General features: G+C 42.2%; 6 protein-coding genes across 9 annotated transcripts; 2 read left to right on the top strand and 4 right to left on the bottom strand.

Moving 5' to 3' along the window:
* Positions 1-12,487: 12,487 nt before the first annotated feature.
* ap5s1 (adaptor related protein complex 5 subunit sigma 1) lies at positions 12,488-18,636 on the bottom strand. Its single transcript, XM_040137076.1, has 3 exons — positions 18,329-18,636; positions 16,204-16,495; positions 12,488-13,458 (listed from the first exon to the last, which is right to left on the bottom strand). The coding sequence occupies exons 1-3, from the start codon at positions 18,508-18,510 to the stop codon at positions 13,330-13,332; spliced, it is 603 nt and encodes a 200-aa protein (XP_039993010.1). The 5' UTR covers positions 18,511-18,636; the 3' UTR covers positions 12,488-13,329.
* Positions 18,637-24,518: 5,882 nt separating this feature from the next.
* On the bottom strand, positions 24,519-33,583 carry cdc25b (cell division cycle 25B). Its single transcript, XM_040137075.1, has 15 exons — positions 33,021-33,583; positions 32,765-32,847; positions 32,021-32,072; positions 30,664-30,705; positions 30,462-30,495; positions 29,920-30,057; positions 29,374-29,493; positions 29,143-29,271; positions 28,809-28,886; positions 28,307-28,495; positions 27,472-27,576; positions 27,314-27,376; positions 27,091-27,189; positions 26,399-26,644; positions 24,519-25,694 (listed from the first exon to the last, which is right to left on the bottom strand). The coding sequence occupies exons 1-15, from the start codon at positions 33,233-33,235 to the stop codon at positions 25,554-25,556; spliced, it is 1,734 nt and encodes a 577-aa protein (XP_039993009.1). The 5' UTR covers positions 33,236-33,583; the 3' UTR covers positions 24,519-25,553.
* Positions 33,584-56,362: 22,779 nt separating this feature from the next.
* Positions 56,363-57,793, top strand: noto (notochord homeobox). Its single transcript, XM_040137587.1, has 3 exons — positions 56,363-56,987; positions 57,108-57,295; positions 57,392-57,793. The coding sequence occupies exons 1-3, from the start codon at positions 56,597-56,599 to the stop codon at positions 57,596-57,598; spliced, it is 786 nt and encodes a 261-aa protein (XP_039993521.1). The 5' UTR covers positions 56,363-56,596; the 3' UTR covers positions 57,599-57,793.
* An 11,171-nt stretch (positions 57,794-68,964) lies between these two features.
* Positions 68,965-75,784, top strand: emx1 (empty spiracles homeobox 1). The gene is made up of 3 exons (XM_040137143.1): positions 68,965-69,313; positions 71,491-71,675; positions 74,973-75,784. The coding sequence occupies exons 1-3, from the start codon at positions 68,965-68,967 to the stop codon at positions 75,138-75,140; spliced, it is 702 nt and encodes a 233-aa protein (XP_039993077.1). The 3' UTR covers positions 75,141-75,784.
* A 274-nt stretch (positions 75,785-76,058) lies between these two features.
* sfxn5a (sideroflexin 5a) lies at positions 76,059-101,984 on the bottom strand. Of its 3 annotated transcripts, XR_005708228.1 has the most exons (16): positions 101,821-101,984; positions 98,684-98,752; positions 96,232-96,309; positions 95,874-95,900; positions 93,787-93,841; positions 93,106-93,131; positions 92,828-92,881; positions 92,043-92,099; positions 91,846-91,911; positions 90,768-90,858; positions 87,027-87,142; positions 86,714-86,799; positions 82,033-82,150; positions 80,234-80,387; positions 76,912-77,003; positions 76,059-76,680 (listed from the first exon to the last, which is right to left on the bottom strand). XR_005708228.1 is itself a non-coding variant. In XM_040137142.1 (14 exons), the coding sequence occupies exons 1-14, from the start codon at positions 101,866-101,868 to the stop codon at positions 80,310-80,312; spliced, it is 969 nt and encodes a 322-aa protein (XP_039993076.1). In that variant the 5' UTR covers positions 101,869-101,984; the 3' UTR covers positions 78,349-80,309. The 3 variants fall into 3 exon arrangements, 1 of the variants encoding a protein (XP_039993076.1); XM_040137142.1 differs by lacking the exons at positions 76,059-76,680; positions 76,912-77,003 and having other exon boundaries at positions 78,349-80,387; XR_005708229.1 differs by lacking the exons at positions 76,059-76,680; positions 76,912-77,003; positions 80,234-80,387 and having other exon boundaries at positions 82,041-82,150; positions 87,031-87,142.
* Positions 101,985-103,634: 1,650 nt separating this feature from the next.
* rab11fip5a (RAB11 family interacting protein 5a (class I)) lies at positions 103,635-136,461 on the bottom strand. Of its 2 annotated transcripts, XM_040137056.1 has the most exons (6): positions 128,634-128,742; positions 119,497-120,008; positions 115,435-115,993; positions 109,461-111,980; positions 107,369-107,525; positions 103,635-106,312 (listed from the first exon to the last, which is right to left on the bottom strand). In XM_040137056.1, exons 2-6 carry the CDS (start codon positions 119,909-119,911, stop codon positions 106,055-106,057), a joined length of 3,909 nt encoding a protein of 1,302 aa, XP_039992990.1. In that variant the 5' UTR covers positions 119,912-120,008; positions 128,634-128,742; the 3' UTR covers positions 103,635-106,054. The 2 variants fall into 2 exon arrangements, with proteins under 2 accessions (XP_039992990.1, XP_039992991.1); XM_040137057.1 differs by lacking the exons at positions 109,461-111,980; positions 128,634-128,742 and adding an exon at positions 136,085-136,461.
* Positions 136,462-143,594: the final 7,133 nt, after the last annotated feature.

Raw genomic sequence — 143,594 nt, 5'->3', positions numbered from 1 at the left:
ACCTCGGCCGTAAAAAAGTCGAGTTTCTCTACCCTACAGCTAACCGCTCCGGTCCGGAATCAAAATCCTCCGGACACCGCAGGTATGTGCGTGATGACGGCATCCGGCGTCGGTCCGCCATCTTTTCAAGAGCAAGGGGCTCCGCTTAGTCCGTCTTGGGGACGCCCGCGTCCCTCCTCGTCGAGAACTGTGTTTGGATTCAAAATGCCTACCGGACGCCGGAGGCCGACACGTCGTAAGGAAACTCCTTCCGACCGCGCAACGAAGAGAGTTTACTTCAGCTTTACACCAGCTTTAGTAAAACCTTGAAGGGAACACCTGTGGGCGCGGCGGCCGCGGCGACGAACGAGCCTCCCGCGCTCGCCCGGAGCCAACCGCCTTCTAGGACGGCGGCCGTGACGTCATCACGACGCCACCTGCTCCAGGGCCGCAGCGTCCTCAGGTGCGGTGGGGTGCGGTGCGGTGGGTGGAACAGAAATTAAAAAGCAGAGGGTGGGAGGTCGAAAGAATCCTATGTCCTATGTCCTTTCCTAACCACATTTCCTTGTCCTGGATGTGAATGAGGTCATGGAAAGATGGGAGGGACGGCTCCTAATGACAAACAGACGACCGCGGCGCTAAGAGAATCCGACTGCACCTAAGCTAGGCTACGTAATTATGCAGACGTTACTGACACGGGCCGCTTTTAATGTTGCCGCCGCAAGGAATTGTGGGACGGCATTATTATCCCCTTTCCTTCCGTTGAAGGATGGTCCGGTGTATTCCATGCTAAAGGAGGTAAGAGGAAGCACTGCAGCACCTTTTTCCTCAGCATTTAGAGGATTGGACCGGCTCTCAAAATGGCCGCCACATGCTCATCTCTAACGTTACGGCGCTGGCTACAAGTTTAACACGGCACCTGCCGGCGGACAGCGGCGCGTCTGCCGGCCTAACAACGGTGACATACTGTCTTCATGTGACACACAGCGGCGACACACCAGTAGTCCGTAGTGGGCCACTAAGAATTGACGTACGACACCGAAACAGGAGCGGCACACCACCGGCATGTCGGTGGACAGTGGGACCGACCGCTGAAACTGGAGTGATAAGCCAGTGATAAGCCACAAACGGTATCGGCACATCATGCCAAGCTGCGGCGTGTAGGCATAAAGGAATCGGTGTGTGCCGACGACAGGTGATAAGTGACACAGCGTAACGCGAGTGAAACACAAGCCAGTAAAACGGCGGCGACGCACCGCTCAGAACCGACAAGCGTAGCGTACCATTAGCAACTCGGTGCTCTCGGCACCGCGCGACAATTAAGTGCCACTCGTGTCACAGGAGCCTCAAAAGCAAGCAGGACGTGCAACGGGTCTCTCTGTGAGAGTATTCAATCTTCTACCGCTGTGGCCTTGACATCACGCTGACGGCATTTCAATTCAGCCTTGTGTCACGTTGGAAGCTGTTGTACAGTGACTCAACAACAGGCACTCCGTGAACACCATGTACTCCTATTGTCTTTTGTTACAGTTAATAGTCTTCGGAGAGCAGGAACAGCCTATCTTAACTGTTTCACGTGCGGAATTAACAGACTACTACTACTACTACTATCATTGTTAGTCCTTTTTGTGGTTAAGATACTACAGGAATTTTCTGGAAATGTTACCTAATTACTGATGACCAAAATGGGCAGTCGCCAAAATGGGCAGTTGCTCTTTTTTTTTTTTTTTCCAGACACACAGTAACTCATTGTTTCTATTGGCCAACCACAAAGGTGAACTATTCCCTGACAGTCTACAGGAGATGGCAGGAAAATTGCACCCAAACAGAAAAATACATCCCTAAATTTGCCGACTGCACATGCTTCGGTTTAAATTAATGAGAGACAGTTCAAATATTTTCAGAGATGGATGTTTATTTTACCAACACAATATGTTATCAATTAATATCCAAGGACACTGAGGGAGGAATGAGTGGGGGGGGGGGGGGTTTCTTAAATTTTGATGTGGGACTTCCTCCTTTGGGCAGTGAAGTATCCATACATGATCCCAGTATTTAATATGGGCAAATAGGGCAAATCCGTGGCATAACATTAGTCGGGAAGAAATTCGTTGCTGCAGCAGTTTTACGTGACTTATGAATTATCCACATAATATTAATGATTATGACAAAAGTTTGCCATTAAATATGAATCAAAGCTCGAATTATCTTCCAAAAAAAATGTTATAATTGATCATTAGAGCTTTTAACAATGTAAGAAAAAATATTAGCTTTCATTTTTGAAATACTGAGCAAGGAACAACAGGAACCATCTCTCTTCTGATTTAAAAATGGTATTTTGAAATTAAAAAAAAGTTTAAATGCATTCAAGTTGTAAGATGCAAGTTGGCCGAATGAACCCAAATTTGAACACAGAGCAACAAAAAACAGAATAAGTTACCATGTGAACAGTATAAAACATTTTTTTAAAATGGGGATTTGCTCATTACTGTCAATAACTGGAGCCTTACAAAACAGTCATTAATATCATCGAAGGTACTCGTGAGCTGAAAGAGTCGGAACCCTCAGGAAAATCTATTTAGCGTAGCAGTCACCTGACGGCTTTTTGTCTTTGTGAGTGAGTCGGCAGGCAGGAACCTCTGGTTTGAAAAGACGCCAGACCTTAGGCAGGTACAGCTCTGAAACGTGCTGTAATGAGCTGTGACAGTTGAAAAGCTGTGGACAAAAATTTCTCTCACTAGCACTGAGAGTGAAGGGCAATGAGCTATTAAATATTACTGTCTACACCAGCCAGGAAAGGGTAATTTGGGATTTGATGAATACCATCCCCACTGTTCGCACAAAATTATAAATCTTTCCCCATGGATATATTGAAAAAAAAAAAATTTTTAAGGATCCTACGAGGGAAAACAATGGCTTACCTGGGGTGTCATTTTGGATTATTGTGACTGCGTTGGCTCAGAAATATCAGTCTCGTTCCACAAGAATCCCGAGGGTACCATTAGGGGTGCAGATCTCATGGGGGTGTGCTATCCCGTTAAATCAGCAGCACCAGCACGAGACAGACAAACCAAGCAGTCAAATTAGGACGGGGGAATGATGTAGAGTGATTTTCTCAACAAAATTGAGATGATCAGTTATACACGCGCCTATTTCAGCAAATTAGAGCCAGATCATTACAGGTGAGGGAGGTGTGATCAAGATTGGTAGGAGTATTACCAGAAACGGGATCGGGATCAGGACGTGATGGCACCGAAACTCCCGACTCTGAGTCGCCCTCTTCTCCCCGCATACACAAACCGACGGGATGACACCTCTAAAAACTGAGCAAACGCGGCAGACAGTGACAGGACTGGGACAAAAGTCAAAGAACTGGGATGGGACGGGAAAAAATCAATTGTGACCAGGCAGGAGGAACCTCTTACTCCCGTTTCAACCCTCGACTCGCCTCAGATCCAAGCTGACGGAGGGAGGACGCCTTAAAACCTGAAACAGGATCGGGAGTAAAAGGGATGGGTCGGGACACAAGGGGGTTAAAAGTCATTAAAAGAGGAAAGGATGGGGGGGGTTGGACTGAGAAGGAGGGGAAAACTTTGTAATTAATTTATTAACGGTAAGTATATAAATATATTTGGCAGAAGCTTCAAAAACCGCCACTGCTGTTGTTTTGTCTGAGACTAAAATTTAAACAAGCAGGAGCAAAATCTGGAAATGTTTTGGACAAATGTTGAACAGGGGACCTCTGGCAAGTCTGATTACGGGAGTTTATTGGCAGGATCAAAAAGGTCCAATTTCCATGTATTCTATTAAAGATGTGGCCAAGAATTCTTCAGTAAATAGCAGGGAGACGTTTGTTTGGGTTGTGGAGGGTACACATACGCATGCTGTGCCCAGACGGATCTTGTTTGTTGAATAACGGTGGTGTAGAAATTAAAGGAGTATGGAGGAGGCTCCAGAGATTCTCCCTGCCGGAAATTATGGGCTCCATAACTCCTAGATACACCCCTGGATCCATTCACCTTGTTGATTTGGAATAAATTGCGCACTGAATCACAAAGGCCTGGACTCTGGCCAGCTCTGGGCCGGCGCCGAAAAAAGGCATCAGTCAAAAGTGTAACCTGTGATGTGTTCAAATAAGGTCGAGATATTTTCAAAGCGATTACTATTTCCTGGGCGACAGAAATGCGACAGCCTACTCACACACAGCCAATCGTTAAGCTGCAATTACAAACGAATGGGAAACTGTGTCCTCAAATAACCAGGCATCTCCTTCTTGACAGAAGGGATAAAAAAAATTAATTCTTTCTTTTAAAAACAGTTGTAATACTTCTCTGCCTCTCAACCTCTACCAATGTGGGATAGTGTTCAGAAGTGTTGAGCTCTGCGCTGATGAGAATTTCCATCACGTGTAAAGCCCGTGGACGGAGCTCTACCCTCCTTAAATGTATGCAGTCATTGGGCGGAAGAACACAAGACAGCTGTCATCCAGCATATCGGGGGGGGGGGGGTCTCTCACTGTGAAAGGTAATGGCCAGCAAGGAGAAAATTGGACAGGCGCGCTTTTAGAGTGGAGTCAACCTGCCCAAACCGACGCAACTGACACGGGGGGGGGTCGCTCCTGAGTGACGGCAGCTTAGTGAGAGATGACATGACAAGCGCATAGTGCTTTCTGCTGCACATCCCTGGTGTCATGAGTGACCCACTTTCCCCTCTCTAATTGCAGTTCCCTTTTTAAAACTGTATCACTAGGCACAAAGGAGGATTCAATATGCGACTGCAGCCTGCCGTGGATCACACACAAGGGCAGGGAGAAATAGTCTTTATTGTCGACGACGTGGAGCGCGTTTAGATATTTACCATGCTACTCACCGTACTCACCCCCCGTGTTCACATACTGTATTTACATTTAGTCATTTCTGCAGCTGTGTGCAAATATTGTGGCCAGATCCTCTGAATAAAGTGGCCCACGAGGGGCCATGGAGACAGAGTCGGACTTGGTCCCTCTCCACAAAAGAGACCGTCTTACTCCACAGAACCAAGACCAACGGTGCATTCGGGCACGTCTTGTCAAACTGTGTAGTGAGAATTCCCACATTATCATCAATACTCACGTTTACAGTATGAGCTGTGACAGTTAACCGGTAGAGTAGAATATCATGGTAAATATATCCACGCTCGTCCCATTTGACTGCGATGCTGACGAGAACTAGCGGTGAATCTTCTGCCTGGATTTCCACTGTTTAAAACAAGCAGTGACTTTTTTTCATTGGTCTAGTTCAGGTTGACCAATTCATTGAGCAATGCCAGATCACCACATGCGTCCAACCCCCCGGTCCAGATCCAAACCCTGAATTGGGCCACGCTACCGTGTGTTTTTCACTACTGGAATTGACTGGGGGAAGAAAAAAAAAAGGACAAAAACAAGCAAAAGTGTGTGGACGCAGGAAAGATGTCATTACCAGGTATGTAGGGAATGCGTCTCCTGGACATCCTGTAATTTATGTGAGTGAATGCTACGTGCTTTCTCCTGGGTCCAAACTGCAGAACTGGGTGTATCAACCAATTGCTAAGTGGCTGGCAAAGAGAGAACCTCGCACACTTCCTGTTTTCCTGCTGGGCCTTATCCACGGGGGGATTCCTCACAAATGAATAATACATCTTCTCCATTTAATTTGGAAAGCAGCACTAATGAAGCACTTTTGCACAGTATTTCCCCACTCTGGGCTCTCTCACATGTCATGAGCCCCGTGTGGTTGAATCCGAAGCTGTTAATGGACTGTGGTAAACTGGCAGAAGGGCAAAAAGCTGGATACACACATCATATTCATGTTTTAATGGGCTGCAAATTGACCGATTTACTTGCGCAAATCAAACCTCACTGGGAAATTTCTGTTGATTTCCAGCCCAATGCAAGATGTCCAACAGTCTCTCTGTTCTGAAGTGTCTACTGGTAGCATTTTTAATTTTAATTTAATTTTTTAACATTAACACCGGATCATGCGTAACATGGAAGGTGTCGAGATTTATCCCCACCTCTGCGGCTCTGTAGAGATTTTTAGCCAGTTTTAGCTCAGTCTATTGTTTTATTAGCACATTCAGTGTATGGTTGAGTCATTTACAGTATTTAAAAACCTACCAGCTGGTGAAGAAAACGGAAACATCTTAGCCTGGTTCCAGCCCCCCTGAATCCCCGTCCTCGTCTCCGACGCGTCCAGTAATTCAAATCCCTGCCGGTCCCAAAGACCGCTGACCAGTCACGGCGACAGATTCACGGACACAAACCGGGGGACAAGCATGGATGTGATCAAAATAACAGTTCAGCTTGTGTTTCGTCGACTTGCAGGAGTAGCAGTCTACTCAGTGTGCTCTCTTGAATCCACTTTGCGAACGATTCTTGCTGCTCCCCTCTGTAAACAATGGCTTTATGTTGCTGGTGCGCCTGTTGCCCCACGCTCCCACACAGGAGCTAAAGTATGGCAAAATAAGTGAACACCACAGAATTCTCATTGCGCATACTTTGCTTTGTTCAACTTTGTTTTCACATGCGCTGTATGAAACTTCCATGTTAAATCTGAATAAATTAGTAAGTTTTCTTTATGTCTTATTAGAATTTCTCACATTTTTTTCTTTTTTAATTTATTCACTCCAGCTGTTTGAGCACTTAAGTCCTCTCAACTTTTAAAGGAAGGCTCCCATAAATGCCATCAAGACTTTTTGCCCTACTCTCTACATTATACGTTTATTTTATTGATTTTTTTTAAATTATTATTTTAAATTTCTTTGCGGATAAATGAGCTAAACCAGCAAAACCAATATGCGGTATCGCATGAGAACAGCATCCTTCTCTACATTCTGATATACTGAGTATATTTACTATCTGTACCGGCATTTCTAAAACTCAAACGTATTACGAACAGAATAGAAGAGAATAGTTTGAAGCCACCGCCCAGTCTGAACCATGCCTCAGCCTCCTGTTATGAATGATGCAAACAGCGGTGTGAGGAGCGGGGGGGGGGGTACGACCCATTAAACCTTCCAGGCCTGAGTGAAATACAGTGACACACAGCCCCACTGTAATTTTACCATAAAAGAGTCAGCCATTCGCAGATGTAAATTTATTGAGGAGGTTGTAACGTTTTACAGCTGGTACTCTGTAAAGGATATGATCACATTTGCTCTGAGCTGTGGAGATTATGATCCAGGATGATGTGTTTTACCGCCGGCACGCCATAACCTCTCTACCATTATTTTAATTACTGTTGAAATTCCAAGTAATGACCAATTGCGAGCAATAAAGAAGCAGAAGGTTTCATGCATGATAAAAATATGAGGATGTTTTACTGATGAGCTTGTAGTTAGAGATGGAAGTGTGTTACAAGTAGCCATCCACAGTGTTTTTGAGAGGAACAAGAGTACGAACGTATCGGTCCGTCTATCTTTGAGCCAAATGATGGTGAAAAATAAGACTTTTGTCGGTGTAGAGGCAGATCTCCTCTGAGTCGCTCTCAGAGCATCAGGAGCATTCGGCCTTTTTTTCAGTCTAGACTACTTTATCACTTAGCTTATTTACAGATCAACAAATCAGTTTGTGGGGAAAAACAAAAAAAAGAAGAGGAAGAGGAAAAAACAGAAAATCGAAGATATGAAAATCCTCGTTTTCATGTCTGTGAAGTCGTTATTTAGGCGAATTTTCCCCACAGATAGCGCTGCCTTTTCACTGATAATGAGCAACAACAGCAAACCTACAGAGGAATGGCTCTGCAGAAGGAGCTTAATTAAGGAATAATTGACTTATATTTTCAATTAATTGAGTTGTTTGAAGTGGTGGAATTGTCTCCCACTGACAAGCTATACCTTTGGACAGCAGGCGCCTCGTGTCGACTGGTTGAAATGTGAAAAAGACATTTTTCGGTGGCTGGGGAAAAAAACATGAAATAAATGGCTTGAAATTGGAAATCTAACACGATTTGAGATGCTAAGAGAGAACATCTCTCTTCTGATGCTCGGTAGACTGGATGAGCCCGGGAGGGAAAATGTGTTTCTCTCTCTGCATGGGTGTGTGTGTGTGTGTGTGTGTGTGCGTGTCAGTGCGTGCGTGTGCTTTTTTCTTTTTCTTTTTTTTTTTAAAGAGAATTCCAGGTATAATATGCAGAATCATGGCAAATAACCAACATGAAGAAATTATGATTATTACATCCGAGCCATTAATTCAAGCTTAGCATGTCAACGCCTACCTGCTTTGCTTCGAACGTATAATCTCCCTCCCACACGGGCGGTGAAGAATGTGGAAATTTACAGATCACTCAGATCTGTTGTGACACCTAATATGAGTGGCGTTTAGCGGTGATCGCTGAGCGTTCCTCAACCTCCACTCCAGCAGAAACGCTGCTCGGCTTCGGCCTGTGTGAAGAACGTTTGAAATTCTAGGGACGTACGCGTGCGAGGCAATGGAAATGATGCCTAATGTATATGAATAGCAGCCGTGGCATTCAGGTATTCCACGCCGCATGCCCCGACAGAGGCTAAAGTGAATAAGTTGTCAACTCACATTGAAATTCACATTGTGTCCCCGGCTGGAGCCGAGACCGTTTTCTCCGCCGTGCTCTCGCCATGAGCCATACAATAGTCAGGGAGGCATCTAATGAGGCTGGAGAAAAAAAAAATATTAAGAGGAAAATCCTTACGCTCAAGAGTCGGAATATTCGACGGCCGGCTTCTGAATTCATTGAGAAAATCTTGTGTTGGAGCTTCAGGCCGGTGGGTGGGAGAGAAACAAAACGCAGGAGGACGGAAAGGATGAGGCGAGTGACTGAGATGGGCTGTGACAATGTCAGCTTTGGTCTGGTCAGCCCGCACGGATGATGGGTGAATATGAGGGCGGCCGGGAGACGAGAGGCGGGAGGGGAGGGCCGAAGCACACCATCAGAACAGGAGGAGGTTGGAGACCAAGGTTTCACGGCCCTGAGGTTTGGCTGGTTCGCGTCATGACCCGTGAAAATCTGTGCGGGACGACCTCTCGGCTCCCCACCACGTAAGCAGCCTACCGGTCGCTCTGCAGGACCCTTCCCTCTTGACTCAGCGAGCCAGCGGTGCACTCCGGCTCACGTACAAAAGCAGCTACCCGGATTTTCGCCTTTGATGTGCCGGGACCTCTGCCTCATGCTGTTTCACCTCCGGGTCCCCTCGAGAAACTCACCCCGCTCCCCATCCGGCCGGGTTTCTCCAAACATTCGGCTGCTAAAAACCAATTTGCAAAGTTGGTGAATGGTACAAGATTGTTTTTTTGCTGTGAGGATTTTATGTACTTCAGTTAATGGCCTTCATTCTATTCCCTCTGTAAGTGCTATTGAAGCTCGAGAGCGTTCAGGTTTTCATTTCAACTACACATTAAAGCAGCTGATTTCACCGACGAGCTTGTGCCTGGTGCTAATCAAAGAGTAATCACCTGCAGTGTTTGGCTGGAATAAAAACTTTCACGCGCTTGGGCTTCGGCAGCATTTTAGTGGAGAACCTCTTCATAACCTCGGCCCATTTAATCTTTTAACTTTAACCCCAGAGTGGCCTCTCTTCAAAGCGAAGACAGCTAAATATGCCCTTTTTTGTAGCATGGTTGCATTTTCCGGCGCCGCGGTTCCCTTGTCCAATTATACTGAGCAACTTTTTTCACCCCTCCGACTTCGCCTCTTTCTAATCCACTCATGTTTATTTGTACGCTGTGATGTGCAACATGGCGTTATTCTTAATCCTGCCCACAAACCGAGCTATGCGGTTAGGCCACACAATCGCATGGGGATAAGAGCGAAAAAACACGAAATCTGCAGCAGATACTGCAATTTTAATCTCCACTTGACATTAACTCCTGCATTTTATCAAACAGCTGCTTGCAGGCACAGATCAACCTCCTGTTCCTGTGCATCCCTAATTAGATGTAATTACAAACTATTTTCACACACACACATGAAAACAATCAAAGCGCTGTTTGTTTGATGTCTACCAGCTCATTCTAAATTGTTTCATAGCAGCAGCAGCGGCGGCAGCAGTTGCAGCGTTCGTGATTTTTGTAGCCAGGTGGCTTTTCTGCTCTGGTGTCACTATCTGTCTTTTATTATTAGCAACAGGGGCTGCAGCTCTCATCAGGGCCGGCTACATCCTGCCCCCTAGTGGGGAAAACACTGGACCGTCAGTCCTCACATTGGCAATCTGGTGTGAAAGTTTAATCCGGTGATGTTAATGAAGCCTAATTACTGGATGTGCTGAGCTAAAGGAGCCATCTTAATAAAACTAAATGTTGTGTTTCAAGAGTTAAGTACTGAAGGTATTTATACAAACCATTTAAAGTGTTTGGAGTTGACACTTTTTTTTTTTAAACCAATCCCCGTGCTACTTTCATTTTGCTCGGTGCAGGGACAATAAAAGAAAATTGAAAACATAAGCAACAGTCAGTACACAAAATAACAACGAACCCAACAGCTAATTACACGTGGGTTCACTGAAAATGGAAGGTTTTGGACTGATCAGAAAAAAAAAAAAGAAAAAGGGAAGGTGCTGATTTTTACACCATGTAAAAACTGGGCATCTTTAAAGAACAAATGACGTCTGCTCAGAAAAAAAACACTCCTCTTCTACTATTTTGTGTGTGTGTGTGTGTGTTTTTCCTTTTGATTGACATTCACTACATGGCTTAAACCTTGTGGTCACCAGGACATTATATCCATATCCCGGGTACTGAACAGACTCGGATCCTCCAGCTAAATGCAGCAGTGGTGGCGGGAGCAGCAGGAAGCGGGAGCTCAACTTTCAGGTGAGCGATGCAGCAGCAGGTGCGCCGGAAGAGTGGGAGCAGGGCGCTGACAGCTTGAGTACACCACCCTAATGAAATGTAACTAACTGGATGCATGTTGCGGGGAGGAAAGCGTGCCACGTGGGCGCAGCAGAGGCGCCGAGCCGGCTGCCTGAACCAGCTCGCGGGCTTCGCTTTGTTCATAAGGCCAGGCCCTAATCACCCGACGTCAGTGGCCGACACTGACGTCGGGTGATTAGGGCCTGGCTCGCAGCCGGCGGTCCGGTTCATCCCAGAGGTGTTGGACGGGGGTTGAGGTCCGGGGCTCTGTGCGGAGCCGGTCGAGTTATTCCACGCCAAATTAGGAAAACCATGTCTCCCTGGACCTGGTTCTGTCAGGCTGAACCAGGGCAGGGCCTTCACCACACTGTTGCCACACAGCTGGAGGCACACTGTTGTCTAAGATGTCATTGTATGCTGCACCATTAAGATATCCCTTCATCAAATCATTATCTCACTACATGTTCTGGTCTTGCCCATCATTAGGTTCTTTCTGGCGGAGGGTTCGTTAAGCACTCACCCTAGACTCTTTATTTGGGTGCCCTGCCTTCAGAAAACTGTTATTTCCGCGGTCAGGTACTTATCCTGTGTCCTAAGTGCTGCTGGCAGGGAGGCCGTCACTAAAAATGAATGAAAACCAGAAATATCTTCAGCGGGTGATTGGATTGACATCATTTATGACATCTTTAGGAAGGAAAGGAGAGACCGCAGCGGGACAAGTATTTGAAAATACGGGAAGGTTGGATCTCATCACCTGTTCATCTATCATATGTTTAATGGGAATTTCCCAGGTTTTTTTTTTATTTATTTTTATTTACATTTTGCTTTTCTATTATGCACTTTAATTTTTACACCAGTATCTTTATTTTATTTACTTATTTGATTTTTTTTTGCAACTAGTTTAAAAAAAAAAAAAAAGGTATGGGCATAATGACTACAAATAATATATACAACAATTATTTGTATGTTGCTTTGGTATACCCAAATAAAATGAGAATTAAAAAAAAAGATTCATTAGAACTGAGGGTCCCATCGCAAACCATGACTAATGCAAGTAGAAGCAGGGGTGTCCACATACTTCTGGCAATACACTGTACAGTGACCCCAGGTTTATCTTTTAGAAAGTAGGTATGACAAATGTACACACTCAAATCCTCGGGCTGGTAAGTTGGTTTCCTCCACAACGTCCTTCGCCGCACACTGAGACACACAGGAACCATAGCGCCCTCTGCTGGTCTTACAGCGGAACCGACTGGTTACCTGATTCAGCTGTGATATTCAGTTCGCAGGTGTATTTATCCAGCTGACGCTGAGTTTGGGGTTTATTGTTTCCCCCACACAACCTTTAAATCATTCTCTTGCGTGTTTTGTCATTTTTAAATGTTCGATCCCCTGCGCCTGGTTTTTTGCATCGTGCGTCCTTGAATGCAGGTCATACAAGTTTCAAAGAATAAGCTTTGGGTAATTCTAGAAATTTGTTTTATTTTTTAAATACAGAAAGAAGGAGACGATCAGCGCGGATGACGCTGGCATCCGGACAGATTCTTTTCTCCCTAAAGATCACTGCCTTAGTTTTGGATTTGGTTTCCAACACGAAAACTAGGGCCTAAGAGGCTTTATAAGGGCAGGGGGAGGTAAGTCTGGTTTCACAACGAGACGCAGTTGATCATTTGTTATGTCTGGATGATTCCATTTTTGTTCTTGTCATCACTTCCTGTGTTGTCCCTGCATTTTCGCATGCCAACATCTCTGCATTCATTCACTGCGGTTCTGTAATATCTCACGTCACCTCCTGCCTTTTTCCTCGTCCTCCGCGTCTCAAGATTTCTGTCATTTTGTGGTTCAGAATGACGTTAAACGGGTTCGACTTTGATTTTTCTTCGTATGAATCATACCTTGAACTGAAAGGATAAATAAATAAATAAAATAAAATCCCATTCTGGTTTCCGCCTCCTCTTCAAAAGCAATGTTAGAAGTCACAATAAGGCAATCATGCACTTCAAGATTCATTCACACTCTCAGAATGGTCAAGAAAAAAATAAAAAAATAAAAACAGGTGAGGTCTGGTTGCTCAGGTCACTCTGATATTTCAAGTACGGTGAATTTGATAAACTGCAGTCTTTGATGCTGATGAGAAGGTTCTAACTGACCTCTTCGGCTGCACTCTTTAATCTGCCACATTTTCCTTTCCAGTTTTCAGTTTGACAAACAGGATTTGAACTGAAGCCTCCCACACAGTAAACAGTCAACACTGAGCTGCAAGTGGCTGAGGGAGATATTTACCACTCTATGTTTACCACCTCATGCAATCTGAAACAGCAGCTGCCAGTAGTCTTTTCCCTCTTCTACGGCTGCAGAAATGTCACCAAAGGTAAACAAGAGTCGACTGGCTCGTTGGAAAGCTTGCCGAGACGGCCAGCAGTAATAGAGCTCTGCGGGGAAGTCAGACTGTAGCGAGGCGACAGAAGCGGCCTGAAAAGGGCGGCCACCGTATAGGCCCCTGCGACGGGTCACTTGGCCATGTAGGCCGCCACCTCCTTCTCCAGACTCTGGGCGAAGCGGTGGTTGAGGAAGAGGAGCTGCCCGTGAGGAAGCAGGCGGCTGAGCAGAACGTCGATGCGGGTGCTCCTCAGCAGGACCTGGAGGGAAAGCTGCTGTTAGTGACGACTCCCAGTCAGGTACGGATGCTAATCAAATCTGTACGCCTGCACTCTTGTTTCAGTACCGTTGCTTTGGGTTTTTATTGCGGTTCCCATAACATGCAGCGAGTTGCTACTGCTGAGAGTTTGGCTAGCGATGCTCAGCAACGACATCTCTGTGGAGGTGAACTGTTTAAGGCAACCGATTTCACTCTAGTGAGGCCTTCAAACACTGTGCTGCGAATACTGTAGGATTTCTTTGAATACAGTATCATTAAAGATGTAACAAGACTAGAACTATGTTGTAAAAATACACGCACTTTATCAGACACCACCAAGAAAAGGCGCCGCAGCAGAGGAACTTGTTCCAGTCCAGCAAATGTTGCTCTTATGGGAGTAGGTAGTGTATTTACTGGGGACTATTTTTAGCAGCAGATTAGTACACATTGAATGTTGTATTGAGTATTTATAGCAGCAGGAGCCAGGCTGGATTATAACTATACACCACTATAAAGTGGGGAAATGTCCATTGGTCCAAGACTCCCAGGGGGGACAAAAAGCCACAGTTTACTGCATGTCACTTGGGTTGTGGTAATATTTAGCAGGATTCGATATCATCTTATCTTTAAGACCGTAACTATTTTAATTTAGTTACGGTCCACTTACAGGCTTTTTCCTCAGCTCTCAACCTCTGTCACACACTCTGTTCAGCTGTCACAGAGACGGATCTCTCTGGTGCCGTTACGATTTCACAGAGCCATAGTTTGTATCTCGATTCGCTGACGAGGACCACGTGATACAGTTAAAAGCACAGGAAGATGCTAGAAAGTTTACCTTGAGTTAGGACTGTTTTGTCAAACTACATTTCCACGGTCAAGAACAATCTTTCATGCTGATTTCAATTCATTTAGTTTATGTTGTGCTGCATATTCCTAAACTAGTCTGGGGTGTGGGCTAGTAGGGGGCCCAATGGCCAATTTTTACCCTAGGGTCCCATAATAGGTTCATCCAGCCATGAGCGTGCAGTGTGAACTGAATTTACTCAAAATAAACTACAGTGTGTGTGTGTGTGTGTGTGTGTTCATGGTAATGAAGGAACATGTCCGCAACCGCGGCTGAGTTAAGTGTTTTTAATAGAGGAATAAGATGTACCGCGCAATACTTGTAAAGCAGGATCAACACATTGATGGTTTTGATCTTTCCATGGGATTTGTTGAATAACACCAGATTAATCCTTTAAAACCAGAATAAAAAATAGTCTCCCAAATAGCCGTGGTGGAGCTAAACTCTCCAATTATAAATCTTTTCCTCCTCCTAATCCCTGCCTCACAGACTGGCCAACGGTACGTCGACACAGCCACTCCGCCAACTTGTAAAATTCAAACACTGGCTAGAAAAGAGGGGAGTGACAGTGGACCGACCTCATTCTTCAGCCGGTGCAGTCGAAGCCCAGAGAATCTCTCTGTAGCCACCCAAAAATTTACCGCGACGGTCGCTCATGCTGGGCATCAAAAGGCCACCTGGTTTTTTTGCCTTTTTTTTCCCCAACTCAACTGCCTCCGAGACTCAGTCCGGCTTGGTTGAGTCAGTTGTGACATCCAGAGCAACAGGACTGAAGATGGCTTCTACGTTTGAAGGTCGAGGGTAAAGTTAAGAGATAATAATATTTCTCAGTCAGTTCTCTGTTGTCACATCACTTAAAAGTTGTCAAACAGGTAAAACCCTTCATCGTAACAGCCTTCACCTCGTCTAAAACCCCCCGGCAGATTTAAGAAAGCTATACTGCATTAGCGAAAAGGGGACGGGGGGCGATTTCACAGCTTTTTCTTCATGTAGATCACATCAGACCAGGTATAGATCAAAAACCACCGTACTTGGACTTGCCCAGCCTGGACTATATTGACTATATTGACTCCAGACAGTTTCTTAAATGTATCTGCTTTTCCTCCGTTCAAATCACATCAGACCAGGTCTAGATGAGGTTTGCATGTGAATCCAGTCCACGCTTGACAAATCTAAGTTCAGTGGTCTGAGTACCGTCTCATCTCAGCCTCATTACACGATTTCTGCAAACTGTTACCAGACACCCCCATTATTGTGCACAAGCTTCAAAATAATGTACCCAAAATGAAAGAGGGTAGAATTCCCCAGCCTTTTTGATTACAGACCAAAACCTGATCTCCTTTGAAAGGTACCTCTTTAAATTTTAAAACCACAAAGTCAGAAAGAGTGTATACCAAAGTTACAGAGGCACAAACATGGAAGAAATGTAAGTTCATTTTGCTTCTCCAATTTTTTTTTTTTTTTTTTTTTGGCATAAAAAAGGGAGTGTAAGGCCTGTAGCAGGACCTTCTTTGTGGAAAACACTCTGGAGCCATAGTCACAAGTCTGAACCAATTCTTTAGCAACAGCTGTTGCATTGATACCGGGATCTTAAGTGCTTTGCACAGATAGAATCAGGAGACTAAGAGCTGTCAAACGATGTATAATTCGTCGAGGTTGTGTTAAGTTTGAGTCCTGTACAGATCAAAACACACCTCAAGTAGCGCTGCCAGGGCCTAAGCCTCCCACAGGTGGGACGGTGCATTTTAAAAGGTTAAGTGTGATCATTTTTTGGGAATTAAAAACGTCCTCCTGGCTGCTTTAAAAGTTTGGTGCCAACTCTAAAAGGGTTCCTGAGTGCACAATACAAACTGGGGGCCCCTCTTGAAAACGAAAAGCGTGTCTGCTTGGGGGTTAACTCACCTCGCTCCCCTGCCCCAGCATGTGCAGGTGCTCCAGGCAGTGTCGGGTCAGGTTGCGGAGGGTTCCCTCGGCCAGCAGCAGGTTCTCGTGGAGCTCACAGACCAGCGTGAAGCCCAGACTCTGCACGCCCAGCCACAGAGCGCTCATCTCCTCAGCGAAGGGGTCCCCAGCTCTCAGGCGCACCACTCCGCTGTTGGCCTCCTGCAGGGCCAGAGCCTCCTCGCCCGGCACCGTCTCCACCAGCAGCTGGTCTGAAGCCTCCCGGGACAGACAGACAGCGCTCCTCACCTGCCTGTGTCACAGAGGATCAGGGGTATATTTAGAAAGACAGGGACGAGTTGGCTGTACATCCCCCGGGCTTCTTTGGTAATAACCATTAACTTCATTAATTGCTTTCTTCACTGTATTATTGTTATTCAAATTAGGGCACCAACTAATGATTTTCCGCTTTAAAAAAATGTCAAAAATAATAACACACACCTATTTAAAATGACCAGAGCCTGAAGTGATGTCTTAAAATTGGACATTTTGTCTGAAAAACAGGCCAAAATACTACAAAGGTTTAAGTAGAAAAAGCAGGAGAAGAGTCATTTTTGACAGACTGTAAAAATCCCCTTTTTGGATGAAATCTCCTACACGATTCATTTGTCATGAAAACTGTCACTTTTCTGTTGACTATCTCATCAATGAAGTCTTTCAGCGCAACGTTGCGCAGAAAAGTGTATGCCAGAAACAGCCACAGGGCCATTTAGCACTAGAATAAAAAGGTTTTTACTGTTTTCAGCATTTTTATCTTTTTTATCGACAGCGTCAGCGCAACCAAGGCCTCCATCCCGGAAAATCGAGAACGGCTGATGAATGACTGCTCTTTGTTCACACGCGAAAAAATATACAAATCAAGTACGAACACCGTTGTCATTACTTGACGTGCAGCAGCAGAGCAATATTGTCAGAGAGGGAGCATTTTCTTTTGACGGCGCTAATCAGTTGTTGCAGTTTGTCGAGTGGGAGGATAGAGATCCCCACAAACACTCTGTGAGCAAATTCCTCAGGCAGTGAAAACAGATGAGACGAACGCAGGGGAGGCCGACAGGCTGCGCTGACCCCCGTGATGCATTTTTACAGCGTGCTCATCAGAAAACCTGCAGGATGCAGAGAGAAGAGTGGACCCATTTGCATTAGAGCAGGTGACGGACGATGCTGTTATTCTTGCACAAACAGAAGCCCCTGTTTGCGGGTCCTCACTAGAAATAGTTGAGAATTGCAAATTGTTCGTTCCCCCTCTGAAAAGCCAGAAATATATGAAATGAGCACCATTAAGGAGGAGGACACAGACCTTCACCCTCCCAGTTTATTTACCAGTGATGTTGACCTCGTTAAATGTGGCACATTTTAAATGGAGCTGCTGCTGACAATTCAAGCCCCATTCGCGGCTTCTTCCTGCTCTTGTGACCCTTGTTAATATGTTCTCATGCGGGTCATTTCATACCAGACATAAAAGCAGAGTTTGAGATTAACTCCACGTCTGCGATTCCAATTTGCCACAGCATCTGCAAAAAAAAAAAAAGCCAAAAGCCTCGTCCGTATCAAAAATCGGCGTCTCTTGGTCGCGCAGTCGGTCGGCTGTTCGGCTTGTGTCGACGCCGTTTCGACTCCGTGGTCGCTTTGGAGGCCGCAGTTCGCGGCGCCGCCGCGTTGTGCGGAAAACAGGGGGACGGGTGGTTCTGGTGTTTTGCCCGCCCCCCTTTACAAACAACGCGGGGTCGGCGGGATCACTAAAACGCCTCTCTGTTACGACCGGTGACCTCAAACTACGTCAGCCAAAACCGATCGACCCCCCGTACGACGACGTCGACACAAACCGGACACCGCAACCTTCATGGAGGGAGGATTTAGTTTTGGCTAGCTGTTCCTAATAAACTGACAACTGAGTGTAATTGGACAGTCAACTGAAAAAAAAACAAAATGTAGTTTAAAAAAAAACGGATACTGTGTTTTTGGTAAAGGAGGAACTCTTCTATATACTATATACATGAACAAACAAACACGTAAAACTAACGAACTAACCGCCGGTGCTTAAATGAAAACATTTCCGGGTCACAAACACAGAGGGAGACCGTCTCACCTTGCCACTACCGCTGCCTTCTCCCTCTGCAGAAGTCGTCTCTCCTCCGGGCTGAGCTCCCGGTGCCGCTCGGTCGGGATCCCTTCGTCTGGACCGAAAACCCGGGAGTAAAGGACCCTGCTCTCCCCGGCGGACAGAGCGCTGACCGGACACACGGTGTGAATCAGGAAACACCGAACCATGTTGTCGTGTGTGGGCAAAAGGCACCAGAAAGACACGTATTTGTCACGAACGGTATCGAACCGGCATTGCGACGCTTCTTACTGTTTTCTCACTTCCGCGTTGGTCAGCTGACCACTCTCGGCTGCCGTTGCTTTGCGTTGTTCGAACCACCAGATGGCGCTCGCTCTATTAGTTATGATATTATTTGTTTTATTTATTCACCTGTTTTAAAACATTTACTGACTCTCTTAGCTCTAAATGATATAAAACAGTATCCATTTCATCATAAAAGTACATACACTATTATGTTTTACTTGCTGATATCAACTCGACTCATTTTTTGTGACTGCATCCTCTTGATTTCATCCAGAGGAACTACCCCAGATGTCCTGTGCAGGATTTCCCCAAAATTCAGCCGGATATCTCTGAAGTCATGAAACATGCATTAGATTTCAAAATGCATCCGCGGGATTGAACAAAGTCACATGAACTCTCACATCAAAGATGTAGCATTGTTGTTTTTTGTACTGTATTAATTATATTTCATTATTTTTGTATTTCCGTTTTAATTCACTTGTTTGACTTGTGAAGTGGACGGCAACTCACATTTTCAACTGAATCACATCGACCTCGAGCGAATCGGAAGGACGTGAACTACCGACAGCAGTGAAAAATTGAGACAGTGTAGAGTAGAAGTGGGTGAAAACGGGACTGAGAGGCGGAAGGGCGGCTGCAGAGAGGCTGACGTCAGAGAGCAGATTGTTTCTGGGTCTCAGCAGACAAACGGAGGCAGCTGTTAATCCAACAGCTGCTGCTGGTCACGCTTCTCCACTCTGAGAGGCGCTGCTCTGTGTGTGTGTGTGTGTGTGTGTGTGAAGACACTGCAGTAATGGAGGGAAAAGACAGAAAGAAAACATTCACTGTGCTTTGCTGACATTCGCTCCACTGTCCTGTTAACCTCTTTGCCCTCTGCCCCTCACAGACCTGCTGAGACTGAAAGACACTGTAACATGTTGATGTTCTAGTTGTTTGTGGGATTGCTTTCTTTTTTCTTTTTGGGATGAAAACCTTTCTTCCTTGTCGTCACGCTGATGTTCTGCTAGTTTCAGTGCTATAACTGTAACAGCTGGATGAGAGCAGAAACGGGCCGTGTGTTTTTAGCAGTTTTGCTCCGGGGATGGAAATGTTGGTCTGTCCACCGCGTTGGTCCAGAATTCAATATCTCATCAATTACTGCAGGGACCTCCATCAAATTTTATACAGGCGTTCGTGGTTTTCAGACTATATATCTAAATGACCTTGGTGATCTCCCGGCTTTGCCTCCGGCTTTTTTTTGGTGAAATATCTTGGCGACAATCGGATGGATTGGATATCAGATTAATGTTGGCAAAATAATCCCAACAACGTCCACTTAGTAGCTGCTCTGATCCTGTCACGCAGCACCTCTCCATCAGCAGATGGCGATGTCCATGGTGTCAAGGATTCGAGGATTTCCTGCTCATGTCGGCCCATCTGGACAAACTCTATTAGCCGAGGAGGACCGCGTGACGCAATCGAATTGCGTATTCATCGGCTGACTCATCTCAGCCTGCGGAGAGGACGTGCGGGAGGCAAAAACATTCACCGGGCGATCATTTTAACGCAAAGTGCCTTATTTTTGGTGGTGTAGAAATTTCCTGGGAGGTGGAGGGACTTTTTTGTCTATATACATAAAGAGACAAGCAAACAAACAAGCAATGAGAGAGCGAGAGAGAGGTGCTCAAATAAAGACATATCGACTCAAAAAGAGAGAAAGAAGCCGACTCTCCCCGCAGCTACTAAATGGAGTTTGTGGAGCAGAACAGAATTTGAATCTCGAGATCAGTGTTTTCTGTCTTGCTCGGACTACTTCAAAGACGACACACAGGCACCACACCAGCCAGACAAGAGCAGGGTAGGTTGATTTTGACCAAATGAAGCTTCTGGGACTATTTTTGCTCGTGAAAAAAAAAAAAAAAGACAGATGGATGCTGGAGCCCGCACTTAACATCAGTACGTCACTCATGTCACACTTTCTACAGAAAGGGCTCTGGGCCGATCAAAGGTGCCCTCACGCGAAGCTCCAGCCCGGGCATTAAGCCCCCGTCTGTTGCGATCTGTTGACACTGACAGTAATCTGACAGACCAGCCCCTAGAACAACATCCTAAGGCCCCGGCAAGGGTGGTGAAACGAAGAGCATGACACTGTGGCTTCAAAGGATGGGTGGCGGCTGCGGTTTATTGAGGTGAACTTCCTGTTTGAAAGTTTCTGAGGATTAGAAACGTATGAGTTAGATTTCCTCCCTGCAGGCTGAGACGATTTCGACATACACGGAGGATGTTTACCCGGCCGACGGTGCGGGGCAGACAAAAAACACATTTCGGCTGCCTGTCGCGTGTTGCCTTTAGCGTCGTTTATTTCAAACTCGAGGGCCCCGCCGCCATTGGTCCATGTCCCTGGCTGACCGCCCTTCCCCTTCGCCCACATCCTGTTGTTGTTCTTATTCAGCTGGTCTGTTTCAACATGAGGGAGCTGTGACTCATAGTTCAATGACACCGAAACTCGCTCAGGCTTTTCTTGTGGTGAGCGAGTGGCTGCGCCTCCTTCACGCCCGCCTTTGCTTCGAAAGTCGGAGCTCCTTACTGAAAATCCGATCCTACTTACGCAACCGCCGCAGCGAAGCTCCGTAGGGAAATGAGTGAAATCTGGCTTCACTTTCACATTGAATGCCCACACTGCTTTTGGCTAATTATTACCTGCAGCGATCCCCCTCACTTAAAACTTCATTACTGAAGAGCCATGTCTGTAAACTGGCCTGGGCTAATCATTACACAGAGAACCACCTCTCCTCTACACCTATTCCGATGAAAAGCTTCATACATATAGACGTTTATGTGCTGACTAAAAATGCTGATCAAGGAGACTCGCAGTAAAGCGCTGCCCGGTTTCCTGCTATACGTCCATATACAACCACGCGTTGCTTAGCCTCACAGGATGGTAACTGAGCCAACCTTTGTGACAACCGCACCCGCCGACGAAGACCATGCCATGCAGATGAGAGCTACGGAAATGTCCATGTCCCGGAGAACTTTCGCACTCGGTTTTTTAAAAATGTTATCCGTATCACACTCTCATCTACTGTGTAGTCTTACGAGCTGCACACGCTGTTCATACATATATGGGTTGCCACTGCACAGGGTAAAAAGCCGCCATTATAATGTGAATTAACATCACGACTGTTTGCAAATTATATGAAGTCATGTTTGGAGAATTTTCAAAGTAAAAAGACTGATATTTTAAACGGGGAAAAAAATAAAGACAAACACAACTAGACTATTAGACTAAACTTTTTCAGGCAAGTAGCTTCATAACTCAACTCAAAAACAACTTTGATTATTAGACAAATAGTTATTATTGCACGCAGGCTTTTCTGTATGTCTAAAAACATGTCTGGAAGGGAATCTTTAAGTTTTTACTTTGGTTCGAATGACTTTAAATCGAAGGCTTTTGAGAGCTACTGAAGAGACAAAGCACACCTCTGAGATCAAGCAGCTCAGTTAACACTATTAATTTTCTGGAAACCTGTTGTTGGAATATTTCAAGTGTCTCCCAGTTGAATTCTTGTATCGCAGGCTCCTAATTGGATGGGTCCTGTTGAAAAACCTGGCTCGGTTTTCTTTTTTTTTTTTGGGGGGGGGGGCTGCCAGAGCCTCATCTACATTTTAAAACCGACTGTTGAAGTGGAAGAGGAAGCTTGCATCGCAAGTGTTGCATTATGTATGCCTCATCTCAAAGTGCGAGGCCCCCTTAAACCCCAGCAACCGGTCGAGTAACCGTCTTGTTCAGACAAAGGGGGCGGCGTGATTATGAATAGTGTGGACCCATTGACGAGTGCATGTAAAGATCACAGAGACAAAACTCGGTTTTCTGTTTATCGCCCCCCCCTCCCTTTCCTGAACTGCGTTCTGTCTTTTCTGCCGACACTACTTCTTTCCAGAGCTCAGCGAGGACTCAAAGCATCTTCAGTTGAGTCTGAGTCGCACAAGACGGTCAACAGACAGTTTCGGCTTGAAACTGTTGGCCTGTAAATTACTCTTCAGACCTCAGTCGCTGGAATGCAAACAAAGGCTCGCTCTCTCTTTCCCACAGCCACATGGCCGCTGGGAAACTGCCTGATTTCAAACTTTGGTGAGGTGCCAGAGGGGAGGGAGTTGTGCTTTTATAACCTGCTCTCCATCAGATCAGTCACGTGTTTACAGCACGTGGTGGCTCTGAATTCCCCTCCTCCTCCGACAACAGAACTGTATAACCCTCCTGCCAGGACACGTCAGGCTGCCAGACGCTGCCTCCACAGAGTCATCCATACGCATACAGGAATGTGTGTGTGTGTGTGTGTGCGCTGGTGGGCACGTGCTGCAGCAGCACAGAGGCCACTCCCAAGGTCTGCCGCAGAGGGAGAATTTGAAAAAACAGGAACCGCTCTCTGTGCAGGAAAAGCCGTGTCCCCGCCATGCAGAGCAAAGGAGCCAACGAAACGGCAGATGTGCTATTCTTAGCCTTTCGAGTGTGGAAATTCGAGTTTGCTTTGACCGAGTCCTGCACATCAGGGCCCTGCCACCAGTTCTCTGGACAACTTTGAATAAAACCTGGAAGCTCCTTAAATTTACAATCTGGACTAATGTACCATTATTTTCATTATCGACTAATCTGCCAATTAGTTTTTCTGTGGACTGAAAAATCAAAACCCAAATCCTACTATGACAAATTTGCTTGTTTAAACATTCAAATTGCTCCATTTGTTGAACCAACAGAGAGATCTGGCAAATCCTCACACCAGCGAACCTGGGGACCAGAGAACATTCGGCATTTTTCCACCGTGAATTCAACTAAATGACTGACTTTTTAAATAAATTAAACATTAAAATCTTGTGGCCAGCAACTGACTGTTTCGGCTCTGATAAAAAGACACGCTTCAGGGATGCCTCCCATTCACCCCCTCGTTCTACAGGCCCCATATGAACAAGGTTATTCTCAAGCGAGCAGTAAACTGAGACTTCAGGCGTTTATGAGCCATCTGCTGCCATCACTGTCAGGCGTATTAATATACACATGCAGCAAAGGCTACGGATTGCATTAAAGCAATGAATAATGTCTGCATGCTGTGGATATTTTGTTTTTGGAACTTTTGAGGACACTATAGTGATTAAGTTGGTTTTTTTAGTGATAAAGATTTATACTGTGAATAGACACTGAAAATGACAAAGTGACTGCGGTGCTCTACTCGGACCGATTTCAAATCACAGCCCTGGTTGTACTCTGCAGATGTTACTCAACTCAGCAAACCTTATTCTTGCCCCTCTGGAGTGAAATCCAACAGTAGGGCTGAGCATCGAACCTCAGTACTTTATTGGTAATGACATTACATGGGTCTCTAACACCAGGTATCCAAGTTCCTAAGGCTGCCATCAAAGGCCCTTTCATTTTAATCACATAGTGAACAATTTAAATATGAATTTTGCCAGGTTTTACTCCGCAAAGCTATCGAGTTAACCAAATAAACCTAGTTCTTGCCTCTGACATAAAGATAAATCCAGGAATAGGGCTGGTATCTACCCTGAATAATTCTGGTACCGATCGAAATGTGTATCCATGAGTATCAAATACTGTTGAGTAACAAAAGTTACTTCAAGTTACTGGAAAGATCAGTTTTGTTTACTTATTCTTTGATCAGATAGCACCAACTTTAAAATAGTTCCGCCAATTTTGAGATTGCATTTTATTTAGGCAAAGTGCTTGCACAAATGTTTATGTTTAGACAACATTACACATTTGAGAAGTTTAGCTTTTTTTGTTAAAGTAGGCTTTTCTCACACTCACACAAAAAAAAAAAAAGTTTATACCATCCAATAACCTTTCAAATATCTGTACAGAAATACCCAGTCCCTCCCAAGAATACATTCACAGCACAGAAAAGAAATTCTGAGGATTAAAAACATAAGATACCGTACATCCCATTTGAATGCATTTTATTTCAGCAGCTCCCCCACGAGCCTGAACCAAAATATTCAAAACCACCCCATTCATTATAAACTGACATCATTAGCTCTGCAGAGGGGAAGACATTTTATCTCTGAACATCAAGGGATTCAAAGCAAAACAAAACAAAAAGGTATTTTTCTTAAAAAAATTCCTGACACTTGCTGACCTGCAGCATTGGAAAAAATCTCACTGCAAAGTTAACAGGTAGTTTGTTTGCTTTGGTTTCTTCTGACCAAGAAAAAGAAAAAAAAAACAACCCAAAACATCTAAGTATTGCAACTGATCAGGAAGAAGGAGGAGGAGGAGGAAAAAAAAAAAAAAAAAAAAAAATCTCTGTATTAAACTTTTACAAGTTTTCATTAAAAACATCCAATTTTCATTTTGGGACGCCTACAAAAAGGCATGCTTTCAAACAGATCAATGTCTCAACGGGGGTCGACAAAATTCATTAAAAATTGTATAAAAAACGGCAGTATCAAAAGAAAAGCACCTCACCATTTCAGGTTTTTAAATTAAGTGCTTAAATAAGGTCGGAACATGTGGAATAGAAAATTTAAAAAAAAAAAAAAATTTCCAGTGAGGAGACTGAGACAAACTTCAGAGTTGGCAGTGTGGTTTGGTTGTTCAATAGCAATCTGGCAGTGATTTGTGCTTGCTTAATGAAAAAGGTAAAACAGGCAGTAGGTCCAAGTGGTTTTTAAAAAACGATCACATTGCTTCTGAACATCTTAACCAAATCTGTTCACAGCACCTCAGCGGCTTTGACCCTTTAGGTCATGGGTTCATCATTTCACATCTTTCCCTCTTTAAATTTGCATAAATAACTAACTTTGTTATAGTTAAGCGAAACTTTAGGAGCTTCAGAAAATCCCTGTTCTGCTGGTGCAATCCCAAAAACTTTTCCTTGCTGGTGGGGCGGGGCCACAGGCTCAGAGAAATTTGCACTCGGCCTGTTCAGTGGGAGGCAGTGTGTTTTAGAGGCAGTTTAGGAGGACGAGGAGGCGCTCACAACTTCTTCAGTCGGCTGTACATGTCTCTCTTGCTGCGCTCCCCGGCCCAGGTGCGACTCTTGAGGCGAAACTTCCTAAGGTCCTCCTTGAAGTCCTCGTGGTACATGGGCCGGTAGGACTGAGGTTCACATTGTAACTGCGCGGGAAGACAATGAGACAAGTTCAGAGTACCGAACAGCCGTCAAGGGTTTCATTTATCCATTAAGTGTGGGTTAGAACTGCCCATCGAACGTCTGATAATGACAGGTGACTTTTAAAAAGCCTTTACATGTGACAAACGTCTCAACTCCGAGTCCACGTTTTTCTGACTTTAAGATGGCGAAGACATACATTGTGAAATGCAGTTGAAAGCTCAAAAAGGCTAGTAAGTGGACCTTGAGTTGAAATAATTCTAATCACATATACTTGTAATTTGGATATGGAAAAAAAACACCAAAACAACAACTTCTGATCACTACTGTAACTACTGGGCTAATCCCCAATGCTTGTCCTTCAACAACAGTTCAGCTGTTGCTCAGTGAAACAGTGGACTGTGAACACCTAACACCGTGTATCCCAAGCAGTGTCCCAAGAGTGCACTCTTACTTTTACAGGTTGTTTAGATATAAACCGAATGTGTAATTGCACGTGTCAGAACCAGCTGATGCACACCATGTCTCAGCCTTTACAAGGCCTCCCTAATTTCACTGCAGATCAATGATACGATCAAAGTCTCCCGGACATCTACTGAACGGCCGTCGCGCTAGACTGATTTGCCAACCACCAAGTTTCACAGCTTTGCTAAAGCTCACCTGGCAGACAAAAGTATCCTCTCAAGTGGAATCTAAAGCAAAAACTAACCTGAAAATGAGGGAAGAAGTCTTTGTATCCGCCCTTGAGGATGTAGAGTTCGGGGTAGTGGAGTTTGGGGTAGTCGTTTATGGCCCGGTCTTGCTCCCTGACAAAGCGGCACATTCGAGGGCCGCGCTCCGACGAGAACTCGCAGTGGAAGATGACGACTACTCGTTTCTCCGGGCAGGACGGGACGATGGGGGTCTTGAGGAGGAAATCCTCCACCTGTTCCTCCTGGTGCAGGTTCAGAGCCCCCTGGGGTAGATAAAGATGAAACCAAACACTTCATTTACAACGTAAGGGAACTGACCCTGAGGCATTTGTGCATAAGCTGCCTAATCTCGGCTTTCAACAATAAATATGCCAGTTACTCCTACGCTTAAAAAGCGAGTTGGAATACTATCAAAGTATTTTATTTGCAATCAGTGACTTGCAGTGTCAAGACAATTGCCTTTAGGCCCTTTCTGAAACTTGTACCCCGCTGCATGATAATGCTACACCAAGCGAGGAACATTCGATTCTACGCCTGAAATAATAAGATGATTAATAATTTTTCCAGAATAAATGACAACCATTCTGTAGTTACAGCTACTCAACAATCTGAAGACGCCACATAGGCCTTTAGGAGGTTGGGATCGTGATAAATTCTCATTTATCTCTATGTTATTACGTTTTATAGAACAAAAACTATATAGACTCACCTTGATGTGTCCTCCGTCAAACTCATACGGGTAGCGACAGTCGATGACAATGACTCTATCAAGTAGATGGCTGAACTGGCCGGTCAGAGCTGCCACCAACTGAAGACCACAGAGAACTCACTTTAATGTTTTATTTTTGGAATTATGTACAATTACAGCAGTTTAAAAACACTGAAACTTTGTTGTCAGGGCAAAGAGAAAACAGCCAAGAGCATCTACTCACCATGTCTGAGGTAATGTACTTGAGGTCTTGACAACTTCCATGCACTGTGGGTAATACAAAAGGCTAAAAGGCAAAAAGGGAATTGGAGTGGATAGGTTAATTTCACAGAGGTTACCAGTGCTCGGAAACACATCTGAAGATTCTTCAGTTTTCCTTACCTTGGTGAAATCTCCTATTAGCTCATTATTACCGTCCTGACTCCCCAGAAACTTCTCAATCTCTGCCTGGCAGAAGGATTTGGACCTCTGGAGCAGTGAGCAACCCTGGAAGCAGACGAGGGACAGACTTAAGGAAGCAGTCAAGGAGAAAATGAGGTAATTCGCGATTGTCAATAAAGCCACTGACGATAGCCAGTCAGCCTCAGCAGTTGTTTCAGAAGCCATTACTCCACTTCCACTAAAGGAGGTAACAGATGGTCAGTGGAGACAGGTTTTTAAGCGGCAGATTTATTATACCATCAGGTTTGTGCTCTTGGCCAAACTGATCACTTTCTGCATTCCTAAAAAGGTGATCAAATGATATCCAGCTACACACCCATCACACAATCAGCTCCCAAGTTTTTAACAGCAGCTCCGAGGTGGGACTGGCTCAAGAAAGACCTTTTCTGACTTATACCTGACTCAAAGATTTCAGCTGGACCTCACACCTCTGTTAGACACGACCGTTTCCAGCTAGTAGCTAGTGACTCGGCCCTGATCAATACCGATATTGAGCTCCACTTACCGACAGTGAGATGTTTACAGGGGAGATTAGCTCATCTCCACACACAGCGTGAAGCGTGTACAAATTTAATTCTTTTTTTTTTTTTTTTTTTAAATCAGAGGATGGTATTACATCGTTTCTACTAGTCACGTTTTCTCAAAATTATGACCTGATTCTACACAGCCCTGTTGCCATCATGTCAACCCTGGTCTCATTCATTACGCCAGGTCTCACCACGACTTTGACAAATAATCGTGATACCGATGGGTATACCAGGCCCTGAGGACTCACCATACGTGGGGATTCAGGGTCTTGTTCTAGGGTGGTCACTTGTGTTCCCGCCAGGCTGCGTCGTCTCTTCACCCCGACTGGGGTGTTTTCATCTCCAGGGCAGTCGGGGCGCTTCGCAGAGGAGCGAGAGACCGGACTGGGCATGGAGGGTGAGCGGAACAGGTTTCGTGGCCGGCATCGAATCAGAGGCTGAAGGGGGGGGGCAAAACAAAATAAAGATCAAACTCAGCAGTTTACCTTTTGTGACCTTAAGGGGACATGCCTAATAAGTACAGTATGATCATTATCTCTATCAGCCAAGCAGGAATGCTACGTTTCAGTACAGATTTGGGATAACGCAAAGGACTTTTGCTTTCATTTTGAATGGCACAACTTTTAAAAAGGGGAAAGTAACAATTTCAGCTTCCAGATTCATGTGATAGGAAGTCTCACTGCTTTGCGCCCATAATTCTTCCCGGATAAATCTACCGCAGCACTTTTGTTTGTTATTAGGCAAACTTACAGAGTCTTCTCCAGTACTGTCGGACACCAGTGGGTCATTGAGCAAGCTTGCCATTCCCATCGGCATCTCAGAGTCGTTCTGTGGGCAACAAAAGTGACAAATATTCAGAGACAGTACATTGTGAACCTAATAGTATAGATAACACTGAAATCACTTGGTTCTTAAATTTAATTTAAAAAAATAAATAAAGCATGATATTCTAAATTCTCCCGAGGAAAGGAACAATTTCAGACAGACATTCTCAGAGGGTTTTGGATATTTATTTATCTTTTTTTTTTTTTTTTTTTTTTTTTTTTTAAAATGGCAGACAATCTGTCAAGTGAGAGGGCCTCACCTCCATGTTGTCGTCCAGTACTTCCAAAAAGCCGTCGTCATTTAGAGAGGAGGTGAGGGAGGAAGATCTCAGGAACGTGGGGCTGGAGTCATAGAAGTCAAGCTGCTGGATTGGAGGAGGTGAGGAAAGCTGGACAAAAAGGGAAGAGATAAGGAGAGTTTGCATCTTTCTAGAGCCTGGTCTTAACCTCGTGCACAAAGATGGATCCCAATTCTTCGAATGTTCACATACCATGAGGGCCGGTGCCGAGCTGGGGCGACAGGCAAACACGTCCTTTGACTGTCCGCCATTGAAGGAGCGCACACGACACCGCGACGCCGGCTTGGTTGGTTTCTTGAATTCAAAGCCCTCCTGATAATACATTTTTAAAAATTACATCAATGCTCAACACTTTTCAGGAAGCATTACCAACACTTAGTCGACTATTTTGGCTACACACAATATTTCCACAGGCAGTCGTCATCTCGATTGTCCGTAAACTTACAGAAGGAAAAAAAGGCTTGTACTGGGGTGAATATTCTTTTAAAAAACACTTGTTATTGACAACAATGTTATTCTAATAATAATTTAAAGTGAAATCAGATCCAAAAATTTTGGGCCCAATGATGCAATGCCTTCGCCATGGCAACAAATCAGCTTTCTGAGCATTACTAAAAGTTTTATGTTAGCATCTGAATCTAACCAGGAGTTAGTCCACTTAACAGTGTAGGTTCTATTGTTGGTTCTCTTTACAAACACCTTCTCGTTGAAGTGTTCTAGAAAAACAGCACCACTGACCTCCGGCATGTTCTCTTTGTTGTCGTGTTGAGAGGAGGAGGCGGCATTTATTTGGGAGGGTTGTTGGCCGAATATTCCATAACGGTGAGAATCTGTTTCTTGTCCCTTCAGAGATGGACTGAAACCCAGGAGCTGGGGCTGCGGGGGGGGGAGAAGGACCAAGTCAGCAGAGGCCAGGCAACTGTACAAACTCTTCTCTTTGGTGGGTTAATATTGGAGGCTGTTTTGTCCTAATTCAATTAAAGACCAAATCTGCTGCATGTTTACTGTGTTATTTTTCATTTATTTTGAGGCTTTCCCTCTGGCATAGACATCCATTCTCTTGTCCCCTGTGTGCTGTATAATCCATTTTATTTTAAACTGTTCTGGAGGAAATTCTGAGATTACATTTTTTGTCGTTTGGATGATCGACATCTGAATTAGTATTACAACAGGCCCAATTCTAACAGCATCTGGTAGCCCTGAACATCAGCTGGAGATTAAACCAATTAAAATAATGCATGCAGAGCTGTAAACAACACAAGCATGACAAATCTGCTTACTGGCAATGAGTTGATTCTTCGAATTGGTATCCTCCTATAAATGATTGAAGGGAGAGGAAGCAGTCAGCACAAATCTAATCAGACTGTTTTAGTTTGTGTAGTAAAATACTCCCTGGAGAGCAAAGTTGTTCAAATAAGGAAAAGGCAATAATAGCCGAATACCAGTTAATGATTTTAGAATATTGATTGTAAAGCAACTTACTCGTTGACAACTCGGCTTGACTGTTGAATGGCCTTTTCAAATCTGCAACAGAAAAATTAGACACGATTCAGAATTAGTAGAAAATGGTTAAAATGTGCAGCAGATTTCAAAATACTGCTGTATTTATAAAAAAATGAAAAATTAAAAAAAAATAACAGGTCTTAGTAATAAAAAACCTGCTATGAAAAGAGGCTGGAAAGCTTTACTTGCCAGTCAAGACACTGTGCGCCCATAAACTACAAAGAATCTGTGGCTCTATTGAGAAACCAAGAGGAACGGTTGGACTAGAGGAAGTTGGGTGAATGCATAGAAGCAAAAAGTGGTCTTTGCACTGGAGTAATGCCCACCTGTATGCTAAATAAGTTGAGTGGAGAGCTCAGTGTGCAGCTCAGGGCGGGAGGGAGGGCAAGAGAAGGGATGCAGAGATCAGCTAATCTACCATATGCCTGCGAGAGCCAATGCCGCCAACCCCTTTTCCTCCAAGGGCCTTTTGTTTGTCGAGGGGGAGTGTGTCCCATTCAAGCCAGACCAGCAGCGGGGAGGGCTGTTGTTCTCTGGGGGTTCCCTCATTTCAATAGCCTGATGCAGAAAAAACTCCTGCCCCCTTTTTCCAATTGAAATAACAGTGCATAGAAAGAGTGTGCCAAAACCCAAAGGGGGTAGGCTATCATTAAACCCAAGCACTGGGCACATCCTCCCCCAACCTGGAAAACTCCTAGCAACCGAACAGCTGTAAAAAGGAGATGAATGAGGTTTTGAGCACCAAATGCTGCTGTAAAGGAACTCGCACATTAGACAGCAGCAGATGTCCACAGGGACTCACCCAACTAAGAATTAATAAGAGTTCTGGGAGGCCACCCAAGATTAGGCAGCTGAGCTGGTAAAGATAACAATGCCGAGCACAACTAGTGTGCCAAAGTCTTTTTGATCAGCTTCAGAAAATAGGAAACTTTTTGCCTGTAGGAATTGATACAAATTAGTTTCCGCTTAATATCTTATCTTGTCAGTGTGTACCTCGTCCAAAGTGTCAAGAATTACCTTCCACTGACAACATGACCAATTAAAATAGTCAACAACTGTAAACTAACATTCCAGACCACATGTTCTTTTGACTTTTTAAAATTTGAAAACACAAAGAAAGTTAAGCTTACATGCCTTACCAGCTAATCTGCTTAGTAAAAAATGAGTGACGCCGTCACTCAAAGCCAACGGTTAAAACAATAATCCTACAGATCAGAAATGGTGCTTGGCTCAGCTGAGCCCAAGCACGGGGTGGAGTGGGGTGGGGGTGAAGCAGAGAGGCAGAGCTCACAGGCTGATTGATTAGAACAGACATGAGGAGGACAGTGCAACTTACGTGTCCTCCACTTCAACACTATCAATGGGGCTCGGGGGATCCATGCCGAGGCCTGAAGGAAGAGATTTGTGTCACAGATCGATATACACCAAGTGGTACAGAACAGGATGGGGATACTGGCACCATAAACCAGCTGAACACCAGTGGATTAAACCGTGGCTGGTGAATTTTGCACACTTTGCAGTTTACAGCAGACACTAAACTGTAAATTTGGGGTTGGATTTTTAAACTATAGACCAGTTCAATTTGTAAATTGTGTGATGTGTGAGCGGAGCTCTGCGTAAAAATAACTAGGCCTGTAAGCGACAATTATTTTCATCATCAATTAATCTAACAATTATAAATGTTTAGTCTAGGAAATGTAAGCAAATAGTGAAAAAAGCCCAGCACAATTTCCTGAATCCCAAAAGGGAAGTTGCAAAACAGTTGCTTTTTTTTGTCTGACCAACAGTCCAAACCCCAGATATATTCTATATATAAACTTTTGTATAAAACAAAGAAAAATAGCAAATCCTCATGATTCAGAAGTTGGGAACAAGGTAATGTTTGGCTTTTTGCATGAGAAATTAAAAGAATAGGTGCAAATCAATTTTCCGTTCAATAAAAATAAGTAAACAAACCAACTTTATCTCATGACCACATCTGAAACCAAGGTGCATGACTATGAAATCCGATGTACATTAGGCCCTCAGCCATTGATTGTAATGGCATCAATTAACACAGACAATGGGTTTTTAGGCTTACCAGCATCAGATGAGACGTCAGAGGCAAAGGAGGGAACCTTTTCAAGGGGTGAATGCTTTCTCCTTTTTGGGGTATCATATTGGCTGTTGGGAAAAGAGATGAACAAGAAAAAAAAAAAAACAAGAGTGTGAATACCAAACCAGATACTGCATACTCAGTTAAGGGCTGTGATAAATGTGAGTTTTGTCCAATGCTTGCAAAAAAAACAGCAGCAAGAAGATAAAGGACCCATGAAACTTAACAATTATAATAATACCTTCCGAGTCCAGCTAAATTGTTCATGTCCTGAGCCAAATTGGTGACAGGGGACAGCACAGTCGCGGGTCCAGGAGAGAACAGATTCCTGCAGTGCGAATTCTTTGCGCTCAGCTCGGGCAGAGAGAGCGAGGAAAGCCCGGGGATCCCGTCTGGCCTACTTTTCAAAATAGTATGAACAGGACTGGTGCTGCCGAAAACATTAACCGACTCCATCTTTAGTTGTCCAATTTGTATAAATCCAGCGGTGGCTGTTGTTGTTTTGTGGTAGATTTAGTTTGAATTTCGGGTCGGAGATTGCCAATTAGTTAGCAAGACGGTCCAAACTTCAAGCTAACCAGTTAGCTAGCAACAATTTAAGAAAACATTTCCAAACCATACGATCCGAAACACCGGCTGGACGTGACTCGGTGGTTCCGTGCGGAGTAAAACTTTGATTCGGCCTCGCTAAATTTAGTAAAACCACATAGTTGTTGTTATTTGTGGCGGAGCGCAGCAGCACAGCGTACTCCCTCTCTGACAGCCCCTGGTTTCTGAGAAAAACGAATGGGGCTGCTCGTATTTATGTTCAAAATAGAAGTTCAGGAGCGGCAATCTTTCAGCCAATCCGCGCTGTTGTTATACTCGCCGACCAATCAGAGCGCGGAACATCTATCTGCCGTTTGTCCGGTCGCGACATGGGAGAGAAAGGAGGACGATGTGAGACAATTTTTCATCTTTCCCCTCACATGTCTTTTGTTCTCACCCTCTCAACTGTGGGCTGAAACTCTTACCAATCAGTGCATAAAATATGAATCCTTTACTGCCATTTTTTTTTTTGGGGGGGGGGGGGTCTGGTTTAAATTTGTCGAATAAAATTAAACCTGGCTGCTGATAGAGAGATTTCGAAAAAACGATTAAAAAAATGAACAGAGTTTTGTAAAAACAACTCCTCAACTTCAAAATGTCTGTGCTTGCAAGCCTATAATCAAATCTACAAACAAAGAGAGAAAAGCCTTTCACAATTGTCCGAGGCCCGAAGAGAAACTCCAGTATGAAAAGCATTTCAGCTCCACTTCTCTGTACTGTTGGGTAGTTTAATCCATAAACAAAGCATCATGTCTTAGCCTATAAGCTCTTCATATGTTTTTTATGCCAATCTTAAGTGATGAAGTAACTACAGCTGTCAGATAGATATAGTGGAGTAAAAAGTACAATACTTCCCTCTATATATATGAATGGAAATACTCAAGTAAAGAACAAGTACCTCAAATTAGTACATATGTACAGTAAATGTACTTAGTTACTTTCCACTACTCCAGATACTCTTCTAAAGTAAAAGTAGCAGTAGCCTGCTACAGTTATACTGTAAGTAAAAGTCCTTTTCTAAAGTATTATAAGCAAAATGGACTTCAGACCATTTTACCAAAGTAAAGGTCCTCTCAGCGTCCCTCATCTGTGCCACATTTTGGTAAAGCACATTGTGACTTGAGTGTGTGCATGCATCCTGTTAATGGCTGCCAGGCTCATACCCTTCCCACATAAAGTGACTCAGACAAAAGAAATAATTTTCTCTGATGTAATGAATTCTCCTTTTTTTGCTGTTTCTCTCTCTCTACCTCTGCCCCCACCAGCACACACACTCTTTTTCCTTTGCCCTCTGCAATCAAGTTAAATTCATGAACCTTTACACGCTGTGATAAGCAACATGAACTCAGGAAGAACTCAGTCAAACCTCATGAACTGAGAGGCTTGTTGTTTCTGAATGTGTGTGGATTGTTATGTGTTTGATTTGTATTCCCGGGTGCACTTGTGAGTTGGAGTGGGAGTATGCATCTTTTAAAATGGTTTTAGTTATGTCTTCCTCCATCAAACACCAGTTGCTGTGTCGTGTGTGAGCAATATTGAAACTGAAAGTTTCAGGACCCAGTTATGATTGAATTAAAACAGTCTGACGTCCATGTTTTTATTAAAAAGAAACTGTTTCCTGTTATACCCACTAAAATAAAAACACTGAACTATGGTTCTATGAAGAGGCGATGTTATAAACTGCATGGATTTTTAAATGATGTAGTTTCACTGTATATGTAGAACAAGTTCTTACATTGGGTCTGCTCCCTGCTGGTTTGGACACCGACCAACTCTCTTTTAGATTTTTTTAGATCATAAAGAATTGTATTGTTAAAAGTTTCAAACAGAGGGTCTATTGGCTGAAGCCATTGCTCCTACAGGTCTCTTTATCTGGACTGTTTTTTTCTTTTGTTGTTTTTTTTAATCACTAAGACACCCAGCAAACGGGGACCAAGGCTCCTGTTTGTAATGTCAAATACAAGATTGCTGACCAACAGACACACACCTGCATTTAACCAGTTCAACCAGACCGCTGAGGCAGTCCAGCCAACAAAACCAGGCAGATGTTACCAGTAAAAACATGGGAGGTTTATGGTGGTTTATGGGAGGTTTGTGGTGGTTTGTGGTTCTGCAGCTTTTCCCCTCGTCTCAACTTCTTCCTCCACAAGGAGTCCAGGTTCCTCATGCGCGCTACTGACTGGATTTACAGTGCTGAATGTACAGTTATGTGTAATTCAGGATCTGATCAATCACCAGGCACCATCCATTTTAGCGAAACAACAGTGTTTGTTTTTGTAGATCTTTCAGTATCATTTTTAGCAAACCCGACGTTGTAGGCAGGGGAGTATACTGACCTTTGGCTTGTGGAATAACCACTGTTCAGTCTTTGTTCAGTCTTTGTTCGGTTAAAGTACCTGTGTGATTGGCATCACCAATGTAAATAAGGTTTAATGAACTTCCCTGGAGAGATATGAGTGTGGGCCTGAGTCTCCGGGCTCCACACCCCACATTTGAAAAGAAGAGACAAAAGGGAGGGGGGGGTCGAGCAGACTCACCCCCAATAGAACCTCTTCAAACTTCCTGACACCTCCTGCTCCGAACCAAACCTGCACTGACTCCCCACTGACAACTTGTTCCAACAGACGGAAACACATAAATGACAAGGGAGAAAGATTCAACATCTGCTGAAGAGAAGACTCTATCCAATAAACCCACGTGATAAATACTCCCAAGATCATTTAGCCACTTTAAATCGTAACTTTCCTTCATATTTAGGGGGAATGACCGCACTTCAGTTCTGGCTTGTCTTCGTGTGTTAGCTGTTGGGTAAAAAGGCGAGTTCAAATTTTTTACTAATCACAAGACCATTTCCGTTCAACTCAAATTCCCAGCTTGCTGTAATGTTTTCGCATGTTTCAATAGTGAACCAATCCAATCGAATTTTATCTATCGATTTAAGGGCAATTGCATTATGCATAGCATTCTCCTGTCGTGACATTTCCATTTGTGTACCAAATGGAAATCAAGCAGCAGACTCTCGCAAACTTGCTCCTCCAGTGTAGGCACATCGAGTCATCTTAAATTCATATCAGATACATTAGTGTTGCATGGCAGACAACATAACACAAAACGCAAGCGGGTAACAAGAGTCTGACAGCCGATTTCACAGAAAGTAATCAATAAATTAATTTGTAATATATTTGAGTATGTACAGTTCAAGTACTGTGCACAACTTGTTAAAGAGTTCAAACTTGCAAACACACGGGTATGGTCCCTTAGGAACGGGATGAGCGTTGGTTTTCCCAAATGGCCTCAAGGCTTTGAAACAACTTAAGCTAAGAGAATAAAATTAACCTTATAAACTCTTTTTAAGTGCTGCTATAAGAGTGCTCTGTGGATAAAGTTTATTGCTACGGTGTATTAGGATCAACCTTATCTCTTTTTATCTCACACTGGGACTCACTTAGACGAGCAGTGTGCGGCCACACACACACCCCCCCCCGATGACTTAAATTACTCAACAATCTGCACTGTTTTCAACCCTTCATTCACAGTTGTAGGTAGAGGGTGGAGCTACAAGGGAGGGAGGGTTTTACACACACACACACACACACACACACACACACACACACACACACACACACACACACACACACACACAAGTTGCTCAGTAAAGTCGTGTAGCTGTGAAGCTCTGTTCTCGATGTGACCTTTGTGAAAGACAAATGGAATTTGTCAACACAAGCTGCAGAGTTTTTGTGAAAAAAATCACCTCTGAATCTGACAAATCACACGCCAGAGGTGACGGGAATTTCAGTGTCTTGCTCTTGTTTTACTCATGGTGTCAATACAGAAAACCTCCGAAGCTGCGTTTAGACAATCACGTGAATTTACACTGAAACGTTATTTTAAGATAGAGACCTCTGACATAGGTGCAAAAAAATAAAAATAAGATTTCATTTCAAGTTTCCCAGTTGGAGTCACTGCAGCTCTGGTCAAGAAGTATTCAGAATCCTAACTTCGGTAAAAGTAGCAATAACACTGTGCAAAGATACTCAATTACAAGTAAAGTCCTGCATTCAAAATGTTACTTAAGTTACAGTACAGAGGCACAAAGTAAAAGCACAAATGTACTTAAAGTATCAAACATAAGAACTCATTGTGCCGCAGAATGGCCCGTTTCAGTGTCGTGCTACTGCCCATTATATTTTTCCACTATTATTACTGATGCATTAACATGTAAGAAGCTTTTAAATGCTGTAGCTAGTTGAGAGAGGGCTAATATAACCGCTGAGCAGTTTAACGTCTGGCAATGCGTCATATTTTATAAACTGATCGTACGTTTTGGGCGTAAAATCTTAATCAGCAAAGTAACCAGTAGTTATACCTCTCAGATGCACGAACGTCCCCTGAAATGTATTGGGGCATAAGTATTAAACTAGCAAGGAGTATAAGCACCTCAAAGTGGTACTTCAGTACAGTATTTGAGTAAATGCACTTTCCACCGCTGGGATCTTCTTACCAACACTGGACAACTGACAGACAACCTACAGCACAGTGCAGGGTACAAACGGTCGATGAGCGGGTTGATTGGACACTTACGCGAGCATTTGCATCCGTCTTATCTGGAAATGTAGTGTTGCAGCTGCATTAACATCGACACTGCTGTAGTTCAAACAGGTCATTAGCACAGCGGCAGCTACGTCACAGAGCCCCCCCAGACTGTCACACCACAGACCGGTGACACCACAGTCTGTAATTAACATCACAGGCTGCCTACAGGAAAAATGTCTCTGCACTTCATTCTGCAGCAGCGTGTAATGATACGGTGTGTTTTTCTCTGAGGTGCGATCACAGCTATTTACGGCCTTTGTTTCTATGAAAGAAGCAAAAATACACCACTTCATCTCTGGCCCGAGTGAGTTCGAAATCCAGTGTCAATTTCACAAGTCAGATTTGTTACAGTTTTTGCAGTGAGCTAATCTCTTATTTCCCCTTTGTAGTTCCACCCCTGTGTAACCAAATATGAGCTATGTGCTTCACAAAATGAAAGCAAAAGCAAACCCCCTGCTGTTCCTCACAACGATCAAAGTTTGGCCCATAAAAGGAGAATTAATTTAGGCCCTTTGACCCTTGTGGCTTCACATGATAATTAAGTGATAGTAAACAGATACTGACCTGTAAAGCACCTTTCAATCACAGATAATTGCTTCATGAACTTAACTATACATAAAAAGGAAAAAGGGACCATGGCACGAATATAGTGCTGTAATAAGGAAGTTTCACAAGGATGAATCAAGATAATTGATTAATAAAATTGGCAATAATGCCACATTAGATGCTGTCATTACTTTGCAGAGATGGCCCCGATCTTCCCTTGGTTTGATATACACACACAAAACACAATGGCAAGAGATCTGCACCGGCTCAGCTTGCAAATGCTTATCTGGAAAAATCCCTTATCTAAAAGTCCTCTGGCAGGAAACCAGGAATCCTGTGATAGGAAAGTGAAACACTGGGGCATGAAATGCATTTAAGGTAGTTTTTTCATTGTAGTAAATAGAATAGTTAAACATTTTGGGGAAATACCCTCACTGGCTTTCTTTCTGAGAGTTATATGAGAACATATCTGTCCCTGCTAGAGCTAGCAGGTGATTTTCTTAGCTTAGCTTAGCATAAAGACCGGAAACATAGGAAACAGTTAGCCTGGCTCTGTCCAAAGTTTAAAAAAAAAAATCCACCTACCAGCACCTTTAAATGGTACTGATTAACACGTTTTATCTTGTTTCTTTAACCTGCACACAAACAGAAACAGAAACTGTTGAGTGGTGGTTTTATGGGGTTTATGGGGTTTTTTGCTAGATCTGGCATTTATATCCCTGTAAAACCACAACCAAAACTAAACAAACGAGATATAAGATGTTAATATTAGTACATATAAGATCCTAATTATTATAAGGTGTCAATTAGTGCAATTTAGAGGTACTCAAACATGTATCCTTTAACCTGGGACATAGCCAAACAAGCAGTTTCCCCTGTTCCCAGGTGTCATGCTAAGCTAACTGACTGCCGGCTTTAGCTTCATATTTAGAGCAAAAGTTTAACACTTTTGGAAATAGGCTTTAAATTATATGAAGAGCTCAATACCGCCGTCGTGTCTGTAGAGTAAAGATGATGCTACGGCTATCAGGTGATTAACTAAACACAGATGGGGGAAACAGCTAGCCTAGCACTGTCCTAAGTTTTAAAAAATACATCTAACAACACGTGTCGATTTTACTGACTGATACATTATATCTTGTTTGTTTAATCTGTGAACAAGTAGAAATGTAAGAGTCACCAGTCGTAGTGTTACAGGGAGTTACTCGCTTGAATATTTCTTTCTAGCTCTGACCCAAAACTGCCTGTGAAACCACAACTTGCGGGTTTTACATTTCTGTTTGCGTATTAAACAAAAAAAGTTAATTTGAAAAGTGCAGAGGTGTTGGTACAGTAGGTGCATGTTTTTAATGACGGACAGAAAGCCAGGCCAGCTCTTTCCCCTTGTTTTTTGCTCCTTGTACTATGCTAAGCTAGCCAGCTGCTGGCTGTAGCTTCATGTTTACTGTTCAAACACGAGAGTGTTAAGAAAGGAAATTACAATTTTTCCCAAAAATGTCACACTATTCCTTTGATGCATTCCACAGAATACATCACAGCACCTCATGCAGTGCTTTGCTCTCTCATTAGCAGAAATTCCTCGTCACGGGATTTCTGGTTTCCTTCTTTCTGGCTTTTCAGATAAGAGGGTTTTCCAGATAAGCATTTGCAAATTGATCCATCGCAGATTTGTTGTCAAAACATTTTTGGTTTTTTTTGTGTGTGTGTGTATTTATAGTAAACTAAAGAAGGATTTGGGCCACCATTTCAAAGTAATGACACCACTTATTGTCGGAATATCACCGGTCTTTTATTAAGTCTTTTGATTAATCTTAGTTTTAGTCAAGCAGCTGAGTTTCAAGGAATTTCAGCTTTTGTTGCAGGTACTGGTGAAAATTCAGTCAACACTGGAAAAAAAAAAAAATTTATATGAAATAAGTATGCAGACATATGAGAGAGAATGAGGATTATTGGACAGTTGACTACAGGAACAATGGGAAATTTTGTCTTTTTAAAATGCAGCCTAGTTTTTACATTTGAAAAAACACCTACAGATGATGAACGCAAACGATCATCCTCTCTCCAAAACACGGAAACTCGTCGATCTTCTGCTTTGATGCGGCTTCATCATGATCCCTCCCGAAATTTTAAATATGAAATCACACTCGTTTTTCTCCCCAAACATCTTCACAGTCTTTTACTCCACAGAGGGGTGACGGGTATGCGTGCATGGAGACGGTCAGTCAGCCACAGCAAACCCCCTCCACCTCCCGGGTGTTCATCCATACCATTGTTCCCCCCTCATTGTCTCTACTAGTGTCAACGCAGACTCTCCCTCGGTATAGGTCATCCCTCCACCGGTCAACAACCAGCCCCCCACACGTCCAGGCTCAGGTCTTGGAAGAAGGGCTGAACATCTGCTCATGTAGGAGGCCCAGCAGCCGGCAGATGGACGACCACACAGAGGTGGAGAGCCCGAGCCTCCGGGCCAGGAATTCTGGAGGGAAAGACAGACAAAAGATGAGAAGGGGACGAAGTGGCTGCAGAGGGTGCATGAGGGGGTTAAAGAAAGGAAGGAGGAGGATGAGGAGGAGGTTTATATGGTGAAGTGACACATCCTGACAGGGATCTGAGTGGGTTTTAATACGAGGCGGTGGGAAAAAGAGAGAAAATGTGGAGTTGAAGGAGGCAGAAGGAGGGAGAGACAGAACGATATTCAGAAGCATCAAAAAGACTGGTTTTTGTTTCTGCAGCTTTGAACCAACCTGTGAAATTCTCCACATGTAATTGCTTTTGTATATTCTTCTATGCAAACTATTCTTTTTCTTCTGAATTGAAGTGGATTTTAAATGTTCTTTTTTTCAACGTATTATTATTTAAACCGTTACTTACATTACGTACCTGTTTGTTTTTGAATTTGTAAAGCATAATGAGGTGTATTTTGTTACTGAAAAGGTACTATATAAGTAAAGTTTATCATTGTTTTTATTTGAAGGAAATGAACATTTTTATCAGTACAGTAGTGGGAGCAGACAAAATTTAAGGGTAAAACAATAAAACAATACAACATAAAAGTGATTATTAACAAATACGGGGTTGTGTAACTGTACGCTATGGCCAATTTCGTCACTTGGGTAGAAGGTGAATTAGCAGAAATGCACAAATACAACCAGATGAATCAAATAAATGTGACGTTAAACCATTAAATATAGAAATTTAACAAATATATCTCTTTTAACCAATGTCTCTTTTTAGGCAGATTTGTCATTTTGGGCTACATACAGTAAATAAAACTGACTGGACTTGACTTTAGTCCGCAAATTTACGGAAATTAATCAGAAAAAACTTTGATTCATTTAGGAGCAAAAATATCGTCGTTTACTCACATCACAATATTCTCAAGACAAATACTTGCTGTGCTTTATATATTATATATAATATAAAAAAAAAAAAAAAAAAAAAAAATATATATATATATATCTGTATGAATGTTTGCTACTGTTTCTGGATATATGTTAAACTGTATTTTGTCATACCGGCACTTGTATGTAATGACAGTAGAGCTGAATGTGATCTAATGTAAGCGAAAATGTTTTAGGGTTCAGTTAAAGCCTGTCATGATTTTCCCTTACATCAACGTAAAAAAATAACCTGCTGAAATACATATCTGGAAACGTCCTGTGAGCTCGGGCTGCAGTTTCACTGAGCTAAAACTGCAAACCTTTGTCGAAAGAATAGAGGATTTTCTCCATTCGTCTGAAAGTTATTTAAACGAATGGGAAACTTGGACACATTTCGCTTTCTGATTCATGTTGGCGCCTCAGCTATGCAGTTAGTCAACTGCATACGCACAAAACAAGACAGCGGTGTGGTTTTTTTTCTGTCATAAAAAAACAAACAAACAAACACAAAGACACAGACTCAATCCAGCGTGAGCATGGACGTGCAGAAACACAAACCACAAAATCAACCAACAGGAAAGACAATAAACGATGTATGAAACCAACAAAGCCTTTGTTGAAGCATGACACAGGATAAAAACACTGAGAGGTAAAATAATAACTTATATCCATAGTTGTCCTGATTCTGAATAATTCTCACTTATACCTGCCTGCTTTTCTTATGCAAATGATTTTTGTGTCTCCACCTTGCTAATGAACTCATAGAAAAGAGTGACTTCCTGTCTATAAACAAGCCCTTGTGGCAGTGAGACAGCCCCTTTGTTTGACTGCTAATGTGAGTGATGGGCACGCATGTGCGTGTGTTGCATTCATCTTGAATATTGTATGGAAAGCAGTTGGCAGCAGACAGGCTTGCCCATCTGTCAGAGGCAGCGCCGGGGCCTCGTTGCTGATGGATCAGACAGAGAGTTATTAATCATGGATGAGGTCAGGGATTAAAAGTTAATAAGTTCAACAAGTATCAAAGGTAACGTCATTAAATGTTCATAAACTCTAGAATTAGCTGCAGTTGACTATAACGTCCTAATTGATTGGTTCTTTATTAATAGCGGATTAACTGGTTTTAATGTCATTCTCCCCTGCAGGGGTCAAAGTCCCTGGTCAGAGGACATTTCAGTATAACTCCGTAGTTTAAGAGCTGTGTCCCACAGTGGAGCATTTGAGGTCAGAGAACAACCCTTCTGAATATTTAGACTTCACACATTTACTGAGTTAGCTACCATAAAAATCATTCATTACTGTATACATTTCACAGCAAGATCGCAGAACACACTCACTGCAGCAATTGACATCCTCTATGGGGACCACGACATTTAACAAAAAGGCCATAACATCATCTGACAAGTCAAGTGTTTGGTGTCTTTTCAAGTCAAATCTTTTTTTTATGTTGGTGCTAATTTGGAAACTCTAAGTATGTAGCCATTAAACATTCATCTCTTGTCTTGTGCTATATATCCTGGCATGCACGTGTTTCCTGCTAAATGAATTTCGTAAGAATAAACTCGAAATAAAAAAAACCATCCTGAAATACCTCTGAAAAGGAACGTGGCAATGAAAAAGGTAACATTTTGCACGTTTCCCTCACTGATGCGGTTTTTCTTGACAGTAATGTTTATACACGTGAGGCTCATTTGGATGGAAACTCTTGTGCGCTCATCCGTGCTGTTGATTACAGTAAGGGAAAATAATAAACGTTCCCCAAATTAAATAACACATTTCTAGAAGTTGTAGGTAACATCTTTTGGAAACTTGAAAACTGTATTGTGAAGGTGCAATAAAAAAAATAAAAAAATAAAAAATGTGAATTTGCAAAACCACCACATTCACAAAGCAGTGTGTGACAGCAGCTGCAACAGCGAGCCTCTCTTATTTATTCACTTATAGTGTGATGCCACCTGTTGGTCATGTGTGGGGCTGCGAGTTGGGTACAAGCAAAAATGGGACTGCAACTAATTCTGGACTTCAAAGAAAACTTTTTTTTCCCGTTAAGACATGAGAACCTCGGTCCAGAGGAGTCTTGGAGAATGACGCTGAAATGAGCAGTATATAAACATGTAATAAATGTTTGTCGCTCATTACAGTATAGCTTTAAGCAGCAGAAGTGTTTATTAAAGTATTTACTGTTGTATAAGCAGATAATAAATGACAATGTAGTAAAACACAGATGTAATAACATGAAACATGTCGTTATTTTTGACAAATGCTGCACATTGATAAAAACTTAAACATGTCCTCATACAGGTGTCTGCTCAGCTTACGTTATAGTGTGTTATTAGTCATTTATCACATGATTATACACTGATTATACAGGATCAATACGGGGACTTAAAGTGCTACCAAAACAACCAGTTGGACACTATGTAAACAATAATATCAAATTTACAGAAATACCTGGGCTGTTTGCTACGTCCCAGTTTGTTTAAGAAATGCTGTTTGCTTCAATCCGTCAGGACTCTGACCTGCACAGATTTCCGGTGGAAGAGTTGGAGCTTTTCTCCGATGCTTTTTTAAAAATAGTTTCTAAGCAGAAATTTCAAACAAGCTTCCTTGACCAGGGTACAGAAATGTAATAACATGCAGTTATTTAACTAATAGTATCATGATCCATACAGGAGCAACGTGACACAGTTTTATAGATGAACAGCAACATACTGTATTAACTATTTAAGTGTGGAAAAATAATATAATATAATATAATATATAATATATGATATATGATATATGATATACGATACGATACGATACACGATACGATACGCTTGATTATTCACTTATAGTGTGATGCCACCTCTTGGTCATGTGTGGGGCTGCGAGTTGGGTACTAGCAAAATTGGGACTGCAACAAATTCTGGACTACAAAAATGGTGGCAGCTCTGCCACTCTTTTTCTTTAAAGACATGAGAGGAGTCTTGGAGAGTAACACAGATATTCAGCGATGATTATAAATTTTTTTAAAAAGGGACTGGCCCAGAGGTAAATTGCATAATAGCCTTATAGCATTCATGAGCAGTATATAAGCATGTAATAAATGCTTGTAACACACTGTAGTATAGCTGTAAGCAGCAGAAATGAACACTACAGGTTTCTGGCTGCAAGTTTTACATTTGTAGACGGTGAGCCAAGATGATTTTCGGAACTTTGGAGGAGCAAAAATAATGCTTTCTGATTTGATTTGATTTTTTTTTTTCATTTAGCTGGAGAAAGAGCTAGCACAGAGGAAAACTGCTGGAGAGACAGGGCCACAGGGAGGAGGTTCTCAGGCAACAGGACTAGTGTCCAGCTGGTTTCCCAGTAAAATGAGGAACAGCTGAATTTTACAGCTGAAGCAGTGTTTGGATTTTATCCAAAGAACATGATCAAGATGAACTGAGAACTGCTAGTGTAACGCACGTTTCTCATTGGTTTATGTAGAATGCAAATGAAAAAATAAAAAAATTTAAGGTACACTCTAGAGTTCACAATGTAAAAAGACACAGTGCTCTCCTGTTAGATTGACAGCGAAGAGCAAGACAGGCTTGAATTTTGGATTGGACGGGTGTGTTAGCTTGACGACCAATCACCAGCTGTGCTCCTCTTCCCTGTCAAACGTCGTCCATCTTGTGTTTTACGTGCCATTTTGCCCCGTGAATGAATCTTGCTCATCTAAATCTTGACAGCCACGCCAGCATCGGAGGATCGATCCGATTTTATAGACCCCTTTTCACAGCAGACATTTGGATTTGTCACAGCAGGAAAAGCACAGGTGTAATCATTAACATTAACTATGACTTATCAGTATCATTAATTGATGACATGACGGATGAGTCATTAATTAATTCATGACTTGCACGTAACCTGTGTTTGTCTACAGTTAAAAAGGTCTATTCAGGTGTATTTTTCACTTTCACTCTGTTTCCCCTAAAAATCTGCTGATATTTTTGTCCAGACCTTCGTCCAAAGTCTTGAAAAATTTTGGTGATGTTTGTGACCTAGTGTGTGTGAGTGTTTGTGTATATGTATATTTATATTTGTTAATATTAATGTGAGTATATTGTGGTTTTATCAGTCCTTTTCCCTCATTTTCTTCTTGAGTCATCTTTCACTGTTCCCTTGAATATTTTTTTTATAGCTGCATGTTTGCTTTTTGTAAAGGTCTTTGTAAGTGCTTTAAAAAAAAATAACCTTTACAATTATTGGTTTAGTCAACGGAAAAGCAGCGGAGCATCTCTGGATTGAGACATAACAATATGAAGTGGTGCCTGTTCAGGTTTTTGCTCTCTTGCGCTGTCTCTACCTCTTTCGTCCACCAGATGTCACCAGATGTTCAGGAGATCTGGAGTCTACATGTCAGCCTGTGTGTGTGTGTGTGTGTGTGTGTGTGTGTGTGTGTGTGTGTGTGTGTGTGTGTGTGTGTGTGTGTGTGTGTGTGTGTGGTCCTGTTTGAAGTGCTCAGTCTGCTCTTGTAAAAACACTAAATCAGCTACTGTGCTCCTCATTCTTTGCATGAGTTAAAAGACAGGGAAGTGAGGTGTAATGTGCCTCTGGGCGGGCTGTCTGCACTAATTATTGTTCCCGACACTCAGCCTCCACTCAGAGTACATCACGGCCCACAAAGTCAGCATATCTGGCTTTGTTTGGCATTTCTCCAAGGAGACGGCTGCTTTGATCTGCTGCCGGAGGCTCTGATTGTCTTCTGCTCAGCTCAAAGTGACATGGACACACACAATAGACTACAGCCTAGGTGGGACGACTGTAAACCTCATCCCTGCAGACGGGAGCGAAGGCCAAGACCGGGCCTCTATTCCTGGGGTTTATGCACAGAAAAAAAAAAAAAAAAACCCCACACACTTAAAGGGAAGAAAAGTAGCACTGTACGTACAAAACAAAATTACATTTGGAGTCTTATGATACACTTTGAACACTAAATTTGGATTTAAGTGTGTACACCGAATGTGTATCAATCCCCGACTGAACATGGACGCCCCAACAAATGCACTATTTTCTCCAGTTTGAGCAATGTTTGCTTAAAAACTACAGTGACCAGCTGTTTCGGGATATGAATGAGCCTTTTTCACAAGTGAAAGTGAGTATTTCACGAGGACCGAAGGGGCCTGGGACTGAGTGGCTGAGTGACGGAGGGTTAATGAGGGACAGTCTTTCATGGGGTGTTTTCACAGTGATGAAACAATATAAACAGCCTCATCTTTTAAAACAGCTCTCTGTTGCTTTTTTTTTTTTTTTTAAATCTAAGTCAAACACTTTATATATATTATATATTTACTAAAATCTTACACAAAGCATATTGCAGACAAGCTTTTCTAAGCTGAGGTTAAAGTCGCTGCTGAGGACAAACAGGAAACAACCATAGACACTTTCTAGTAACATGTGCCAACACGAACAAAGCCTCTAGGTGTCTCTTGTCCATTCTATGTGACCAGAGTGAAACCAGCATATCATTGCCTTTAAATAGCAAATAAGACTTATTACTGACTGGGACAGAAACACCTCACCTGTGCCAATACGTCCTTGAATGCAACACTGTAACTACGAGGAGTGCTGTTACAGCTTTCTCTGCATTCTCCAGAAGTGGCTTATAATATTTATGACCCCCTGCTAAAAGACAGGAACGTATATATTTTTTTCTTGTCTTTAGTTTCACTGGTGATGCCTGAGTATTTTCCCACCACCTGCAGCTGAGAAGCCCAGCAGGTGTCTTCACAGTGAAATCACAGTGACACCAAGAAGGCTACTACACACCAAGTACATGATCACTTCAACTGTTTTTTTATTTTTGTTCTTTGTTTTTAGCATTTTCAACGCCATAATTCTTTGTGGAGTTGAAATTCATTAAAGCGATTAAAGATCAGTTAGTACCATTTTGTATTTCTGGTCATTGCTATTGATCCCCGTCCGCTGCCACAATGTTAAGAGACAGAATTAGTCCAAGCATATGACACACTTCCCTTTTCAAATTGATATAATAATGAATAAAAATAATAAATATCTTTTTTCAATTGAGAGTGAATGTAATGTGTTTTGGGATGATGACATTTACAGACTTCTGCTTGAATTTGATTGATTGTTTGTTCTGCTTTGTGCCCCTGCAATATGGAGACAACTCTTCACTAATAAACACTGAATTATTTTGTAGGGACGTCAAAAAGACAGAGGCTCCACACTGGTAACATACTAACGCGGGTCGGTCTCCTTATATCCTGAAAAAGTACATTTTAACTGTGTATCTGAGACAGTTTTTCAGTCGACCTGATCAAACAATCCTTCTGGTGAAAAAGGAGAGTTTCAGTCAAAGAAGCTTTGTTTTCAGTCCATTTCTGACTGAAAACATCTATTAATCCCCATATAACAAACCAGACCGAGGCTGAGAGCAACATTGAGGTTGAAAATGCAGGCTTGTCATCATTTTTCTATAAAAGGCCTGAGGAGGCGAGTGTGGGGGGTCGAGGAAGTGTGGCAGTAATATAAGCAAACAGAGAATGTGAAGAGAGGAAATGGCCTGTCCTAATAATCACAGCCCAGGAGCAGCAGTGCATTCAGCTCGCAGCGCCGGGGTGCTCGGAGGCTTTCAATGCAGCAGAGCCCTGCAAGCAGCGCTTTATGGACAAGCCCTGACACCCACAGGAAGTGTAAACAGAGGTCAAGTGTTAAAGTCCAACCCGCTAATTCTCACCTCCATTAAAGTGGAGGAGGGGGGGGGTCCTTCACTGAGCCCTCAAAGCACCTGGGAAGTGGCTCCTTTAAGACACGGCAATGATTGGTTTCATAAAGCAGCTTTACAGATCAGCAAAGATGTGAGATGTCTACATGACATTTACATTGTATGCATTAGATCAAAAAAACCTACGGCTATTGTACCTGAACAAATCAAAAAGTTTCATTTTAAGATTAGGTGTCTACTGCCTGAGAGTATTAGCTTTGTATAAAATTACAGTCTAAACTATTCTTCTGGAGTTACCAGCTGACCTGTGACTACTTCTCACTATATATATGTCAACGGTTTCGAGTTTGGCAGTGACCGTATTTGAGGTAAAGAAAAAAAAAAATATATGGTGAACTCCCGCATAAGCTTTAGAATCAAATAATTAATTCTTGTGTCTTAAAAATGTTTAATACACATGAATAGCAGAAAAACGGAAAAAATAAATAAAACCTCATATTAATTAAAAAAAAATGTTAGGGAAACTTCCAATAACAGGAAAAAAGAGAGAATATTTGCCCACTAAATTATGGCTAATTAGACCTAAAGGAATAGTTTGACATTTTGGAGGTTTCTAACCTTCCAATAATCCACGAAATCATCTGAGAGACAACATCAGCCTGAACTACAATACGATGCGTTCAAATCAAATCTGGCAGTATCTGTCCACGGTAGCAGCTCTGCGAGCCTGGAAATCGCCGGAGATGTTTCTGTCATAACTTTGCAAAGCCAAACGTGATGTTTTCCAGTGTCTTGCTTTGTTTGAGCAAAACTCCAAATACCCCAAAGTATTTTGATTTCCGTGACATAAGACAAAGAAATGCAGGTAATCGGCTCGTTTGAGAGGCTGGAATCAGACAATATTTGCCTGTTTCACCATTTTGGCTGAAAATGACTGAAACAATTAACTGATTACGAAAATAGTTGCTGATTATTTTACTGTCGATCGACTGGTCAACTAATCAACTAATCGTTTGAGCTCTATTCTGATGTCACAAATGATCTGGTTAAGTGGAATCTTGCTCTGAATAAATCGGGCCTTTGCAGCGGGTAGAACAGCCCGGTGGTGTGGAGGCCTGTGTGCAGTGTCAGACAGGTCGAATACACACACACACACACACACACACACACACACACGCTCCGTTCCCAGGACAGGTCAGTCAACAGATACTGTTCAGAGGGAAAGTTAATCCCTCATTAAGTTGTTAATGACATGGACGGTCATTTCTGTGAGTGGACGGAGGACTCCCTGTGCCCCAAGTGGCCACTCTGAGCCCGGAGGAGAGCAGCTCGTACAGTAGCACTTCACAGCGCTGGTGTCGATGCTAATGGCTGCTTAGCCGGAGCTGCAGTGGCTTGGAGGTGCCACACATGTAAATGAAAAACACACAGAATCTGCATAGTGGCTTGCAAAAGACGCAACTTTCAGTGCTGGAATTAGTCATTTCGTATTTTAACCATGTAGCTGGACTAAAGGGTTTTGTTCATGGGCACTTTGACAGGATAGAAAACTGTTTCCGTCTCCCTCCTCTATCAGTTTCAAGCTTTACAGTACGGAGAAATTAAACACATGCAGCCACGGTACATTACACTCCACATAAACTTTAATGAGGTGTTAAATGTTGATTGGCAGGTATTTTAACAGAGCTGTAGACTGGAGGCTTAAACTGTGTCCGCATTCCACACGGTGTGGACCTGCAGTGTATGCTAATCTTTACGCTACACTGTTTTTGCGGTTAGTATTGAAGGAATCAACATACAATGGTTTTATTTGTCACTGAAAATTGAATTTAAGTTTTTTAGGGTGTTCCAAAGATTTGGGGGTATTTTAGAGTCCACTTTATTTAGTCACTTTTCAAGTTTGGACACAGTCACAACGTGACTGGCATTAGTTAGACTTAAGGCGCAAAGATGAAGACTTTAGATTTGACTTGGACTTAACTGTTTTAGGACTTGACTAGAATGATATCTGAATCCTGGAACAATAGAAAATAAATAGGAGAGGACCTTGCAGTTCTTCCCTCGCAGGTTATTTGGTCATTATTTGGCCATGAATTGAGACTGAGACTGGGTCTCAGTAATGTAAAAAAACAGTAGTTAGACTTTAACAGAGAAACGTTAAATGCCTTACTATTATAACGATGAGCACTGAAAGACTTGAAGGGCTTGTAACTGTCTTACAGTATGAAGACGTGTCCCCTCAGCTTGGACCTGCTTTCACAGGACCTGAGGCTTACCTTGGATTTTCCTGAAAGGATCAAAAAACAGCCCTGATTTTTTTAGTACTCATTTGATATCATTCATTTAACCCTGGGTCCATTTTCTTTTAAATGACATGCGTATTTTGTACAACTGTGAGCTGAAAACAATGTCACAAAACCATATAATATCCCTATTAACAGGAATTCTGCATATAAATTCTTTTGGAACCACTAATGAAAAGTTACAGCTGGGTATATATGTTTGCATTTGGATTGTTTGAGGGTTTTTTTTTTTAATTTTTTTGTCTATAGTTGGTTTAGTACATAACACGTGTCCAGGGAAGAAGAATCATCACTGAATAAGTTATCAAGGTAAAATAAAGTGAGAATAAAAACAAAATCCATATATTTATTTTGTTCTCGGTGGCAAAATGTAATTTGAATATATTCTAAATCTAAATAGGCAAGCGTAGGCTTTCAATAAATATTTCTATTGATTCATTTAAATGAATAATTAGGCCCATTTTTCTTTTAGTTCACCTGCAGTTAGTATCAAATGTAACACTTCTGAACCAAATGACTCTTTGAATTCACCACCGACTTTTCTTTGATCACTTTCAAACAGGATTTAATCTTAATCTACAGCAGTGGCTCTCAAACTTTTCGGCTTGTGACCCTTTAAAAGCAAAGTCATGTCTTTGCGCAACACACAGTTTGTCCACATAACCGTGAGGTTTCATCCTCCGATTGTTGAGTCCTTAAATGGTAAAACCGTCCAGTAAAAGTCAGAAAAATAATCACAATGGGTGCCTGAAGGGTGCATAGCAATAAAGAAACGTAGAAAATGAAATGAAATGGAACAAAAATCGAAATCACGCCGGTATGTCTAGTGAAGTTCAGGTGCTTTAATCCAGTCTGCAAATATCCGTTTTTTGAAATAACTCAAAGTTTCCCTCATACTTCTCTTTCTTGTGTGTTTTACATTTTGTTGTTACGGATCCTTGAGTATTATGAATCAACATTGTTAAGGTTGAATGTCATATGAAGTTTACCCCTGAGATTTATCTCTATCCGACCCAACCCTTTCTCTCCATGGAATATTGCAACCGATTGCACAGATTTGAAAACATCTTCAGAGAAACAATATTCTGCATTTGGGGTGATTTTTTTTTTTTTTTTGCTTCCTATCATTGAGGAAGACTCGAGACACCAAAAGCAGTTGTTTCAACATGCACATTCGTAGATAATATTTCATTTACAAGTAATTCATCTTGCCATCTCAGCATGTTCAAACACTCAAGCTGATTTTCAAAGACTGTTTTTGTGTATCGTGGCTGATTAGCATATCTCCAGAAATCAAAGAAAAACACTGTGAGAAGAATAGGCTCAGGAACCGCACTGAAATCTGTAAATTCTCTTAAAACGCGTGTTTTATTCAGCAGCTTCAGAGCAAGTGTTTCAGTTGTAACTACAGGTCAAATCAGGCTCCTTGCGCTGCCGAGTAAAGACAAAAACCACACGTTGATCGGCCCAGGCAGAGCCTGGATGTGTATTGGAGCCAGACGGCGCGTACCTGGCCCTTTACTGGACTCCCATTCATAGTCAAGGTGAGGGCCAAGGCCCAACAGGTCCCAGTAATGACCCCTCCGTCCCAGCGGCAGGGTGACAGAGGCAGGCCGTTCTGGATCGTTCTGTAAATGGCTTCATAAACTCATTAGCGATGGATGTGCGTGGACAGGAAAGGCCGAGATTACAGTGCCTGTTAAATGTGTCGGGCAGGTGAGAAAACGATCCCCTTTCACCTCAATAATAATAATGAGGACGGTGTTTCTCCATGCTTTTGTTTCACTCAATCACGTGTGAACTGAGCTACATCGTGAGACGGGACAGAGCGTAAGAGTTTCTCCTCTTATTCCTGTGGCTCTCACGTCTCTGTCACATGTCATATCTCCTGGCGGACAGGAACACTTGTGGCATCTACTGGTTGGAGATCATGTTTATTGATCTTCAAAACGCCTCATGAGAAGTTGCTTTTTCTGGCGGAATTAAACCTCTCAACTGCTGCATTTGAATACACTGTAGATATAGATAATGGTTTTACCTGCAGAGAAGAGCTCTTACACTTTTCTACTGTAATATTTATCTGATGTGTTCCCTGGGAAAATGTTTGTATAAATGATGACCAGCGACCGAAAGTCAGTTTTGGTTCCACTACCTTCAGGATGGAACGGAAACTTTCCATCTTTCTTCTCAGATACCTTTTGTTCTCAGAGGCCGAACAGCGAATAGGTCGAAGAAAAATAGACATTTTGGTTTGTTTTTAGCTTGAGTAATAAGAGTAACTTGGCTGCTGATAGGAGATTTGGCCCTCTTGAATCGGAAAATGTGCTTGCAAGCCTGTATTTGAATCTTCAGAATAAAGACGTTGTCGATCAGCGGTGGAATGTAACGAGGTACAATTTTGAAGATACCTGAAGTATTTTCATTTCAGAGAGAAATCCTGTGGTTTTGATTCCCCTACAGTTACATGCTGCCAGTTACTTTGCACCCTAAAATCTTCTTTCATAAAATGTCACATACGTTGTGATAGATTGTACTCGGCGGTATATTTATTCAAACTGCTGATAACATGTTCATTTATCAGTATGATCCAATCATATAATATTTATACTGTAACACATGCAACGAAATTCAAGGGCCATTCTTCCTAATGAGCACTTTTATTTTTGAAGCTTTGAATACAATTTGCTACCAGTGCTTTTGTACTTTTATTGAAGTCAAGACTCAAAAACAGAGACGTGTAACAGAGAATTTTTTGATAGTGCAGCAGCGCAACTTTTACCACTGACTGCATCACAGGTGAAATGAGAATCTAAATGATACTCTCTCGTTGACGGACTACTGGGATTTTATTAGAAAAGGAACTGCATGCTTGCTTGACAGTTCTATGCCACACGGGGTATTAAATGACATCTGTTAAACCAGCTACGAATGTCTCCTTTTCCCTTTCTCTCTTTGTGCTGAATATATGATATTGTACATCTAGGGAGCTGTTACAGAGCTTTTTAGCTTAGTAGCTGTTTTGTATGCAAACATATTTTTAATATTTCTCTGTCCTTTAAAATCAAACTTTTTGAAAAAAATGTATCTATATATTACAGTGTGCATCAAATTTTGAGTGTGTAAAATATGGGAAGACACCCGTTTGATCTGGTAAATACAGTATAGTTCTGTCCTTTTTTTTGGGTTGAATTTCAAACTGAAGTTTAGTTTGTACAGAAAGTTGCTTTAGGAAAAAAGGGGATATTTGGAAAGCTAAAATATTTCAGTGTATGTGAACCCATGGCACTTGCAGAGGTTGCAGAGAATGAGCTACCCGCTTGGTCTGAACATGTAACCAGCCGACGGATACTGAATGAAGGAGTGCTGATGAGGAGTTTCAAGCTTTTGGTGAGAGCCTCATTTGGGAAGGATGGCCCATCGAGTTATTAGAGAGCAGCCCCTCAGCTCTCTTTCTCCTCTCAGGTCATGACTATGAAAAGAGGACTCTCTGGGACAATGGTCCGTGTATTCCTTGTCTGGCTCCAATACACAAGGAGGCCGCGCCGCCATTCTCTGCGGCAACACAGCAGCTCTGGCATTGGGGCGCACAGAGGTGGTTTCACTCCTGATATATAGTCGGTGGGTTTCAGATGGGCAGGGAGAAGAAAGGAGGAGAAGTCAGATGGAAACGGCAATAAGGTTTCCCTCCTCAGTCTCTCCCACTTGGTGTGAACATTGGGGTTGCAAATAATGATTCTTTTCATTATCGATTAATTGTTTAGCCCAAAAAAGGTAAAATAGGTCCAAAACACCAAAATATTAAATTTATGACGTTTTAAGATGAGGAAAACCAGCAAATATTCACATTTGACAAACTGGAACCAGTGAATTCTGCTTTGATAAATGACTTCAAAGATTAATCGACTATCAAAACAGTTTTTGACTAATTCTCTGTCAATGGATTAATGGACAGACAGTCAAGCAATTGAGATAATCCCAACTTGTCTCGTTTGCTTTCACTTATTTCAACAATTCTCTAACCTTGTCTGACATGATGCGACCGTCGGACTAAATGAAGCCTCAATGATTCAACACACGTTTAATCGAGATTTCAAGACCAAATGTGAACGAAATGACTTGTCAGGACGGAGATTTTCTGCAGTGCACGCCAGTAAACACCGGTCCTGGGGTGGGTGGTCCGGTCGTGGAGGCATCAGAAGAAGCCTCCTCATTGTTAAGGCCGAGTCGAGAAAGTCTGTGTTTGCCCTCTTCATTAGACATTCTAGTGTCAGCGAAAGAGAATAAATAAAAGGCACGGAGGTCAAAGGGAGTGAGCGGTTCGCCTCGGTGTTTAAATGTGTTTTAACAGTTACTTAAGGCTCTGGAGACGCTCTCTGCCACTTCCAAATGATGGAAATGAGCCTGGAAAGTTTGCAGAGCTGGCAATAATCCAAGTTGAAAGAGAGAATGTCTTTGTCCCCGGACAGTGTAAGAAAGTAAATCGCCTCCTTGAAAGAGGCCGCGCGGCGCTTCATCTTCGAACCGCCGAGGACTCGAGGACAGAAAAGAAAAGTTGGGGGTTTCGGTTACTGCGACGAAATCTATTTCAAAATAAGGCTCTCTTTTCCGAGTGCACCTTAAGTGTGCAGCAGACGTCGAGCGGCCTAATGACACCGCCTTTCATTTAAGCCACTGGACGCGTTGCATTTAAACACAATAAACGAATCCACCCTGAGATTTGAGGCTTTAGACCAACTGGGCTTGTTTTAGGAATCAATCAGAGCGCGAGGCTTTCGCGGTCGGAGCGGCCACTTTCAAAGGACGGGACGGATCAACCCGTGGATTAACACGGCGAGTGAGATTAGCGGGGTTGGCAGTTTGGTCAAACCAGCAGCGCCGCTCTGCCACCGCACCTGACCCGCTGAATTCGACGCCTCCATTACGCAGGGCAGTCATTCAATCTTAAGAGCGACGCCGCTGCTGTTAAAAGCCACACGTTGGGAAACAGGGCGCATTCATTTTATACAGGAAAGAGATGATGGATTGTTTACACACAGGAGCGATTCCCTGAGACACCGACACATTTAAACCCCGAGCAGCCCTATGGCTAAATTAGAAACATTGAGGAATGCGTCAGAAAGTTTGGAATCAAAAAGGGCAGTAAATCGAATTAATTAAACCAACACAGTAGATCCTCTGTAAATTGTACAACTTTAAGTCGGCATCCAATTGTGAAGCGACTTGTTACGCTGCTTAAAGCATCTGTCGGGCAGCCGGGACTTAAAGGGCTCCCAATAAGATGATTTGGTAACATCAAGGCCTTCCCAGCGGTAATGATTACATTTGGACTTAAGATCCATGCAAGAATTTGTAGGCCAGTAAATCTCTTGACTTCCCTGCCCCCACCGACACTCTTCAAAAGCCTTGTCATTCAAAGGGTTAGGATGTTTGACAATCCCAGCTTGTACTACTCCACCAATTAATTGGATACGTTGTCGGGATGTTCGTTTCTCTCATCTGCTACTTAGAAAGACAAAGGATCGATGGGGGGCTGTTGACACCTCTGTGTCCGGGTGGGGTATAAATGAGGAGTCTCCGCGGAGGAGCAGCATTCACTTTCTCGCCGCACTTGGAGCAACGACTTGTTTTCTACAGAGACCTTCCAGAACTTCTGTTTCCACTTTAAAAAAGACAAAAACCATCTGGCAGAATGCAGGTGCCCAACAAACTAGTCGGGACTTATGGATACTCTGTGCGTAATTACGCACCAGCGTCGCTGTACCCGCAGTACCAGGGGAGCCAGTGCGCGTCGTCAACGAAGCCTCCCAGTGGGAAATCTTTCACCATCGAAGCTTTGCTCGCCAAGCCGGAGGACACGACCAGAGGCCGGACGAGTCCCGCTCAGTGCGGAGTGAAATATCAGCCAGCAGCCCCGGCTCTGCCTCTCACCGGACACGTAGGCTTGCCCATGGCGCCGGCACCTTACGTCTACTCACCAAACATGTTGCACTCAGCTGTTCACACACAGCCCGGATATTCAATCTACTGCTGCCCGCCTTTCAGCTACCAGTCGACGTGCCGTGGCACGTTTTACGCACAAGGTAAATTGAGTTACGGTAGTTGCTTATTGGACCCAACAAAGAAAAACTGTCTGAGTGTCAAAAGAAATTGAATTATACTCACGTGACGGTGTGATTTAACGTGTCATCCCTGCTTCACAGCATCAATGTCCAAGGTCAACGCAGGCCTGCATTCGTTCAAAACCAAAGGTGGGAAGTCGAAACGGATGCGCACCAGCTTCACCAGCGAGCAGCTGTCCCGGCTGGAGAAGGAGTTTGCCCGGCAGCAGTACATGGTCGGATCCGAGAGGTTCCTCCTGGCCTCCGCCCTGCAGCTCACAGAGGCTCAAGTATGAAACTATATCCTGAAGATCTGCATTTTAGACAGTGTATCCTCGGAAACATACCACAATGTGTCTCATGTGCATCTGTTTCCTCGTCTCCAGGTCAAAGTCTGGTTCCAGAACCGACGCATCAAGTGGCGCAAACAGAGCCTGGAGCAGCAGCAGGCCAAGCTGGCCAAGCTGGGCCTCGCGGCCCCGCCGAAAAGCCCCGGGTCTCAGGGGCACGGGGATGAAGGCGATGAGGACGAGGAGTTCTCCGACTCAGACGTGGACATTGACGTGTCTGATGACTGCACCGACCACTGCTAACCTGCCACCACCGGACCCCTGAAAAGACTTTTTGTACATACAGCTGAGGAAGGAGGCCTCTGTCTCCCACTATCAATATTTAATAGATGTATAGTTATATATTTAATTTTCTACACGAATTGCTCTTTGACGAGTTTGCTTCACGTGTTGAGTGTTTGTATATTTGAATGAAATATTCAGAAATATATTTTATGACGCTAACCTTGCAACCTTGTCCTGTTCATTCCTTTTTTTATTCAGCCACCGGGAGTTGGAAAGATTTCCAGTGTTAAGTGTGACATTTTCTGTCACGAGATTATTCGGAACCTGCTTTTATTATTTGCACATTTAACCGAGCTGAACAGAAAATATTTCAAAGGATTTGAAAACCCTTTTTTTCCCCCCATTCAGACAAGACATTCATTCCTACATCACCGCACACATTTCTATCAAAGTTAGAGGAGTCTGGTTATTTTTCATTTTCATTTCACATGTGCTCCTCTCAGTGGTTCGAAGTGAACGGGGTTCAGGTGGGAAATCTGATGAGGTAAAAACATTTTAATTAAAATCTGAGGACAGTTCTGGGTTTGTTACTGTCAATCGAAGCCGATCAGAAGAAACCCACACACTCCCGGGGCAGATTAGCTCAGATTTTGAGACTCAGAAAAATTATACTCCAAGATATTTTTTTTTTTTTTCCAAAATTGAACCCTGATTGTGGCTTATTCAGCCGTTTGTATTTAATGTTCTTATTGAGGACTTGAAACCACATGCTGCTTTAAAGAAAAAACAGATGACACGCAGATTCACATTAAGTATTGGAGGCACGGATGCTCACAGATTTTGTCCAATTCACAGATTTCACAAATCATGGTAGCCGACTACATCTAAATTTCCTGAAGACATTAGCGATTTTATCAGGTGAACTGTTTAAATATCACAGAACAATGAAACTACAAAGAGAACTGAACAATCAGATGAGATTTTTTCCACCTTGATTCAACTTCCAATGACTGAATGTTTGCCTGAGTGTTTGTTATTCTGCACCTTAGTTCCAGAAACAGATTTAGCACAAAAAAAGAAACTGCCCCCTCTATAATGTATCCCAATAAAATCATCATGGTGCCCTTTGACCTCTGCTTATTGCTCCTAGATCTGTGCCCAGTTTACAGCCGATGGGAGACATTTCCTCCGAGGTCCGAGCTCACGTTAAATCTGGGAGAGACTCTGGTTCCCCTCTGATTTAAGATGAGCAAATAAATAACCAGCTCAGGGATTAGCTGGGATATCTGTAACCCGGGGTGGTAGGGTCAGTCTGTCTCTAGGGCCAGAGAGCTGGCTCTCAGCGTTTAATCTGTTTAAACGGTCCATATGCCTGTTCTCACCGCCTCTCAATGGACGGGCCTCTCCGCATGCCCACCCACCGATGGCAAGTGTCCCGTCTCTGCGTTATTGAAACCCCACGTCTTTCCTCCCAGGCGGAAAGGGACTCATGCTGTCGGCTGAGGCCTGCCTGGCAGACATGAGGGATAAAACAGGAGAGAGGATTGGGATGCAGCAAATGAGTCCATCAGAGCAGCTAATTGGGGTGGTCAACCTGAAAGTCCTGTCCTGTGGACAACAAGGTCGTATTAAACAAAGAGGGCAGATGGGAGCGCAGAGCGGTGGCCTCCATCTCCTTAATCCTTTTTGCAGTAAGTTATTATATTAAAATGTCGTGTTAGTAAAAGTATCGTCGCCCACTTTTAGCCTCAATCAAACTACTTTATTAGCGCGACATTTAACAGAAGAGGTGATAATCAAGAGGTAAATGAAGATGTGACGCGGGCTTTCTGTAGCTAAGATTAAGAGCATTTCAAACAAAAGAGATTGTATCGATTGCCCGTGACTCCTTAAACTTAGGCAACATGTACTTGTGACATCTCAGAGGAGATCATCAGTGTGGACATTAGTAGTGAGCAGTTCAGCCACAAAATGTTCTTCCCCTCTCAGATTCTTTGTTTGAAGGCATTCAGTATTTCACAAGAAAGAAATGGAAAACCTTTAAGTAATGAAGTTTTTTTCCTCTCATATGTTATTTAGTGACCCCTCAGATTATCCCAGGTGAGGAAACCAATGATCTATACTGTACATTAGGGCTGCAACTAATGATTATTTTCATTTCCGATAACATGTTTTAAAATGTCTTTGTCCAACAAACAGTTCACAGTCCAAACATACCTGGTTTAGTCTCGTGTGTGAGAAAGAAAAGCAGGAAATTATCCGGTTTGTGATGAGAACGTTTGGCATTTTTGCTTAAAAAAAACGACTAAAACAAATTTGAAAAAACAGTGGCTGAGGAAGTTTCTGTCAGTCACCTTATCGATTAATCTTTGCAGCTCTGCTGTAAATAACAGAGTTCGACGTGCCGATGCCGTAACATTTCAACTAACTAGATTTACAGTTGTTGAAACCACTACAGACTCCAGCAGAATGGCTCAATCTACACCCTCTCCCTTCTGTTGGTCTATTGCTTTTTTTTAATCTCGATTTTTTTCCGGTGCAAAATGTTTTCCAGAATAAGGGTCTCTCACTCAACCCAAGCAATCCACTCCACCCAAGAAAGCTGAACAAAATCAGGTGAGGAATTGAGCAGTGGGATGAAATGCAAACTGGAGAGCACAAAGTTACTTCACTCAGATCATATCAACTTCGGCTTTCCATTCTTAACTAATCACTGTATGTTGATGCATATTGGAACATTTTCAGGCCTGTTCTCTTTTTACACTTGATGCTCCAATTTATCAAAAAACATTCATTCATTTTCTTCTTTGATTGCTGCCAAATATAACTCGACTATACAAAAAAAACAAGAAAACTTCAAAGCTGGGGGCAGCAGAGGTGCTGTAAGAGGGAGAAGACGGCTGGTAACGGTATCAAAGAGAGAAGTTTAATAAACAGTAACCGAGTTGATCTCTTTCTCTGTCTCTGTCTCTTGTCCGCCACCCCCTGCCTGCTCTCTCCTGGTGTCCCTGCTCGGTCTGATTAGGGCTGAAGCGTCACTGAAGGAGCAGAATTTGTGTAAAAACCCCGGAGAGCCGTTTCTGATGTGATCAGCCGGGAATCAGCGCTCCCCCCTCCTCTCCTCTCTCCACAGCCCAACGTAATCCCATTGAGGGACAGAAAGAAGCGGCCGGAGTCCTGGGAAAACCTGGAGAGTCCAGGGGAGGGTAGAGGTGGGGGTCACCGGGCCCATCGTCCCAATTAGCACAGGGCACCTTAGCGGCTGGAAACATGCCAGCGCTGGCTGGGTTTCTTAAGACGCTCAACAGGCTCTGAAATGAAGCTTTTCTTATGAAAGGCAACTGTTACATCTTCATTCCTCTCCTGACTCGTGGCTCTTGGTCGACTCATTCTTTTTGCACTTCAGCACTTTACACAGTTTGTCTTGGTGGTAGAAACAATAGGTGTTTCTTGCTTATGTACACCGTGTAGTTACACACAATTCTGTCTTTCCTTTGCAAGGAGAAAAGCAAAAAAAAAAAAACAAATGCTGGTTTTAGCTTCTCAAATGTGAGGGTTTCCAGCTTTCCCTCGTCTTTTATGAAAGTAAACTTATTAAATTTGGGATTAGGAATGTTGGTTGGACAAAATAGGCAATTTCAGACGTCGCCTTGGGCTCTGGAAAGTTTTGATTTCTCAGTCATTTTTCAAAATTTCCCAACATTTTTACAAAACCAAAAGATTCAGCAATTCATCCACAAAGTATTACACAGGTTAACTGGTAATGAAATTAATATTTAGGGGCAGCCCTAATATTTTTTATTATGTTGTTTCTTATTGTCTCTACATTGTGAAGCAATTTTGGCCAAGGGTCTCTCAAAAAAGACACACCCTGATCTGAAGAGGCAATCCTGGGGGGGGTGTCAGTGGAAGATAATAAAAAAAATGATGTAGACACTGAAACTCACCAGCTGCTGATGTGTAGTTAGGCTCAAACAATCCCAACACGTGCTGACACATGTTAGTAGGCTACAAGACCTCCAGGTGTAAACACACAAAATCCAAAAGATGCCAGACTCAAAAAAACCTTAAAACGGAATATTTAGCATTAATTTGGTCAGAGTTGCTAAGTATGAAAGCAAAGCAGCAAAACTGAGATAAATGAGATACAAATACTTTGTTTTTTAAAAGTAAATTGTATTAATACATTCGATTAAACTAATTACACTAAATCAATTAATATTTAGTGTATAAATTCCAGAAATCAGAGAAATGTGCCAGTTATTATTTCCCAAAACCTGAGGTGACTGTCTGACAAACTGTTTAAAACCCAGAATCATCCATTTTATTGTCAGACATACTGAAGAAAAAGCAGCAAGTCATGGCATTTGAGTGGCTGGAGCCACGGCGGGTTTCATTTTTGCTTGAAATATTGGCTTATTTGATTAATCGAATATCAAAATAGTTGCACGTCGTCTGTCTGGAAAACATCCCTGAACGCCGAAGTTTGATGAGGATCTTTTTATCTCTTTTTCATCAAGCAAATGCATATCACTGGATGCTGGTAGCACTCAGAACTTGTCCTTGATAGTATTATAGTTACAAAATGATTCTTCAATGGGTCTAAGTTTCTCAGCTGAATCTTTAAAAATCATCAAAACCCAACATTGTGCAGCTGGTGGAGTTTATTTTTTTATTTTTATTTTTTTCCTCCCTAAATTTCAACGCCTTTGGTCACATGACCGCGCCCGGATGAGCTCTCAGTCTCCACGGTCAGATTGTGATGCAGCTCCGAGGAGGTGTGAAAGTTCTCATGGAGAGCAATAACCTCCAGCTCCAATGGGGCGAGTGCACTTCATCTGACAAACGCGCGTTTTAGGGTTAGGCGCTTGTAAAATAAAAATCCAAAAAAAAAAAAAAAATCCTGCTTTGCATTTTATTTGCAGAGGCGAAGGCCCCCTCTAGTCCATCTAATAGTCATTAGCTTTCATTACGGGCGTTTGAAGTAGAAGCTGGCCTTTGTCTCGAAGTGAAAGGGCCGTATTTGAGACGCACAATGACTTCTGACACGGGCGCGGACGAGAGGAGCCGGCCTGAAAAGTGAAGCGGTCATCCTCCTGTTTGGAGAGCGGCCTCCTTTTCTCCCAGGAAGCAGCAGTTCCTGTTCGGAGACAGAGGGACAACGCCGCGAAGGATGTGAAGGCCGAGTGTAACGCAGCTTGGGAGAGACCGGAACGGCACCGGACTCCGGGGATCCCCTGGTTCCCAGATTGCGCGTAATTCGTCCAACGTGCGTCGTTTGCGCACCACGCACCCCACGAATAAAGTGCAGAAACAATAACTGTTAGAGATTATGAAAAATATGATCCAGCCAAGACACAGCTGTGGATAAACTTACCCGATATTTCATTGGTTTTATCTCCCAATAAATCAATCAAAAATCGATTCATTTCAGGGACTTTTAACAGCTGTTGTCAAGCATGTGGATGATATTTTAATCTTATTTTTATCTTATATCGCCGAGATGTTGGCGGTCCACTCATATGGGACATTATACACGTTTGATACAGGCCCAGGTTTACGCCATTACATGAAATTGTTAAAAAAATAAATAAATAAAATCACCTCTGGTGATGCAGAGCAGCAGATAAAGTCTGAAATAAAGTCCTTTTCTGAGCAAGAGCACCAATCTTTTCCTCTGACCCCGATAAATGCGGGATGTTTGTTTATGCCGAGGAGCGAAGCCGGCGGAGGAGCGGAGCCCGCACAGGTGTCTAAACGACCCCACTTCTCATGCAGGTGGCACAAACGCAGCGACGTGCTACTTTTCCCATCTCGTTATGACGGGGTGAAATTCTCCAAGTATTTAAGCGGAACAGATTAGCTGAGCACACAACGCTAATGCGAAACAAAATGGCCAATTAGTTTATTAATGAACGCGGGAGGTGCGGGGGGGGGGGGACCCCGAGCTTCCGATGGCCCCTGCAAGTCTGCGGGTCTGATTTAATCTGAGGGTTTTAATCAACATCATGGAGGCGGATCTGGCAGAAAGGGACTGCAGACCTGTCCCCGCGAGCCAGTTAATGATTAATGAGAGCAAGCATCATTTATCAGATCCCTTGTAAAGAGTCGTCCATCATAATCCAAAATCATATCACAATAGACAATTTGAGGGATTTTATTATATAGGAATATTGGTGTAGAATTATTTACTGATTCATGTTCTGTTGTGGATTTGGATTGTCTGGTTTACACAGGCCTCCCCCTCCTCGACAAGAGTGTGGTGGGATATTATAGGAAGGTTGTAAAGGAATTACACAGTCATTTCTAGAGAGCTTCCCTCAAATTGACAGATCTGTTGCAGTCTTTTTAACTCGACACTGACACACTGATGAGGTGGATCGTGGGATTGATCCTCTACTGTCCAAATGAATGCAGCTGAAAAGACTTTGTCTTTTCTAAACACAATTAAGCACTGAAATACTGTATGTGCACATAGATGTATAAAGAGCTCTGTTGTCTGCAGCTAAATATTATATTCAATGTGCTGTAATGGCCATTTACTCTTATTTATAGACGGAAAACCACAAACTGTTGTATCGTACCACGTGTTCACATTTTTGCATGTGTACAAAGGGACTGTGTTGGGTTAGTGCTTTAGGATTGAGAGGTTGGGTTGGACTCAACAAGTTTACGCTGTCGAGTTCACACGGGTCCAGTTCTTTCACTACATGACCTGTGAGACAAATAACATTGACATTCATTCACAAATATTTCACTAATCTCTACTCAGCACATCTGGGGCCCCACCTGGAACCGGAACCAAAATGGAACCAGCGGAGGTCAAAGGCCTCCTTTGACCTCCGCAGGAAACTAAATCCCCTAAACACGTTCTGCCTCAGTTCAGCCACTGGATGGCAGCATCTGCCTAAAAACAACATCCTCCAATGAACTGGAGGGACTGGGTTCTGTAAACTGGCGAGCGTTTTGATTTTTCCAAAATCTACAGCCGCAGGCCTCTAGTGTTGGAACTAGTGTTCATCTAGACACAATCTCTTAATATCAGATGTTAAAACGAAGCGGGCTGCTACTTTTTAAGGTCACCGGCAACATTTTTGGGAAGTCATAATATCCTAAAGGCTCCTGGTGTCATGCGTACACCGTGAAATAAGCAACATCTTTAACCTTTATGAATAAAGCTTTGTTCACACAAAGATTCCTGATGTGTGAGAGAGATGTAAAGATCCCAGCAAAACACTTAGTCCTACTGTTTGTTATAGGAGATTCAATAGGTCATAGAGCATGGTAAGGCTACAACAGACTCACAGTTGAGTACTACAGACACGGTAGTTTACACTACAATAACCTATGAAAAATATTCTGGTTAAACTAATATTATTTTCTTCATTAACACGTAGAAAAAACACGATTTCCTTATTCTTCAATCGGTCAAGGCACCACAATAAGGAGGCCTCGTTCAGACGGAGTCCACTAGAGGGCAGCACTTATCTTCAATCGTGCCCTCCGTCGTCACAGCGGTCTCTCTTTCTGGACCAGCTCCCCGAGACCCAAAGGCAAACATTGTGGGCATTTGAGGTTGACCATTAACTGAGTAGAGTGCCAACTCACATACTTGGCAGAAAAACTCTTCGGGACCAACGGTGTGGTTGAGCGGTCTGAGTAGAGCGACCTTTAATCGTGTTTGTCAGGAAGCTGTGTTTCCTCCATTAAACAGAAATTGTACAGGAGCTCAGGTCACAGTCATCTGTAAGGTTTTGTTTTGTTTTGGTTTTTTTTTACATTATCCCAATTTTTTTAGAGGACAAGAGTCAGCAGAAGTCTGATATTTCCGCACTTGATCAATAAACTGTGCTGGCTGATGTGTTTTAATTGTCGTACTGTTTTATTTACTTAGAGACGTGTGCACTTGACTCCCTGGAAGGCGAGTGAAGGCTGGTGAAAGAAAGTCAATTGACTTGTTTATAAATTACCCTATGTCTTCTCTCTATGTGGGATATATATTGGGTGACAAGGTGAACGTTTTTACACGTCAACCGTGGCCAGGGGGTCAACTGTAACTTTCAGATGTGTCATCTGTGCCTGTGCCATTGTTGCCAGTCCCGTTTCATTCATTAGGTTGTTCAAATAATGCTTACTTCTTGGGTAAAAACAGACGGTTCAAGGCTGAACAGCCACATTCTCCTCGCTGATTGTTCACTGCGTGATTGAGTTGTGTTTTTTTTGTTCCTTTGTCCAAGAATGTATCTGAAAATCCTCAAAAGTTTGGGTGAGTTACCACTTTAAAACAACTCCATTAAACTTTTTTTTGATTTGTTGAAATAGAAAGAGTGGCTCTATACCTCCATAATGGACCACTCCAATTAAAGAGAATTGTTTCCTGTCAAATCCTTAACCAAGACCAGTTCTTCACGATGTTTTATGTTAACTATTCTCTCTTTTACTTCACCTGATTGGCCAATGTGTAACCTGTGTCACAACTCAACCCGTTCTCCCTTATCGTAGCAGTCCTATAATTAATATCTAATCTTTATGACATCCTGTCTATGATATCCAGTGTGAACCATCAAAATCTACTTTAACATCATCTATCTTATTTCTGTTTTGTTTTTGTTTTTTCCCGTGCAAGGACGTTAAACAACCAAAAACTCGCCGCTACAAGTCCCTAAGAATGCCTGAGTATTAAAATAAGATCAAACAGAGAAGGATTGAAGCGTAAAGCCAAGACAGCAGAGGCCCAGGTTCTCAGATGAGGAGAACTCTGGTCAGACTCTGGTCAGGCTGCCTCGGGGCAGGATCGGCAGCACGTACGGAACAACGGTAGACTGCCCTGCTTTGTTTTGGGCAGTGCAGGGCGGCCCGATCATCTATTAACCGGCGGCGATCGGGGTCAGTGCGCACAGGCCCGCGGCGTCTCACCGCCGAACTTCGCCGGCGTGTTTCCGCCTGCTCGGCCGGTCCTCGGGTTCGCGCTGCTGCGCTGCGAGGTGAAAAGACGCTTCCGACACAAGGCCCCGGGACTAAGGAGGATGTGACCGAGTCCCGACAGAGGCCCGTGGCTCTTTATTTTTCAACCGAGGCGTTAGATCCTTACTGACCTGGAGCTGTTTTTCACAGTTTCCTGTATTATCTTCAATACTGTGTCCTTCACAATCCCAGTCACTACTATATATGGCCACTACGAAGGATTTATGATGTGACCTTATAACAAAACTGAATTCTTCTTAACAGAACATTTACTTTAAAATGAGAAGATCTGTATCCCGAAGCAAAACAACAACGCCGAGCTACGCCCAACTATTCGGAAATAAGAATCGATATCAACAAGCATTTTTGATAGGATCGAAACGATTTACTGGCCTGTGAAATTCATGAAACAGTAACTGTCAACAGAGGAAATATATTTCCAGGGAAACTGTTTTAAGGAATCCAGGACTCAGAACCACCCAGAAAATGACCGTAGATATGTATCTGTCCACACAGTCTTTACAACGATGACTGAGTGGAAAAGAAATTAAACTGGAGGAGAAAAAAAAATAGTCCTTTTTAGACACAGACCCATTCACAGAACCTACTGGCGTCTTTAGGAGCCTTTAGCTCTAAAAGCCTAATCAACAACTTGTTTTACCGCATAATTTCCATCGGTAATGATTTTCTAATGCAACCTCTAAACAAACGAGCGCATTAGGGGGTAAATTATTAACTTGGTTAGTGCACCATGGAAGCCGAGCGCCGAGGGACAAGGGCAGCCACCGAGCTCCGGTGACCATTACGGGCCGCCTCTCGACCGCCGTTTTCCCCTGCAGGACTTCGTGCCGCCCAGCTGTCCTCACAGAGGACGAGCCGGAGCGTGAGTCAAGGCATTTCCTCGACGCCGGCGGAGCGAGGTGCCCCAGTCTGTTTTCCGGGATGCTGCGTCCCTGAGTCCTGAGACAATCTCAACTTCTTAACACAAAAAAAAAAAAAAAAAAGTGAGGTGATCTGCCAGGGTTAACGTTTTGCTCCATTTGTGGACAAATGAATAACTAAATGACTAAATGACCTGTCACCATGTCCACAAGGGAAAGACTGAAGGATTTTTCTTTTTTTTTTTTTAACTTTCATTGGGTCCCGTCAGCAGTTACAGCAGATTACACCTGACTGCAAAAGGCGTTTAACGTTATTTGCCATGTTAAACAATAAAGGCATATCAGACAATCACATTATTATTATTATTATTAATATTAATATCATTGATATTATTAGTGCTTTAGCTGGAACAAAAAACGAGTAAAAAAGCTACTATGTCCAACATGTATTGCACCGACTGAAAAACATTAAATTCCACAAAAAAATAGTTTATAATATAACGGCACTGAACTTTAGAGCAATCATTGTTTATGCAGGTGGGATTTACATTGTTTTACCTTGATGTAAATCGGAATTCGAGAGAAACAGCGAATTGCTCGCATATTTCTGAATTACACGACGTTTTCACCATAATAATAATAATAATAATAATAATTTGAAAACTTCATAGAAAACGGGTATGTTGGCGGTAAAACAGTGGCTGGAATAATAAAGGACAATCGAGCGAAAAACGAATGGCCCTTCATTTAAATCAGCCTTTACCTCGGCTTAAAGGTGAGCACTGGGAATGCATGGTCGCTTCCAGTAAAACCTTTCATGGTTGTATAATGAGAGTGAGAAGGGGCCTAAACGTTCTCAAGACGCTTGGAAAAAAGAAAAAAAAAGCATCAGGTGGCCGGTTCGGGGGGAAAAATCCCACTTGTCTTCCATGAATCATTTTCTAGAACAAGATTTAATTTCTTCACATACAGGCTTCAAATACCGACACTGCTGGAGGAAGAAAAAACAAAACAAAACGGCTGAACCTGCAGTGAAACAAGCAGAACTTTCTCACCCCCCCCGGCAGATTGTTTTCCCTTAAGAACAACCAGATATTGAGGCTGAATAGGACACACAATGACCCGTTAAGTGGCGCACACATGTTTTCTCAGCGTGTCTCTGTAACTAAGCCGGCCGGTCTTGTGTGATCCATGAAGCAGGTACTTGAGGAGACCTATTGGCAGGTGCTCTGGTCCAATCAGCTCTCTCCCTGCGCAGCGTCAAGCTTACATGGAGGCTCGCGGGCGCTCGACTCGGTGCGCACTCGTGCACAGAAACCCCCCGAGTGCGCACAGACTCTATGGACCCGGGCAATTTACGGCACTGTTGAGTTTTGTAGCAGCATCTCCACCGGGCAGGCTTGCGTAGGCAGAACCCTCCACACACCCTCCATCTTTGATCACCATGCATCTCTGAGAGGGGGGTTCTCGTTTCCAGCAAGAGGAAGGAAGACGGCCGACAACTTTCCCTTCGGTACTGGTTTCGGTTTCTTTCAAGAGATGATGTTTTCGTCCGCGGGGAAACGCTGCTTCACGATAGAGTCCCTGGTCGCCAAAGAGAACCCTCTAACAGCCGAGGACCCCATCCGCCCGACGGCGTTGAGTTACTCCAACCCGACGACCGATGCCTTAATGAACGGCTACCAGGCTCCACCGGCCAGGTCCCTCTACCAGAGCCCGGACCTGGTGTTCCCAGAGACGGTAAACCACCCCTCCCTCACCGTGGCTCCTCACCAGCTCGGCGGCTCCCACCTACAGCATCCGCACTTCTTCGGGACGCAACACCGAGACCCGCTCAACTTCTACCCCTGGGTCTTACGGAACAGGTTTTTCGGACACCGATTTCAAGGTAGGTTCAAGCGGAGATACGACACGGCCGAGTAGGACCTCCAAGTATGACACACAGAATGTCACTTTACTACGCTCCTGTGCAACTTTACTTATTCCTGAATGGCCTGCATAAAAAAAAATAAAGTTAAAGGGATGTTCGCCACCTAAAATGTTTAGATTTACAGTAGGTGTATGGGTTTAGTGCCTGGTGAAAATCCTAACGTGTGAATTTTATATAAATCCAGTTCAATTAACTACATTTCATAGAGACTACGACATGAAAGTTTGCTTCAGCCTCTGCCTTGCGAGAAGTTGGATGAATAGTTATCGGGCGTGGCATTTTGAGCAAGATGAGCGACTGTCACCACCGAAAGCATTTCTTGGTTGAACAAGAAAGCCGCAGAGGGTATGAACGACGAGGCCACGGAGAGTGCAGCAGGCGGTGGGGCTGCTCTCAGATTTCCACTCTCGTTCGCCCGGCAGCTCCCCTCAGAAAGCCTCAGTCAGAAGAAGATCAGCACTGTTGTTGTTGTTGTTGTTGCTCTTCTTCTTTTTTCCTCCCCCGAACAAGAAAACTGGCCCTGGGTTAGGCTGCAGTTTCAGAGCACAAAAAAAAAAAAAAAATCTTGCACAACGTCCAGGCTACGAAGGCGAAATCGATGAAACCCACGATAATAACTTCAGTATTAATGGCAACAGAAACGCAAATCTGAAGGAAATCCAATGCAGATATTAACAGCAGCAAAGGATTTGAACAGAGCCTGCAGTGATTTATTTACCAGACCATCCTCAGCGCCATTGTGCACCAACTATCACCAAGCAAATGCATCTTTACGATCTATTATGGCCTGTTTACACACACTGTACTTTTATTTTCATATTGCACTGTATTGCATTTCTAATTTTTTTTTTTTTTTTTTACGGTAAAGAAAGAATTATGCAAATCCATAAAACGCTTCTAAATTATTACAATAAACTATCAGCCTATATTTTCACACTTTTCAGTTTGATGTATCCTAATTACAATGTAGGTTAATTAATTAATGCCCCCCCCCAAATGACTTGATTTTGTTTTAGACTTTCTTATTGGACACAAAAGGGAAGAGAAGGGACAGAAAACGAAAGAAAAAGCAGACAAAAAATTAATTGCATATATTAAAACTATTTTTAAAAGTTTTGCAAAACCACTGTTGCCATATTTCCAGATCACAGCCGCCTACTTCAGCGAGCGCAGCCTTCTGGGATATTTCTTTTTACCATAGAATAAACCTGTCGTCTCCACGGAATACTTTCAGCCTCACCTCTTACACCTTCTCGACAAAATATGGTGAAATAGATCAGAGAAAAAAAAAATCGACTCGTTGCCGGTGAATTAACTGCCCTCTTGGCCCATACAACACACACCACCAAACGCTATCTTAATCCATTTTCTATTTTTTCCAGTTCACTCAAACGGTAGAATACGAGCTTTTACGTTGTAGGGAATATTAGGGGCGATGTGTTAAAATAAATATCCGATGTCCATTTTCTCCAAAGCCAAAGGCGAGTTTGGTGGTTGCGTGTCGGGTTCACGAGTCTGTCTAAAACCTTCGTGATTCCGTTTGAAAGTGAGCGTCCAGCCCGGTACGCGCTGGAGACGGGACATTAACAGGCGCGGCCCTGCAGCGGCAAAGAAAGAGCAAAGAAGTGGGGGAAAAAAGGGATTTCCGAAGGGGCTTTTGCTAATTCTGCTGGCGGGCTGTAAATTCAGATATTTAACCTGACAAAAAATTAAAAACCTTGCCTCTATCGGACTAAGATTTACAGGCAAATATTCGGTTCCTGATCATTGGCCTTATTATTTACTGCTACATTATTTACCACGACGAGGCATAATGCTACTAACACCAACAACAACACTGATAATAATAGTAATAACAATAAGAACAACAACGATGACAATAAAATAAGAATACTGATAATAATCATTGGTTTCACTGTGCTTGGTCTTGCTTTCCTTTACCACCACGACATTTACAGCTTCATTCGGTCATTCTGGGAATCTCGGAGCAGGCCTATGAACCCTGACCCCTCTCTTTGTGATTAGTTAGCATGAAGTACTGTTCCCGCAGGCCGACTGCCGACCTGCACACGGTCCGGGCCGAGCGAGTCCCAACTGACGGCCCTGCCGCGTGTCTTTCTGCATCTGGGTTTCAGGTAACGATGTGTCCCAGGACAGCCTGCTACTCCACGGTCCTTTCGCCAGGAAGCCCAAACGCATCCGGACGGCCTTCTCTCCCTCCCAGCTCCTCCGTCTGGAAAGAGCCTTCGAGAAGAACCACTATGTGGTAGGGGCCGAGCGGAAGCAGCTGGCAAACAGCCTGAGTTTATCTGAGACACAGGCAAGTCGAGCTAACGTCCCCGCTAGCATCCACGCACACTTTCTGCTCTTACGCTGTCAGGTCTGCTGGTTCTCCTCGGGCGGCTAACTCGGCTAATTCCCACTTGCTAAATGTTGGGAAAACAAGAAGTTGGCGCTCGAACGATCTCCTGATCGACAACCGCTGCTTTTGACTTTACTGACCGACTTTTGCCGAGAGCATCGTTTCAATGGTAACCAACTCCGTTGCGTCCTAGAATCGAGCGGTCGGCGAGTGAGGCTGCTGTCAAATGTCGCGATAACTCGAAAACAAAAACAAAAAACCTCAACATTAATACGATAAAACCCACAACGGAGGGAATATTTCCACCCAGAAAAAATTTAGCCTCCTCTTTCAGCCTCTCTCTTTGCGAGAGGACGACGGATACACTGTATCTGGTTGGAGGAAAAATCAAGGGTGGATGTGAGGAGTATTTAGGGGATAATGCAACTTTATTTGGACATATTTCGCCCTGGGTAAATATATTCAAATAAAGCAGAATTATACAAAAAAAAAAAAAAAAAGCTAAAATATTCCCAAACAGTTACCATCGAGGGTAACTGAGCAAGATGGAAAATAGGAATGAAAATGACATTTATTTCAAAGCCAAAATCATGAAGTTAAAAGCTTCTTTAACGCCAATAGTAAAAGGATGATGATGATAAATAACTAACTATGATCATCAATTCCATTTAAAAGATAGAAAGATTCTTTTTTTAACTGAATGTTTTGAACTATTATTAGTACTGGAAATATCTGTAACACCTGTTGTAAATGGCTTATTTAGGTGTTAGATAAACTAAAGTCTTTTGAATAATTTATTAGTTATTTATTGAATAAGGAGTATTTTTGCTATTATGTTGCAAAACGTGAGAGGCTACTACAATGTTAATGACAAATGAAATTATAAATACCTGTGTGAAATCAAGTTTGCACTGGCTATAGGAAAATAGTAGCATTTTATCAGATCATGCAGTGTTATTTATCCGATCCACAGTCTGCAACGCAGCGCTCAGAGCCGTTGTTAATACAAGCCGCTGCGGCAGTGAGCAACTGTTGGTTTGTGCGCTTTCGTAGAAATTCAGGTTTTGTTTTGTTTTTTTTTTTTAAGATATAAAATTATGGGCAGTTCAATATGAATAATTCCCTTCCTCCAGCCACACGAGACGTGGCCGCAGCTCAGTGAGTTAAAGAGTCTCTTAAAGGTGTTTAATCCACGCATGCCATAGGATGAAGTGTAAATATTATTGATGCTGAAGTTTAATGAGTCCACATTATCTGGGTGTCAATTAGGCCTAATAGGCGATACAAAAGGAGGCTTCCCGAGTCAGCAATATGGATGAATGCTGCTTGCAAGTTTAGGTTTTGTGTCAGTCAATAGCAGGCTTGCAGTTGAGCACCAATTGCATTATGCAAATTAGAACAACAGTGAACTGAATGTTAATTAACCCACACAAAGTTTATTTTGGTCTTGAGTTAAAGTATGTACTGTACTAACAACAAAAGAAATGGGTAGCAGAGACGACAGCTGTAGTTAGAGAATCTAACAAAATAAGAGCGATTATACTCATTTGTGAAAACTACAAATCTTCCAAATCTGATGCAACTATCTCTTGTGCCATTGCCGTCTCATTAAAGTGAGTACTTAAAGAGCCAGTAGAAATATTTGCACCATCAGACTGATCAAGTCAACAGGGTTATGAGATGGTCACCATCATTATACACTGTCACCCTCAGCAGGTAAAGCAATGGTCAAAATGTGAGGGGGGAAAAAAAAAAATGTCCAAGTAAAAATGCTGCACTAAAACCCAGTGGATGATATTTGCTGTGAAACAGCATTCAAATGGTCACTAAAGTGGGGGTCAGATACTGACTGACCTTTGCTGTGGCTGGTAAATTAGCTAGTAACTAGCCATCACTTTAGCTTCCACGGTCTTCTCATAAAGTCGCCTGTGGTGCCTCCAGTGTAGACAATTGAACAAAAGTACTAAAATCCAGCTCTTGCGGCTGATAAGTAGCAGGGCTTTTTGAGAGTAAAAAAAAATTTTTTTTGGCCGTGTGAAATTTGCCTGAGGCCTAGAGAAAGGCAAGAGAGAAGAGGAAGCTAATATTATGAGGCCCAGTCCACTTGTTTCTATTTAAAAAGTGCATCCTGACCACATATATGTTACTCAGCCAAGCTCATATTCCAAGGTCATACTAGCAATACATGCCAGTCAGGAAGCCATTTAGCTCACTGATCTTTGCCGTGTATTAATGTAATTTTCAGTCATGAATGCAAAAAGAAGTTGCGTTTTAAGATTTAAATTTGCAGTTTGAGAGCATTATGAAAAGGAGGGGGGGGGGGTTGCTATGGCAAAATATGATGCAGGGGAGAAAATATAAAAATATACACAAGTTAACAGTAAAATTAGGCAGAGAAGAGGAGTTTTGTGGAATAAAAAGAACAAAAAAGAAAAGATAACCACTAAAGCCCACACTGGTTTCCAGGGGGTAAATATAATGAAATTCTGTGAGGAAATTAAAACCATATGCATTCTTTCGTCTTTTAAAACCGAATCGAAACTGTGGCGCTGAGTGCGAAAGTTGTTTTTCATTTTATTTTACTTTAAGAGTCTGCCATACCAACAGACAGAAGGAAAACTAGATAGAGCTGAAACAATTACACAATTGATCGATTGGGGAAATGACATAAAATTAATTTCGAGCTATTTTGATAACCAATTGTTGAAGTATTTTTTCAAGCAAAAATTTGCACAACATTTTGTTGTTCCACGTTCTTAAATATGAAGATTTGTCTTTTTTCTCTGTTTTATAATATTGCTTTGGACTATTGGTCACAGAGAAAACGCAAGATATTTGGAGACATCACCTTGGACTTTAGGAAATTGTGCATTTCATCAAATTTCCTTACATTTTATAGACCGAGCAATTCATGAGTTAATTGTGAAAACTCTCTGCGGATTAATTGATCATGAAAATAATCGTTAGCTGTAGCCTCAATCACAGGTATTACTAAAAACACTAATGATGGCTCCATTACATTTAGTTGTGCTAGCATGCACAACACAGGGGCCCTAGAATCAAATCACAATGTTTATGTTAGACAAGTCAAAATGTCCTCCTTGACAAAGGTCTATTGCACATTATGAACTGTATATTGTTAATACTTATCTCACAGATCATACTGACCTGCTTCTCTGAAATGACACGGCAGTCTGCCTAATAAAATGTGCGTCGTCGTCGTCGTCATTAATCCTGTTTATTCTTTCTGTCCAGGTGAAGGTTTGGTTCCAGAACAGGCGGACCAAGTACAAGCGACAGAAGCTGGAGGAGGAGGGACCAGAGAGCCAGCAGAAGAAGAAGGGAAACCACCACATCAACAGATGGCGCATTGCCACCAAGCAGGCCAGCTCCGAGGACATTGATGTGACCTCAGAGGACTAAAACCTCGGTCCAATCCCCGACAATGCTGCCCTGAACCCTGCGTCCAATTCTGACGCATCAAAGGACCAATGCTATTTATTATGTAATATTATTAAGTATAATTAGACACATTAGAGGAAGACACACGGACTAAATATGTGATCACCACACATCTCTTCATCGAGGTGCTATACTCAGTGACACTGGAAAAAAAAACAACCCATCTTATTTAATGACATCCATCCTGAATGACTCTGGATGAGGAGAGATCTTTCCATAGTTTAATGATTTTTGGTGTGTGACAGCCAAAGATGAAGAGAAACAACGGCAACCTCTATCATAGTGTTTGTTTTTTTTAAATTGTACATAGGCCACTTATAAAGGTTGTTTTTGAAAGAGGCTATTTGTTTCATTAAAGCTGTTTTTACCACCTGATTAGGTCATTAACACCTCATCGCTCACCCCACCCACTCCACCACCTGTGTACCATGTTAATTTAAATTTCTCCTCAATGACGAGAACGTGTTGTCGCACACTTTTAATCATACCGGTGAGTCGGAGAACAAGCCGGTGACTGGCAAGAAGAATAACAAAACAGGAAACGGACCATGTGTCAAAGAAAATATCAAAATCATTCAGTCTCTGCAGGATTTTATTTTAACTTTTGTGACTTGAGAGCCATTCCGACGCTCTGTTATGCTTCCTAATGAAGGTTCTCCATAGAAAGGTGATTCATGGCCAGCTGTGCATGACTCTTGGACAGATGAGAAGCTGCAGAGACCTCTGGTGTTAGGGGCGAGTTGTGCCACATAATACAAGCAAGTTAGCAGCTATGTGCTTCATCTGCCATGCCCACATTTGTCACTCATAGATGACGTCTCCATTTGTTGAATGTCTGCAGATTTCATTAGGCTCACTGTGTAGTATACGACATATATAAGGACATACTTTTCAAGCAGAACATGTAATAACAAAAAGTTGTTTTAGAAATAAAAACAAAAACTATTTCTCTGATGGGAAATGTAATGTTTTTATATAATTCAGGTACATATTTTTATTTTATTTATTTATTTATTTATTTTAAACAGCATGTCAACCAGGCTCAAGAGTCTACAGGTTTTCATTCCACCCAGTCACTACACCTTTAGGTTTCACTCATTAGTTTCTCCTCTCTGACTGGAGTTGCATGTTCAAATCAGTGTGAAACATGCTGCTGCAGTGTATGATTGGAATGAAAACCTGCAGACACGCGGGCCATGAAGTGGTCAACAGCTCAACCAAAGGAGGATTTTCCATTCTCAGGTTGTTTTATGGTTTAATTTCGAGCTGAAAAATATCTCTCCCCCCAGAAAGTGAAAATTTGAAGAGACTTCAGGGAAAAAATCTAACAACACCATACGAGAATTCTCTTAGGCTGGGAACCAGGGATGGAGACTTAGGTGTCAGGAATGTTGCAGGACAGTTGTACAGGTGTCAGGTGTGTTACTTATCAGCCAGTATTTCCTCCGAATTCCAGCACAAGGGGAACACAGAAGTAATTCCCATCCAAAGGGTCCAACCTCTGAAAAAAAAAAAAAAAGAGGGAAAGAAGTTACTATTGTGCAGCACCCCTTTCACCAACCACCTCAGTAATCACCTGTCAAGAGAAACGGAAGGAATCTCGTCCTAATGACCCCAAGTCTTTAGAGATGAGCCCTGACGTCTGACCCTGATGTTTTGTAAGTTAAGAGGCAGAGAGAAAGCAGGGAAAAGATCGGAGGCAAACAAGTAAAATATGCTGCAGTAGTCTCACCTTTTTACAAAAGGCCCACAATGCGTCAGACATCTGCAGTTGGAAAAGGGGCCACATGCCTTGTTTTGAGTTTCCAGGACATCCTATACTCCCTGCAGGTGCAAATACACGGAAAAAGAGATTCAGAATTCCTTATTGTGCAAATAAACATCATCAAAGGTATATTTCAACCAATACAGCAGCTCACCCTGACATGTAAAGCTCTAAAAACTATCTTCCTGACAAGCAGCTGTGCTTAAGGCCAATCACATCTTAGTTAGGTAAAAGGTCAGCACGATTAACAGGAGCTGCGCCTCTCAGGTGTCTGTTTGGAAAACAATTAATTGGAAAATTGCGCCCTCGTCCTTAACACTGCGTCTCCTGTCGCCTGAGTCAGCAGAGAGGAGAGTTCGGGACGAGAGCAGGAATCCACCGTGAAAAACAAGAGTCTCTCCAGAGGAGCAGAGCGCTGCGAGGTGGGGGAAGGAGCCGACAGATCCCTGCTGCTGCAAAGGTGTTGGAAAAGTGAAGTGAAACACAACAACTGTTTTAATCATTATTGTTTGATTGCTTACTCTCTGTGGGATGACTGAAGCCTTCTGTTTTCTCAACTAACCCTTACAAATTATGCGTGTTTTATTGTTAGTTATAAAAATGCATGTTGAGTGATAAATCATGCAGTGCAGTCACAGTTGTCACATTGCATCAGTTTCAGTCAAGCAACAGTAACACACCGACTTACAAATTACACAACCTAATTACTGAAAAAGAGACTGTCGTTTTAAATAATTTCGGAAATGACTTTTGAAACAGTTCCATTCTGCTCATTAGTGAAATTCCCTAATTTGCGATGTACAATTTACACTTTATCTGTTAACAAATTAAATACAGTGTGCTATCGGTCTGTTAAGACTAATTTTCCCAAAATATAAAGTTGTATAGAATTTTAAAATGTGTTGAGTGTCATGTGATGTTTTGTTCAAAAGTTATGACAGAAGAAACAAACAAGATATCCATAGTTTAAAAAGTCTTTTTTTAAAAATTGGCATTTTTTTCGTGTTAAATTGACCTCACATGGATTATTATTCGAATATATAAGCTAAATTGTTGAAATATGATCCTCGATAATGGCCATCAGGTAACAGTTCCCTAAAACTAAGTATCATAGAGTGAAATACTTCAGGCATAACTGCACGCGATGCTCATAACAGACTGCACAACAAACTATAAAAAACGGACTAATGGAGAGAAATCAGATGCACTGATGTCATCGACAGTTTGCTTTATGAATGGTGTTTTGTTTTTATCTGTCTCACCTGACTTATGTGCTACAACTTACACCCAGCAACTTCCACTGATGCTGCATGTGGGTTCTTGTCGAACTGCGCTGCATCACGGCCTACCGTGCTGCATTCTCTCAGCAACCGTGCAAACATACTAATCACACAGATCATGACAAAAAGATAATACTTGAAGACAGAAAGTTTATATAAATCAAGTGCAGATACATAAACAAAAGAGATTAGCATTTTTAAAATAGTGCTTTCAGAAAACATTTATAGAACAAGAATCTCCTTTTAGGTTAAGACTTGAAAATATCCTTAATTTATGTTTGTGTATATACAGTATTCAACATACAAAAGTAATTTTTGAAGAGTAAATGCACTTTAACTGAGTTGGAAGCAAATCCAAAAGACGTCTCTTTTTTTTCCTGACTCCAAACTAAAACCAACTGTGGCTGTTCTACCGCATGAGTGCCTCAACCTCCAGATTCCAGTTAGAGGGAGCCAAAGCAAATACAGGGATTTGAAGTTACTTAATAATGGTGTTTTCAATACCTGTTTTTGTGGTTACAAAACAAACAAAAAAACAAACAAACAAAAAGCGTCACATTTCAATTGGATGAAATCAAAGCAGATACTGCTCTGTTTTGAAACTTAATTCAGTCCATGGTTGATTTCAAAGGGGATTCTTGCATGGATTTTAAAATGTTTGTTTTTACTTCTTTTTAAAGTCTGACTCTGCTGAATATCTGCTTAGCTCGGATCTGCCGTGACTCGGTTTCGATGACTGATGTTGATGACCGGAGTCTCCTGACCTCTTTAACGTTTCCCATTGAGCTTTGTGGAGCCTCTCTCCAAATGAGGCGTAGCCCTCTGAGACAACCTGCTCGGTTATGATCTGCACAGAGTATCTCTTGCCTTCAGTCATTGATGCCAACCAGGCTAGCAGGCTGAGATCTAACTTTAGCCTCATTGGCTCAGTATGTATCATTCTGCTCATTAAATGACTACGGCATGAGGTTGTTTTTCAAAGTTCAATGTTTGCTTTATAAACTTTTTAAATTATGCAACAGATAGTAAAGTGACACTTTGTTAAGTTATCTGCTGTTACCTGATAACTTCCTAAAATTATTTTTATAAAAACAACTTGGGTAACATTTCTACAGCCATTAAAACAGAGTTTTCCAACACTGGAGTCAGGACCCCTACAAGGCCTGTTTTTATTTCTGACTTTTTTCTAAACTTTACTTCTTCCACATGCAAAAAATTTAGTTTTTAGCCCTTCGGGCCTTCAAAAACTGTGCCTATGAAACGATCTGAGAGGTTTGATTGAACAGCTCACGGGTTAGCGTGAGCCATGAACCCATGTCATAGGTTGCATACTATATGTACATATATAGTATGTAACTTATAACATGGGGTTGCAAGGAGACAGTATATTGCTTCATATTAAGGGGTTAATAGCAAAAAACGATGGGAACACCTGAATTCTATAGAAGAAAAAAAACAAAAAAACTCAGCATTCACAAAAATACATTTCGGTCATTTATCCTGATTTCATTCACAGTATTTACACACACAATCTACATCACATCATTTAGACATGTTCTGCCCCTGTTTAATCCACCTATTTTCCTCACGTTTATTAAAATTCCTATCTAGTTAATTGCCTGTTCACTGTGAAAGAGGAAGAAAAAGAAAAAACATGACAAACCAGGCAAGCTTGTAAGTTAACTTAGCTAGCCGGCCTAACCAGGCTGTTACCCTCCCCCTGCTGATAACATAGCACACTTTAGGTTGAGCAGGCCTAGTCTTCCATAAATCTTTTTGAGCGCCTCAGTTATTTGACATTATTTCCTTAGGAAGTGTCCATGTTAGAACCATGATAATACTTCCTGAGGTGTCATGACGTATACTTTCCGATATCACAACATGTCATCATGTGTTATTTCTTAATTAACAACCACTGTCTTGGTGTAAACAACATGTATTCCCAACAGGAACTGCGGTTTTCTGTAAACGTATCCTAATTCCTCTGTGGCTAATGCAGCCAAATTTACCATAATTCATTCTCTGGCAGCTTGAACCATGGTGAGCAGCAGGTTCTGTCTTCATGTGTCGGGCTGTAGGGATCACTCACAGGCCTTTATTGTATGTCACAAGCTTACAATCTGTTGCCATGGCGATCTCCGGCTCGAGCAGATTCACGTTGATCTGTGGGAATCAAAGCAGAACGAAAAGGTCATTAGTGCAAACGGAAATATTTGACACAAGCTGTCAGATACAACAAGTTTACATACTGTATGTGTATGCTGTACATGCATCCATAATCATCCTCGTGAACCTCTACATTAAGATCTGAAACGGTTTCATTTGTAGCTAAATAATTCTTAAAGGCTTTAAATGTTCTGTATTTACTACTAATGTGCAAAAAGAGCCAATTTGGCAGATTAAAGTCTAATTTGAGGTTTGCATCTCCTAATATTTGAACCAGAGACAGATGGCTGTTGGAGTTGGAGGCTGAATCCTCATCAGACATCTTGGTAGGTGTGAAATGGGGAAGTGGGACAAATTGAGTAGGCGGGGGGTCCAGGGGAGCGGGGCATTCATGTTGCTTTTTTGGGAGTTCTTTTTTTTTCTTTTTTTTTTCCCCTCATCTGCTATCCTTGCGAAAGTGCAAAAAAGGACTGAGAGAAAAACAGGCCCCTCTGTGAAACGGGAGGCAGCTTTTCACAGGACTGTTGGTGGCACATATGTCTGAAGTTTTTTGCCATATGGCTGTCTGAGCTATTTCCAGTGGTAATTAAATCCTAAACATTTTAAAGCCAGAGCTGGTTGGCTTGTGTCAGCAAGTCATTTGGCAGAGAGAAGACAAAGAGAGGAATGGAGTGAAAAACAACCTCATGCCGTAGTCGTTTAATGAGCAGAATGATACATACTGAGCCAATGAGGCTAAAGTTAGATCTCAGCCTGCTAGCCTGGTTGGCATCAATGACTGAAGGCAAGAGATACTCTGGGCAGATCATAACCGAGCAGGTTGTCTCAGAGGGCTACGCCTCATTTGGAGAGAGGCTCCACAAAGCTCAATGGGAAACGTTAAAGAGGTCAGGGGACTCCGGTCATCAACATCAGTCATCGAAACCGAGTCACGGCAGATCCGAGCTAAGCAGATATTCAGCAGAGTCAGACTTTAAAAAGAAGTAAAAACAAAAATGAACAAAAGGAGCGCTTGGTATCAGTAGATATGACGTTGACTCTGGTATTTGCTACGTTAAAGAATTTTTTATCTGACGGATTTTTCTCTGAGCATCACCATTGTAAACTACATGCGCTTCGAAAGTAATTAATTGTGGTAATTCAAGACATTTGATATCATGTCCATTGTGCTGCTCTTATTTTTCAACTGTTATATCAATATTGTGGCCCAAAATATGCCCCGCTCATGGAAGCTTTTACATTTACTTTTAGTGTCTAGCAGTTCTTTCAAGAAAAAAAAAAAAAAACCCACAGCAACAGCTGTTTGTTTGTAATGTATCAAAGAACAAACTCAATAGTTAGCATGAGCAGGTACTGCGAGTATGGCAGAACAAAAGAAGAAAAAAGTGACCTCCAAATACAAAAACTGAATATTCAGCAAAAGAAAATCCACAGTAGTGTCCCCATTTGGTTTTACTGACAGTTGATTATTGCTGTGCAGAAGCTCCACAGCCAAGACCACGTAAGACCAGAAATGGATGCAAAATGAAAAGAAAAAAATTTGGCAGAATATTAAAACAAATAAACAGTAAATGATGTCCTATTGGATCTAAGAGTAAAAAAATATTCCTTAGCAGAGAAGAAAGTGTTTGGGATGAAGTACCTGGGACATCTGTGGGAAGAGACTGATGGCGAGAGGCAGAGCCAGGCCAAAGGCAGCGAGACACACCAGAGTGTGGATGGGCAGGACAAGCCTCCGCTGTCTCTGCAGGAGAGGGAGCCTGGTGGGACACAGAGGAGAAAGAAACACTTTCACTTTATCCACTTTACAGTAAATGTACAGGATAGACAGGTGGTTCGGTGGTGGTACTAGTGAAGAAATGTGTGTACGACAAACAGAACAGAATGTAAACTGATCATATTGTCTCTGTAACATGTGTTGTATAAATGTACTAATATACTGTCCATTCAAAACTCACAATGCCCATTCAGGAGATGGAGGAATTACAGCATTTAATTGAATTTTCTAGACCAATCATCAAAGCAAACGACTATCTCCTAAAAATTGAAGCTTTCAGGACGTAAAGCTAACTTTTTAAATGTCGAAATACAAAGAAATTACAGAGAATGAACCCTGGCAATTCACCTTTATTTGCCAAAAGCAATTTAAGGTTTTGGCAAAAAATCTTATGGTCACTGGAAGAAAATATCTTCCTCAGACGTAACAATTCACTAATAGTTTAAGAAAAGTATTCAGGCCATTTAAGCCAAAATGAAGGAATATCAAACCTTCTTGACAGGAAAACGAGTGACAAATAAAAGTCAGGTAGGACATCTCTGGCCTGAGAGGATTTTTGTAGAAATAAAAATACCTGCACCAGACAGGTATGCCTGTAGCTAAATGTCTTCACAACATTATGAACCCACAGTCTGAAATGAGTGCCTAATTATGTCGGGGGAATGACAGATTCCTTGGATGTGGATCAGTAAGTGAACCTCTCAAAGTTTTCTATTAACAAAACTGTCTCCTAAATAGCACTGAGTGAGTTCTGTGTCCGGGAAAGTTTTACTCAACGACAACAGTTCAGTTGAACCTGTTGTGAAGGATTTTGCAACCATCTAGATCCAATATTTGGTCACATTCAACACCACAAAGCCTCTGTTTAGAGTTAAATGTTTGCTTTTTGCTACCCTGCCACTCTGAGGTGGAGAGATCATAAAAGCAGTTTTGTTTTTATTGCCATTTGATTCGAATTTCCATTGTCATTTGGTAAAATAACTCTCCCATCTGTATAGTCCCATTCAAACTCCCTACAAAAACATACCAATTGCAAAAGCTGTGTTTTCTTTATTTGAAGAGAAAAATCTTTTAAGGACTTTTACGTAGCTCTATCTCCAGAAATATATTTTCTCGTCTCAGCCCATATTTCTCCTCCCTGGTTGCTGCCCTCAGTAGGATAATCCTCTCTTCAGTGTGTGGGACAGAGAACTCAGCAGGAGCTTGAGAAAGAGCCGCTCCATCTCTCCTACACCAGCGACGCCTCTCCCCCTAACGAGGAGAGCTACTGCCTAATGAGGGAGCTCATTAACACATATGGCTGCCATGGTTTAATTAGGCTACACACACACACACACACACACATTCATATACACACAAATGTGTAGATACACATTTTTGGGGAATTGGATTACAAAGAGAAAAGACAAATTGTGAGGCCTGTGAGATGCGAGTTATGAGGGAGGGTAGGTTTGGGCACGTTTAAGTTTGAAAACCTTCAAATCAGGTGAAAAATTTGATTTTATCTCAAATTAATTACACAATTTCATGCAATAAGGGCTGCATTCACCTGCTCTGAATAACCTGGCTAGTGGCCATGATCTGGCGGAGGTCTTACTCAGGTTTAACTGTTTACATGAACCAATTAATAGAATATCGATGTTGACTTGTGTTGTCTCAAAGTCTGACACAACGAAAAAAATCACCATCGTAATCTGATAATAATAGTAGTTGTAGCTGTAGTTCCAGTTGCGGCAGAGTTTTTATTCTGACTATAAAGTCTACAAGAAAATAAAAGCAATTGAAATAAAGACATAATCACACATGGCGCTGTTAAAACATTTTTTTTATACCGATTGCTGAGTTATTCTCTGGTCTTGCGGAAAAAGCTATTGTTTAAATAATGTAGTTGTTCTAGAGATTAGTTATTTTTCAATAGTTAACAGTTTTCAGTGGTTAAGAGATATTGCAATAGCATGTTCAGAACATCTATTATACACAACTTTAAGATTTGATACTTCAAATGTTTTTAGGAGCTTCTCTACACATAATTAAGCCTACAGGAACAAGTGCCACTGAAACCATACTGAAACACTGTAACTATAATCTAAGAAAAGCTCTTTGATGATAAACCTTTGCCCGGCCACTTATCTAAATCCTGTTTTTAGTTAGGCCTATCAGACAGGTTAAACCGTATTCCTAACCCTAGACAAAAGAATTTGTTTGGTGGAGCTTGGGGGCTGCACATAACCACATAAGTACGATCTCCCACTTGTTTTCCTGTATATACTGTATTTGTATTTTTTTAGGTTTCTGACTGGGGGGTTAACTGTGCCACCCCCACAACGTCCTTCTTTTCAGAATGGCTTCTGCTGCAAGAACTGAGCAATTACATTTCTTTTTTTCTAGTTAATTTTCATCTTCTAGTATATTCTCTTTTTTTGTCAGATTAGTCAGCAAACGTTCGTGTGACAAGTCGGTAAACCTTTGACAAGTGTGGTAAAGTTGCTAACTGAAATGCAGAGGCTGTTGCTTGCACTCTGTTCTGAAGCTGTTACATCACAGTATGAGCTGAGTTTAAAGTAAATACATATGGTTAATATATATCCACATATTAGAGCGATATTGTTCGTCTCATCTAACTTGATGAGAGAGCAAATTTCTCAAGATGTCAAACTATTCCTTTAAAATTGGCATTCTCGGTGTAGGTAGAGGTAGCTACAGACATAAAAAAATGAAAATAAATCAATGTTTTCGATACACTCGTGGGTCTGCAAACTCTCACAGCTACCGAAGTACATGAAGGACAGAACCTGCTGTCACTGTGCTAAATCTGCTCTCAGCAGTGTAATCCATCATTGAGGGGCCGCCCAGGGACCCATCTCTGTCCCCTTGTTCTTGCTCCATTGAAAGCCAGTGAAGGCGAGCTGACATAGAGCCTAGCTGAGCACTTCCCACCTGCAGCCATCGTCAATCTCACAGCCCCCTTGCTCTCTCTCTCTCCCCCCCCCATTCAGTCATTCAGCTGCCAGGAATCCTAAACACACCTGGGCAGCTGGCTTAGCTGTCTGAGCCCGCCTGCTCGGAGCAGTCGAGACAAGTGCTGTCAGGGATTTACAAAGATGGCTGCATTCCTCGGCACGCCACAGGCACAGTCAGGCCATCGATCACAAGACGTGCATATAAACACATTGCATCATTAAGGCATCATTACAGTCATATCACACAACACTGAATCTCAGTGGAGGAAAGGGTTAATTGACTGTGTGGGCCTATCAAACAATAGCAGTTCTGAGGACAGAAGAATCGGTGATGTTGAGATATTCATATTTTTGACTAAAAATTTGGACAGTTTTATTATTAATTTCTTGTAATTTAATTAGGAGTCATTTGCACCTGTCAATTAATCTGCCTTGCATTATAGGAGAACACCAAATAGGTTTAGCACTTTTATTACTGCCATTAAAGCCATAATTAACTTTTAAAATAAAAAAAATAAAAATTAAAGATACTTTATAACACTGCTAATGTCACTGAAATCATTTATTTTTGCTATTCCAAACACTTGCTTGGTCTCGTGCTTGGACTCTTTTGTCCTTGGGGGCACATCAAGTGCTGTAATGTGTGCAGCAGCGGCAACATCAGCATTTGAAAGAAACAGTGTCCCAATGGTTAAATGGACAAAGCAGAGGCCGCCACCTATAAAAACTAAAACTCCCATCAGCAGAAAGCCCAGGGGAAAATAATGGGCTAATATTTCAGGAACATGAAAGATAAGTCACTTCTTGTCAAAACTGAATCCTGCACTGCCTTTCCAAGACGACAAGAAACTCTGGATTGAAGCAAACGTGGCTACGAAGGATCGGAAAAGTAACACCAAATCAAGAAAACAAATTTTTTTTATTTGTACTAACACCCAAACACGTCCAGAATGAACATTAAACTTCTAAAGGTATTCATAGTACAGGTACTGCATTGAGGTTATACCATGGTTGTCTTTTATGACTAAAGCTTTATTACCTCCAAAGAGCACCTATAGAGTGTAATTGTCAGAGATTGGCACCACAGATCCAAACCCTTCTATTTTGTCTATATAGCCCGACCAAAACTGGATTCTTCAGGTCAATAACAAGAGCTTAAAAAATCTGATAATTATATAGTTCCCAACAGACATTTTTTGACATAAACGTAACATAACATGCACAAACGTTTTTGATAAGGACCCCTTAAAATTGCTTTTTTAGAGTATTGTGACCGAGATATCTACTGAATGGGACCATTTTACAGTTGAAAAATTAACAGGTGCTCTTTTCTTGGACAAACTACGTCATGGGTATACTGTTTCTAAGAATCTAAAACATATTTTTTGATATTACTATTCTGGATTTTCTCATTATTATCAGCTGACATACTGTACACACCGACAGAAATATAATAAGCTAATATCATCCGATCTATTGGTTGAACCCTAATATTGTTTCTTGGTAAAGTCTAAAGAAGCTCATTCAGTTTGCCAAAAACAACTGATTCTAGCCTGATTAAAGTTAATTGATGGAGAGTTTCTTACTTTTCTAGTACAGCCATGATCATCGGAGGGAGCACCAGGATTGGTATGGGTAGCACCACTCTGGTCAGGGCTGTCTCCAGAAGTGCCTGTCATAAAAATCATAAAATGACATGTTAAAAAATAAAACCTTTAGTTTATTTTTAGGAAAAAAACTCAATAATTTCAATTGTGTTCATACTTAGATGGGAACTTAATACATTAGCAGTTACATTGTTGCATTTACAAACATTACAGTTTTTATTGATCAACAAAAACAAAACAGCACATTTTAAATGTACACCAGACATAACATTATCAGAGCAAATCAACATACATGCCTGGCAGCTACTTTGGATGTTCCCACCACGTTCCCGTTGTTGTCTAGCACACTGATGCCCTCCGACAGCTCGGAGTGTCTCATGAGCACCACGTTACAGACATTTGCGCTCGCTTTGGAGGGGGTGAGAACATTTTTAAAGATTAGAGTGAAACTGACATATTTTATTATCTCACAAATGAGCATATTGTCTTTTCATCCTCTAGCATAGGTATTTTTCCCCCAAAGATTAATTTCAGAATTTCACAATCTCAACATCACAGGTTCTTGAAATAATTATTCAAAGATCATGACAAAATGTTCTGGCAATATTTTAAGTTGACAAAATAATTATTCTGTAACCATGAGGAAATACATTTGACAGTTATTATGAAGAATCTGCCATGTTCAGATCACAAAGTGGCAGGAAAAACTAAAATTATTCTTTAACTTGAAGAAAATAAGCGTGCTATGCTAAGATCAAACATTTTTAGCCACGCTAGCATTGTGGCTCTAGAGATGGCAATGTACGTCTGATTGTCGGATGGATGGTCCACCGCTTGGATGCAGACTGAAATACAGTATCCAACTATTGGATAGTTTTCCATAAAGTTCTGCACAGACATTCGTTGTCCCCAGAGGATCACGAATTCTAACTTTGATCCCCTGACTTTTCCTCATTGCGCCATGAGGTTGACATTTTCGTTTTTTGGTCTTTTATTAGAGAGAGTAGTAAATTTGGTGATCTCTCAACAATACATCTAGCACCATCATCAGGTCAAAATTTAAACGTTAACGTGCTAGTGAACATGGAAAACGTTATATCCATTAAACATCAGTATATTAGCAATGTCGTTGTGAGTATGCTAGCATTTAGTACACCCCCTAGAATTGATGGAGTCAGTCTTGTTTGGCATGTATTTGACATACGTTGTTTGGAGGTAATGTTATTCAAGAGAGCACCTTTGCCCATATCCCCTCTTGCCTTCTTAAGTAAAATTCATTAATATTAATATTATTACTAACATAGAAGGATTTAAAATAATTTATAGCCTACAAACATTTCCCTTTACCACTGCAACTCTATTAATGTAACCTAGGCATTTGAAGAGATCATGCTGGAATGAAAATATCAGAAGGTTCTGACACATAACTGTCACTGAGAGTCCTTCTGTGAAACACCGAACTCCTGCTTGCTTTACTCACTGAAAACACCAAGATGTGGTACTTCCCTGCCATGTCATTTGTGTCATAATCCACAAAACTAAACGCCATGCTTCTTTGTGTGACTTTGACTCAAGCAACAGTCAAATCAGCGACAGACAACGTAACAAAGGTGACTGATAGGTCAACAAACAGCAGTGTTGTTCCCCTGTGATTTATTCAAGAGAGCCAAAATGAACACAAATGTATGTTAATATAGATGATCCTTTCTCCTTGACTCTAATAGGAATAAGAAAAACTCATTTTAGAGAGTTTAGTGGTGGTGCCGCAAGCCTTTTTAATTTAAGACAACAGCGTTCAGAGTTATCTTTACTAAGGGCTGCAGGGCTGGCAGGTCGCTTTGTGAGGGGAATTCAATTGACTGAGCAAATAGCTCTTTTTACCTACAAGGTATTTTTTTTTCTTTTTTCGCAGAACAATTAATAGAGGGACAGATAGTAGGGTTTTGGAAAGCAATAACAAATACTGCAACAAACTGATCAAAGTTTCAAAAACCTTTTTGTAATTACATTAATAAAGGCATCAAAGTAATTATAAAATTGAACTGATTAATGCAAACTGTGTGCAGCTAAATGCTGAAATATGTGGCTGTAATTTGTAATTATATGAAATAATTACATTTATATACATTCTAATTGTCATCTAATAACTAGTGGTACACTCATGGAAATGCATCTAAGAACTTTTCACATAATTACTTCCTAAATATCACAAATAATGACAAATATTTCCAAAAGACAACAAATTAATTATCTCCATGAATTTCTGGCAGCATGGCTTTCCCTCCAGTTAAGGCTTTCGTAATCTAATTGAGTGACAGGCCGCTGCTTGATTAGGTTATTACAAATAAATCTAGCCTTAAGTAAGCGAGCAAAATCAAGCGGGTGAAAATTCAAACAAAACTGGTAAGCGAGCAAAAATCAAGCGGTGAAAAAAAAAAAAACAGCACTTTGCTTTCGCTTGCTTCAATTAGCCATTTTAATTACCTTTTATGTGGGGCTACCAAAACAACAACAGCAACAACAATGAACAAACAGAAATCAAGTAAATGAGGCCTTGACATAGACGCCACTTTAGGGGTAATTATCCAATTTGTTTGCGGCAGCAGAGTTCTAACGAGCAGCCAATTACCAGGCAAAGGCTGCGTTGTAGAAACCTGTTGATTTAATTAGAAGAACCACCATAGTAAGGGGGGGGTGGGGCAAACAAATTAATTGTGAGCCAACAGCCTGGGGCATTCTGGGACATGGGTCCATACCCCTGGGTGTGACTGTATGTTTGTGAGAGAGTGGCATGAAAATCAGCTTTGTGGCTCCCCACACGTCTGAGAAAGTGAGCTCAAAAAATGTCTCTAACGCAGAGACGAAAACGGACTGTGAGGAACAGAATGAAAGAAACCGCTCAGCTGTGCTTGGCTCTCATACTGGGAGCTATAAGGATCACAGATAAGTGACACTAACAGGGTTTTCCCTAGGTTTCTGGAGGGCTTAGGCTAGTGTTATACTTTCCACATCCGCGAGTACGCATGGGTCTGCTGGGGTCCGAGTGAAATAAATTTCACTATCAGAAGAAGTATGCCTGGCTCTGTTTGGATGTCCGTGTACCCTCCAACGCTACAAGGGCACCAACTGTGCATACGTCCTGCAAGCAGACTAGAAGGTAATAAAATAAGAACAACTATGCTTCCATGGTGTCCGCAGCTGTCTGTATGCGTGTCAGCAAGGAAGTAGAATTGAGGCCATAGGCTAGTGTTAGGGTCGGCTAGGGTCTGGGTGATTTAAATTTTGTCATCAAAGGGTGTCCACAGGGCTCTGTGCGAACGTGTGCATGGACTCGTCCATGCGGTCACTACACTACAAGGGCGCCAACTGTGCATGCGCTGGAAAACCGAAATGAACGCTGAATTTGAAGATAGGCTGTGTGAAGAGTTCAGTCACTACCCGCATCTGTACAATACTTCTTTAAAACGATATAAAGACAATCAAATGTTCGGTAATTCATGGAGGGAGACTGCCCAGACTTTGGGGAAAAGAAGAAAGTGTGTGTTGGCAGTAGTGGAATTATTTAAGAGACTACAGATGCTGATCTACTGCGCATATATGGAGCACATCCGCCATTGCCCTTAGTCATTTCATTCCTCACTCGTCTCTCAACGTCTTTACTGCAGAAATAAACCAGGGAGAAAATCTGTCAAACATCCAAGAATTACGTCTGTCACAGGTGATGAGCTCAAACAGACCGCCAAACAGTCGCTAAACCCTCCAGAAACCTAGGGAAAACCCTGAAGCCCATCACAAAAAATTACTTAATCAGAAAAAAAAAAATCATTCAAAAAACAAAATAATTTATCTACAGACAACTTTAATCTCCATTTAAACCCAGCACCTTGGAGTTTTAATTTACTCATCCTTTTCTGGTCAGTTAGTTCAAGAATGGATTAAATCTACGATGTGAACTCAATTTTAAACTAATTTATTTCAAAAGGCCACTTCAGTCTTGAATTGATGAAGTGTTTCAAAGGCTTTTTGAACTCACCCACTGCTGGGAAGGGGATGAACCTCTTCACCAAAAGTCTGGTCGTTGGGCTGAAGTGGCTTGTTTTTTGGATTAACACATTCAACCCAACCTAAAAACCAGGTATACATGATACAGACAAATCACACTCTGATTCTATTTTTAAAATGGATTAAAAACAAAAAACAAAAGTATCCTGTATTAGATACAATGACAATAACACAGAATATTTGGAATAACTATTTGAATAAATTGATGGTTCAGAGAACTATGAAACATGGTTTCAGCACAGTAACGCACTGAAAGAAAAAAAAAGCAAACTTTTAAGTGTCAGAACTGGGAGAAAAGTGACAAGAATTCCTGGCTCCATGCATAAACGATTAAATAAGTGACTTTACTGTATTTTAATACACTAGAGGGCTGTAATCGAGGGGTTATGCGCTCTTTGATAACACCACCATGCCACTCCAGCCTCCAGCTCTCCCTGGCACGGCAGGAGGTCGTCACCAGAGCGGACATTTAATTGGAGAGCTCCTGCCCCCCTCCTGTCCTGTCGTTCCGCCCTCCAGACACCCTGTGATTTTTTTTTTTTTTTCTGTGCTTGTTGCCGTTGTCAGGCCTGAGAGCAACAGCCGAATGAGCACCCAGCGGGACCAGTAATTGGCTCGGTTTGAGCTCCATGTCCACGGTATGGGTTTTGTCAGGCAGGTGTGTGAACGCTAATATACTCTTTTGACGTTTGAGTCCTTGATCACATCAAGGTAAGAAAAAACGTCAACTGATAAGGGTATTTTGGAGGCTGGTATTCGAAGGTTTATGCTGATATTCGACTTCCTTAAATTTCTCCATTTGCCTGTCAAAATAATTGAAAACGTTTGGTTTGTGACCAAAAACGTATTCTTGTCAGGGTGGAGAAGCATCTAAAATAACCATTAAACTGTGCTGAAACCAATTTGTTCACATATTTTAATTTATTTACCTTAATTTATGTATCTACAGATAGATAGATAGATTGGCCTGCCCCCGTTAAATGATGTAATAAGTGACTCAGTTTTTGCTGTGTGAGGACATAACATCAGTGGAGTAACAGCAAACTCACAGCAATGGAGACTGCGCTAGTCACTGCTCCGAGGTATCCCTGGACGAATTTGGACATTGGAGCTGGCTAAAGTGAAAGTGAAAAAGAAGCAAGAAAACAATATGACGACAGTTCATGCAGCTTAAAAAAAGACAACTGTTTATATATATGGTATGTGTCCAAATGGGACTTAGCCAATTTATTAAAGATACTGTTACCTTGGAGGCGTTGCGGTTACAGTAGTTAACGCAGGCATTGTGACTCTGGTTTAACCACTGTTAAAAGTAGAGTATGTCAGAAGAAGATGAGCTTGTTAGTAAATGTGCTGATACACTCAGTGATGTATTACTATGTATGAATTCAGGTACTACAATTAACTTTCAACACTCGTTATGTCCTTGTCTGATTAAAGGTGATCCCTTTGTAGAATTGCTCTAACCAAATGAGACCACAGAGATTCCTTCTTGATCATGGGAAAAACATGTGTGATAAAATATTTTTAACTCAAGGTTCACTTACTAGCTTTTATCTCACAGCCTTCTGTAGTGATTGAAATCATCAAAAGCTCCAGAAAAAGCTATTAATGGTCAGATTTTATTGAGAGGGAACTGCTAATGTTCCAATATACAGTATGAAATAAACCCATATATTTAACTGTGTTAAACATAAGACATTATCAAGTGGATGAGATGTGGAGGCTATTATTATATCATTGCATCAATGTTAATGAATGCTTCTTGTTACACTATCTTCAGTAATCTGATTTTATTACTACTGTTGTCACTTTGTTTGTATTTCTCAACCTGTCACTTCACTGGTTTTAGAGCATCTTGCCAGCACTACTGTTGAAAATTGGCTGGCTGGCGAATACTCGAAGATTTACAGAAATGTTGATTCATGTGTGCTGTTTTTACAAATAAATGAATGAACGAATGAAATTGAGGGCATGCCTTGATAATATTATGACAGTCTGAGCTTTACTGGTCAAGATGTAGTTATTTACCTGCCAGAAGATGGTTGACCCCAATGTTTGATTTGGGAGGAGGAGGCCAACAACCTGCACAAAGATAAAACCCTCTACAAAATGACTACAAAAGTACACATAGATTAGCAAAAAAGATATTATGTACTGGAGGCCCAATCTTGGTTTAGAAAAATATAGTTATGTTAGCGTACAATATGCCATGTGTGGATAAAATTCTTAACATCCTCAGTCTACATTTTGGACAAGTTAAAGTATTTATGAAGATATATGAAAATGTATGTACAAAAAGTTCTTACCACTGGTGTGCCAAATGGGATAAAACCTGTTAAAAGAAAGAGTCAGCATTATCACTGTTACTTACACTCCTGATTGTTTGCTTTTAGGTTATGCTGCTGTCAGATTTCATCTTAGATTTCTAATATCTTCTTACTGTTCTAATATTTGGTATCTCTAATCTTTGTGAAGTGGTTTTCCTCTAAAACACTTAACATTTATTTTATGTGCAGAATTCTACAAGTTCTTTAAAAACACATTAGTTCTGTGTCTCTTAACTAGTTTGTTAGTCTGTAGGTCTCCAGTCTGTACAGCTTTGATAGACCAAAAGAATTTTGCAGCTACACTCCCATTGGTCTGACATATACCTATGTTGGTCCTAACATATTAATCACTGCTGTCCTTTCCTCCGTTTTTCCTCCCTCATTCATTCTCTCTCCCACCCTCTCTCTCTGACACTTCAAGTCACCTTATGAGAAAGGTGAGACTTTGAGACTGGACCAAAATACTTGTGTTTGCTTCTTCAGAGGCCCTCCAGAACTTCTCCGTCACCGTAGGAGAGAGATTTTAATCAGCACCCAGCTGAGTTTAACCTTTTCCAGGCCTGAGACAACCCGAAGAGCCCTGTTGAGCTGTGACATTTCCCAGGGTGAACGACGACTCCATGTTGGACCACATAACAAGACCAGACCAAGCTACTGTACCTGACATCCGAAAGGGCATGAGAATCTTCTCCCCCGTGTCAGGGTGGATGATGGCCTGTAATAAGAGCATAATGATTAGAATCAGATGATAATGAGTACAGAATGATTTAGGGTTAGTTAAGTTCAAATGATTAGGAAGAGAGTTTTGCTGTGGGGTTGAAAACTGAAAGAAAGTTTTACGTTTTTTTGGAAACTAATTAGTTTCATCTATGTCAAGTGAAACTACTAAAAACAAGGTGTCAGATACACATGAAACAAATAGGAAGTGGCTTGAAGCAACAACTGTAACTCCACTGTGGACTGACATTGTTTTCAAAACGCTTTTGAGAAATGGTGCTTTTACTTGTGGTTGTGTTTACTGTGTTGAGAGATCACAGTGGTAGGTTGGCTTCATCTGCTGGGGAACATTAATGTCTGTTCAAGATTTAGGGGCAATCCATCCAGTAATTGTTGAGATATTTCAGTCTGAAGTTGTGGATCAACTGACTGGCCAACCAACATTGCCAACTGCTCATATAGAAAAAAATGACCTCACAAGTTTGAACTGAAGGCAGTGTATGTGATTCTGTACACTTCCTTGCCGTTAAGTATGATGGGTAACATAGTCGATTAGTGCAAGTAATATGATGTGACAGTCCCATTTTTAATCTCTAGTATTATGACAATGTTGCATTCTTTAACATGATTTTATAAGCTTTATTCATTTGTAACACCAATAGAGGCAATTTAAATGTGTCTGAAAATTAAACATTTATATTTTTGTGCTATTACAGTCAATTCTAATTTTTGAAGCCATATGTATTTGTTTGCGCCTGTCTTGCATAATCAAATGCCCTATATGAACTGTACAAGCACTGATGAAAGTCTAATAGGCTGAAGCCCTTGATACTGACGTATAATCTCACTTTTGAATGATATATCAAAGCTGCATAAGCTTTTGATCTTTACTTTGTTAGGCTTTTTTACATGTTTTCTTTTTATGTGTGTGGGTAAACTTTTCAAAGTCTGCTCACAGATATGCACCAAAGACAGCATCCTGTTAGTGGAGTATCCTCTCTGCCATAAGATAAGACAGATGGAAATCTCTTTCCCCAGCTGCTTCAATGGTGATGAAATCTGCTGATTGGAAAGGAACGGACGGCATCCTGCTTCTTCCTGGTGCCTATAGAGCCAGTCTTAAAATTGTGAAGTATCATGTATGAGGGCACTATCAGGTCTGAATATGGGAAGTTGGCCCTGTAGGGTACACATAGTCCTGTAAAATGGTCCGTAACACTGAAGATCCACTACCATGTTCAACACTTGGCAGCTGACATTAGCCACTTCAAAAACTTATAGTACAGATATAGTACATCCAGATTCCTGCCGATTCAGTTCAAACAGGCTCCAGCTCATACCGGGAATCAAAATGTGGCTCTAATGTGTACACTTGTGATCAGGTTTCACTGTCATTTCTCTGTCAGCACTTTATTGTAATCAGAGATGTATACTTTCTCAGTTTACGACCAGCGTTAAATAAGGTTTGAACAATCAGCTCTGAATGCATCCTGAGTGTGATTTGGGTAAACGCGCATCTGTATTTAGAGTTCATCACTTGGTCGCCCAAGATGTATTTTACTTATGAGTACAGTATGAAAAGGATCTCCGAGATTTGAATCCTCTTTTAATTTTTTCAAACATGAAAAAAAAACATTTTAAAATAGGGTGAGAGGCAAATCATTATGTGAACATATTTAAACTGTTAGTCAATTTAAGAAAAACATTTCATCTAATTGGCATTGTAGTAAGAACCATTTGCCTGCTTCAGTGTTTTTTTTTAATTTTTAATCTGGTTACTTCACCATTAAAGGCTTTTTTGTTTCAATGCTGGATCTCCATGTTTCTGTTCACTCTATTGTATGTCTGTTGTATAAACAGGTAAGTCCTAAGATGAAGCGCCAAGACTGGTGTCAGTTTTGTTTGCCAATTCACTGACACCTTGCCACAACAACCAGAGATGGTAAAGACGGTGATCAAAGTTTGTGTGTGTGTGTGTGTGTGTGTGTCTTAGTGATTGAGAGGGAAAGTGAATGAAAGATACATCTTACCTGCTTTATTTTCTGAGCTTGCCAAAGCTGTACAGAATAAAAAAAAAAAAAAAAAACAACTTTGTAAATATTAAAACAATCTAGAAAGTTTTTCTACAGGTCAGTTAATGACTGTGTTTCATAAAGAAGTTATGTTATTTATTTGTTTATTTAAAAAGGGACAGTACACTTGTAAACTGTTCTGAATACATAGAGAAGATACTGTCTTTTTTAGACAGATGTAGATAGCTATCCTTAATTTTCTAACTTGTCAAAACTTCACCAACACATGGTGCTTTCTCCCTTCTGTTGAACAATCAACATGCTTCCACCAAAAAGACTGAGTTTGTCTACTCAACTCAAGTTTTTGAGTCTTTACCTGAGCATCTGTCACTCCTGGAGGCAGAGTTCCTTGTTTGAAATGGTCGAGCAACTCAACGCACTCCTGAAGTCGTTTCTGAGTTGACAAAAAAGATCAGGTAAAAAGTAAAGTCAGGTCAGTTTTTCCTGCAGATTTGTTTTGTCAGTTTTTGAGATGTTTTTCCAGTATTTCAGTCACATGGCTCAGTGTGCATTAATTGTCTTTCCCTAAAACCGTCATGCTAATTTTCAGTTGACAAATTAGTTTGCTAAAAGGTAATGAGCAGCTTTCTGTGGTGTGATCATTGTCTCAATGCTGAGCAAAATACAAGGTCATGTGGCCCAATTTGTTCTAATGAGCTTGCCATCTGTGTGTATGTGTGGGTGTGCAGGTTCTTTTTCTCTGCATTTGTGTGCCATCGCTAGGTGTGCATTTTGCCTGTGTGCACGTGAGGTTGAGTGTGTGTGCGCTCGTACGCAAAATCACATCCGTCCCTGTTCCACTCTCGTCATTAGGGGCAAGTTGAGGCTACGCCTGGCCCAGTAGGGTGCGAGATGTGTGTGTGTGTGTGTGTGTGAGTGTGTGAGAGCGTACGCTCTCTCCATTCCTCACAGCTGCCCCACTTGTCCACACCTCATCACATCCCAGGAGCTACTGCTGCTATTACTGTCACCAAAGAGCCCAGTAACAGCTTCATTACCCAGAGCACCAGAGCGCTGATGACTCCATGAGCAAAATTACCACAACACAACCAGGATCTGGGGAAATGTTTCAATGGGCAGAGCAGTCCAGCATTTAGAGAGAATAGCCTGAAAACCAAAACCTCACACATTTTTTCCAAGTCAGAGAATCCAAAAGTATGTTTATAAATTAGTCATATTAAATTGTTTTAAAAACAAAGTCAAGGACTTTTTAAGCACTGAAATTACTTTATTATTTGCGTCTTGTGTTTTCTTCCTTTTTTTTTTTTTTTTTGGTTCCTCCTTCAGTAAATGTTGGCTCTATGATGTTTCATCTAACATTACTGCGCAGCCATTTTGGCCCAGACTCTTGGAAAAAGAGATACTTTGTAAAACCTGGGTTAAATAAAGGTCAAATAAAAATTGGAAAAAAAAGATCGACTACCTGCCTGTAACCTCAGGAAGTTGTTCCCTTGTTCCCTGCAGGTTTTATCTGAATCTCTAAAAAACAATGAATGGAGAGCATGATAACACCAAAGTGAAACATACAGAACATTTTGTATTTCTGTTACTTTTGTACTTTTGCTGTTTTTCAGTTCTTGGTTGTATTCTTGTTATTCTGTTTGTCTAATTTGTAATTCTGTTATTGCTAAATCTGTCCACTCGCTTCATGAAACACTTAATGTATCTCGGCCTGTCATGAAAGAGGGATCTCTACTCTGTCGCTCTCTTAGGTTTCTCCCATTTCTTTTCCTGATTAACTGTTCTTTTGTAGTGTTTTTCCGTTATCCAAGTCAGCAGTCCGAGGACAGAGGGTGTCATCCTTAGACCTCTAACAATCTGTGCATAGGTTTAATGTATCATGATCCCCACGTCAGGCTAGCCTCATCAGGCCCGCCTCTGTTCCACTAGGTTTGTAATCCAGTGCAATCTTTCATTTAGAATTTCTTTCATCTGCCTTTTAGAAAAAAAAACTATGTTCCTGGGGGCTACTTTCCATATTGTAAGACGAGCTGGCATCCACATGGCAACTGCTTCAAGCAATAAAAACCAATTAGCCCATAATCGTCAAAGGTTTATGTGGAATTGTATTTGTTAAAGGCTGCTAAAAACATAAAAATAGAATTAACAGCAATATTAGATCCACAGATCATCAAAAAATAAATAAATAAATACCATCCATATCTAAACATATAAAGTGAGGCACACAACATACTGTTGAGAAAGGCTCTTTTCCAAGGCTGTATTTTTAGTTATTAGCAGGGTTACAAATGTCAATGGGATTTTGAATTAGGTTTTCTTCTGCAACAGAACTCTGACGTTCTGCTTTCTCTTGAGCTCTCAAATGGGCCCACTAGGATAAACTTGTGATGTATATATTATATATATATATATAAAAATAAAGGCTTGACTATGTTATAGTGATACTTCCAAAGATCCTAAGTGGATTGTGTTTGTTTGCATGTTAGATTTACAGTGCCTCTATCTCTCTATAATCTCTCAAATACAAATCAAAAGATAGCTAAATGGCAAAAAAAAGCAGCACTCTTAATAAAATTCCAATCCTCAGACCTGAAGAAATTACTAGGGCTGCATTAGTGAATGAGTGAGTCTTTACCCCTCCCCCAAAAAAGTAGCACTGAGGTGCCATTAAGTATGGTAAATAGTCCCTGTCAGCTCAATAGGAACTGTTCAAGCTATACACAGATTAAAAGATGATTCAGTTCAGTTCTCACCACACCAGTTGCATGCAATAAATAATTTTGTAAGTAAGCAATACGTGTGTGTACCTCTGTAACAAAGAGGGTGCTGGGGTCGATCACATCCAGGAAGTGCCTGAACCGACCAAAAAACGTGCTCTAAGAGAAGAAGAAAATACATGATAGAAACATTATCCTAAATGCCACATTACATGAAAATAAAAATAATCATCAATTTTGTTTACGTAGCTATTTATATCCCTAAATGATTATTTTTCATCTAAACATCATTACCAGTAAGACTTAAACAGGAGGTATGAGATGCATTGTGTGATCTTTGAAAGTTTGCTTTTTTGATACATAATCTCAGCAATAGTTGATTTCAGATGAAAAGTTAATAAAGTCAACTGTACAGGTAAAATAAGTCTATCTTTGCTCAAATATGGACGGCCAAATCAGACTTTGGATTGTTTCCTTAAGCGGAGAGTAAGCCAGATATTCCAGCTGTCGCCCAGTAAACAGTGATATTACAGCGTGCCAGCTGTTTTAACGCACCAGTTGGTGCCTCCTCATTAATACCTCTAACAAACTGTTTCTTATCTGCATCTTTTAGGGACCAGATTCCACTCGCACCATTTGCAATTAATTTCTATAATGACTGTGCCAGAAATACCTTTCCATTATTTATTCATTACTGAGCATAGGGAATAATTTCGGAAATACAGCAGCACACCGCGCAGGCTTGAAAGCCACCCATCCCTCCCCGACTTGAGTTTAATTACACTAACTGCTAATTTGGATGAAAATCTGGTGTCTGACTCACTGCTGCGCCTTGCGATTTCCTGAACATATGGATGGTTGGTAAAAACATGGCGTGGGGGGATAGTTGATAGTAAATCTGTTAAATTCTACTATTCACCAGTGCCATTCCAACTTGACCAGTTTGAAGTGACACCGGTGACCAGTGGAAAACAGGTGACTCCAAGGCTAACAGCTGCTTTACTGGCGACCTTTCAAGATTCTGTGACCTGATTTGGACCTGATCTTGCCACAAGAAATGTCTTTACTAAGTTTGTAATATGTATTTACATACATACTACATTTTAAAAGTGATATTGATCATAACTGTACCTATTGTGGTTTAAGTGCCGAAATTATTTTTCACTTGTTTCGGAATCACTTTCATGTACATTATTTGGGGTCTGACATGAGTGCTTTCATTATTGATCAATCCTTCCTGGATGTGTTTATACTTTTGAACATGCGTTGTTTGGTTTCCATGTCATCAGCATGTGTACATCTAAGCACTATTATATTATTGAGCTGACAATTATATTGGCTACATGTCACATCAATAAGAGTAAATTTAGCAAAGATTTACTTTTCTTTTTAAGAAACTAAAAGATGTATACGCAAACAATTGAAAGTTGTTAAACTTGCAAATGTATGTTGTACCTCCAACATTTCTTTTATGTAATTTATTTACTGTTACTGTGTTATATTTGCTATTAGTTATTTTTTTAAATTAAAGGAGTACTGAAGCAATTTACTATTGCACTTTCATAAAGTTGGGAGACTCACAACAGACAGATTTAAAGAAGACTGGTCAAAATCAAAGCACCAAACGTATCCTGACTTTTAGTCCGTAGTTTGGGTTCATCTCCAAGAATGCTGGATCCCACAATTCCCATAATGAAACTCATGAGCATCTTTTGATTAGCTTTAGATTGTCTCTGTCTTGTAAATGCCCAATTCCACGCTCAATTACTCCAGTTTGTGATCCAGGCTTACTATTAAAAGTTTTAAGCCTGAAGCTGAGGCTGAGATAACCCTGATGATATAATCTGTTTGTTTATGCTGTTTGTTTGTTTTTTTTACTTTAGAAAGTTCCTTTATGTGAAAGCCATGAAATGTTTGGCATTTTTTTCCATGAAAAATTAACTAAGCTGGTATCAAAATAGTTGCCTATTGATTTTCTGCTATTCGACAAACCATTTCAGCTTTAATTGTATATACTGCTGGGAAGTTCATTTTATAACAGAGCATCATATTTAATATGTTCATTTGTGTTTTGTGTCATACAGTGTCATAAGAAGTAGAAGTATGAAGGCATGACAAGAAAAGACTCAAGTAAAATACTAGTACCTCAAACTTTATTTACTATAAGTTATTAGTAAATTATACTTAAGTTACATTCCACCACTGCAAATGAGTGTACGTTTGTTGAATTAAGTTCTGGAAAACAAACAAACAAACAAACGGTTTACTCTATTTCGGCAGCCATTAGCACAAATAAACGGTGACCCCATAGTTATTTAAGTTAGGGTCACAGATTGTTAGCTGCCATGTTAGCAAAACTGGTAGCCAACAGTTTAGCTAGCTATCCCTAGCTTAAACTCACCTCACCTGTCAATGGGGTCACTTTTGTTTCGCCTTTTTTTTTTCTCCTCTCCAATAGTTGAAATTGCAGAGTTACCTTTAGACTACATGAGCTGATGGCTCACGGGTATTTCTGAATCGGAATCGCTGTTTGTACCGTTGGTTTAAAATGATCTTAAAAAGGGAGATGACCGTTGGGATTTTACCTCGCGCTGCGTTCAAGGTTCCAAGCAGCTCAACCCCGCTCACCTACGAACTTTTATATAGTGTCAAGCGGACCCCAAGAAACGTACACACGGGGGGAAAAGCTACTTTAAAGATTTGTAATATTAGTGTAATTTCGGGCCTTTGGCACCAGCGGAATACCTGTTTTTAGCCTCCGGCTTTTTACTTTAAAGCGAGATGATTTTACCTCACGCTGCGTTCAAGGTTCCGAGTGTTTGAACTTTACACCCGTTCGCCTCTGATTTCATGTGACCTCCAAGAAGCTTAAATGTGAATAAAGTGCTAGTTTCCAGAGTCGTAATGTCAGTTCGAGTGTGTCAATGAATATGTTGTCCTTTCTCAGGCACGAATTTAAGCAAACCGCTCATCACGGCACACCACTGGTAGCCAGCAACCGTAACACTGATGCTAGTGTTGACACGCCGAGTGTAGGCTGTTAACATGATACAGCAGAAGCCAGAGGATTTAGTCTTGATACCTGAACTACAGTGTTACACACAAATAGGTAAAGGCCTGTTTAAGTACAGATAAAAAATAATAATAAAAAAAGACTGATGCCTGCACATAGGAGTTAGAGTTCCTGTTTCAGGCTTTAGCTGAGGTAAAAGATGAAAGTTGGCTACCTGGTCGAAACGGGACTTGCCATAGTGGAAGGTCGGATATTCAGACATGCTGAATCATACGCCCGCAAATCTACACCAGTCGTCTCCTTGTCTACGTTTATATGAAGCTTTTCGCTAACACTAAAAACATGCGACTGCGGCTGCAGGGGCTGGCGGGTCGACAATCAGCTGTTCACTGGCCAGGTTGCATTGAGGGTAACGTAGTTTTCCCAGGCTGCTTCGTCGGGACAGGATGCGGGAAGGCGGACTACACTTCCCAGGAGAACGTGATCTGTTTTCATTGTTTTGGAGGGGGTCTTAACAGGGAAAGTGTTAAATCCGTTTAGAGTAAAAGAAAAAACAAAAGAAAAGAAGAGAAAAAAAACGATCAAAACACGAGGCTTTCTGTTATGATGTTGTTGAAGCACCGAGGGAAGGTGGTTGTGTTTGAAGTGGATAACGTAGCCCCCTAGTGGTGGCTTTGAATTAAACTTGTGCAGGGGTTGGACAAAAAAAAAAACAAAAAAGAAAAACATGAACACCTCACATTATATTTCAACACAACAGCACAAGTTACAGCCACAAAAAAATGAATGAACGCCTATCTCAACAGAAACATATGAATATATCATTCAGATTGTTTGTCATTCACTGCAGAGCAGTAGCGTTAGATTCTATTGTACATGTACATGTATTGCATAGGATTCTGTGTTAAGTGAGGCCTCTGTTTAGCCATCATTATTGCTCTGGGAATTTGGGTGTCTTTAGCCATGCAGAGGCATTTGCGATCGGCAATTAAAAACTTACACTACATATGGTGGGAAGTTTATAGGCTCAGTTTTGTTTTGTTTTTTAACTTAACATTGTACATTGATCCTTTACATATGAAACACATTCCACGGATTAATCACATATAACGCACCATTTCATATGTGAACATTTCACAGATTGACCAATTTTCTGTTATTCTACGTGTGAAAACACCAATTTTACTTTTACAGTAAACACGATTGTGCACCACATACACTTTTTTAAAATGTTGTTTTTTCAGATATTTCACCCTTGATTGTCAGTACTTAAAGGGTGCAGTATTTCTCCAACAGGTTGTTATCCCTGGCAATGTGAGGAGGGCCTTGAAACGGCATTTGAACCTTCATGAAGGGAAATAAAATTGTCAGGACATATAATTATAGAGTTACCAATAAATAAAATGTGAAAAATCATTGGGCGGTTTTTCTAAAATCCTGGCTAGAGCTCTGCTTGTGATATCATTAGTGCCCTATGACAGGATTTTAGCTGTATTGAAATTAGATGTAGTTTGAGTAGTTACATTTAAAGTTGTTGCATTATCCAAATGTCCACACATTTTCTCTATTCACAATATCGCCACTGGACTAGATTTTTACTGGCTCTCCTCACTATAGGACTGATAGATGGCAGGTAAAACAGGTGTAACCACAGAATTTGTTTTTAAATGCTGATCAGATGTAGCAAACAATTTTCAGCAAAAAAACGTGTAAATAACTTTACATTAACTACCTCAAATCCAAAGACAGAAACAAAAATAACTAAAACTAGAAGCTTGTTTATTTAAATTACCACCTCAATGTTTTATACATTTTTCTTTGCTAACAAAAGGGAGACGAAGGAAAAAAAGAGCTGAATAAAGCCAGGAGTTTTACCAACTTGGAACCAAATGCAAAATGGAACAAGTTATCAGAAACCAACCCTAAGTGCAAACATGAAAACTCGCTGTAAACAAAGACTTACCACAGTCAGCCATGGAGGAAAACACACACAAACACACCCCCCAAAAAAAGTTTTACAACCAAACATACAGTGAGCAAGAAACACAAAATATTCTTTATTAAATATACAAAATTTGTGAAACAGAATTGCATCACGACTTGTAAACTTTCCAATCTTACATACTACCTTAAGCACATTCCACCAGCTACACAATCAAGGACAAAATACAATCAGTTTAAACTTAAATAAAAAAAACTTTTTTAAATGGAAGACATGGAAGAGGACGCTTATTCTTGCGCTTCATGAGTGCCGAGTCACATTTGATATGTCTCTACAGTCATCTATGCTCTTGGTATTGCAGTCGCACAGCAGGACTGCGATGACAAGACGGTTTTGGATCCTTCCGTATGCTTCAAGCTCACTGGCTAGTCGTGGTGGTGGTGGTGGTGGTGGTGGTGGTGTCAAAGTAGGCCAGGTGCTTAAGTCACAGAGCGATCAGAAAGTGCAGTACGGTGTGAAGTAGGTCTAACTATACCGATATCAGACAGACGGGTACAGTAGAGTTATGTTCTGATGGTTAAGTAGTGCAAGGACATCCACAAATGCTGTTAAAAGTGGCATCATATCAGAATACTTTATGGTGTATCAATCTGCTCCATAGATTAAGTTTCAAGGCTTTTTATTATTTTATTTTTTTTTTGGCATTTCACAGGAAATCACTGTTGCTGCTCATTTTCTACTGGTATGCATACAATTTATTTTTGTGCAGTGATCTAAAACGATATCATAACAAAGCGTCAGAAGAAGTGAAAAAATAAAAAAAAAGAAGAAGAAGAAGAAGAAGAACATTTTTTTTTTTTCGGCGAACAGATGGCTTTTCTTTTTCAAAACCTGCCCCAGGCCCCAACAGGTAAAATGAAGTGCTCGATTTTTAATGAACGTCGAAACAAAACAAAAATAAGGCAGCATTTGGCATTTCCACACGGCATATATATGCTGTAAAATGCAGTATATACAGTATCCCTTTATAACACCTGAAAGCAGTAGTGCTATGCTTGTCTGAGCAGAAGCGGATGTGACACGCACAGACGCCGAGGGAGCGGGAGTCAAGTACCAGCATGTCGCAGGCATCTTCTCAATGCGGTGGAGTCGTGTCGATAACGCACACGCGGGACAGCAGACGCATGAGATCGGGGCAGCGGTGATGGCCGATCTTGGTACCGTTTCGGATACGGAGTGATACTGTCTTCACCTGATAACACAGCGACCCATACAACAAAAACGGTTAGCTTATGCGGCTGAGCATTATGGGTAATCTCAAGACATGCCCGTGGAACAGAAAGAAGAGAAAGGAGAGGGGAGAAGAGGAAGGAACGAGCAAAGGATAAACAGCACTTACCGTGCGTGGGAAATAAAACCATTCACTCGCTGGCTAAGAACACTTTTGAACATTCATCAGCTACAGTCAGTTCCCAGTAATGTGCATGTGACGCGGCGGAACTCTCACACCGCGCATTTGGTTTGTAGTTTCAAAAACTAGTCAGAGCACTCGATACTCATCAAGGAACATCTGCAGAGTGTCAATCCAAAACAACATGTGTAGACATGTGTATATATATATATCTGGAAAAAGTGACACCAGTCACATCATTACAGAAAATACATGAGAAACATATTGATGGTTTTGCACGTTTTACTCACGAAACAGAAACCGCGTACGCTCGACACTCAGGCTGAGTATTTTCTAAAGCAAAATTTAAGAAGAACCTGAAATGATTAGTCGATTGAGTGATCTTCAGAAAATGATTACAATGAAGGGACTTGTTGTATCATTTTAAGTCAAATTTCTTTGGGTTATGAACTGTAGGGTTTTTTGAAATTTCATAGACTAAATGGATGAAATGCTGCACTGACATAAACGGACACCAATGGCTGCCCCGAAAGAAGGTAAATCCATCTAAAAACCGACGGCACGCTATGGAAAAGGCCAGTATTGATCTGACAATTTGTGATTATTGGACTAAAACATGCAAAACCACCAGCGTGGCTCCTTTCCCGACAGACTTGCAACCCTTTAGAAGAAGTGTATACTTTGTTATGGATTGAAACCCTACAGTTTCTCTCTTTTGTGATAAGGTGATAGAAGTGACGTGTGAGGTGAAAAGGAGGAATCAGTGTTTCTACAATCAGGACCCCAACGTGGAAGCATCTGGGTTTTAAACCCACTGGGCTCACTCCTCTGAGGGCTTAAAACCAACTGGCTGTGTGAACCTGAAAACAACCTGAGGACCCGCTACATTCAGAACCACCCGAACCAAACCTTTTGACGAGAACGCGTTTCAGTACAGTAAAGCATGCCGACCGGAAAACATCGCCTCGACGTCTCTCAAGTGCCTAAATATTTGTATCAAAAAGGACGGCATAGCAGTGAAAAGACTAAAGCGCTGTTGTGGAGGTAAGAGTGAACAGATGAGGACTGAACTGCAAACCCCTTCCGCCCCCTTCGTCACTTGAACTTGGAGCGCACTTGCAGGAGAGTGGGCTTCTGCTCCATGATGCGCACCAGCAGCGTGTCAATGTAGTCCTCCAGATCTCTGACCTGCGGCTTCAGCTTCTTCAGCTCCACCTCCCGCTTGGCCAGCAAAACTCTCTGGCGCTCGGACTCGGCCTTCTGCCTCTCCAGCTCCGCCTCCCGCTGCACCACCAGGGCGACCAGTTCGCTGTGGGTCAGGTGGTAGTAGGAGCCCGCACCCTCTGTCAGAGACTGGACGGACAGGTGGCGGGGAGAAAGAAAGCAGAGACAAATTAAAAGAAGAGTGTGACGTCTTCCGTTTCCTGTTGATGAAGTTTAGGTTTGTCTAGGTGGAGCCACTTGTTTGTTCAGCCATGAGTGCAGTCACTGCTTGTGCTAATTAGGTCAGTTTATTCTCAATAAACCAGAAATTTAGGGGGGGAAAAAAAGCAAAAACACACTTTTCTGTGCACCAGAGGATTTATCCCGAGACAAAAGACCACTTCAGCACTGAGTGTTGAATACAGAAAATGCAACATCCTTTATGAATTGGATTTCCATTTAATCAGTGTTTGAATGTTGTGTTAAATTAAATTAAATTAAAATTAAATCAAAGGGATCTGTGTTTTCTATAATGACAGAGAAAAAAAATTACACTCTAAATGAATGTCTACCAGAGACAGATTTTAATGTCCCCATTACATAAAATATAAATTGGATGAATTCTTTCAATATAAACAATAATGTATTTCATTAATCTCTTGCTCCTTATGACAATAATAGCCATACATATTGTCTCAAACAGTTGCCAGTGATGCAGGGAACATTTACATTTTCATTTATCAAACATTAATTATACGTACACTAAAGCACAATTATTAAACTGTAAGTTATGAGAGTAAAGCCTTTTAACAATAAAACAAACAAAAAAACCAAATATTTACATTTTCATGAAGATACAACTGATTTTTTTTCACATTAATGGTTCGTTGTAACAATTGCCTATAATTATATACAGATTTTCTTTTTAAATGTGCCACTTTTTTCATTCACTACTCCCATTATTAGGTTGTACCCTCCTCTGTTTTAATGCAGCTGCAAATTGATATGTCAATATTGATATATTGTTGAGCCCTACCACTAAAACAAGTGGGAATTTGTGTCAGCAGTGAAGACGAGTGACTTTAACATTTATCAGTCATACAGATCACATAAATCTAAACACAAGTTATGACTACTGACCCTAAAATACGAATGAATATTGCATTGCACTGTTATTCACATGATTATAATGCAGGTATACTGCACCTTCTTCCTGTCTGTCTCCTGCTCGCTGAGCTGGCTGCTCCTTCCCGGGTGGATGGTGGACTTGAGCTTCTCCAGCCCGGTAGCCAGCACTGACCGGCCCTCAGTCCGCTTCTCCTCAGCCAGCATGGCAGTGGTCAGGGGCTTCACTGGGTGGGGGCTGGAAAGGACAATGACCAGAAATACGCACATTACATACAGTCAGGTCTTCCACTTGATACAGCGGCGTCACCTGTGTGGAGGTTTTAGATTTATACTTCCGAGTGATGTAAGGGACCCAATCTGGTTGCCACACTGGAGGTCTACAGGTCTTGGACATCTGTGGCTAAAAGCAGCTACTCGTCTCGCCGCATTGTACATCATGGCCATTGGCCGTGTATGAAATGATCGTACAAAATTAAACTGATGAAGAGGAACTGAATTTGGTGAATAAAGAGTTGACATCCCTTTTTCCTTCCGCTGGCCACTGACACAGTTTTGGGCTAAATATAGCTAAACATGCTTGTGACTGTAGGTGATACTTAAGGTTTTTTTAATTTATGTAGTATATAATGTTTTAATATCAGTGATAAAAGACTATTAACTCAAGGTTCAATTTCTGGCTTTTTCTGGAGCTTTCAGCCGTATCTCATGGCCTACAGATGATTAAAATGGATATGAAATAAAGAAAAATGTATTTCTGCTATACAAGATGATTAAAAAGGATAAAGAATAAAGAAAATATATTTTTATTACATCAAATTATGTGAGCTTTTTCTTCTTTTCTCAAATGTCTGCTTCTTTTTTCTGAAATACTGGAGTCTTTCACTTGTTCAGACCTAAAAAGCCTTCAAATTAAATCAAGTGAGAAGGAACATATCACTTTTCAGTTAAAGTGAGTGAGTCCTAATGTGTACACTGGGGTCACAAGCAGACATTGTTCTAGTTTACACGGGGTCGCAAGCTAAAAAGGTTACAATTGAGCTTTTATTCTGAAAATCGCACACAACACAACCCCAGTTTCCTTTGGAAAACTTGGGATGTGAAGACAGACAAAAGACAAAAGGCTAAAAAGATGCCACTGCCTTGCTGTTTAATTACATCGTTTGCCCGCTGGTCATTTAGCTGCCAAACACCGATAGACCAGCTCTGTGTTCAGGTCAACTTGAAGGATATTCTCAAACTACAACATTACAATAACACAGGAAAGACATGCATTTATAAGGAAATATATCGTATCAAACCTCCTTCTCATTTACTTACTGCACTGACTTGCATTCACGCAAGCACAGTCTTTGTCGCACGTGTCTTTCTTTGGCCCAGGTATTACAGGTTTACCCATTATTTTAGCACACCAGATCGTCCTGTGGACCTCCAGGATGACACACCAGACATGGATGCTAAAGATCGACCCTTTTAAATTCCCGGGAACTCTTCATTTTAGTGATCAAGAGTGAAGGAGGTTAGACAGGTGTAAGACTCCTCATTAAAGAAAATACTGGTGAAAATTGAAATTAAATGAGCTCAAAACTGAAAGACTTAATTGCATGCATCGGTGCAATCAAACATGTAGAATTGTGTGTTATTACCCCGAGGTGAAAAGGAAATGCTATCAGTGACACAACAACACCTTTTTTGCCTTGTATGAAGCCTGGTTTCTGGTTGAGATTTTGGCAAATGAGTTTGGCTGTGCGAGAACACATTGGCTGGCCCTGTGGGAAGGGGGGAGGCGTGTGTGTGTGTGTGTGTGTGTGTGTATGTGTATGAGTGTGTGCGTCTTGGGAGGGAGGGGGTGTTTGGTAGGAATCGGGGCAAAATAATAACTGCTAATTGGCCTGAGGCTCTGTTTCCCCTCCTGTTATCACAGAGCCAGGACACACACAAGACACCTGCAGAGGAGTCCTGTTAACACCAGTGTGTGTGTGTGTGTGTGTGTGTGTGTGTGTGTGTGTGTGTGTGTGTGTGTGTGTCTTAACATGGTGATAAAAAAAGAAGGAGCGGCAGAAGCAGAGCAGCAGAGGGAGGTTGAAGGGACGACAGGATAGAAATTTCTGGAAGTTGGATAAAGTGCTTCCCCTCCACCTTTTCACCGAGGACTGAGCATGTGCAACCTCACCTGTTCTGCTGATTGGCTGCCTGCTGCTGCTGCGTCTCCTCAGGCTTTGGCACAGCAGCTCGTGCCGTGCCGGATGGTGACCTCGCCGAAGCGGTGGCAAGGGCAGGGAAGGAACAGAGCGCTACAGGGGAGCTACTAATTTCAGGAGTTAGAAAAGGAGCAAAGGAGGTGAGACAAGAGAGATCGGGGCCTGGCTGAGCCGAGGACAACTCCTGTATTGCACCGGGATCACTCCCAAAAGAGGGCAGGAGGAGTTCGTCAAAGGCGGGCGTCAGTGTGCCCTCAGACTGGGAGCGGTGTAGCGACTGGGCCTGAGGGCATTTTGAGAACACGTCATCCACACCTCTTGCGCTGAGCCTCTTAGGATCACAGCTCGTGTAAAAGTCTGTTAGTGTTGCAGGGAGAACTTGTAGACCAAAATCATTCCCTATCATGAAATCTGTCTCCAGAGTTGCCGTCTTAGCATCGGTCTGACAGGAGGATTCTTCAACTCTGCCAGCTCGGTTGATTTCTCTCTTAGATAGCTTGGATGCACTAGTGGAATCTTCTAAGCCCACAGCGGCATCAGCAGTCGTCTGAATCTCACTCAGCTCAACGCAGAGCGTTGAGTTCGCAGAGTGTAGCGTCGCGTCTGGCTCTGAGACCATGGAGCACTTGGAGGACGGGTGAGACTCACAGGTTTGGTAATCCTGCGAGTCGGTGCTGACATAAAGGCTTTGAAGAAAGCTGCTGGAGCTCTGATCAGACATCCGAGTGTGCAGTAGTGTGTTGTCTAGGTCTTGCCCAGGAGGGGTATTAAGTAAATCTCCAAAAGCCCCAAATGGTTCTAGAGAACACTGGCTAGCATCCTGTCCTCCTACACTAGTGCTCCCAAAGGGTGAGGCCCACGAACTCTGCCTCATCTCAGGGGAGGAGGTTATGATGTATAAGGATGGGAGTGTGGAGGAGAGTTCATCATCTAGAGTCGCAAGACTCTTAACATCTGTACTGTTATTTACAGAGCTATCATTGAACTCCTTAGAAAAGTCCACTATAGAGCTGTTTAGTTCATTTATGCCTTTCTCTCTACTTTCATCGTCGGACTGTGAAGAGATGTTGGATTTGGGTTGTAGTTCAGACAGGTTTGGCAACAGGTCAGGGTACATGACATTAGAAATGTTTAGTGTCTGAACATCTGCACCTTCAGTTTCCATCTCTCTTGCAGTGATCATCAGCTGCTGATGTACCGGGGACTGTGGTGCCAAAGACCCCCCCAAATCATTTGAATCTACCCTTTCATCGCTGTCCTGCTGCTTACTAACCGTTTGCTGGGCTACATCAAGTGAAGACTGATCATTTGGCCTGTCAGTAATGTCAGATTTTTCAGATTTTGAGGGCTTTGAAATTTGAGCCTCACCTGACTCAGAGGATTTCTCAAAGCCCAGGATGTCGCTTTCAAACTTCTGTGCCTCGGCTTCCCCGGAGGAGGATGCAGAAAATTTGTCTGAATAAGAAGAAACACAGGAGAGGAAATCCTCTTCTGCTGAACCAGGATCTGGGGAGCTGCTGTTGAGCTGTGTAGATGAAGTGTGACACGGGGCTTGGTGCATATTAGTGTTGGTTATATCATTTGTATTAGTAGTACTGTTAGCTTGATTAGTTTCAGTGCAAGCATCAAGTTTTGGTGAGTCTGCAGATGTATATAAAGTTATGCTGTCATTCTCAAAGCTCCTGTGTTCTGGGATTGTTTCAAGGAATTGTGCGAATGCGTCAAGGTGATGTGTGTTAGTGTTGGTCACCAGACTGGTGGCTTTATGAGCTTCGGATAAGAATTTTCTGCAAGGTTGACGATGTAGTGCGTCATTCACATTTGTGTTCTGGTCAGCATCTGTTGTGGGTAGTGACGTTCCTTTATTATTGCAGTGTTCTTGTGGATAGTCACTGGGTGTGTTTTGCTGTGTTTTGCAATCTGTGGTCAGATCCTCGGGAGACTGCAGCCTGCCAGCTGCAAATGCTTCAAAGGATTCGTCCCACTCTAAATCCGGCTCCAGCTCCCCAGCAGACATAAAAGGGTTGGACGACTTCTCGCTTAAAGGTTTCTCCCTTTCGATGGCAGCAGGAGGATGCTGTTGTTTCTCAACTTTGGCCATCAGGTCAATCTTCGCATCTGTGCCAATGATGGAGTCCTGTGTGGTCGGGTTGTCGTGGGCAACAATGGGGTTAGGGTTACTCGCCTGCGGAAAGAGCTGAGCTATGGGGGGCCGGGAACTGGAGAGATAGGGCAAAGGAGGCAGCAATGGTTTTAGGGGATGAATGGTTAGCATGTCCTCATAGAAAGGGTTGTGCTGGAGGAGAGAGAAGAAAGGGTTGCAGGGGGATATGGGAGGTGGTGTGGTCTGTGAGTGGCAGAAGGGGTTAGTGTGATGCAGTGGAGAAACCAGAGAGGCAGGATGTACAGGGGGACCGGAGGTGTGGTGACTAGAAGGGAGGGGTGGTGGGTGGGGATCAGTGCTGGGCTTTAGTTTAGGTGACACCACCAGGCTGTGAAAGGAAGGGCACACAGTCCTCTTGATTAGTGAGGATTGTTCACACGGCTGCGCTTAAGGGCTGCAGTAGATTTTCTGTCTCAAATCACATCTTATCATTGTATATTTATTTATATATTATCATTCAAAATGTACAGTCCTTTTTTACTCCCTTAAACCCTGTTTTAATTCATCCCTGGCAGTTTTGTTGCTTAAAGTAGAGGTTATATTGTCGTTTCATTATCCATTAAACACCTTTAAATATTCACTGATTGATTTTTTGTGCCAAGCTGTGAACACAACACATACATCTTATCCAGTTGTTATGGTGAACATGATGCGAAGGAGTTGCCAATTTACACACGGAGCGACATTAGCATTCATCATGTTTCTTTCGACCTGATGAATATAGGTCTATTATTCACTCTTCTTTTAACTCCCTTTTCTCTCTCCAGCAACTCCTAAAGATGATATCTTTCTCTCTAGCTGCTAAATGCTCCTTTATGTTCAACATCTGGTCACTCTGTCTATTGTTTGCTGCTGGGCAGGTAGCGCACAGTGGATTTATCAGAGCTTTTCAGCTGAAAATAGCAGTCTGCTGCCACTCGACACGGAAAAAAAAAAAAAGTCGAGCTGCAGGCCATAAAACCAAAACAACGAGCTGAAAGATGCTAAAATGCTCTGTATGGCTGATTAGAACTGAAGAGTGAGGGATTATTTTGCTGCGGGTTTGTCACTACTAGTGATCCCTTTTCACATTACAGGTTGTCATTTAATTGATTGTTGATATAAAAATCTTGACAAGTGCAGCTTTAAAGCCACTATGTATAGAATTGGAAAATTGTAGACTTTAGTGCCCTCCAGTGGTAGCCTCTAAAAGGACACTGTGGCAGACAGAAATGCTTGCCAAAATCCCCCACAGATCCAATCTGGGATTACTGAGATGAATGGGTTGAAATCAACAGATAAGCCCACCAGTTTTTTTTTTTTATATATTTTTTCCACAAAATAAAACATACTCTCAGAGTAATTGAAAAAAAATGTTATAAACACATGAAAATTCTTCAGATGGTGGCTTTAAATGTAACTGCAGCTATGCAAACAGTGACAACTAAAATTTCTATTGATCGTTGAAGTCGGTCATACATGGTTTTCATAACTTCCAACACTCAAAACAATATGCGCCCTAGACATCCATTTCTTTGCCTCACCTGTGTTTTCCTTGGCCCATGATGTAATATTTTGCAAGAAAAGTCGATGCAGCCGGGTGCAGTGATTACTTAGTGCTGCCGGTGCCAACTTGGCGCTCTTCCCTCGTAAGGATCTAAAAGCATGCGGGTTATGTAGGCTATGAAAATGTATAGAGCTGGCAGGAAGGCAGTGAGTGTACCATGGTCCGGAGTAGCTGACCTCGCTTCAATCAGCAGGTGCTTATCAGTCCAATAGTTTGTTTACACTCAGTGTATGACAATATTGTGACACTGTGCTTGTTTTTTTGTTTTTGTTTTTTTTGAGTGGGGGTGGGACTCTCTTAAGTAAATTGATAAAAATAAAAATTAAAAATAAATTTCTTAAGAGTTTTTGGAAACCTGAATTAAAGATTAATCTTATATAAGACTCCAATACAAAGTGCAGGAGCTTTGCACTCACAACAGGAAGCAGTACAAGAGAAGGTACAGCACAGCAGGTGAAAACTCGCAAATAAATTACCCACTTAGGAATGTGCTTGTGTCAGAAGTAGAAATAAAATGAGATGGGTGTCCCCCCCCCTCCCTTCCACCCTCGCACACAGTAGAAGTGCATAGACAAACCCCACAGTTACACACACACACACACACACACACACACACACACACACACACACACGTATACACAAAACCTTTAAGAGAACAAGGATTGTTCCAGCTCACGTCCTCATCCTTCCAGTGAAACTGACATTTTTACCGAACCATATTACAGCGTGCACAGCGCGCTTCAGCCCTGATAGAGCTAATTTCACAAGAGCAGCTCCCCTCCTCCATCTGCATTGCAGATACCGGCTGTAACCAGAGACTGTGACCAGGGGCTGAGGAGGGATGTGTACAGAGCTGGAAGCAACGTCTAGCAGTCATGCTGGTACACAGGAAGTCAAAAGTAAACAATTACTCCGATACCTGTTAAATATAATGCCACTTCTCTGAATACAGATTTTGCAAATTAACCCTGGGTTATTCTGGGTAAATTTTAAGCATTTAGTCCAATTTCAGGTTCTGTAAGTTGTTCTTTACTTTAACCTCCAAAGAGTGAGGAATTATGTAACTGGTAAAAAAAAAAGAGCCCTATAGTAAATACTACGCTTTAATGGAATAGTTCAACATTTTGGGAAATTCGCTTTCTTTCTGAGAGTGAGATGAGAACCGATTCCAACCTCATGTCTGTATTTTAAGAATGGAGCCGGAGGTAAGAGGTCCCTATCCACACCATCATCGATTTTAGGGGGAAGTTTAAAATTAATTCCTGCAGCCTCGTCGTTACAATCAAGTTCCAAGGTTTGCTAGTACTTGTGCCTGTGCAGAGACCCATATAAAACTGGCCGCATCTGGCCACCTGCACTACAGCTGGATAGGCTGCGCGTAACCGCCGGGTGTAGTGATAAACTGTTGTTGATCGAGAAATAGTTACAGCGTGTGTAGCGGCACTAAAAGGTAAGTGAACCCTTTGGAATTACCCTCATTTAAGAGGCTGAGGTTGAGTTGTCTGGGAAGAACGAGCAGCATCTGGTGTAAAAGGGACACGGCATACCCAGATGAAAGCATCTACCCAAGGCTACCCGTTTACCCCTGTTTCCAGTTTTTATGCTAAGCTAGGCCGACCAGGCCATGACTCCAGCTCCATACTCAACACAAAGACATTAGAGTGGACTGTGTCAGTGAGGTGATGGATTCAATTTTATGGCGATGTTTGAGGCTCCGCGGGATTTGCAAAGTTGGTCTATTGAACTGCGTTACATCCTAATGTTATTGTGTGTTAATGTAAGGCTTATTCAAATACAGATTTCTGTGACATTTTACTTATGATCATGACAGTTTTGGAAGATTTTAACTTTAAAGTTACAAAACACCACAGAATTGTCAGTGAGCTGTTTTGTTAGTTCACCAACTTCAGTAAAACTTGTATAAATCTGGCTAGTTTCAACTTTGCTGCTAAAGAATCTGCCTGCACATCAAAAATATTTCTTTCGTGCCCACATTTTTTGCCAAAATAAAACCCAAAGTATACAGGTCACATGCAGTTAGACGCCTCATACTGTGACCAGTGATGCAGGTAAATCCAAACTGTGCAGGTACAAACTCTCTGCCGGCTCATGAGCATGTTGGCTGCTTTTCACCTTCTTGATTCAATTCATATTCATATTCACCCGTTTGATGCTGTGACAAATGTGCCTATCAGTGTGTCACTGGTCTTCCCTGTGATCACAGTGTGTATCTCACCTGGGTTTGCTGTGCGAGTCCTTTGAGCCGAACCATCCCTTGTGTTTCTCCTCAGTGGCAGCGGGGGCCTGTTCAGACCCATCCTTGGACTGACTCAGCCCATGGGAGAACAAGTTCCTCCTCTGCTTCTTCCCGTGGCTTTCCAACTCCGCCGTGGAGGCAGCTTTGGGCAGAGCAGCCTGTGTCAAACACTCCTCTTCCTCCGCCTGCAAGGGGCCGCTTTGCTCCAAAGCCGCCGCTATGGCAGCCTTTTCCTCTTTGCCGGGTTTGTCAAAAGACCAGCGGCGCCCGTCTCCCGCGGGGCCTTTGCGGGCGTCTGTGTCGGCCCGCGGGCTGAGGTTCTGTAGAGACATGGAGAGAGGCAAAGACTTCTGCAACGGTCCCAGGCCTAAAGCATCTGCGGGTTTTCCTGAGCCTGGGTCCAGGGGCTGAACGCTGTAGGCATGGCTTCCGTTAAAGGACACAGTGAGCTGAGGCACTGCTATGGTGATCTCACCGACCTCATCACCAAACTCACATTTGAGAGAGGACGACTTGGGTGACGTGTTTGCCGTGTGCTCTGCAAAAATGAGGAAAGAGGGGGAAATGAAAAGAAACAGAGAGAGAAAAACAGAGATAGGGGGAAATTGATGTAGGTAATCAATGACTTTACTAAATTAAATTTGCATGCGGCTTAATCGGTTGATAAAACCTTGTAGTGGCTGCGACTGACAATTCTTTTCAAAGCAGGATGGGTCAGTATCTCTGGCCGACATAGGTGCAAGAATGATTGGAAATGGATTAATTTACCGCGGTGCGATTCCTGAATCAGCTCTAGTATAATGAGAACTGTCGCTCTGTGCTTCATAGTGCAACATCTCTCCAACCCCGCTCTCCAATCAGGTGATTTAAAAATGTAGATGGCACTCAGAGTAGCTCAAAATATACGTAGCATCTCCAGGTGTGGGATGTTTACTTTTACTTCAGTTTAATTAAGTCTTTGCAGGCCCATTATCAACTTGTTTCATAACAGGAGATGCACACATTTCCTGGATTTATGTTTAAATTAAAACCTTTTCCGTATGTTAGCTGATTATAGCAACACTGTGGTCTTACAGCTGGATGATACCGACAATCACAGCATTTTCTCTATAGTAATATGTTATGATATTTACTATTCAATATAACATGGTGAAAAGTTGAACCAATGTCACACTAATACATTAACTAAAACAAAATCCCACAATTTAAAAAAAAAAAATTTTCTCATTATTTTACTTTATTCTCAGATAAAATTTTACCATAATTTATTTAGATATATACGAACTGCGAATCACAATATCTCGATATTATTATTTAGACAGTCAGAATATGATTACTGTATATGGAAGGATGATTACGAGCAGATCTGAAATGATTAGGTGATTAATTGATTAGTCAGTCAACCTAGAATTAAATAAGCTACTATTTTTGATAATCGATTAATCAGTCAAGTCATTTTTTTGAGCAAAAATGCCAAAGATTCGTTGGTTTTAGCCTCTTACTTGTGAGTATTTGATGGTTTTCTTTGTCTTCGAAGATACTAAAATCAATTTCCATCGGTTTATGGTCTGCTAGTTGGGAAAAAACAAGCCTAAATATGTCAGCTTGAGCTTTGTGATATTGTTACTGGTATCTATATTATTTTTTGACAATTTATGACCCCAACAATTAATAGCTCAATTGAGAGAACAACTGACAGTTAAATCGATATTGAAAATAATGAATATTTGCAGCCCTTTTAACCCCTTGGTAGCCCTATGCAGTGTTAGGGCTCTCCTTATACCCCAGTATGAAGTTTGGTGAATATTTGCAGGGCGGGAATTTTCGCGGGTAATTGGTGCTCCAGTGTCCCATTTTGTTTGACTAGGTTAATAATGGAGGGTTTGCCACTACTTGTGTCTGCCGGTAGACAAGAAAAGTGTTCATAAGCCTCATCACACGTCATCTCCCCTGTTTTAAGCCTTTATAGGAACAGTTCAACATTTTGGGAAATGCCGAACTGTTCCTAAGTTAAGCTAACCACCTGCTAGCTGTAGCTTCTTATTTAGCGGACAAATAGCAGAGTGGTATTAATCTTGTAATCTAAAACTGAGCAACAAAGCAAATAATAATAATATATTTATTTCCCAAACAGTCAAACTATTCCTTTACGTGTGCAATCACTTTTTCTTTGTCCCAAGTGCCCAACTGTTGCAAAAATTGTTTTGCAAATACATTTCAAACTTTATGAGATAATCCTCCATCAAACAAAACCAAAAAAAAGGGTGAAAACATAAGATAATAAGATAATTAAGATAAGATAATTAAAGGAAGAAAGTGGAGTATTTGTAGCCTCTTCGTGTTTCACATTCAATACTCCTGTGGCACATACATGCTTAAAAGTTTCAGTTTCGCAGTCTGCCCAGTCCACCTACCACCCAGCTTCCTTTTTAGAGTTAAAGATTGTGAAACAACCTCATAAACAAGAACAAAAACAAAACCTTTCAAATTAATCACGCAGCTCTAACACACAACATGAACATCAGTCAATGAGTGGAGAAACAGCGAATTCAGATGCTTCCACACGGGTGCACTGCATGGTACCATTAACCGGTTAACATCCAATCATCTTCTGTGCCATGTATAAAAATGCTGAGCAGGCCCAGTTGATTCTGATTTTTCTCTCAAGATGTCAAGAGGAAAAGATCTAAGTGACTTTGGAAGAGGATTCATTGTTTGGGCACGGATGGCGGGAGCTTCAGTCACAAAGACTGCTCAACCGGCCTGTGTTTCAATAGGAAAGTGTGGTTGACGACGCACATGCGATGACCGTGATGCTCGGGCACTAGTGCGATATGTCAGGAAAAACAGAAGGGCAACCTTTCCTCGGGTGACTGAGAATGTCAGTGCAGGACGTGATCAGACTGTGTCAGCAAGAAACAGTCCATCCCATATAGAGAGGGATATTATAGCAGGGTTGCAGTGCATAAACCCTTCAATACAGAGATGAATGCACAGTGGTGGTGCAGAAACCGCAGGCACTGGTACACAGAGATGTGGAAAAAAGTGATATGGTCAGATGAGTCATCGTTCACCATGTTCTCGACAAGCGGGCGAGTGCATGTGTGGCGTACACCAAGAGAACGGTAGAGGCCTGAATGCTGGACCCCTTCAGTGAGGGGATCCGGTGGCTCTGTTATTCTTTGAGTGGCTTTCTGCTGGCTTGTTTTGGGTCCACTTGTCCCCTTAGAGGAAATCGCTGCAAATCAATACAACGTTGTTCTGAGTGATCACCTTTATCCCATGATGAAACATTTCAATCATGATGGGAGTGGTCTCTTCCAGGATGATGATGCCCCCACCCATAGGGCACGAGGGGTCACTGAATGGTTTGATGAGTATGAAAATATGATGTGAACCATATTCCATGGCCTTGGCAGTAACCAGGTAACAACCCAACTGAACACCCATGGGAGACTTTGGACCTAGGTGTTGGACAGCGCTCTCCACCACCATCATCAAAGCACCAAATGAGCGAAAATCTTTTGGAGGACTGGGGTCCATCCCTCCAGTAGAGTCCAGAGACTTGTAGAATCAACGCCAAGGAGCACTTGAAGCTGTTCGGGCGGCTCGTGGTGGCCCAACAGCTTACTGAGCCACTTTGTGTTGGTTTTTACTTTAAATTCTCACCTGTCCATATTTGAGTGTTGGCGGATAAAACAAGGAATTCAAAGATGGCACCTTGTGGCTCTTGGAAACTATAATAAGAATTTTTCCCTATTTTATGACATTTCACAAACAGTTCATCAATTAATCGAGAAACTAATCAGGTGGTGAAAATGGTTGTCAGTTGCAGCTCTAGGTTAGTTCTTTGATTTTTTGTTGAAAATGATTGCAGTCTGTCCCACAAGAGGTAAACCTGAACCTGCACACATCCACTGCGAAGAAAAAGGATCGACAACTCTGAAACTGAATCTACCGTTGGCCTAAATGTGCAGCAAGTATAATAATCAAATAATCTTCAGTAAGTGAGAACACGATCTGTCCGCTGGTCATTCTTACCTGGGCTGTTGTCTGCTGTCAGGTTGCTGCTGTTACTGGGCGAGTTGGAGAGGTCGGAAACCACCACACTGATGCCGGCTGTGGGACTGAGGCTCCCACCGCGAGACGACGACTCACTGCTCTCCGAGCCAAGTGATGTGCTGGAGCGAGTGTCTGATGACTTCCTCAGCTTCCCTCTCAGGAAAAAGGTCCTCATCTTGCTCCGTCGGGCCTCACCTCCCTCGTCATCCTCGTAATCCTCCTCCCCGCCTCCATCACTAGGCAGCCGATGCCGCATCCGATACAAAGACCCGTATCCGCCTGGCAGGACGGCCGACGAGGAGTCGTCGTCACTGGATCTCCTCTTCCCCCTCATGCGCTCTTTCAGCTTGCTGAAGGTGGAGGCGCCCTTGTCCTTCATGACCAGGTCGTACATGCTGGCTGTCAGGTTGTTTCGGGTGAACTGGATGGTGACTTGAATGTCTCCTCGTTCCTTCTCCTTCTTCCCTGTTTTGGAGTTGAGTCGGTACCACCTGCAACAGACAGCAATCCATTCACTTGAGCTTGGTAGACACACTGTGTGTATCATTCAGCAGTGGAACAATGAATTATTTAGTCAATTATTTGGTCGACAGAAAATTAATCAGCAACAATTGTAATTAGTGGTTCATTGTTGAGGTCATTTATCGGGGAAAAAAATGCAGAACAATTTCTGGTTCCAGCTTCTATGATACGAGGATTTGCTGCTTTTTCAGTTTTATATCATCGTAAATTTGATGTCTTTGTCTTCTAAGCCACCACATTTTTCATAATTTTATAGCCTGAATGATAAATCGATTAATCAAAAACAGCAGCAGAGCAACAGATTGATCCGTAATGAAAATAACACCTGTTAGTTGCAGCCACTGTAATATCCGCATTGTGCTTCAAGTGCATGTCCTGAATAAAGTTGCAGAGCGGGAGGAGCCATTTCGTGTCCATTGACTTTTCCCATGGACAATGTTACGTGACCGACAGTAGAAGCTCTTCTACAGCTTGGTTTGGCACGAAACTCTCCCGGTTGAATCATCAGTACAAAAGATAAACAACTGCATTAGAAAATGTCTTGTTCTTTGATGAAAAGTCAAAAATTACAACCCTGTGTACATAAAAGCTTTGAGCTAAAAGCTAAGTGCGACTAATGTTTCAGCAAGAAACATCCAGTCACTGAGCTTTTAATTCTGTTACTTGAGCCACGAACAGCAGTAGAAAAACCAAAGATTAACAATGCTGAGAAAACTGAAAAGACAATCTGCAGTTGGAATCAATTAAATCCAGTTTTAAATTCTGGATTAAGTTTGGATGAATTTAACAACAATGGCGCCATGTTTTGCTCTCAACTATAACGACGAAGCATTTTGAATTCACACATTTATTCTTACAATTTTTTAATTACAAACATGCACAAAAAATGATTTTACTGGTTTTGTGACAAAATCACCTCCCCAAAACACTTGCGTCACCAATTAGTTCAGCACTGAGTGGGGTCATGACGTAGGGTGAACGGCTGTATAGTAAGCATGAATGGGACTAATCTGTGTGTGTGAGTCTCTGTGTCCTAGTAATACCACAAAGCTGTGTGTAAGCTAGACATCCCACAATACATCGGGGGGGGGGCTCTTTTGACATCAGACCGGGTGAGCAGGATCAGTGAAGTAAAACAATACTCCTTTCTAATTTAACAGTGAGCGCCCTACATAAATATGACAGAGCCTGACCAAAAACACATCTCCCCAACTGTGAATTCCTTTACTGGACGGACACAGAGGAGCAGTTCTTAGAAACAATGTTTACTCGTGGGTGGAACAGTGCCAACAAGTGCACCTCACCATGACTCATGGGGAAATCTCATCGGGTCTGTTGTGACTGGTTTATAAAAAACACATATGACTGAGAAAAATTCCCCCACTAATTATTTGTTTCTGAAACTGGTGTTGCTGGCACAGCGCAGGAAGGATGACAGAAAATAGGCCTGAAACAAAGACCTGCTTTTATTTGTTCACTTCCTGTGCTATGGGGCTATTTTCTCCTCACACCTCGACCACAGTGCCTGTCTGTTCGTGTATAATGTAAGCATTATGAGGCTGAGTGACACACAGCTGCCCAAATGTCACGATAGGTTTCTGATATAGTACGGTTTTACTTAGTGCCACGTGATTTCCAGGCTCCAAATTCAAGGATTAGTTGACTCCATGTGGAGCTGCTTCACAGAAATGTTACGTAATCCTATCCGGAGCGATGAAATGACAGAGAAATGTCCAAAAGAAAAAAAAAACAAAGAGCCAAAAGTCATAATGTAAACCTGATACTGAAGTATATCCCAATAAAATGTAAATAATGTACAAATGCAGACGTCTTTGACAAAACAAATCATTGATGAACATACAGTTTGAATTAAAACGTGAAAAAAAAAAAATTTCTTCAACTAAAATGAAGTGCAGTTACATACAGCCCAAATTTTGTAATTGTATGTGGTTGCAAAACTGAAAAGAGAAATATAAATATAGTGAATTCAGCCTTGTTGCACAAACATAAAACAGGATGTCAGAGGGGTTGGAAGGAAATTAACCCAAACGCTGCTTCACGAACACAGTGCAATGCCCTGTTCTGGTGCATCAACAAGGAAATCTAAATGTCATTTTGTGGAACGTCAGATGCACAACTGCAGAAAGCTACAAGTATGGAGGTTAAATATAAAAGGCGAGCCATGAAAGCTCCTACATGAAAGAAAAACCGAGACTAGATCAAGCCCGGTGATGTGTGAAAAGAACCTCACACATTAACTGCACTGCTGTCTTAGAAACCAGAGAGCTTTTTATTCCCCCCCCTCCACCGCAAGATCCTCTCCTTTTTTTTCTGTAAAACCCACAGTATGACTACACAGAAATGCAGTGAGGCAGGAAATTAACCCAGGTCACAATCCAAACACTGCTAAATAACGGCTGCAGCTGGTATCTGCATTGATCTCAATGGTCAGTTTGTCTGGTGATTCTATGGTTCAAACCAAATGGGATTTTAAAAGCCGATGTTCTGAATTAATATTGTGTGTTTAGGCTGCCATTGCTTGTGCCAATATTTTTGATCAGCTTCACGCTAAAATATCACAAGTTTTTCCATGTATGCTCCACAGTTTTCTTACCAGAGGGTAAAAGGTTTGTGAGAAAAGCATTTGGACAATCATGGGAAACTGAAAACCTTAGAAAGACAAAATCCTTCTACCTCGGTTTGCAGTTCTGTAAGACAAAAAAAAAAAAAAAAAACCCTCCTTCCCCTTGCCCTTCACTGGTGGGGAAATGAAAGACACAGCCAACACTGTGCTAACAGTTAACATGGCTGGTAACAAGTAGTGGATCATCACATTTAGCATTTTAGCATGTTAGCATGCTAACATTAGGATGTTATCATGATCAGAGTATTACTTTTTTTTTTTTTTTTTTAAAAAGGAAAGGAAAGGAAAGGACTATGTGAAACAATATTTTTTGCAAACCTGAACTGTTCCATAATAATATTTTGAGAGATTTTGACTAAAGAGTCGTATATTTTAATAGGCACCCGTATCATTTTTCCTGCATTTGCGGTTCCTGGCAGCTTTATACTTTGTTAAATTGACAAAATGATAAGTCAGACTTGTAGCTGAGTTTTTGCTGAAAACAGGGTGAAAAGAAGGATAAAACAAAGACAAATACAAATGCATAGAAAGTTGGCAAAAATTAAACTCCAGAGGGTTAATAAAAGGTCAGCAGCCAGTCACATACTATAAAACCAGTGCCATTATGTCCAGGTCCTGTTCGGTTCTAACATCTAGCTGTTTGATTACATAGGAAAAGAGACAAGAAAATTCTCTGCTGTAGCAAAAACATTGGCCTAAATTGTAGGATGCAGAGAATAAAAAAAACACAAGTCATATAATTCACGGCACGGGCTGTTATGTAATCATCATCATCCTGCCACCGACCTCAAGTTCAGCCCTGAAAACGCAGTAACACCCAAGAACAATGCCAGTGAAAACAATTAGCAAACACACTCCCTCCAGTACAACTCTGAGGACCGCAAATACCAAGCAGGTGGATCCCCGACGACGGGAAAGAGAGGAATGCTGATGCTTTTTATAGCTGCACGGGAACAAAAAACATGATGTCCCACATAAATACACAACAAGGGAAATGTTCCACATGAGCAGACGTGGGAAACCTAAGTTGTCCTGTTACCAGATTATCAACCACAGTGTAAACAACGTCAAATTCCTGAGCTTTAAACCTGTCTGTTCCCTTTTTTCTTTATTTGGAAGGGGCACTGTTTTTCTTTGTGTGGGCTCTTGCGCCTGTGACTAAAATTGTATACCAGGGCTGCTACCTCACATGCCTGTTAGGTGTGGACTCGAGTTTCACGTCGATGGTCCAACAATAGTATCAGTCCTCCTGCTGACACGCCAGCCAACTCCCTGTAGCCCAGGCGGGGTTCACATTCCAAACACGGGGCCAGGGAGCCATGTAAGGGTTTTTCTTTTGCAAACATCAAACTACTACTACCACCGTCATCATTGATTTCCCCGTCCACACATTGTAATGTAGGGCATTACTCTTAGAGGATGTCTTAGAAGTCTCCCTCCTAGCCTCTACTTTTTTCTGTTTGAGAAGAGCGTGGAATGAAAACTTGCAAATTTGTGATTTATTTACATTTTTTTTGTTAAATTATAGTATTTTGTTGACTTTTGAAGACTGAATTACATTAAATCCATTCATACAAAAACATTGGGAGAAACAATTTGCTTCTACTGACTAAAAACCTTTCAAGAGCTACTTTCATGATACACAAACCGTCTTTTGTGTATCTTTTGTTTTCGAAGACGATGCAAAAAAAGTTACGGGCCCATTAACATACCTGCAACTGGGCTTGTGGGTCATGTAATGCGTGAATAAGCCTGACAACAACAAATGTGAACTCAAGTAAACAAACATGTGGCCTTAACAAAGAAACTGCAACACAGAGAAGAGCAGCAGCCTGCATTTTAAAACCCACGTACTCAGGCAGAGCACAGTCTGTTACAGAAGAGAACCCAGCTTCCTAAAAGCATCATCCCACGCAGATGCCTGTAAACTTCAACAAGGCCGCTGTCCTGATACTGCGAAGCATTTTGGGTTATAACATCCGCTTAAAAGCTTATGAAGATCTCTGCACCACAACAATCCTCATAACCAAACGCCCTAACTGCCGTTTTGGAATTTGTGGGAGTCGACTCACGAATTTTTTTTTCATAAAACAATCCCATTCCAGAGCTGCAGAGCATAACAGCATATCTGCTTCCCCATCTTGCAAAAACAGGAAATCAGAACACTCCACCCCGTCCCAGCATGACACCATCTCCTCATCTCGCCCTGATCCACTGATCCACTGAGGAGCAGATAGGAACATTTTCTCTTCCAGCTGCAGTCTTAGTCCAGGCTTCATCTTACAAAGTATAATTCTTCTGTGGAACATGCAGATCCCTAGAAACCACCCTTCAAGGTGGGACACGCCTGCAATTACAAGACAAGTAGGCTATCAGTCTATTTTATCCAGCATGTACTCAGTCTCTGTGGGGCTCTGTAAGCCTGGGTGGTATCAGGAGGCAGACAGTGGAGACTGGTGCCATGGGTGCAGGATCTGTGTCAGCTGTGGAATTTAGCACTTTATTCAAATAAACTGATATTTAAGGTTATATTGCTCTGAGATGCCCTTTTTTCAGAAGAGGAGTCAGAGGGTTTTAGTGAGGATCAAGGCAGTCTACAGTGGCCAAGTGCTTGAAGCGCTACAACTTTAGAAAACCCAAGCAAATGAGGAAAACGTCTTTACCACTCTAACACATTCGAAAGACTTTGCTAGCAGCTCTGTGACGCTGTACTCAGGCACTGCAGTGCTTTGCGCTAAATGCTAACGCCACCATGCTAATCTGCTTACAATGACAATGCTAACATGCTGAGTTTTAGCAGGTATAGCGTTTCCCACGTTCACCAGCTTAGTTTAGGGCGTTAGCATGCTAACATTTGTGGATTGCCACTGAACAAAAAGTAAAGCTGAGGCTGCAGGGGCTGCCCCTTCTTACGGCATGGGGAAGAAGTGGGCTGCTGAATTCAAATGTGGCGCAGAGAGCCCAGAAGATGACACCGTCCTGGGAGGCCGGTCACTGCCACCACACAGAAGGCCTTTGACAAGATCCATGACATGATCATGACGGGATCCGTATGCCCCATGGCCACCGGACTAAGTGTGCAAATGTAGGAGGGGACTACGTTGAAAAATAAATTTGCTAGGTTTTCTAAAATTGACTCCTCCCACCTTATGCCACAGACTTATCAATCACCCCTCGTATTTTGGTCCAAAGAAAGGGGACTCAAACATGAATGTGCTCTTTTGCTCAACTGAGCAGGCACTCACCAACTGCTTCTGCTGCCAATTAAACATGCTGATTCAGCAGAAATGTTACAGGCAAGGTCCAACTAAAGCCAACGGTGCTGGACATACTGCGAAAACCACAGTCAATGACCAGCCAAAGACGGCCCAACAGCAGCAGACTACTGACGTGATGTGTCAGGGCTCTTGGAAAGAGATGCAAGGTAGGTAAATGGTGCCACATCATTTGAGCTACCAAGTGGACACTTCCTATTACATCTCTTTCAGTGAATTAGGCCAACAAACCCTCCAGGAACACTGTAGGTAACGGTGGTAAAGTGGCCTGGATTCCTGCCTCATCAGCACAAGCAGCAGACTCAGGCCGTGAGTCCCAGACCGCATTCCACATCTGGATGCAATGAGCTCTAACCTCACCACCAACTTCCCTCGTAATACTTTCACACAACCCAGCATTGTATCTTAAAGCCACACATCCACAGGCGCACATCAGGGATCACTGGTAGACAACGTGGAAAATAGTTACTCACTATGGAAAATAAGCAAGTGTTAGGGGAAAAGATACAAAAGGTAAAATACATCCAACCTTTAGCAGACTCCATGGACAATAACAAAGTAAAAAGAAATGTACTGGCACAAATTAAATCATTTTAGGACTCAGCTGTATTTACTGTCCTTAAACAGCAGCTTACCAAGTTTTTATATCGCTTTTAAAAAAAAGGTGTTCATCAAGTCCACAACGTAGTTAATTACAGTTTACGGAAAATTTAGATAGTCATCTGAAAAGTACAGAAAACCACGGAGCTCATGGGTGATTTTTGTCACGATAACAACAAACTTTCCACTTGTGCATCATATGACAAGCTTGTTTTTCCCAAAATAACTATGTTGTGATGAATGGATGATGAGAAAACTTTACGCCCTTATAATGTGATCATAGGAAAAATTATTCTCTCAACGTAAGACAGAATTTTATTTGATGATCACGGGAAAACCAAGCTTCTGTGCCGAGATCGTAAAACAAATAAGCTGTGGTCACAAGACAACAACACAAACCCTCCAAAATACCTGACTGACCACCTTTGAAAACAGCTACAAAAGCATCCTGAGAACGGAGGGTGCAACAAATACTAAAGGTTAATCAACTTTCAAATTACTTCTGTTGGACATCACTCTTATAATACAAGGCCATCTTATGTGAAGATCAAGGCCGATTTCAGCCTTACAGAAGGAAGATTCCTGTGGACACTTGTGTCCAAATACTCCTGTCAGCAAAGTCGCAAAATCAGGCCACCCAAGAAAATGTACTGTAGGTCTCTCTACTTGAGCAGATTGTCTGTAAGATTTAACCAGCGCTAAATCTCCCAAATAATAACTAACGTGTTCAAGGAAATTAACTATCAATTAAAATCTGATTTAAAAAATGTAGAGTCCCGATGAACAACAGAAAAGGTGACAACTGTCAGATAACACTGATATGTAAAATCACGAAATGCCGCATAGCTAGTTGCATTTTCTTTTAATGGCTGATATTGGATGGAGACTGATCGGTTCATCACTGAAGCTTAGTAAGCAACTAAGCTGACATTTTATAAACAAAATTAATGAGATATCTGATTCACGGAGTTTCACTACAGACCAAATCACATAACTGTATCCTTTAAATGTCCTTAGTTCCATCACATCAAGATTAATTAGCTAACTCATAAAAATATTAAGGGATTTGATGGATTTGTTCATTGGCTGATATACGGATGCACAGTAAATTAAAAGGGATTTTTTTTTATGTCTGTCAGCATGATTTACAAGGTTATCGGTGGATTATTCATGCTATTTTAAAAAAGAAATTAAATAAATGAAAGCACCCCCACTTATTTTGTGCTTCTATGGCAACAGCAACAAGCCCTTTCTTTCTCTGCTGTTAGGGTTAGTTTGATTGTCGACGAATCTGAGAAATACAGGGTTTTGAGATTAGTATTAATTTTATAATTAAAAGTAAGCTTTAAAAGGGGCACCCCTGTGGCCTAGGGGTTAAGATGCCAACCCTGGAACCGCAGCGTGCCCGGTCTGGACCGGTCTGGGACCTTTGTCGCATCTCCCCAACCATCGCTATTGGCTGTAAAAATAACAATTCACAGAAAAAAGGAAGCATTACAAGATTCAGAGTTTAATGGGGTCTCTCAAAAATAATCTAAAATAAATTTAAGATATCCCCCTCCTCCATTAATAACTCTAGTAATAATTTTACGGGGCTTCGGGATTACACTTGATTTGCTCACTTGCTAAATGTAGAGTAAAGTCATTTTGACTGGTGGCTATCATCCCTCATTACTTGCTGCTTTGCTTACATTAGCCTGCTGGCTAGCTGGAGAGCTAAGAGTGCTCTGAGTACCTACAGGAGCAAAAAACAAGGCAGTTCAGGCTGCTGCGTCACAGTATACCAGATTCGGAAAAAAGGTCTACCTCTCCTTGCTGTTCTGGCCTGGTAATAAATCACCGGTAAAATGACATTAACCTTATCCACAACAAGTGTTTTCGTGTGTCTGCTTGTCTTTACTGCACTGTAAAGACGCAACAACACAACCTCTACATGACTCGGGAATATAAGCCAGTGACAAACGAGTAAAATGTAAGCTGCTTTATATCCTACTGACCTCATCATGTTCACTGAAGTTAACCGAATAAATCCCCACAGAAAATGTTTTCAAAAAGGCGCCGTACATTTATTTTACCCTGACAAGGATGATTCGTCGGGTCATGCTGTTATATAACCCAAGATGTCCATGAGATTACGTTCTCTCTCGGCTGCAGCCACTTAAAGTCTGTCGGCTCTCAGTGGAGGATTTTTTCTGGACGCGCACCACATGCATAGGCAGTCTTTCTGCCTCACTCAGCAGATGGAGGTTTAGTTCTCAGGCCTGCCTCGGTATCACTCACGCCTGAAACAACGTCAGAGGTTTGCTCTCTATAGACAGACAACATGACAACAGGAGGATATGAGACTAAGACAGCAACAGCAATGGAAAGGAGCAGTCATTATCATCATCCTGTATGTGAAAAATCCCTGCTCTGAAGCAAGAATTTTTAAATAACTCTCTTGAGAGGAAACTTAATGATGAAGGAAAACTGTGTATGACCAGTTCAATATTCATGAAAAAGCACCGCAAAATTAATAAATTGTTCATTACATGGGTTGCTTGCTACGCAAGCCAGTGTTTTTGTAGCCTCCTCCTGACTCTTTAGGGGAATTCACCCAACACCCACCTTTCCAGGAATCTGCTCTACACAGTCTGACATACAAATTCATCACGGCCACTGCATCCTCCCATGGCACGCATTTCAGGGCAGCTGTTCTGACTTCCTTTAATGCAGAAATTGCTGATTAAGATCAGACATTATGGGACATGTTTTAAATAAACCATTCATGCAGTTGTTTTGCTACTCTGATTTCTAGTTTGTGAAGTTAAACTGTGCCCCAATACATGCTTATAACATTAGTCATTTATAGTGTTTCTCTGTTATAACCAAGAGGTAGAGTAAATGAATCCAGATCACTGATTTGGTGTTTGATATTTTTTTTGTTTTGTTTTTTTTTGGTCTCACCGTAGGGCTGCAGCTAACAATTATTTTCATTACGGAGTAACTGTTTAGTTTGTAAAATATTAGGAAATAGGGAAAAAATCACCTTCACAATTTCGCAGCCTCAGGTGACGACGTCAAATTCCTTTTTTGGTTTAACCAACAATCCAAAATTTACAGGTGTATAAAAACCCAGAAAACCAGCAAATCCTCAAATTTGAGAAAGTGGACCTGCCGACGTTTGGCATTTTCTGCTTGGGGACTTAAATGATTAATCAAAATATATATTGACAAAAAATCTCTGCGATACTCAGAGGAAGGACGAAGGCACTGCCAGCCACAATAAGTCTCAAGCCTCAGCTATGAAGTCCAAAGTCAAGACAGGCCCAGGTTAAATCCTCAAGTGCTAAATTTTGTGCTTTCATGTCCTAAAAAGGTTATTTTGTTCCTTTCAATCTTTGAACAGTTATTATAGTAAATTTACAGCCAGCAACCATCAATTTTTCCCGACTAAATGTCTGTCGTTAGCAGATATTATTAACCGTAGCAAGCTAGCTGCGTAAGCCAATGTTAGCTCCATGACCTGGGTTAAAAACAGTGTCACCAACTTACTTTTTCTCGCTGACTTGTTTTACGAGACTTTAGGGTCTCGAATATGCACTCGATGGATACGTACAGCGCATGACGTCATGCTAAAGGACTGAGGCTGAAGCTAACATGTCCCAGGCAAAACGATCATACCTCACGAGTTAATGATCATGTAGAAGACATGAAAATAAAAACAATTAGCCCTTGTATTATGTCTCTCTTGCATTTGTATTTTCAAAATGTCACTTAAATGGCTACCATAACAAAAAAAATTTTTTTTAAAAAGGGGCTAAAAAAAGTAACGCTAGCTCAGGTGACGTCGCTTGAGGGTTAACTTCCCCAAATGCAATACGGGCAGCACCGCTAATGTCAGGCTAAACTCTGACGGCATCCAGGACCAGCTTCTAGACAGTGGTGAAATACTACACTGTTGTGGAACAGGACTTTTTTTCAGGTAACCCGATAAAATAATGTAGTTCATTATGTGGCCCTTAGCCTTGAAGTAGCGCTCGGTAACAACTGTAGTAAGCTAGCTGACAATTTCGCCCCTTCACATGAAAACAGATAAACACGTTGTTTAATCCTTTCCCAACACTTCACCTCTTCCGTTTTTTTGGTTTTAGAAAGGCTAATGAAAGTCCTCCCAACTTGGAAAGGCTCGAGTCCGGCCGAAGTCATAGCATTAGATGCAACGATCAGTCCACGACTGTTTTAACCATCACTACTTCTTCATGATCTAATATGCAGAATAAACCCATCTTCTGACAACATAACCACATCCACATTTAAAGCTCATCTTTCATTTCCACCGACTGTGACGGGAACACGCTGATTCTCAGTCCCGGAGAGAATAAAATGAGTCGGCGCTTCAGAAGAAAAGGGCCATTTCGACCTGCCACGTCTCCATTTGCTGAAATATGCGACCCCGAGCACCACAGTATATCACTGCGAAGCCTCCGACTCCTCTAAAGGGCTTTATAAATATTAGACATTGTAAAGTGAAAGAGTCTTGGCAGGGCTTTGGCCTACAAACACCTAGGTGCTCAACCTCTGAGATAATAAATGTAACAATGAAAAACTCCAGTGACTGCATTTTATTGTGTGTTTTGAAATGAAATATTACATGGTCATCTGTATGTAAATTGACTTTGTTTGTGTTGAGGTGTGTTGGATCCAAAAGCTAATTTTCTTTTTTTTTTTTTTAATTTCCTCCATCTCACCTGAGCAGCTTATTGATTGCACTCGTTTTTCTCCGTGCGTTTTCATCAGCAGATTTCACCGCCACCATTCATCTCTCTTTCTAGGTTTTATAACCATCCAAGTAAAGCCCACCTTAAACAAAGGGACAACCTTGAAGAACCTATTATTACGCAGCCACAGGGTAACACAAATCACACAGATTTACTTAAAAAGGGCGTTGCTGTGAACCGGCCGAAACCACAAATCGTCCTGAAGTGAAAACACGCTATACATAACCCCGCCAGACTGTGTGGTCATGTGCTGTTTTGAGTCGGTCTCCATCTGGTTCACGGATTGTAAAGATGTAGAAAAGTAAGGAAAAGCCAATCTTCCATCTCTACGTATGAATGTTACTCTTCTGACCTCTGAAATTGCAGAATCTCTCTACAGGGGTCTTATTGTCTTTGTCTCATTAGGTCATTTTTTTAGATTGGTTTTATTTATTTTCCTGGTTTTTAGACAGCCCATGGGTTATTTTAAAAGGGGCTAGGTAGGCTGTAGGTTGTTTCTAGGGATCAAATCACCTGATCACCACATTAGAAATTTTTATGATTTGATAGTCACATTTCTGTCTAATTCTAATTTTGTGGCATATTTTTTGTGTTATCTTTCTCATGTTGTTTGTAACTTTCTGTTATTGTTGCTTTTCTTGGACAGGACACTCGTGAAAAAAGATATTTTTAATCTCATTGAGGCTTTACTGGTCAAATAAAGGTTTTAAAAAAATAAAGGTAATGCTACCAAAAGGCAAACTAACTGCTGTGTAATTACCGTGACTGCGCATTGAACCTAAGTACTTTGCTGTATTGTTTATGTGACTAGGGCTATGCAATATGGCTGAAATCAATATTACAATATTACTTATAGTTTTTATATTTTCAATATGTATCACTACATGGCAAATGTACATATAAAATAATCAAATTAATGACTAAACGAAAGTCAAGGTCAACTTACTTGCTATTTCTGGGGCTTTCAACCATATCACAAAGATTTCCTCAGCAAAGGAACTTTGCTCAGCTTTTAAATGGAGCTGTGGACGTTCAAACTTTCCATGATTCCGAGCACATTTAGGTCCCCTCGTCCACGTCGGCATAGACGTGTGACAGTGTCGAAAGCTCCACAACAAGGGAGTAAGTGGACTTTGAGTGGAGATTGTTCTGTCAACTGCCGTTTCCAGTGTCAGGAATGTGATATTTTGTGAACTGTGAAGCTCAAATCAAATTAGTGTTCAGTACAATGAACTGTGTTTCTACTGTTGAGCATTACATCAGACAAAACTCTTGACAGCTTTTAGCCCAGACATCGTTTTTGTTACTTTTTATTTATAAACTGCATAAAATTCATTTAATTAATGAATTAATTTGAACGACAGAATTCTGTAATTCAAACAACACAAAATATGATCACGGTAAGACAATACACAGCAATATTAAATTATTTCCCAGCCCCATTCAGAATTGTACTGAAGTATCGGAAATGCTTCAATGACAAAAGATGGCGACAAAGGATTTGTCTGAATCTTAGTCTTAGTTATTTATTCTCTGAATTCTCTGACCTTCGTATATAAGCCACAGTTTTGTCAACTTAATGTCGTATTTAATTTAGGCAAAGTTCTTTTACGGCTGTTTTGTATTTCGACAGCTTTAAAGACTAATGCACTTGAGAAGTCTGACTTTGGTAAGTTTTGAAGAAAACGCTTTAAAGCGATGCTATTAACTTTGGGAGGAATAAATACCACGTCCCTTCTCTGACGCCAGGAAAAGTTACTCATAAGAAATAAAACGCACTGTTTTCCTGAATTCAACAGGCCCAAGGGGTTGTGTTGCAATAGCCTTTCTTGGTCCTGTGCGAGCCGCGGGCCAGTTCATGGTGGCTAATGTTGGTAAATTTTAAAAGGGGACACTGCTGTGTAAGAAACATTCCTGAGTCAGTACACAGACGTTAGGAGTCTTCTATAACTGTGCTACTGTTACACTGCGTTTTTATCATTTGTCACCATCCCATTTCGCCGAACAGTTCATGCAGTCGCCGTTCAGCAAAAGCTACGTCAGCTCACTTTAAAAAGCATTATGAGTACATAGGTTTGGTATTGGTACTAGAACTCACTGACTGAGGTGCGGCCAGACGTGCAACAGGATCGTCCCACAGACGACAGCGGTACGGTAACAACCTCCTTACCTTAACAACACGTTAAACTTAAGGAGGCTTTTAGAATAATGTTGTTGACGATATCAGAACTATACTGTTTTTGTTTACAGCTCAAAAACATGAGAAACTGTCGTGCTGATTTCACTCTTAAACGTCGAACATTTCAGTCCGTTGAACTCTCTTAAGCCGGGTTTAAAAGCTTGTTGAAAAGTTAAATGGTAGAGTTGAGTGGGACTGGATATGCAGGAGCTTTTGTCTTTAAAGCATACGACTGGAGATATTCAATATTTTCCTTACTTTCAACAAGTCCGCCACTGTAAATAGTCCCCAACAAATACACTATTTAATTCTGATTGAGTAATGGTTGCTGAAAAACTATAGTGCCCTGCTTAACATTTAGTCTTTTTTTTTTTTTTCTTTTTTTTTAATTAGGGTATATACGTATTCGGGACCCTTTTTTTTTTTAAATGTATGTCTTCAGTATAGGAACCAATGGGCTTTGGGCTGACAGCTACAGACAGTAGCGAAGTACCGAGAAACAGACAAATGCACCGTTGATACTTTAGCGCGAGCTAAGTAGCATGAAAACAGCAGCTTCTTCTGAAATGTGGTTGGTGTTCTGCTGGATGTTCTCTGTCAAACCCAAGCCGTTTTTTGGGGGTTTTTTGGTTTTCTTTTGGGTTTTTTTAAGGGTTGACATACATTATGTGAGCATCGAGTGCTGACTGCTGGACGTTTTTGCCATTGACCAGCCCGGCTTCACTGAATACCGCATGGAGATAACGAATGCATCCAGGCACCGAACTGCTGACACATCATCATCATCATCATCATCCTCCTCCTCCTCCCTGGCTGACTCTAACCTTCAAGTGACCAGCTCCAACAGGGCCGACGGGAGGAGACTGGTTCCCCTGTCATCTCATGTCCACGGGTCTATCTGAGTGAGAGCGCGGTCGGGTCGGGTGGTAGTCACGTCTGTCAAACTGCCATAAAAAGGACACAGAAACTAAAGAGAGGTGTGACAGGAGTCAATCGGATGTCCGAACGAGGGAGGGTGTTCGAGGTCACGTACCATCGAGTGTAGAGATGTTACTTAAAGGACAAATCCACTTGAAAACACTACGGCACCGATACAAATACAGCCACTGGTGATGCACTCTGTGTTGCCAGGTAAAATTCGGTCTTTGCCGGCGCAACTGACCTCTTTAGCATGAATTGTCGGGTGAATACACACCAAAAATCAGGTCCTGGTTGCGGCAATGACATATCTGGAAAGAGGATGACCACACACTGAGCTTTTTTACTGATTTTTACTGATCCTCTGTGTTTGCACCGCAGCTGGTCTTTGTCAAGTCAAGTTTTACACGGGTATCAGAAGATCGGACGATGGTACTAGGATTCAAATTACCTTGAAAAAAAAATTTTTGCTCTCGCCACAAATGTCTGGGAGAGCATAAACAAAGTGGCGTCACATCTCATTACGGTTTGATTGCAGGAAATGTTTTAGCTATCCGACACATCAGCAGTAAATGCCAAAAACTTGCCTCCGCACTCTTAATTTTGCACCGATACACAGTCAAACGGGGAGAAATCGATCATAAAACGACCAGAAAGTGCCCCCCCCCCCACCACTGACAGCAGCCTCAATTGACCATAATGCATTGCTGCCACTAGAGATGTTTTGAGTTCAAGAGTGCAAATCTCACCTTTTATTCAGCTCATTTCTGTGTTATCGCTATCAAACCTACGGACGAATGCAACAAGTTCAGGCCTGTTCTCTGGGAGGAGTTGAAGGGAATCTTGGGAAGTGTAGGAAATTTCAAGAAACTACTGTATATACAAAAGGTGGTGCATCAAAAAGGTACATTGCTATCTTCTTTTCGCACATATTGATCACAAATAAAACGTATCTAATGGTGGAAATTTTTCCTTTAACGTGTTTAATCTGTGTAACGTATGCAACAGCTTCAAACTTCATATCACCTCTTTTACGTCCAAGCCTGTGCTCCAGCTGGTCAGCTCCTGTAAAACAACATGTTATTCTAAAAAAATAAAAGATAAAAATACCTCGGAGCTTTCGGCTCATGAAACTGTTGGATAATCCCTGGATTTGGGACAGGCATTAATCCTGCCCTTGCTCCACGCCATGCTTAGGCTACTGGGGGAAAACATTTTAAGAACCCACAACAGAGCAACAACCAAACCAAAGCACCTAATGAGGGCCACCCCAGAGGAAATGGGGAAAATGAGGTTTTCTAGGAGGTCTGGTTTTTGGGGACCAAGCCTTCAGCCCCAGCGAGATGTGCGGTGGTCAGGGTTTAGTTTGGCATATCTGTGGGAGGAGGGAGGGTGTGTCTGCAGGGCCCTGATGCAGGACCAGAGATCTGACAGCTTTGTTTCTGTCCGAGAACAAACTGTGTGGCAACAACACAGGACAAAGACAGACTGGAAAAGACAAGAAACCCCCTGATGAGTTCACTGAACATGGGAAAACGGAAAAAGCAAAGGCGGATGAAGCATATGCGTGGAGCTCTGGGTCACATAGTAGCCTCAAGTGCATGCTGAAGCCACACAGACACACACACACACACACAAAGCTATTACGTGTATACACAGCTGAACTTACTCGTTTTTCACGCATCTGCTCTCGCTGAAGAGCTTGTCCAGTTGGATCACAGCCTGTCCAAGGAACACGTCCAGCCCGATGAGCGCCCGGTGCATCACGGTGAGCACCAGCTCGCTGCTCCCGGCCGGGTAGCCGCTCCGCCCGCCGCTGTCCAGCACGCCGGGCTGCAGCTCGAACGAGCACTCCTCCTTCCACTCCGGCGCGGTGGTCTTCTCCACCACGCAGGTCGAGTATTTCTCCTTCCCCAGCTGGATGATGGTGTACACATCGCTGGTGCCGTGCTTGCCCTTGCCCCGTAAGCTCCTGCCCCTCAGCACCGTCACCTGGACGTGTGTCGGTACCCATTTCTGGTCCTCCTCTACGTTTAGCGAGGACATGTCCCCCCCTCCCCCCTCCCTCCCCCCCCCGACCAGAAAGACAAACAGACAGACAGACCGACCGGCCGACCGACCGACAGACCTGCCGCGCACACCGAGACGAGGCGAGGCAACCGGGGAGAGGTGGTGGTGCTGTCCGCCGCTTCCTCCCTGCTCTGGGTGTGCACAGTCACATCAGCGGCGGGGTCGGCGGGCGGTGCCGCATTATGGCTGTCTGTTGTCTCTGCGAAGTTGCCGTGGTTGCCGGTTGCCTTGTGCCCTCGTTGCTCCTGCGTCCCGCAGCAGTCTGCTCTGCGGCAGCGGCGGCGGCGGCGGCGTTCGTCCCCGCACGGCGCGTCCCTGCCCGTCTCCTCCCGCCGCACGGGCCTCTCTGCGGGCGGCGACGTCACGTCTCTATCCTCCTTCTTCTGCAGGACGAGGAAGTTCAGCGCCGACACAACACATGGCCCCATGTACACGGACTACAACGCACGCCTGTGCCGGAATGTGGGGTGTGATGCTGCGCTTTCTGCTCGCGGTGTTATTCAGCAAAATCAACTCCAACTCCTCCCAAAGAATGAAAAATTCGCCTGCATTTGGCTGTGGTGACCGACACCCCGGTGGAGGCCTCCGTGCCACCATCCATAAAAACATACTTCGGTCAAAACTACATGGAAGACTAATGAGGTTGCTTAAAGAAAAACAACCACAATTATTTTTTTATGATCTATTTTAAAGATTAAATGCTCAAGCAAGGCCAGACAGCCAAAGTGGGCAACCGCCCAGGGGCCACAAATTCTTCCTCAGATCATTCCTGTCTACATAATTTGATTGATCCCTAAACGTTTAATAAGTTGATTGATTGTTCAGTGTAGAAAATGTCAGATAATAGTTTAAAATGCCTGTAGTTTTGCCCAATTAACATCTTCAAATCACTTTTTGTTTTTTTGTCTGACCAACAGTCAAAAACCCCAAAATGTTGAGTTCACTGTCGCAGAAAGCTGGGAAACTAGCAAACATTTGCGTTTGAGAAGCTGGTCCCAGTGAATTTTTGGCATTTTTGTTTAAAAAAAAAAAAAAAAAACGACTCAAAGGATTAATCGGTTATCATTCTCTTTCAGTCAGCTAATCAAATAATCATGTCACCCTCAGGGTGCTGGTTGGTCTCTGGGTGCCTGAGGAAATATTGAGACTACCATGCACAGTGGGGGTCAGTAGAAGCCCAGCAATATATTTTTTTTGCCCCGGGGCCTCCCAGGAGGCATCCTGGCCGTGAGCCCAGGGTGATGATATCAGATATCTCGTTTTGTCAGGCCAACATGTCCAGAAACCAAAAGACATTCAACTTCCGATAATATTTAGACGAGGAAAGCGGCAAATTTAACGGGACGGAACCAGAGAGCATTTGACATTATCGCTTTAAAAGTGACTTAAACCGTTCAATAATTATCAGAATAGTTCTGCCGATTGGTCTGATGGATTAACTGGCTAATTTTTGCATCTCTAGTCTGATCAGTCGTGAAACCTGAGATGCAAGAGTCCTTTATTTATGCAAAGCTCTTAAGTGCACATAATTTACATCGGTTTAGACATACTTCAGCCTTTTACATTTCATAAAGTCAAAAGGTGAAACCGGGGGAAAGGTTCTGTTTGACAGAACAGCACCGAGTCAAGGTCCACTTACCAGCTTTTGACTGTATCGCACGGTCTTCATAAGCAGTTCCAGTGCCTGTCTGTGCTAGCAGCAGGCTGCCGCCATATCGCTCTGCCATCTTTCTGAGTGACCATTCATGAGGGATGAGGATAATTTAACGAGATTTTTTTAAACAGACTATCATGACCTTTGACCTCCCCGATCCATCACCCAAGGGGTAAAATACTGCACATTTACAACACGTTTGCCTGCTGAAGGTTTACTCAGCGCCGCAACTCCTTTTCGTGCCACGTTGCGTCTGCGCGGCCCGCACAGTTCCTTGAGGACGCACTGGTATTTAAAGGACAAGAACCTCAGTAAGTAAACAGACTACAAACCGGCCCCCTGGCTCGCTGGTGTGACTGTAGAGCCTGAATGCACGGTGACCCCTAAAGCTCTGCCACCGGGCCACACGTCTCGGACAGAGCAATTGGCAGCCACTTTTGGTGTCTCTCCATGTCTTGGCCGAGTTGGGTCACCACTGTCTCTGACATTGGTGCTTTGCTTTAGAGGCTCTGCGGCAAGGGCAGGAACATCTGGCGGTAGAATGAGAGGCTTCCGTTTGCGCCCGGTCAGCCCTTGAACCCACGCGGCTTGCTAGCAGTGATTTACCTGCTAAGCTAGAATCGGTTTTGCCTGTAATAGCGTTATATCTTATTTTATATCTCACTTTGTGCACTTGCAAACCCCCTGTGGACTTGGCATCCGGTGGAATTTAAAACCGAGCGTTGTGGCGCTTGTACTCTTGGAGTCGTCTCCATGATCGGCTGTGGCTTGGGCTGTAGCTCGTTTTGTACGCCGCTTCAGTGAAAGGCGTCAGGTGAGTAAATGTAAGACTGGGGTTGGACTTGTTAAATGGACCGGCTATCAATCGTGACTTCACCAATTCACGTTAAATACAGTGTCTCTGTCGAGGTCTTTGTAAAATTCAGCGTCTCACCCACCAGGCACACTCAGGTTTTTGGCGCCACGGAAATGTGTGGCCTCGTGCCGCCTGACGGAAATATGATTCTGATGAGTTTCACACAGCGAGGTGTTCCGATTTCGAATTTGGGGAAACGGGGGGCGCTGCCTCGCTCTCGCACTTCGGCGACACATTTTCTGCCGCTGATATAGCGTCTGAATCCCTCTGCCGCACAGGGCGAGTATCGTCGCTACTATTACGGACTGTGTGGTGGTGTATAGGAAAGAGTCTGTGAGGCTGAGTGTGACAGCCACCGGCGGCATTTTATTAGTCAGCACCGTAGGCAGGATTTTCCAAACCAAGAGCATCAAAGGCCGTGACATTAAGTAAGTCAGCCACATTTGAGATATACCCTGACTTCTGCTATTTTTCTGCACATCCCGTTGGGGTTTTCACACGATGGGTTTCACTAAATTAGATGTTTCCGGGACATGACGGCAAATCTCATGACCCCAGATTAACACATATTGCAGGATTTTTCAAAAAAATTCCCTGGAGCGTAGAGTAAAGTCAACTTTGCCATATTCACGTAAAGGAACAGATGCAACAGTTCTCTGTCAGCGCTGCCTTATGTTTGCTGCATGTTTTAATTGCTTGCAGCAGTGTCCTTGCGGTTGTTCATGTCATTTGTCAAGCTGTTTGGTGGTGCTCGACTCTGTGCTTATCCCAGCCAAGTCTTCTTTATCCTGGTTTCCCCTTGTTTTGTTTGTGTCCTTCCTCTCGCCGGCTGTCACTGTGAAGAAGAAGACGACGGTGGCCCCCTGGTTGGTTTGCCTGCTTCAGTCTGTCTGAACCTACCTGACCTGCCGCTGTGAAAGGCCTCGTACGACGACGCGGGGGCGCGTGAGGTTGCGTCTGCCTGGGAGGGACTGGTGGGAGGACCGGGCCGGTTAATGCCGCTGCTGGTGCACGTGAGAAGACCAACAAACAGTGAACAGTTTGTCGCTGCACGACCCGAGGCAGGTGAACGGTCCTGGCTGTACACCTATAAATCATATCCCGGTGTATTTATTGACATACAATAACGGCACTTGTGTCCTTCCGACAGTAGGTTTGAACGTATGCTTCTACTGGATGATGCCTGATATGACTCCGCGTATGGTACGTTCATGCTGTATCTATGTCTTGGTGCTGTTCAACAGTCCAGTAGAAGTTGGGATACAGTTCGGTGATGCTTATAAAGGGCAAACCAATTTGATTTTATAAGCCTGTTTTTTGTCTGTTTGCTTTTGTGACCAACTGTTTTACCCCATTTTGGTAGAAACATAAACAAATGTTGCACATAGAGACTATTATTTAATAAAGCAAAATTATATATGTCCTCGGTTGCATTAAGGTACGTCGCAAGCACGAAAACACTGATGAAGCCGCCAAAAAACATGAATATACGCTGGAATGAGAAGAAAAGAGGAGAGAGAGTGAAAAGAAAACGTATAAATAAAATACATTTAAAATATCTAAAAATGCAGTGTCTTCAACCCCCGTCCAAACCCCCTGCAAAACAAAAATTAAAACTTTTGCTTCACTGGACATGGAAAATCAAGAAGGAAATATTTTGCAACTACAATTCCACAAAATCAGGAAAAAGAGCAAAAACACAACCCACAATTGGATAAGATATAAAAAAAAAAGAATATAACAAACAAATGAAGCAGATAAGACGTGTTCGAACATAAAGAGAATAAAACTGAGGGCATTGTAATAACAGATACCAACAGGTGGTTAGGTTAGCTTAGCTTAGCATAAAGACTGGAAATAGGGGGAAACAGCTAGCCTGGTCTGTCTGAAGAAATGAAACCTGCTGAATAAAAAGCTAAGCTTCAACTACGCTACACACATTTAAACGCTTCCTGTAGGACACGGCAGATTTCCTGAAGCAGGTGTAGGAGACGTGTCGTGCTCAAGGGGTCACCTGAGGTGGTTTAAAGGTCCGAAGAGGACCACTTGTTGCCAGATTTCAAGGCCGGTCACTGGCCGAGCTCTACTCTAACCTTTGCTCCACTGCCGCCCGCACGTGAAAATTTACTTAATGGGCCAATTTGTGTCGACAGCACGAAGCCTCTCTTTCTCTGAGGGGGATTTTCTTGGTGGGTATTTTGACAGGAGCACTTGAGATTTTCCACTCAGGTAGAGGCCGACTAAACAGACCGGCTCCGAAGCAGCAACCGAGGAGAAGGGGAGGCCCCGCGGGCCACTTAGCAGACCTCCGCAGCCATGAAATTTGAAGTGCGGGGACCCAGTTTAGAGCTGGAGCAGACAGTCGGCGGCGAAGGTGGAAAGTGTGGAGGAAAACGGCAGCCGCTGTTGGGGCATTCCTCCCTCTCCGGCCCAAATGGTCCCTCGCACTTCGCCGCTCCTCACATCCTCAAAGTAAAGAATTGTGTATTGACATTTTCACACACACACACCCCCACACACACACACACAGACAGGTTATCACTTCCCTTACAAAATCAATTTGTCCATTGTTGTCACATTATTTCCCAATGTGTTAGAGGAGGTCAATACTAGTGGAGGCAGTAATGAGGCTTGAGCATAAATGAGTTTCGGAGCAGCCAGGAGAGCAGGTTTTCGGAGCGGAGGTGATTGCCTTGAACTGAATGATAAACATTTTTATTTTCATGGAAATTCTGTGCGTCGGACGATGCTGCACAATTTATTTATTTTTTTTCACGCAGCGGGCGGGCGTCGCGGCTGTCCACGCTTGCACCAGACGTTTGTGTTCTGACCTGCTTGAACTGCAAGGGTGGAAGGGGGTCTGCTGCCAAGGACCATACATTTGAAAGAGCTTAACGTAGATCTCGCTCCGTCCGAAGTGTCTGGAGGTAGTCAATTTGAGAAAACACACTCACACGCTAATTTCTAAAGGCATCTGAACTGAGAGCAACCTCGGTTACACCATTAAAATCCTTGTGCTGTATCCATGCGAATCAAAACGCAGTGAATGTGCAGGAATGGCTGATAACGCGTTGCATGAATGATGAGGGCCCGCCGAGGTTTCACCCACACAGTCGTGCCTTTGATGGACATTCGGAGATCTGATAAGACCCAGAAGTATTTTTCTCATTTTCCCAAATCTCTTATTCTTCTTCATCTGCTGAATTTCCAGGGAACACAGGTCTACGTTCACGAAAACCCTCTGCCACTCCACATTACCAGGGGCCGTAGTTCTACTCCGCTGTACTTGGCTGACGGCTTGGGTCACTTAGTTACCTCGCGGATTAAGATTTGATACGCAAAGTATGTGATGAGCGGATAACATACGATGCCCTGTTATAGATCAAACCATCCCAAAACATATGAAGTAGTTCATGTAAACAGTTGAATAACCCACAAGAGTGATATACATTAGTCTAACCCTCACGGGAGCTGTTTTTCTACATCAGGAATACTTTTACTTTTGATTTTTAAGGTTTGTTTTTGCAGACAACACCTGCAGACTTTTTGCTGAGGAGACACTGTCGAGGCAGGACTTGTACCCCTGGTGCACCTTCGAGGATTTCCGTACCGGCGTGCCGCTGCTCTCCCTCGAGTGAGGGACCCGAACAACGCTCTCTCCGCCGACCGGGGACAGGAGACCATGGGTTTACGGACGCCCGCCGAGGCCCGTAGCGCCCTCTGTTGGCGGGCCGCGCGAAGTGGCCGCGACCACCCCTGCTGGGGCAGCGGTGCGGGCGGCGTCCGGGGATTAAAAAAAACCGTCCTGCCGGCGCCGGACTCTGCGCGTACGTCGTTCTGCGCAGTGGAGCGCAAAACGTCCGAGCGTGGAGGCAACAGGCAAAACACATTTCTGAGTTGAGGGGGGGCTTTTGACCCACCGTTTAACCCATAAGATATCGGAAAAGTACTGAAAAATGCCCAGAACCAAGATGTCTTGTATTGCCTGTCCCAAAACCTGCAACATTCAACTGACAATGATATAAAACAGAGAAAAAAAGCAGCAAATCCCTGAATTCGGGAAAGTGGAACGAGAAGATATTTGTAATTTTTACTTGCTTAAGGCATTAAAAATCTATCGATTGGGATTATCCTTGGAACTGCACGTAAGTGCGTCTGGACGCGCAAGGGACCGGAGTCCAGTTCCTCTGCACGTGTAAACGTGCCTGGCGGGCACAGCTGATTCTGTGCCGTGAGTGTTGACTCTCGTTTTTCCGTGGATCGATTCGTCCCCTCGGCAGCACGTCTCTGAGCTGCCGAGGCTGTTGGTGAAACGGACCAGGAACTCTTACAGTCCCCGGAGAGGAAAAAAAAAAAAAAAAAGTTCCGTGACAACATGACACAAACCCCATCTCCCGATGAAGCCCGTGTGATACGATCCGAAAGCTCCGGATCGGGGACCGTCTTCGCGATGTTATCGATATAACGCGGTGCCGTATCGCCTATCGTTTCCTCGGACCAATATGAGGTTTAGAGGCTGCCCGGTATCACCTGACACCTCCCGCTCGCACACGTGGACCCATTTGAGAGCCACAGAGTCGTTTAACGGGCTCCGAATGA

This window comes from Xiphias gladius, chromosome 10 (genome assembly GCF_016859285.1).
Source record: "Xiphias gladius isolate SHS-SW01 ecotype Sanya breed wild chromosome 10, ASM1685928v1, whole genome shotgun sequence".
NCBI classification, from domain to species: domain Eukaryota; kingdom Metazoa; phylum Chordata; class Actinopteri; order Istiophoriformes; family Xiphiidae; genus Xiphias; species Xiphias gladius.
Note: the sequence above shows the minus strand (reverse complement) of the source record. Positions and strands in the feature narration are given on the sequence as shown.

Coding starts and splice junctions, on each gene's coding strand:
- ap5s1 (XM_040137076.1), bottom strand. CDS start 18,510: ATGGTTCGGTGTTTCCTGATTCACACCGTGTGTCCGGTCAGCGCTCTG. Junction 16,496..18,328: donor AAGGCAGCGGTAGTGGCAAG/GTGAGACGGTCT, acceptor TCTGTGACACAG/GCAGGTGAGGAGCGCTGTCT. Junction 13,459..16,203: donor TGCTGGGGCAGGGGAGCGAG/GTGAGTTAACCC, acceptor CTTTCCCTCCAG/GTCCTGCTGAGGAGCACCCG.
- cdc25b (XM_040137075.1), bottom strand. CDS start 33,235: ATGGAGTCGGTTAATGTTTTCGGCAGCACCAGTCCTGTTCATACTATT. Junction 29,272..29,373: donor GCTCGGCACCGGCCCTCATG/GTATGTGAACAT, acceptor CTTTTTGTCCAG/CTTTCCTCACCTCCTCCAAT. Junction 28,496..28,808: donor ACAGTACTGGAGAAGACTCT/GTAAGTTTGCCT, acceptor CCCCCCCTTCAG/CCTCTGATTCGATGCCGGCC.
- noto (XM_040137587.1), top strand. CDS start 56,597: ATGCAGGTGCCCAACAAACTAGTCGGGACTTATGGATACTCTGTGCGT. Junction 56,988..57,107: donor TGGCACGTTTTACGCACAAG/GTAAATTGAGTT, acceptor CCTGCTTCACAG/CATCAATGTCCAAGGTCAAC. Junction 57,296..57,391: donor TGCAGCTCACAGAGGCTCAA/GTATGAAACTAT, acceptor CCTCGTCTCCAG/GTCAAAGTCTGGTTCCAGAA.
- emx1 (XM_040137143.1), top strand. CDS start 68,965: ATGATGTTTTCGTCCGCGGGGAAACGCTGCTTCACGATAGAGTCCCTG. Junction 69,314..71,490: donor TTTCGGACACCGATTTCAAG/GTAGGTTCAAGC, acceptor TCTGGGTTTCAG/GTAACGATGTGTCCCAGGAC. Junction 71,676..74,972: donor TGAGTTTATCTGAGACACAG/GCAAGTCGAGCT, acceptor CTTTCTGTCCAG/GTGAAGGTTTGGTTCCAGAA.
- sfxn5a (XM_040137142.1), bottom strand. CDS start 101,868: ATGTCTGAATATCCGACCTTCCACTATGGCAAGTCCCGTTTCGACCAG. Junction 96,310..98,683: donor GCACCCTCTTTGTTACAGAG/GTACACACACGT, acceptor TTGTCAACTCAG/AAACGACTTCAGGAGTGCGT. Junction 87,143..90,767: donor CATCCCCTTCCCAGCAGTGG/GTGAGTTCAAAA, acceptor CCCCCTCCAAAG/CGAGCGCAAATGTCTGTAAC.
- rab11fip5a (XM_040137056.1), bottom strand. CDS start 119,911: ATGTACGACCTGGTCATGAAGGACAAGGGCGCCTCCACCTTCAGCAAG. Junction 115,994..119,496: donor GACAGCAGACAACAGCCCAG/GTAAGAATGACC, acceptor TCATTTTTGCAG/AGCACACGGCAAACACGTCA. Junction 107,526..109,460: donor GCAGCCAATCAGCAGAACAG/GTGAGGTTGCAC, acceptor TGTCCTTTCCAG/CCCCCACCCAGTGAAGCCCC.